Source organism: Kogia breviceps, chromosome 5, assembly GCF_026419965.1.
Source record: "Kogia breviceps isolate mKogBre1 chromosome 5, mKogBre1 haplotype 1, whole genome shotgun sequence".
NCBI lineage: Eukaryota > Metazoa > Chordata > Mammalia > Artiodactyla > Physeteridae > Kogia > Kogia breviceps.
In genome coordinates this window covers 82787462-82931640 of record NC_081314.1, presented here as the reverse complement: position 1 = coordinate 82931640, position 144179 = coordinate 82787462, and the positions used below count along the sequence as shown (strand labels likewise).

The 144179-nt window shown below is 40.9% G+C and overlaps 3 protein-coding genes across 6 annotated transcripts in view; 2 read left to right on the top strand and 1 right to left on the bottom strand.

Annotated features, from left to right (window-relative positions):
• SLC15A2 (solute carrier family 15 member 2) overlaps positions 1 to 22818 on the top strand; it is a 61348-nt gene extending 38530 nt beyond the window's left edge. The window contains exon 23 of the transcript XR_010840752.1: positions 21839 to 22818. The gene's annotated coding sequence lies outside the window, so the exon portion shown is untranslated. The remainder of the gene's footprint in view (positions 1 to 21838) is intronic.
• ILDR1 (immunoglobulin like domain containing receptor 1) lies at positions 19384 to 60488 on the bottom strand. 2 transcript variants are annotated; one of them, XM_067034470.1, is made up of 8 exons: positions 60232 to 60425; positions 47354 to 47524; positions 45816 to 45965; positions 42361 to 42480; positions 41958 to 42104; positions 35845 to 35976; positions 34791 to 35626; positions 19384 to 22029 (listed from the first exon to the last, which is right to left on the bottom strand). In XM_067034470.1, exons 1-8 carry the CDS (start codon positions 60284 to 60286, stop codon positions 21988 to 21990), a joined length of 1653 nt encoding a protein of 550 aa, XP_066890571.1. In that variant the 5' UTR covers positions 60287 to 60425; the 3' UTR covers positions 19384 to 21987. The 2 variants fall into 2 exon arrangements, with proteins under 2 accessions (XP_066890571.1, XP_066890573.1); XM_067034472.1 differs by lacking the exon at positions 35845 to 35976 and having other exon boundaries at positions 20688 to 22029; positions 60232 to 60488.
• Positions 60489 to 79058: 18570 nt separating this feature from the next.
• Positions 79059 to 142118, top strand: CD86 (CD86 molecule). Of its 3 annotated transcripts, none has more exons than XM_059064242.2 (7): positions 79059 to 79232; positions 113461 to 113510; positions 124506 to 124841; positions 126423 to 126731; positions 129677 to 129829; positions 137145 to 137190; positions 139663 to 142112. In XM_059064242.2, exons 1-7 carry the CDS (start codon positions 79219 to 79221, stop codon positions 139757 to 139759), a joined length of 1005 nt encoding a protein of 334 aa, XP_058920225.2. In that variant the 5' UTR covers positions 79059 to 79218; the 3' UTR covers positions 139760 to 142112. The 3 variants fall into 3 exon arrangements, with proteins under 3 accessions (XP_058920225.2, XP_066890568.1, XP_066890569.1); XM_067034467.1 differs by having other exon boundaries at positions 79097 to 79232; positions 139668 to 142112; XM_067034468.1 differs by lacking the exon at positions 129677 to 129829 and having other exon boundaries at positions 79097 to 79232; positions 139663 to 142118.
• The last annotated feature ends 2061 nt before the right edge of the window (positions 142119 to 144179 follow it).

The following is a 144179-nucleotide window of genomic DNA, read 5'->3' as shown; positions in this document are numbered from 1 at the left end:
CGAGTAATGAGGATGAATGATGGTGCAATTTTCTGAGAGTAGGGAAGACTAGGGCAAGAATAGATTTGGGGTGTAAAGTAACTAAGAGTTTTGTGCATGTTGAACTTCAGATGCCAATAACGTATCCAATTGGAGATGTTGAGCTGGCAGTTTTATGGGTCTGAAGTTCAGTTAAGAGCCTGGAGCTGGATATATAAACTTGAGAGTCATCAGCATATAAACGGTATTTAAAGGCGTGACACTGGAGCAGATATCCTAGGAAGTAAACGTATACAGAGAAGAGGTTCAAGGTCTAGTCCTGAGGTTTCCCAACATTAGAGATCTAGAAGAGGAGGATCCAGAAAAGGTGATGAGAATGAGTGATTTATGAAGTAAGAGGAAAAGCAGGAGAATGTGATTTAATTATACTTGTTTATTACAATTAGATAAAACTAAAATGAAAAAAAAATCTTTGACCTAAAGGAAGCACATGTTCCTCTTAGGAAACCTGGGCTCTGGTAATTTCTATATAAGTTTACCTGAATTCTTTTGCCTCCATGGTTTAATTCAATTTAATGGAACTTTTTTTTTTAACCTGAGAGACATTATGTCAGAAGCTATGGGAGAAATAAATTGGAATAGAGTCCCTACTCTTAAGGAGTTTGCAGTAGGAAGATAAGGCAAGTACCTAAATAACTATCATGTAAATAAAAATTAATGTAATAATTTTCATTTGTTTAGCATTTTACTTTTCATATGCATTATTTCAATCCTGTTTACTGAAGACAGAATGTCACCTATACCAAGGAAATTACAAAATGTTATGAAAATTCATAAGAAGGAGAGATTACTTCTGGCCACGGGAATTAAGGAAGGATTCATGGAGTAGATAGTTTATTAGGCTTGACCTTGAAGGTGACTAGAATTTGGACATGGAAGCAAGGGACAAGACAGCATTGCAGGTAGACAGTCCCTCACAAGCAAAGGTGAAGAGGCAGGAATACAAAACATTGGGAGAATGATGAGTAGCCTGATTTGTGTGGAGTAGAATGTGTGCAGAGTAGTAGTGGGAGATAAGGCTGGAGAAGTATTTAACAATATGTTGGAGTCTTCCACATCCATAGACATTAACACCAATTCTTTGGCTCCATTTTAATGCCAGTGATCTCCATTTTACTTTATCTAGGGTAACTCAGTCATCCTCAAACTTAACTATATCTTAAATATACCTTAAAAGACTCTACCTCCAAAATCTCCAATTTTTAGATCTTCTATCCTTCTACAACTTTTCCTGCCCCTCTCTATTGAACTCATTGTTCATCTTCATTTTAAACTCCAATCGACACATCTCAGTTTTCTCATACTGTGTGCTAGTCTGGCCATGAAACTAGCTTGGACCTCATGGTCAGTTATTATAGCTCCACATTTTAATTATGCATTTGCTACCACCTCAGAATTTTTGGCCCTCTTCACCTTCCAACGTCTTTACCAATCTTTTCTACCACTAGGCACATATATCCATTATTTCTATTCCTATTTTTGGATTGCCTGGGAGTGCAGGAAAAAGTCACAAGACTATGATTATGTAGTTCCAAGTTCTACATCATTTACCCATTTTCCAAGTTAGGAACTTAGGCATTTTCCATGATTCCTCCCTTTGCCACTTCACACATACTCAATTGATCAACAAATCTTGGAGATTCTACTTACTTAGTAGGCTTCGAATCTGTCCACTTCTCTCCTTTCCCACTGCCACTATACCAGTTAAAGCCACCATCATATATGTAGATTATTACAACAGCCTTTTAAGTTTACTTTTCGGCCTCCAATTTTTCCTACATTACTAGCAATATGATCTTTCTTACAATGTAACTCATATTGCTTTATTGATTAAAAGCACTTCATTGCTCCCTATTCAATCTAAACTGCTAACTCCTCAACAAGGCCATCTGACCTTGTCCCTACCTACCTAACTAGTCTCATCCTGCCACTGGCCCTTGTCAAGTTGCACACCCCCCGCCAACACAGAGATCTGATGAGATCTTAATTGGGATTTTATCACATCTGTAGGTCAGTCTGGGGAGAGTTGGCATCTTTACCATACTGAGCCTTCCCAACCTTGAATCTTTCTTTTTTAAATGTCATTCCATTTACTTTCTTTGGGTTTAATTTGCTTTGCTCTTTCTAACTTCTTGATATAGATACTTGGATCATTTATTTTTCTTTTTTCTTTTTATAATATACACATTTAGGATAATAGTGGGGTTTTTTTAAGTTTTTTTTATAAGTTTATTTTATTTATTTATTTTTAGCTGCGTTGGGTCTTCGTTGCTGCGCACGGGCTTCCTCTAGTTGTGTCAGGCGGATTTGTTTTTTTTTTTTTCCCACATTGAGCCGGTCTTTATTTGCATCTGTTCATTTATTCATTGCTTTATCCATTCAACACACTTTTTGCTTTTTTTTTTCTTTTAACATCTTTATTGGAGTATAATTGCTTTACAATGGTGTGTTAGTTTCTGCTTTATAACAAAGTGGATCAGCTATACATACACATGTATCCCAATATCTCCTCCCACTTGCGTCTCCCTCCCATCCTCCCTATCCCACCACTCTAGGTGGGCACAAAGCATGGAGCTGATCTCCCTGTGCTATGCGGCTGCTTCCCACTAGCTATCTATTTTACATTTGTTAGTATATATAAGTCCATGCCACTCTCTCACTTCATCCCAGCTTACCCTTCCCCCTCCCCATGTCCTCAAGTCCATTCTCTATGTCTGCATCTTTATTCCTGTCCTGCCCCTGGGTTCTTCATAATCTTTTTTTTTTTTTTAGATTCCATATATATGTGTTAACATACGGTATTTATTTTTCTCTTTCCGACTTACTTCACTCTGTATGACAGTCTCTAGGTCCACCTACCTCACTACAAATAACTCAATTTCGTTTCTTTTTATGGCTGAGTAATATTCCATTGTATATATGTGCCACATCTTCTTTATCCATTCATCTGTCAATGGACACTTAGTTTGCTGCCATGTCCTGGCTATTATAAATAGAGCTGCAATGTACATTGTGGTACATGACTCTTTGAATTATGGTTTTCTCAGGGTATACGCCCAGTAATGGGATTGCTGGGTCATATTTTTTAAGGAACCTCCATACTGTTCTCCATAGTGCCTGTATCAATTTACATTCCCACCAATAGTGCAGGAGGGTTCCCTTTTCTCCACACCCTCTCCAGCATTTATTGTTTGTAGATTTTTAAATGATGGCCCTTCTGACTGGTATGAGGTGATACCTCTTTGTAGTTTTGATTTGCAGTTCTCTAATGATTGGTGATCTTGAGCATCCTTTCATGTGTTTGCTGGCAATCTGTAGGTCTTCTTTGGAGAAATGTCTGTTTAGGTCTTCTGCCCATTTTTGGATTGGGCTGTTTCTTTTTTTGATATTGAGCTGCATGAGCTGCTTGTAAATTTTGGAGATTAATCCTTTGTCAGTTGCTTCATTTGCAAATATTTTTTGCCATTCTGAGGGTTGTCTTTTGGTCTTGTTTATGGTTTCCTTTGCTGTGCAAAAGCTTTTAAGTTTCATTAGGTCCCATTTGTTTATTCTTGTTTTTATTTCCATTTCTCTAGGAGGTGGGTCAAAAAGGATCTTGCTGTGATTTATGTCATAGAGTGTTCTGCCTTTGTTTTCCTCTAAGAGTTTTATAGTGTCTTGCCTTACATTTAGGTCTTTAATCCATTTTGAGTTTATTTTTGTTTATGGAGTTAGGGAGTGTTCTAATTTCATTCTTTTACATGTAGCTGTCCAGTTTTCCCAGCACCACTATTGAAGAGGCTGTCTTTTCTCCGTTGTATATTCTTGCCTCCTTTATCAAAAATAAGGTGACCATATGTGTGTGGGTTTACCTCTGGGCTTTCTATCCTATTCCATTGATCTATATTTCTGTTTTTGTGCCAGTACCGTACTGTCTTGATTACTGTAGCTTTGTACTATAGTCCGAAGTCAGGGAGCCTGATTCCTCTAGCTCCGTTTTTCTTTCTCAGGATTGCTTTGGCTATTCGGGGTCTTTTATGTTTCCATACAAATTGTGAAATTTTTTGTTCTACTTCTGTGAAAAATGCCATTGGTAGTTTGATAGGGATTGCATTGAATCTGTACATTGCTTTGGGTAGTAGAGTCATTTTCACAATGTTGATTCTTCCAATCCAAGAATATGGTATATCTCTCCATCTGTTTGTATGTTTAATTTCTTTCATCAGTGTCTTATAGTTTTCTACATACAGGTCTTTTGTCTCCTTAGGTAGGTTTATTCCTAGGTATTTTATTCTTTTTGTTGCAGTGGTAAATGGGAGTGTTTCCTTAATTTCTGTTTCAGATTTTTCATCATTAGTATATAGGAATGCAAGAGCTTTCTGGGCATTAATTTTGTATCCTGCTACTTTACCAAATTCATTGATTAGCTTTAGTGGTTTTATGATAGCATTTTTAGGCTTCTCTATGTACAGTTTCATGTCATCTGCAAACAGTGACAGTTTTACTTCTTCATTTCCGATTTGGATTCCTTTTATTTCTTTTTCTTCTCTGATTGCTGTAGCTAAAACTTCCAAAACTATGTTGAATAATAGTGGTGAGAGTGGACATCCTTGTCTTGTTCCTAATCTTAGAGGAAATGGTTTCATTTTTTCACCATTGAGAACGATGTTGGCTATGGGTTTGTCATATATGGCCTTTATTATGTTGAGGTAAGTTTCCTCTATGCCTACTTTCTGGAGGGTTTTTATCATAAATGGGTGTTGAATTTTGCCAAAAGCTTTTTCTGCATCTATTGAGATGATCATATGGTTTTTCTCCTTCAGTTTGTTAATATGGTTTATCACATTGATTGATTTGAGTATATTGAAGAACCCTTGCATTCCTGGGATCAACCCCACTTGATCATGTTGTATGATCCTTTTAATGTGCTGTTGGATTCTGTTTGCTAGTATCTTGTTGAGGATTTTTGCATCTGTGTTCATCAGTGATATTGGCCTGTAGCTTTCTTTCTTTGTCTGGTTTTGTTATCAGGGTGATGGTGGCCTCATAGAATGAGTTTGGGAGTGTTCCTCCCTCTGCTCTATTTTGGAAGAGTTTGAGAAGGATAGGTGTTAGCTCTTCTCTAAATGTTTGATAGAATTTGCTTGTGAAGCCATCTGGTCCTGGGCTTTTGTTTGTTGGAAGATTTTAATCACAGTCTCAATTTAAGTGCTTGTGATTGGTCTGTTTATATTTTCTATGTCTTTCTGGTTCAGTCTCGGTAGGTTGTGCTTTTCTAAGAATATGTCCATTTCTTCCATGTTGTCCATTTTATTGGCATATAGTTGCTTGTAGTAATCTCTCATGATCCTTTGTATTTCTGCAGTGTCAGTTGTTACTACTCCTTTTTCATTTCTAATTCTATTGATTTGAGTCTTCTCCCTTTTTTTCTTGATGAGTTCGGCTACTGGTTGGTCAATTTTGTTTATATTCTCAAAGAACCAGATTTTAGTTTTACTGATCTTCGCTATCGTTTCCTTCATTTCTGATCTGATCTTTATGATTTCTTTCCTTCTGCTAACTCTGGGGGTTTTTGTTCTTTCTTAATTGCTTTAGGTGTAAGGTTAGGTTGTTTATTTGAGATGTTTCTTGTTTCTTAAGGTAGGATTGTATTGCTATAAACTTCCCGCTTAGAACGCTTTTGCTGCATCCCATAGGTTTTGGGTCATCATATTTTCATTGTCATTTGTTTCTAGGTATTTCTTGATTCCCTTTTTGATTTTTTTCAGTGATCTCTTGGTTATTAAGTAGTGTATTATTTAGCCTCCATGTGTTTGTATTTTTTACAAATTTTTTCCTGTAATTGATATCTAGTCCCATAGCATTTTGATTGGAAAAGATACTTGATATGATTTCAATTTTCTTAAATTTACCAAGACTTGATTTATGACCCAAGATAGGATCTATCCTGGAGAATGTTCCAGGAGCACTTGAAAAAAATGTGTATTCTGTTGTTTTTGGATGGAATGTTCTATAAATATCAATTAAGTCCATCTTGATTAATGTATCATTTAAAGCTAGTGTTTCCTTATTTATTTCATTTTGGATGATCTGTCCATTGGTGAAAGTGGGGTGTTAAAGTCCCCTACTATGATTGTGTTACTGCCGATTTCCCCTTTTATGGCCGTTAGTATTTGCCTTATGTATTGAGGTGCTCCTATGTTGGGTGCATAAATATTTATAATTGTTGTATCTTTTTCTTGGATTGATCCCTTGATCATTATGTAGTGTCCTTCTTTGTCTCTTGTAATAGTCTTTATTTTAACGTCTATTTTGTCTGATATGAGAATTGCTACTCCAGCTTTCTTTTGATTTCCATGTAAATGGAATATCTTTTTCCATCCCCTCGTTTTCAGTCTGCATGTGTCCCTAGGTCTAAAGTGGGTCTTTTGTAGACAGCATATATACAGGTCTTCTTTTTGTATACATTCAGCCAGTCTGTGCCTTTTGGTGGAAACATTTAATCCATTTACATTTAAGGTAATTATCGATATGTATGGTCCTATTACCATTTTCTTATTTGTTTGGGGTGTGTTATTGTAGGTCTTTTCCTTCTCTTGTGTTTCTTTCCTAGAGAAGTTCCTTAGCATTTGTTGTAAAGCTGTTTTGGTGGTGCTGAATTTTCTTAGCTTTTGGTCTCTGTAAAGTTTTTAATTTCTCCATCATATCTGAATGAGATCCTTGCTGGGTAGCGTAATCTTGGTTGTAGGTTTTTCCCTTTCATCACTTTAGATATGTCTTTCCACTCCCTCTGGCTTGCAGAGTTTCTGCTGAAAGATAAGCTGTTAACCTTATGGGGATTCCCTTGTATGTTATTTGTTGTTTTTCCCTTGCTGCTTTTAACATTTTTTCTTTGTCTTTAAGTTTTGATAGCTTGATTAATATGTGTCTTGGCATGTTTCTCCTTGGGTTTATCCTGTATGGGACTCTCTGTGCTTCCTGGACTTGATTGACTATTTCCTTTCCCATATTAGGGAAGTCTTCAACTATAATCTCTTCAGTTATTTTCTCAGTCTCTTTCTTTTTCTCTTCTTCTTCTGGGACCCCTATAATTCAAATGTTGGTGTGTTTAATGTTGTCCCAGAGGTCTCTGAGACTGTCCTCAATTCTTTTCATTCTTTTTTCTTTATTCTGCTCTGCAGTAGTTATTTCCACTATTTTATCCTGCAGGTCACTTATCCGTTCTTCTGCCTCAGTTATTTGGCTATTGATTCCTTCTAGAGAATTTTAAATTTCATTTATTGTGTTGTTCATCATTGTTTGTTTGCTCTTTAGTTCTTCTAGATCCTTGTTAAATGTTTCTTGTATTTTCTCCATTCTATTTCCAAGATTTTGGATCATCTTTACTATCATTACTCTGAATTCTTTTTCAGGTAGACTGCCTATTTCCTCTTCATTTGTTTGGTCTGGTGGGTTTTTACCTTGCTCCTTCATCTGCTGTGTGTTTCTCTGTCTTCTCATTTTGCTTAACTTACTGTGTTTTGGGTTTCCTTTTCACAGGCTGCAGGTTCGTAGTTCCCACCATTTTTGTTGTCTGCCCCCAGTGGGTACGGTTGGTTCAGTGTGTTGTGTAGGCTTCCTGGTGGAGGGGACTAGTGCCTGTGTTCTGGTGGATGAGGCTGGCTCTTGTCTTTGTTGTGGGCAGGACTGTGTCCGGTGGTGTGTTGTGGGGTGTCTGTGACCTTATTATGATTTTAGGCAGCCTCTCTGCCAATTGGTTGGGTTGTGTTCCTGTCTTGCTGATTGTTTGGCATAGGGTGTCCAGCACTGTAGCTTGCTGGTTGTTGAGTGGAACTGGGTCTTATTGTTGAGATGCAGATCTCTGGGAAAGCTTTCGCTGTTTGATACTACATGGAGCCAGGAAGTCTCTGATGGACCAGTGTCCTGAACTCGGCTCTCCCACCTCGAAGGTATAGGCCTGACACCCCACCAGAGCACCAAGACCCTGTCAGCCACACAGCCAGGTACATGGGGAATTTCTTGCCTTTTGGGAAGTCTGAGGTCTTCTGCCAGCGTTCAGTAGGTGTTCTGTAGGAGTTGTTCCACATATAGATGTATTTCTGATGTATTTGTGGGGAGGAAGATGATCTCCACATCTTACTCCTCTGCAGTCTTGAAGGTCTCTCTCTGTAATCTTCTTGAATCTGTATGTTAACATCTTTCATCAAATTTGAAATTTTTTCAGCCTTTGACTGTTTCTTTGAATATTTTTTCAGCCCTACTCTCCTCCTCTGCTTCTGGGGCTCTCATGACATAAATATTAGATCTTTTGTTATTGTCCCACATGCCGCTGAGGCTCTGGTCACTTACTGTTGTTGACTGGATAGCTTCTGTTACTCTGTTTTTGAGTTTACTGATTCTTTACTCTGTCATCTCTAGTCTACTGTTGAGCACATCTAGTGTGTTTTATTTCATTTATTGTAATTTTCAGTTTTATAATTTCTTTTTTATTCTTTTTTATAGCTTTATTTCTTTGCCAAGGCTTTCTATTTTTTCATTTGTTTCAAGAATGTTTGTAATTGGTAGTTAAAATATTTTTATGATTGCTGTTTTAAAGTGCTTGCCAGATAATTCCAACATCTGAATCATCTCATTTTTGGCATCTGCTAATTGCCTTTTCTCATTCAAGTTGTGATTGTCCTGGTGCTTAGAATGGTGAATTATTTTCAGTTGTATCTCATACATTTTGGTTATTATGTTGTTAGATTCTACATGCAATCTTTTTCTTTTTTGGAAAGAAGTCACCCTGTTTAAGAGTAGTGCTCAGGTCAGGTGGAGGTGGATATTCAGTACCCCACTGGGTCCTGTGACAACCCTGGGTCCTATGATACCAACTGGCACTACCTCATTGTTGCTGGGTTTAAAGTTGAGCTCCCTGCTGGGCCCCACTGACAGCAGGGGGGAGATTAGAGTGCCACATAGCTCCACCTCATACTTCCTTTTCCACCTCATTGCTAGTGGGTGGGTGTGGTAGTTCAGTTCTCTGCTGAGCTCCACTTAAACTAGGGATGGAAAGATGGTGAGAGTGGAGAACGTGGACCACCAATATGTCCCAGTTCATTCCATCTCATTGCTACCTGGTAGAGGAAGAAGTTCAGCAACCCCCTGGGCCCTGCTGACACAAGGGCAGGAAGGAAGAAGAGTGCTGACTAGCACCACCTTCAACAACCTCCTTTTGCCTCCTAGCTGATAAGTAAGGGTTGGAAGCTCAGCTCCTTGCTTAGTCATGCTGACACTACACCAGTGGTGGAACTGGAGTACTGCCTGCTATCACTGACCTTGCATATGCCACCCTGATGGGAGAAGCAGAATGGTAGCAATGGTTGAGGGATGAAAATTCAACTCCCTGCTCAGTCCCACAGACATTACAGTGGAGGAGACAGTTTTCCATTGGTGTTTGGATGGAGTAGGATTGGTATTGCAAACAACGTTTTCTGTTCTGCTAACCTGCTCTTTTTCTGGTTCCTTGGCTGGGTGAACAGTCATTATGGAGGACTCTTTTGGCTGCACCCATTGGTGGTTGCTGTTTGTACGCTTCTCCAGCACCCTGCCTGAGATACATAGGAAACAAAAGGAAACCTAGGAATTCCTGTGAGTTTACTTTCTAAAAACCCAAACATAATGTGATTTTTGTTTTGTTGACCTTTCCTTTCTTCCACAGGCCTTTATAAGGATGAGATTAATGCTTGGTATGTCATCTAGGGAGGGTTTATAAGGTCTTGTGTGGTCCCTGAGAAATTATGAGTCCTGTATGGTGGCACGTAGACCATGTTGCAATGTGTAGCTTGAGTAGTGGCATGTGGCCTCCTTTCTAGGCTATGCCATAACAAACAAAGCCAGCACAATTCACTTTTAACATGTCTGGTTTCTGCATTGCTCTGGTGCCTTCTGAGACACTAGGACCTCTAGAAGAGGTGGATTTAGTTCTAACTAAAGGTCGGTTTCTTATTGCTCTGGTTAGAGAGACAGCTTTGTATTATTACCAGAAGAAACATGGACTCTGGACTAGAAAACTCTAGTTTGAATCTCTATTTACTACTGTGGGTCCTTTTGCAAAGTTTCTTAATATCTCTGAGTCTTGGGTAAAGGGTGATAATAACTGTCCATAGAGTTTCTCAGAGAAGAGAATAAAATAAAATATGTGCAAAGCATTGGGGATAAGTAGGTATTCCATAAATACTATAGTCTACTACATTAAGTTTTAATCTTTAGGAAAGAAAGTTCAGATCTTCAGTAGGTTAGAACTTTATTGGTATAAATCTACCTTGGGCTAACTTCATCTATATTTTCTGCAATATCCAATTATAGAAATTCAAAAAGGAGCCAGAATTCTACTAATGAAGCACAGCAGGTTCTGAGTCCATGATATTCAATTCCCTAAATACAAGGATCATAGCTTATATTTCTTTTACATTCTCCACAGGATCCTCCCTGCCCAAACCTCTCTCTTAGAGAACCTCACCAGCCAAACCCAGAAGAGGGGAAGCCCTAGGTATTAAGCAACTCTGCCATCCTTGGAGATTAGACCAAGGCAGAACATTGGCCCAAGTAGGGCTCATCAGAGTCTCTCAAGAATTTAGAATTGAGACAAAGGTTCAGAGAGTCAGATGGAATAGGACATTCAAACTGAAGGGTGTGTGAGTTTTGGGGGGTCAGGGATGGTGGCAGCATGGCAACTTTTGTGTAAGCAGAAGTTACCCAGGGGTATTAGAATCCTGTAACAGAATGTGGTCAGCTGAGCGGACAGATGAGCAAAAGAAAGAAAAGCTTAAGTATGAAGACACACAGCTTGGAAGGAAAACAAAAAGAGCAACAGAAAGAGACAAAAACAGACAAGAGGACAGACATCCAGGGAAAAGTGAGAAAGAAAAGGGGACAGGATATCAGGAACACAGGGAATTGGAATGCTCAACCTAGAAGAATTCAGATGACTCTAGGAATCTGTTAGCTGCAAACACCACTGAGCCTCTGTTGCCAGAAGCAGCCTCTTTACACCTGATTGATGGTGCCGGCCTTGCCTGAAGACCCTGTAATGACCCTACTTGAGGTGATTACCAGGCAAGTGAGTGCCAGCTTTCCTCACACACTCCCCAGCTCTCCTTCACTGCTTCCACATCTACAGCTAGAGGCAGATCCTAAAACGCATGTGGGCCAACTACACAGTCAAATTTGGGAGCAAGAGGCCTATATGGTAAAAGAGTTGCAAAACTGTACTAATGTTTATCAGCAAAACCCCAGAGGAATAAACAGAACTGAATTATGAGGGTACTACACTAGAAATGGAGGAAAAGAATTTCAGTTAAGCTAAAAATGATTATATAGGTGCATTTATCAGAGAGTCTGCATTCAATGTGCTATCACCTGCAGTTGGTAGAGTTCTAATTATTTTATCTTTTCGTAGACTGAAAATTGGATTCACTTTTCACCTAGGTTGAGTTGAGGTGCCAGAAATCTCTTATAGAGGAAGGAATAGAAAGATCTAGGGAGATGAGAATGCCAGTGTGGATTTATGTACTACCCTCTAAGCCATCCCACAACTGTCATAAGAACATTGAGAAATGCATTAATGTAGTGCCAATGTATTTGAAAAGCACCACAGTGGCTACCTTCAGAGATGAAGGTGGAAAATACTTATATTGAAATAGATTCTGTGATTTCAATAAGGATGACGGCAGCTTGGGATGGAAGAGATAATAAGTGGCACCAACTTGCCAGAAACAACTTGGAGCTGGTTAATAGGCAGAAGAGCTGGTGTGGGTAATCAATTGGGTTTGACCCACAGGAACATTTGGCATTGAATAACTGATCATAGGGTCACTAGCGCTGAAATTATGAGGGTCATCATGCTTACCTGGGTAAAGAAAAATTTCTCGGAAGTAAAGGCCCTTTGGTGAGCATTTACATAGGACACAGATATTCTCACACTCTGAGTTCATTCTGAGAGATCCCGTCACATACCTCTTTTCCCAGACCAACTTGTCACCAATCCTCATTATCTTATTCCTTTCATGTCCCCAACTATCCCGCCAAATCATTAGCCCCTGTCCATGCATTACTATAGAGCTGCTCCACAGGCCTGCTTTCCTGTGGGCAAAATGGGCAATGAGATATCCTGTTTAAAATTATGCCCATTGGATGGAATTTCCATTTTATTTTGCTGAAGGGTCACTCCTTGGTGGGGCTACTGCATTGCAGAAGTCATCTCCAGCTGTCATACAAAACCATCTATGAACTAGGCTCATATTTTTTTCTTTTTCAATCAACTGGCCATGGAGAGCACTTCATGTGGCTTAAGCATAGTATGAGGGCAGGATTGGAAATGCAATGGGAGTAGCACACCAGGAGTGAAAACTACCTGCTCATCCAATTTACACTTGCTCAAGCCCAGTCCCAAATATACCACGTGATGCAGGAGTGTTACTGGACATGCCCGACTCTATGGCTTGGTAGATCGGACACCCAATTCATGTGGGGCAGCTGTTGTTTAAGTCAAGTGAGTGTTCAGTCTTTACCACAGCCCAATAGGAAGCCAAGAGTTCTCTCTCAAAATAAGGATAATAACTTTTCAAAATAAGTGTGATTTTACTCAAAAACCCTATGGGCCTCTACTCTGAATCTCCTATCAGGGCTTTCCCAAAATCCATACAGCATCTTGATCAGTCATAGGTATTTTGCAAACCACTGGACTCACTGGTCATAAATAATCATCTATCATTCAAACTAGGAATGTCTTGAGAGTAAAGGGGGCACTAGTAATAAATATGCTGGGACAACAGGCATAAATTAAAACTATCCTGAGATACATGGCCATCCAGTCATAAAAGCCAAGTGATTAATTTGTTTACTAGGTATCCATTACCAGCCAGAGTACACATTGCAAGGTGAATCCAGGAAATTTTGATAGAGAGCTCTCAATTCTAAGATATTTTGGATTAGGCTATTGAATTTCAAGGTAAGAAATCTTCAAGTATTCAGGCAGAAAAAGGAAATATTTAATCAGTTCTTGAACTTTAGCATGTACTAGAAGTGCCTGGATGGTTTATTAGAACAGATTACTGGATTCTATACCCCATGTTCCTAATTCAGTAGCTATAAAATGGGGACTGAAAATTTGCATTTTAACAAATTCCCAGGTGATGTTAATGCTGCTGATTCAGGGACCATACTTTAAGAACCACTGATCTACTAAGAAGAGAAAAAAAAAATCCTCACAGACTGTCCTCATGTTTTTCCACAGCAACATTCAATACCAAAAGATAATGGAGCAGTTGCTACAATATTCTAAAGAAAAAATTACACCAAAATATGGTTGAATTTTTAGGGCCACTGATAGCTTTCATAAACTTAAGGAAGATTGCCTGTATGAGAGATAACCTCTTGCACAAGCTGTGTGATGATTAAATCCAGATAAGATGAATAAAAATAAAGAACTCGGGAATGGAGAAGTTGTCTTAAATATAAAACCAACACTGACTAATTGTGAGAATGATTATTGTAAAGCAGATTATAAATATAAACTTTGATAAAATAATACTTATATATATATGGAGACAGAATATCTCATCTATAAGGATGAAATATGTAAACCAAAATTTGAACCTCTCTTTAAGACAGGCATCACCTTTAACTTAAAAGGAGACTAAACAAGATCAATAACAGGTCCTAGAAGTACTTTTTAAAAATTCAGATACTATGTTGTAAATCACTTTTCTGATAATGGAATCTAGAGGGTACAGTATATTTATGACCTGAGTGTCTAAAGAAAGGTTGAATTTACTAACTAATTCAGATGCAGATGAGGTCTTCGGGAATACAAAACCTGACTATGCTGTATCTTGCCTACAATTTCTCTGTGGTGTTTACCTGCTATTCAGTGTAAGAAATTAAGACTCTTGTGCTGTCAAACTGTGTAATGACTCAACTGAAATGTAAATCTTTGTTTCTCAAGAATTGTGAAATATGTTTGAGATAATGAAAAGAAGTCCGAATGCCTGGCTAGTTCCTGTCTTGATGTATTGGATCTTAAAATGAACTCTAAGAACTCTGTGTCCATGACACTACCCCAAGAAAAGTACAGCGTTTTACTCTACAGAGTTGTAAAAGACCAGAACAGCTTTTGATTTTTTTAAGATGGCCATCCTTCTGCAGAAGTTAGAAAATATCTTGAACAAAAACTGTCAGGTTTTCTAAAATAAATGTAACTGGGAACTTTGTTTACTTTGACCATAAGATTAAGTTGGGAGGTGAGGAGCGGAGAGATTAGAGGAAATATGAGAGTTGCTAGCATTCTCGTGTTTATACCAGGTAGTCCATTTGAAATCAACTGCTCAGCATTTTTCTTTGTCTTTTTTCATAATCTGGAAGGACTCTTTAAAAAAAAAAAAACTTGAAATGAACGATTTGAAGTTTAACAGATCCTCTAGTTTCACTTCAATTTCCTTCTGTTAAAGTAGGAAAAAAATTTTAATTAAAATTAGAATTTAATTTTTAATTAAAATATTTAGTTAAAATTAGACATTTTAAAAGGACTTTTATCACTCTATACATGCAGAGAAAACATGTTGAAATAATATTCATCTTCTATACTTAAGATTTTTATTGAGGCATAGTAGATATATCATAGAATTCACTCCTTATAAGTATACAATTGAATGATTTTTTAGTAAACGTTTAAAGTTGCACAACCATCACCATAATCCAATTTTAGAACACTTCCATCACCTCAGAAAGGAACCTCTTGTCCACTTGCAGTCAATTCCTGTTCACACCCCACTCTCAGGCAACCCCTAATTCTACTTTCTGTCTCTACAGAGTTGTCTTTTCTGGATCATATATGTGGTCTTATGCATCTGGGTTCCTTCACTGAACATATTGTTTTTGAAGTTCATCCATGTTGTAGCACGTATCAGTTATTTGTTCTTTTTTTACTACTGAATAGAATTCCATTGTATGGATATACCATATTTTGTTCATCCATTCACCAGTTGATGGATATTTGGATTTTTTTCTACATTTTTAGTTATTAAAAATAAGGCTCCTATGAATATTCATGTACAAGTCTTTACATGAACATGTTATTCCTCTTGGGTACATGCCAGGGAGTGAAATTGCTGGGTCATATGGTAAATTTATGTTTAACGTGTGGTGGGGTTTTTTTTAACATCTTTGTTGGAGTATAATTGCTTTACAATGGTGTGTTAGTTTCTGCTTTATAACAAAGTGAATCAGCTATACATATACATATATCCCCATATCTCCTCCCTCTTGGCGTCTCCCTCCCACCCTCCCTATCCCACCCCCCTAGGTAGCCACAAAGCACTGAGCTGATCTCCCTGTGCTATGTGGCTGCTTCCCACTAGCTGTTTTACATTTGGTGGTGTATATATGTACATGCCACTCTCTCATTTCATCCCAGCTTACCCTTCCCCCTCCCTGTGTCCTCAGGTCCATTCTCTACATCTGCATCTTTATTCCTGTCCTGCCCCTAGGTTCTTGAGAACTTTTTTTTTTTTTTTTTTTAGAAAGTGGTTTTTTTTTTTAATTGACAAAAGGCATTTCAAAGTGACTACATCATTTTACATTTCTATCAGCAATTATGAGGATTCTCATTTCTCCATGTCTAGGCCTCCACTTATAATTGTCTGTCTCTTTTATTATCATCATTCTAGTGGGTATGTGGTTTTAATTTGTATTTTCCTAATGACTAATGATATGATAAAGAGCATCTTTACATGTGCTTATTAGCCATCTTTGTTTTTTTTGGTGAAATCGCTATTCAAATCTTGTCTACTTTTAAAAATTGGGTTCTTTGTCTTCTTATTGAGTTATGAGATTTCTTTATATATTCTAGTTAGAAGTATTTTATTAGAAACATGATTTGTCACTATATTCTCTTAAGTTTTTGGCTTGTATTTCCATTTCCTTAATGGTGTCTTTTGAGTGCAAACGTTTTAAATTTTTATGAAGTCCAATTTATAAATTTTTCTTTTAAGGATTATGCTATTGGTGTCATAGCTAAGAACTCTTTAAGTAATCCAAGGACACAAAGGCTTTCTACTACCTTTTCCTCTACATATTTTACAGTTTTAGCTCTTACACTTAGGTCCACTGTCCATTTTGAGTTAACTACTTTTGTGTGCTATGAATTAAGGGTCTAAATCCACTTTTTGGCATGTGGCTATTGGCAAATGACCCAGCAGCATTTGTAGAAAAGACTATCTTTTCCCCATTTAATTGCCTGACTAGCTTTGCCAAAAATCAATTTACCATAAATATAAGGATTTATTTCTGGACTCTCAATTCTGTTCTGTTGATCAATATGTCTATCCTTATGTCAGTACCACACTGTCTCAATTATGGTAGCTTTATAGTACATTTTTAAATGGGAAGGTATAAATCCTCCAATTGTATTTTTCAGGATTGTTTTGACTATTCTGGTAATCAGTCTTGCATACCTAGAGTAAATCCCACTTGTTTGTGGTGTAAAATTATTTTTGTGTTTTAAAATATTTGGTAATATTCTGTTAAGGATTTTTGCATCTAAGTTCATGAGGGATTTTTTTTTTTTTTTTTTTTGGTCATATCTTTGGCTCTGTACTGTCTTCCTGAATTAGTTGGGAAATGTTTCCTCTTCCATTTTCTGGAAGAGATTGTGTAAAGTTAGTTTTAACTACCCTTTAAAGGTTTGATACAATTATCCAGTGAGACTATCAGGGCCTTGAGATTTCATTTTGGAGAGCTTTTTAATTAAAAATTCAATTTCCTTAATGGTTATAGGGCTATTCAGATTGTCTATTTCATCTTACTTGAATTTTAGCAGTTTGTGGTTCTTAAGGAATTGTTCCATTTTTTTCTAAGTTGTCATATTTATGAGCATACAGTTGTATGTAGCACTCCCTTATTTTGTTAAATGGCTGCACTATGTGGAATGATATATCTGATTTCATTCCTGATATTGGTGTTTTGTGTTCTATTTTTGTCAGTCTTGCTAGAGGTTTACCAAATTCATTATTTTTTTGAAGAACGAACTTTTTGTTTCGTTGGGTTTTTTTTTCAATAATTTTTTCCTATTTCCAATTTTATTTTCTGTATTATCTCATTCCTGCTGCTTGCTTTGGGTATATTTTGCTCCTTTTTCTAGTTTCTGGAGGAAAGAAGTTAGTGATATGACACCTTTCCTCATTTTAAATGTAAGCATTTAGACCTCTCAATACTGCTTTAGTTGCATCCTACATACTTTAAGTTGTGTTTTAATTTTTATTTAGTTCTACATACTTTTTTTATTTCCCTTGAGACTTATTATTTGACCCATAATTATTTAGAAGTGTGTTGCTTAGTTTCCAAGTGTTTTGAGAGTTTCCTGTTGTCTTTCTTACAGATTTCCAGTTTGATTCCACCATAGTCAGAGCACACATACTTTATGATTTCAATTCTTTTATATTTGTCAAGATTTGTTTTATGGCATGTTTTATGTGGTTGTTTTTTCCTACTTGGTCAGTGTTTCACAGGAAATTGAGAAAAATGTAGTCTACTGTTGGATGGTCTGTTTTATATATGTTAATTAGATCCTGATGATTGTGTTGTTCAGATCTTCTATATCCTTGTGATTTTTTGCCTAACAGTTCTATTGGTTGCTGAATGTGAGCAGTGTTAACGTTACCAACTATAATCATACATTCTTCTCTTTCTCATTTCAGCTTTAACAGTTTTTGCTTCATGTATTTGAGGCTCTGTGGTTTATACACATTAGTATATCGTGTCTTCCTGGCAGATTGATCCTTTCATCATTATATAATATCCCTTTTTTTCTCTGATAATTTTCTTGCTTTGAAGACTACCTTATAAGATATTAATATTGTCACTGCTTTTTATTTCTCTATTATTAATGTGTACATAGTATATCTTTTCCCATCCTTTTACTTTCAACCTACCTGTGGTTGAATATGAAGTGAGTTTCTTATATGCAGCATATAGTTGGATTTGGTTTTTTAATTTTTTAATCTACTCTGCTAATCTCTGTCTGTTGATTGGTATGTTTAGACCATTTACAATTAAGGTAATTATTGATATGTTAGCACTTTACGATGCTATTTTATTATTTGTTTTCTACTTGTTTCCTTTGGTTGTTGTTGCTCTTTATTCTTTTTCTTGCCTTTCTGCAGGCTATTTGAACATGTTTTAGGATTCCATCTTAATTTATAGCACTTTTGAGTTTATCTCTGCAGTTTTCATAGTGGTTGCTCTAGGTGCTACTTACAACTCTGTACTTGGTATCACAGTGTTTACCGTTTAAAATGAAATACAGAAACCTCACTTCCAATTAGGTCTCTTTACCTTCCCCACCTTTACATATCATTGTTAATTCATTGCATAACTTCTATTTCTTTTGTGAGATTTTTTTCCTTTGGGGTTTTGTGGGGTTTTTTGTGGTACGCAGGCCTCTCACTGCTGTGGCCTCTCCCGTTGTGGAGCACAGGCTCCGGACGCGCAGGCTCAGTGGCCACGGCTCACAGGCCCAGCCGCTCTGCGGCATGTGGGATCCTCCCGGACCGGGGCATGAACCCGTGTCCCCTGCATTGGCAGGTGGATTCTCAACCACTGCGCCACCAGGGAAGCCCTCCTTTTGGGTTTTTTAAATCATATTTTATTGAAACAAATTATAACACCATCTAATACTCAAAAAATGTCTATTGTATGGACTCATATTTCCAATCTTTCTATTGTTTCTTCTTGCATTCTGATGCTTAAGTTTCCTTCTATCATTTTCTTTCTGTTTGAAGAACTTCCTTTGTCCAGTCTTTCCAGGGTGTATCTGCTAGTCACAAAATCTTTTAGTTTTCATTCATCTGTGAATGTTTTTATTTTCCCTTCATTTCTGAAAACTAGTTTTGCCAGATATAAAATTATGGGTCAACAGTTATTTTCTTTCAGTGCTTAAAAAGATATTTGGCCATTTCCTTTTTCACGATTTCACATGAGAAATCCATTCAAATTGGTGTTTCCCTATAGGGAATGCATTGTTTCTCTCTGGCTGCTTTCAAAATTTTTTTGTCTTTAGTTTTCAAAAGTTTAATTATGATATGTATTGCATGGATTCTTTGGGTTTATCCTGTTTAGAGTTCATTCAGCTTCTTGGTTCTCTATGTTGATGTCATTCATCAAATTTGGGAAGTTTTCAGTCATTGTTTCTTCAAATGCTTATTCATTTCCCCACTCTTTCTCCTTTACTTTCTGGGACTCCAGTGAAATGAATGTTAGATATTTTGTTATTGTTCCACAGGTTCCTGAGGCTCTGGTCATTTTTTTCCTAATCTCTTTTCCATTATTCATATTGGGTGAATTCTACTGTTCTGTCCTCATGTTCACTGATTCTATTCTTCATCATCTCCAGTCTTCTGTTGAGCCCATCCAGCAAGTTTTTAATTACTATTGTATTTTTCAGTTGTATAAAATTTCCACTTGTTTCTTTTTTGCATAATTTCTATTTCTTTTCTGGGATTTTCTACATTTTTATTTAAGACAATTTGTAATTGATTGTTGTAGCATCTTTATAATGTCTGCCTTAAAATTCTTATCAGATAACTCCAACATCTGATTCATCTCAGTGCTGGCATCAGTTGATTTCACTTTTCATTCAAGTTGTGATTTTCTAGGTTCTTGATTTATATCCTGGACATTTTGTCTATTGTGTTAGGACAATCTGGGACCTATTTGAATATTTTATTTTACAGGAATTTACTCTATTTAGGTTTAACACGAGTCTTAGCCTACTTTTGTGGGCCATGATTCCAACAACAGGTTAATTTTCAGAGACTTTGTGACTGCCTGAGGGAGGCAGGTGAGGAAATCCTTCTATTAGTAACCCACTCCCCCTCCAGCTACCCAGGTTTCTCTGGGCAGGGAGGAGAGATAAAGTGATTTCTGGGACCAGGCTGCTAGCTACAGGGCTGCTAGCTGTGACAGGTTCTTTTTTATGATTCCGCCAGTCAGCCTTAATATCTCTGGGCAGAGGAGGAGAGTCTCTGGTCCTTGGGGACAAAGAGGCTTTCCCAGGTGGGCCGCCTGCTTTACCTAGGTGTCTCTTACTGGTTCCTCCCATCCACATCAGTATCTCTCCATAGAAGAGAGGAGTCTCTGGCCCAGCAGGGTAGGAGAATACTTCCCCTGGTCACTTATTTTTGGCAGGACTCCCAGTTGTTAACCCTTGCCTGAGGTTGTCAGAGGGACTCCCACTACATCTAGGGGGAAGAACAAGCTACTGGACTACTTTCTGTTGCCAAGTGGGAAGTCAGAAAAACATAAGGTCTGGGTGGCTGCCTTCTGTTGGTTGGGGGACACAAGATGCCCTGCCTCTGTGTTGTCATCTGGTCCTGGGTTCCCAAACCAGATCATTTTCTTCTTAGCACCCTTCAGAGTCATCTTTTGCTTGTCTCTTGTGTCATTTCTAGGATATATAAAGTTGTGCTTAGGGAGAAGGAGCAGGAAAAAAGAGGTCTATGCCATCTTGTCCAGACCAGAAGTCCCTCAGCTACTGAATTGTCCATTAAAATTTTATTTTTTCTGTTCTACCAATTTAGACTCAGTTACATTATGGATAGTAAAAATCCCAAAGACACCTTTGCAGGTATTTAACCAATATTCTCTAACATGTAATTTATGAGACTGGGAGAAACAACGGATGTTAATACAAAAGGATCTAAAATGAGCTGAAGGCCATACACGTAAAGATACTGTTGAGGAACACGCACGCGTGTACACACACACACACACACACACACACACGCACGCACGCACGCACACACGCACGCACGCACTTCCTTTCAGGCCATCTACTTACAGTCTGCTTAAGGAGAGTCTCTACATAAAGCACAAATGGATTGATGAAGCCACCAGAAAGGGCTGAGGAAAATGAGAGAGAGAGGTAGGGCCTATTACAGAGAGGCACAGACCCTTCCTCCTGGGGCACTGAGTAGTAAAACCTGCCTGGATGCCTTTGCTTGGAGAATAACTCTGCAAGGCTGAGTGGTGCCAGGAGAAAGGTCGCTCCAAAATTATCAGGTTGGCCTGGCTCTTTGAGCTTTAGTCGGGAAGAAGGCTTAATTTCATCAAGTGCATCAAAATAGAATATTTGGGGCAGAATCCTCAGGCCAGTAGCTTTCACTTACTTCTTTACTTATGTACTGTGTTGTACCCAAGAAGCATTTAAAGTGGTTTTAATGGATGCATGTTATATAGGAAAATATAAATTAGATATAGGCAAAAAAAAAAAAAGGCAAGAAGAAAACAAAGGACAGGAATAAGACTTGTGCAAAAGTGCTTCTCTGTGACTTTCTACACACGCAGTAAATAGCCTGTGAAAGGGCACATTGCTGGAGTATTTCCTGTGCCATCTCTGAGTGAACCCTCAAAGGCATTCAGGACCAGGCTTGGGGACAGTAAAGTGGACTTGTAACATGGAGGTATCCTCTAGATATGCTATAGGGGGAGACAAGTTTCCATGGAAATTTCCCTATAGTACTCTATAGATTTTTCTGCTCCTAAGAGGAGCAGGAAATGTTTGATTTCCTCTTAAAGATTCCTGAGTTTTCACTTTGAGAATGGCCACAGTTTTGAGCAGTGTAATCTAGTTGAAGACTCGGGCTACTAAGTTCCTGAGGGATCACATCCCAGTTAGAATTCATTACAAATCTGACTATCTAAATATGCAGAGTGTGTACCAAGGCTAAAACTACAGTCATTAATTCCTCACTTTGTTTATAAAATTCTTCTATTTGATTCTCAGAATCTAGGCCAAAACTGATAGATACAAACTTGCGGTGTCCATCTCAAGTCAGCTGGAATGGCCCCTCCCAAGTCAGCTGGAAATCTAGGTGATGCTGATGACATGCAGGAGCCGAGAAGTAGCCACAGAAGCAGTGTTGTGCCTGGTGACTAAATGACCACGCTCCTTCCACTATGGGAGCTCTCTCTCTCCTGGGGAATAGAAGAATATACAAAAATTCAGTCAGCTGGGCTCTATTGTCTATGTATACAATACACAAGTAGGCTTGATTCTGGTACAAATCCTCAGTGAGTGGTCGCTGCTGGGACAGCAGCTCTGTATCTAAAAATTATTTCTTGACTTGTCATGAAGCCAGTTTCTCCCCTTGGCTTATGTTTCTCATCTTTCTACCTCGCTGGAGCCTCCCTCAAACACCTTTAATTTCTGAAAATTTCTTAGCGTCTCATTCACTCTGCTTTCTGCTGATTTTTAACATCTTTAATTAAGTCTCTCTTAGTTCGAAAAACAAGGTACCCTGTTCCATTCATCAGTCCCTCTCTCTATCATTTATTCATGAAGATATGGCCCAGTTTTCCTTTTCCCATTTATATTCTCCTGAACCATTTGTTCTCAGCCCTTGTCTAAAAAGTTAAGCTTCACACCTTGGTATTTCTCTGATGTTATTTGTTCACATCACTAATTACCTCTTCCTGACCAAATGCGGTGGCTTTTCTTCAGAAGTTATTCCACTTGATCTTTTGGCTTTCTCATCTTGTGCTATGAAGGCTTCAAGAACTATGGTTTTAATTTCTCGTATTTCTCTAACTTTGTATTGGAGGAGATTATTTTTATTTCAGTTTTGAATATCTACAATGTCATCTATGAATGTGACCTTTGTTTGAAATGGCAAGATAAGGTATCTGCCTCAAAACATACTGTTCAAAATGTATGTGTATGTACTATATTCATGTTGCTATAAAAACTCTGTGTGTTTCCATTTTATCAAGAAAGTGAGTTGTTTTTTGTTTTTGTTTTTTCTGGTTTTTTTTGCGGTACATGGGCCTCTCACTGTTGTGGCCTCTCCCGTTGTGGAGCACAGGCTCCAGACGCGCAGGCTCAGTGGCCATGGCTCACGGGCCCAGCCGCTCCGTGGCATGTGGGATCTTCCCAGACTGGGGCACGAACCCATGTGCCCTGCCTCGGCAGGCAGACTCTCAACCACTGCGCCACCAGGGAAGCCCCAAGAAAGTGAGTTTTGAGAGCATGGTTTCTAATCAAAATGCTGTGGGATGGGAGATTGTAGCCAAGATGGCAGAGTAGAAAGGCCCTGAGCTCACCTCCTCTCATGATCACACCAAAATCACAACCATCTCCAGAACCACCATCAATAAAAAACAAAACAAAACAAAAAAACCTGGAACCTACAGGAAAAGATCTCCTACAACTAAAGATATATAGAAAGAACCACAGTGAGACAGGTAGGAGGGGCAGACTTGCAATATAATCAAATCCCATACCCCCCGGGTGGGTGAACCACAAACTGGAGAATAATTATATTGCAGAGGTTCTCCCACAGGAGTGAGAGTTCTGAGCCCCACATCAGGCTCCCCAACCTGGGGATCCAGCACCAGGAAGATGAGTCCCCAGAGCATTTGGCTTTGAAGGCCAGCTGGGCTTAATTGCAGGAGCCCCACAGGATTGGGGGAAATAGAGACTTCACTCTTAAACGGAGTACACAAAAGCTCCCATTCACCAGGACGCAAGGCAAAAGCAATACTTTGATATGAGCCTGGGCCAGACCTACCTGCCGGTCTTGGAGAGTCTCCTGGAGAGATAGGGGTGGCTACAGGTCACCCTGGGGATATAGACACTAGTTGCAGACATATTAAACATTCAGCCACATGAACACTCCTGGCAGCTGCCATATTGGTTCATTAGAGTCAAGACCTGGGCCCACCCAACAGCCTGTACATGCACTAATGTTGGGACAGCTCAGGCCAAACAACTAACTTGGTGGGGACACAGCCCTACCCATCCACAGACAGGCTGCCTAAAGACTACAGAGCCCACAAAAGCCTCTAGACACAGCCCAGCCCACCAAAGGGCCAAGACCCAGCTCCACACACCAGTGGGCAGGTACCAGCCCCTCCCACCAGGAAGCCTGCACAAGCTTCTAGATCAGCCTCACCCACCAGGGGGCAGACACCAGAAGCAAGAAATCCACAATCCTGCAATGCAGGCCAGATCCTACCCTGGGACCATCTGGACCCTGGCCCTGCCCACTATCATGCGAATGCAAACTTCAGGATACCCCAGACTCCATACCCAACTGTGTCAGGAACTGCCCCCCTTCCACCAATGGTCTGAAACAAGCTCTGAGATCCCTGGACCCTGCAGCAAGACTTGGGAACTAGCTCTGCTTGCCAGTAGTCTGGCACTAACCCCAGGATCTGGCTTCACCTGCTAGTGGGTGGGCAACAGCCCCAGAGTCTTCAGGATCCTGACTTTGCCCACCAGGGAGCCAGCACTAGCCCTGGGGAGCCCACTTGGATTCCAAAACCAGGCATCTCATGACCAGACCACACTAAACAGCAGCCAGCAGCATCCGTACAAGACAGGGGCTGACACCAACCAAACTAGGGGCCAACCAAGCCTACCAGACTGCCCACGTAGCCTGTCTCAACTGAAGGACACAAGCAGCCCTCTTAGGGGGAACCCCTAGAGAATACAGCTTGGGTAACAAGAGGGGAATGTGCTGCTGGGATCCATAGGACGCCTCCTACAGAGGGCCACTTCTCCAAGATTGAGAAACATAACTAATATACCATATACACAAAAATACAAATAGCAACTTGGACAAAATAAGGTGGCAGAGGATTATGTTACAGACGAAGGAACAAGATAAAATCCCAGAAGATGAACTAAGTGGAGACAGGCAATCCATCTGAGAAAGAGTTTAGAGTAGTACTCATAAAGATTATCAAGGAACTCAAGAAGAAAATGGATGCACAGAGTGAGAAGTTAGAGATTTTTAGCAAAGAATTAGAAAATATAAAGAACAACCAAACAGAATTGAAGAATACAATAACTGAAATAAAAATATTTATTTATAGATTGCTGTATAAAAACCTCATGGTAACCAACCACAAACCAAAAATCTATAATAGATATATGCACAAAAAAGAGAAAGAAGTCCAAACATAACACTAAAGGTAGTCATAAAATCACAAAAGAAGAGAACAAAAGAAGAAAAGGAAAGAAGACCCAGAAAAACAAATCCAAACCAATTAACAAAATGTCAATAAGAACACACATATGAGTAATTACCTTAAATGTAAGTGGACTAAATGCTCCAACCAAAACACACAGACTGGCTGAATGAATACAAAAACAAGACCCATATATATGCTGACAACAGGAGATTCAGTTCAGATCTACAGACTGAAAGTGAGGGGATGGAAAAATGTATTCCATGCAAATGGAAGTCAAAAGAAACCTAGAGTATCAATACTTATATCAGACAAAATAGAGTTTAAAATATAAAGACACTGGCACAGAAACAGAAATATAAATCAAAGGAACAAGATAGAGAGCCCAGAGATAAACCCACGCACATATGGTCACCTTATCTTTGATAAAGGAGGCAAGAATATACAGTGGAGAAAAGACAGCCTCTTCAATAAGTGGTGCTGGGAAAACTGGACAGCTACATGTAAAAGAATGAAATTAGAACACTCCCGAACTCCATAAACAAAAATAAACTCAAAATGGATTAAAGACCTAAATGTAAGGCCAGACAAACTCTTAGAGGAAAACATAGGCAGAACACTCTATGACATAAATCACAGCAAGATCCTTTTTGACCCACCTCCTAGAATAATGGAAATAAAAACAAAAATAAACAAATGGGACCTAATGAAACTTAAAAGCTTTTGCACAGCAAAGGAAACCATAAACGATGAAAAGACAACCCTCAGAATGGGAGAAAATATTTGCAAATGAAGCAACTGACAAATGATTATTCTCCAAAATTTACAAGCAGCTCATGCAGCTCAATATCAAGAAAACAACCCAGTCCAAAAATGGGCAGAAGACCTAGACATTTCTCCAAAGAAGATATACAGGTTGCCAACAAACACATGAAAGGATGCTCAACATCACTAATTATTAGAGAAATGCAAATCAAAACTACAATGAGGTATCACCTCACACCAGTCAGAATGGCCATCATCAAAAAATCTACAAACAATAAATGCTGGAGAGGGTGTGGAGAAAAGGGAACCCTCTTGCACTGTTGGTGGGAATGTCAATTGATACAGCCACTATGGAGAACAGTATGGAGGTTCCTTAAAAAACTAAAACTATAACTACCATACGACCCAGCAATCCCACTACTGGGCATATACCCTGAGAAAACCATAATTCAAAGAGAGTCATGTACTAAAATGTTCATTGCAGCTCTATCTACAATAGCCAGGACATGGAAGCAACCTAAGTGTCCATCAACAGATGAATGGATAAAGAAGATGTGGCACATATATACAATGGAATATTACTCAGCCATAAAAAGGAATGAAACTGAGTTTTTTGTAGTGAGGTGGATGGACCTAGAGACTGTCATTCAGAGTGAAGTAAGTCAGAAAGAGAAAAATAAATACCGTATGCTAACACATATATATGGAATCTAAAAAAAAATGGTCATGAAGAACCTAGGGACAAGACGGGAATAAAGATGCAGACCTACTAGAGAATGGACCTGAGGAAACGGGGAGGGGGAAGGGTAAGCTGGGATGAAGTGAGAGATAGCTAGTGGGAAGCAGCAGCACAGCACAGGGAGATCAGCTTGGTGCTCTGTGACCATCTCGAGGGGTGGGATAGGGAGGGTGGGAGGGAGGGAGATGCAAGAGGGAAGAGATATGGGGACATATGTATATGTATAACTGATTCACTTTGTTATAAAGCAGAAACTAACATACCATTGTAAAGCAATTATACTCCAATAAAGATGTTTATATATATATATATATATATATATATATATATATATATATATATAAATACACTGACAAGTGTCCTTGTCCTTATAAGAGACAAGGACACTACATAATGATCAAAGGACCAATCCAAGAAGAAGATAAAGAAATTGTAAATATATATGCACCCAACATAGGAGCACTTCAGTATATAAGGCAAATGTTAACAGACATAAAAGGAGAAACTGACAGTAACATAATAATAGTGAGGTACTTTAACACCCCCCTTACATCAATGGACAGATAATCCAGACAGAAATTAGTAAGGAAATGCAGGTCTTAAATAACACATTAGACCACACGGACTCAACTGATATTTATAGAGCATTCCATCCAAAAGCAGCAGGTTACACATTCAAGTGCACGTGGAACATTCTCCAGGATAGATCACATGCTAGGCCACAAAACAAACCTTGGTAAATTTAAGAAAATCGAAATCTTATCAAGCATCTTTTCTGACCACAAAGCTATGAGACTAGAAATCAACTACAAGAAAAAAAGCTGCAAAAAGCACAAACACGTGGAGGCTAAACAATATGCTACTAATGGATCACTGAAGAAATCAAAGAGGAAATTTAAAAAATACTTAGAGACAAATGAAAATGAAAGCACAATGACCCAAAACCTATGGGACGCAGCAAAAGCAGTTCTAAGAAGGATGTTTATAGCAATACAAGCTTACCTCAGAAACAAGAAAAATCTCAAATAAACAACCTAACCTTATACTTAAAGCAACTAGAGAAAGAAGAACACACAAAACCCAAAGTTAGGAGACGGAAAGAAATCACAAAGTTCAGAGCAGAAATAAATGAAATAGAGACCATAAAAACCCACAAAAACAATAGAAAAGACCAATGAAGCTAAAAGCTGGTTTTTTGAAAAGATAAACAAAATTGATAAGCCTTTACTCAGACTTATCCAGGATCATAAGAGAATACTACGAGCAACTCTATACCAATAAAATGGACAAATTCTTAGGAAGTACAATCTCCCTAGACTGAACCAGGAAGAAATAGAAAATATGAACAGACAAATTACCAGTAAGGAAACTGAATTGGTAATTTTAAAACTCCCCAAAAAACAAAAGTCCAGTACAAGATAGCTTCACAGATGAATTCTACCAAACATTTAGAGAAGTGTTAACACCTATCCTTCTGAAACTATTCTAAAAAACTGCAGAGGAAGGAACACTTGTGAACCCATTCTCTGAGGCCACCATCACCCTGATACCAAAACCAGACAAAGATATCACACAAAAAAGAAAATTATAGGCCAATATCACTGATGAACACAGATGCAAAAATCCTCAACAAAATACTAGCAGATCGGGCTTCCCTGGTGGTGCACTGGTTAAGAATCCACCTGCCAATGCAGGAGACATGGGTTCAAGCCAGTCTGGGAAGATCCACACGCCATGGAGCAACTAAGCCCATGTGTCACTACTACTAAGCCTGTGCTCTAGAGCCCGTGAACCACAACTACTGAGCCCATGTGCCACAACTACTGAAGCCCGTGTGCCTAGAGCCTGTGCTCTGCAACAAGAGAAGCCACCACAATGAGAAGCCCACTCACCACAACAAAGAGTAGCCCCCACTCACCACAACTAGAGAAAGCCTGTGCACAGCAACAAAGACCCAACGCAGCCAAAAATAAAATAAACAAATAAAAATACTAGCAAATCAAATCCAACAATACATTAAAAGGATAATATACCATGATCAAGTGGGATTTATCCCAGGTATGCAAAGATTTTTCAATATCTGCAAATCAATCAGTGTGATACACCACATTAACAAATTGAAGAATAAAAACCATATGATACAATCATCTCAATTGAAGCAGAAAAGGCTTCTGATACAATTCAACATCCATTTATGATAAAACCTCTCCAGAAAGTGGGCATAAAGGGAACATATCTCAAAATAATTAAGGCCATATATGACAAACCGACAGCTAACAACATACTCAATGGTGAAAAGCTGAAAGCATTCCCTCTAAGATCAGGTACAAGACAAGGATGCCCACTCTTGCCACTTTTATTCAACATAGTTGTGGAAGTCACAGCCACTGCAATCAGAGAAGAAAAAGAAATAAAAGGAATCCAGATGGGAAAGGAAGTAGTAAAACTGTCACTGTTTGCAGATGACATGATACTATACATACAAAATTCTAAAGACACTACCAGAAAACTACTAGAGCTTATCAGTGAATTCCGTAAAGTTGCAGGATACAAAACTAACGTATAGAAATTTGTTGCATTTCTATACACTAACAACAAAATATCAGAAAGAGAAATTAAGGAAACAATACCATTAAAAAAATACCTAGAAATAAACCTACCTTAAGGGGGCAAAAGACCTGTACTCTGAAAACTATAAGGCACTGATGAAAGAAATTGAGGATGACACAAACAGATGGAAAGATATACCATATCCCTGGATTGGAAAAATCAGTAATATTAAAATGACCATACTACCCAGGGCAATCTACAGATTTAATGCAACCCCTATCAAATTACCAATGACATTTTTCACAGAACTAGAACAAAAGATTTTTAATTTGTATGGAAACACAAAAGACCTTGAATAGCTAAACTAATCTTGAGAAAGAAGAATGGAGCTGGAGTAATCACACGCCCTGACTTCAGACTATACTATAAAGCTACACTAATCGAAACAATATGGTACTGGCACAAAATCAGACACATACTTCAATGGAACAGGACTGAAAGCCCAGAAATAAACCCATGCACTTATGGTCAATTAATCTACAACAAAGGAGGCAAGAATATACAGTGGAGAACAGACAGTCTCTTCAACAAGTGGTGATGGGAAAACTGAACAGCTACCTGTAAAAGAATGAAATTAGAAAATTCTCTAATACCATATACGAAAGCAAACTGAATGTAAGACTGGATACTATAAAACTCCTAGAGGAATACATAAGTGGAACACTCTTTGACATAAATTGCAGCAATTTTTTTTTGGATCTGCCTCCTAGAGTAATGGAAACAAAAGCAAAAATAAACAAATGGGACCTAAATAACTTAAAAGCTTTTGCACAGCAAAGGAAACCATAAACAAAATGAAAAAACAACCTACAGAATATTTGCAGGCAATGTGACCAACAAGGGATTAATTTCCATAATATACAAACAGCTTATACATCTCAATAAAAAAAAACCCCAATAACCCAATCAAAAAATTGACAGAAGACCTAATTAGATATTCTCCAAAGATGACATACAGATGGCCAACAGGCACATGAAAGGATGCTCAACATCACTAATTATTAGAGAAATGCAAATCAAAACTACAATGAGGTATCACCTCACGTCGGTCAGAATGGCCATCATCAAAAAGTCTACAAATGATAAATACTAGAGAGGGTGTGGAGAAAAAAGAACCCACCTACACTGTTGGTGGGAATGTAAATTGGTACAGTCACTATGGAAACAGTATGAAGATTCCATAAAAAACTAAAAATAGAGTTACCATATAATCCAGCAATCCCACTCCTGGGCATATATCTGGAAAAGATGCAAACTCTAATTTGAAAAGAAACATGCACCCCAATGTTCATAGCAGCACTATTTACAATAGCCAAGACATGGAAGCAACCTAAATGTCCAGCAACAGATGAATGGATAAAGAAGATGTGGTGTATATGCATAGACATAGAAAACAAACTTTATGGCTACTAAAGGGGAAAAGGTGGGGGAGGGATAAATTAGGAGTTTGGGATTAAAATACACTACTATATATTTATAAAACAGATAACCAACAAGGACCTACTATATAGCGCAGGGAACTATACTCAATATCTTGTAATAACCTATAATGGAAAAGAATCTAAAAAAGTATATACATATATATATATATATATATATATACACAAATAATATATATAAAACTGAATCACGTTGCAGAAACTAATACACATTGTAAATCAACTATATTTCAATAATTTTTTTTCTTTTTTGGCCTCATCACTCAGCACGTGGGATCTTAGTTCCCCAACCAGGGATCGAGTCCATGCCCCCTGCAATGGAAGCATGAAGTCTTAACCACTGGACCATCAGGGAAGTCCAATAAATTTTTTTAAAGATGTGGTATATATATACAATGGACTATTACTCAGCCATAAAAAGGAATGAAATAGGGCTTCCCTGGTGGCACAGTGGTTGAGAGTCCACCTGCCGATGCAGGGGACACGGGTTCATGCCCTGGTCTGGGAGGATCCTGCGTGCCGCGGAGCAGCTGGGCCCGTGAGCCATGGCCACTGAGCCTGCATGTCCGGAGCCTGTGCTCCACGACAGGAGAGGCCACAACAGTGAGAGGTCCGCGTACAGGAAAAAAAAAAAAAAAAGAATGAAATAATGTCATTTGTAGCAACATGGATGGACCTAGAGATTATCCTAAGTGAAGTAAAGTCAGACACAGAAACACAGATATCATATAATATCACTTATATGTGGGATTTAAAAATGATACAAATGGACTTATTTACAAAACAGAAATAGACCCACAGTCATAGAAAACAAACTTATGGTTATCAAAGGAAAAGGGGCGGGGGATAAAGTAGGAACTTGGGATTAACACATACACACTACTATATAGAAAGTAGGTAAACAACAAGGACCTCCTGTATAGAACTATATTCAATATCTTGTAATAATCTATAACAGAAAAGAGTCTGAAAAAGAATATATATATAAAACTGAATCACTTTGCTGTACACCTGAAACATTGTACACCAACTATACTTCAATAAAAAAAATTTTTCTTGGAACAAAAATGCCGTGGGATGAATGCTCTCTGACACAAAGGAAAGCAACAAAATGGGGCCAAAGGAAGTTGTACAAGGCTTTCTAAAGAAAAGACATTATCAAAGAATAGACATTTTACTGAAAATAGAAGAAAGTACCATAATCTAAAATGTTTTTAATTAAATCAAAGAGTCAAGAAGAAAGAAAAAAATCTTGGATTCTCTACAGCAAGTTTGAGTTTAGCTTGGAGAGGAAAGAATGCAGTAGCTTTCTCTTGCATTAGAGCAGGTGTGTACAGGCCAAGATTGGAACAAATCAGCAATGCCTTGGGAAGCCCTTTCTGACAGAGCAAGACTGGAAAGAAAGATGATCGATTTGAAGGATACCAGAAACACAGGGGCCACTCAGTCTGAAACCCCTGGAGTTTAAAGCTTGATATTACTGCTTCTTATATTCTGAGACTGTTGACTTTTGGTGGAGTGAAAAGACCACCAGACACGCAATGAGATCTTGGCTGGAGTCCTGGTTCTGGAGTCAAATGAAAGATACCTCAACATAACTTCCCTTTTCTCATGGGCACTGTGCAGATAATACTCCTTACCTAGTTCAGTTCCCATGAGATCTTATACATGCAAGGCCTTGCCTGTTGGTATCTCTACTTGTTAAACATTGCTCTAGAGACTCCATTTGAGCCAAAAGATTTTTTGATTAATTCATATTACTCTGAATATTTAATAAAGTATTTTAATAAGTATTTTGTAAAATGTTATGGTAAAGCTGTAACTGTTGTAAGCTTGATTTAAGAAAATAGTGATACATCTTATCAGCTCAATTTAAGGAACTCAAGTTATATATAATCAAAGATCACCATCTAGTGGCCCAATTGTACTATAACTTCTAAAATTAGCTGCAAGCTCCAAAGACTTCAGAGGCTAGAAGGTGTGTGGAAAGCATCCGGCCCCACCAAGGAGAGGAGCGAAGAGAGATTTTGGGCCCACTAAAAGCATTCAAAATTCAAGTTACAAACAAAATAAATAAAACACGGTGCCCTTCAAACGAATCAACCTTCCAAATCAAGCTTTGGTCTTGGGTCTCTGGTCACTCAGAGTATGAGTGGACAGTTGAATGTGATAAAGTAAAGTGATAACTATTTTGGAGATAAGCTCAGAGAAATCCAAAACAATGAAGGCCTTTACAATTATCTTGAGCAACTTTGCCTCTCACAAGCAACTTTACAATTGAAAATTTGGTTTGCTTGTGATAGAATTATTGGTGTGTACATCTTGATGATAAGGAAGAAATAAAGTCACAAGAAAACATCATTGCCCCACACAATTTTCTTCTAATTAGGCAGCATGAGTTATTGAAAAGGGCATAGTCTTTGAGTCAGAGGGCTTTGTTCAAATTCTGGCTTCACTCCCTATTGGCTGTGTGACCTTGACCATGTTACTTAACCTCACTGAGCCTCACAGAGCTATCGCAAGGATTAAATGAAATAAGGCCTGGAAAGGGCTTATTCTGGTATCCAAAACATAACTGGTGCTCCTTTTACCCTTCTCTCACTTACAAGAAACCATATAATCTAGAAGAAAATAAAGAAAAAGTTTAACTTAAAAGAAAATAGGGTTTGGATTTGAAGCCGAAAGCTGACTTTTAAATTACATTTTTCTGTTAAAATGAAGATAAGTGACTGTCTAGTAATCGTATGACCAAAGTAACAGTGGTTGTCCTGGCTCTGACTGATTCTGTATTTTCTTTCAGGGTGTAATTTTCTTACTGGTAACATGGAAGAAAGAGTTGTATCCACCGTAAAATGAACATAATAGTACAAACCTCACAGGGTGTTGAAAGAATTAAATGAGATGTTGCATAAATGTCCATAGCTCAGTACCACTTAGTAAGGATACTACTAAGTTTCATTATTACTGGTCTTTGCCTCTCTCGTAGGACATCTGTGAGAATATAATTGCCATTGATTATTTCAGAAATGCCTGCGGGCTTTTGCTACCTTCCTCACAAATCAGTCTTTCACCAAGGTTCTTCCCTAGAAAGACCAGCACTGGGGCTCTCATAAGGTGCCTGTTTCTTTGTACACACTATGCAGATGATTAGTTTTAAAACAAGTCACAGCAGAACTTGCATTTCCAAATGAGAGTTGTATCCTTCAAAGTACGTGAGATATTAAAATTCTTGTTCCTCTAATATCCCTCTATTCTGGGAACTTCCCTCACAACCTACTACATATCCCTTTATCTCAACAGAAGCAAAACGGAAAGAGGATTTTAGTGGAATAAAGAAATAGATTTTTGTGGGTAGCCTGTAGGTTGGTTCTGAGGAACCAACTCATATTCATGAGTTCATGAATATTTCTGAGCAACAGCCAGCATAACTTTGCAAAGTGACAACATAGAAGGAGTATTATCATTAGGGTGTATATTAATTGTAAGATGATATTTTAAAGTCACATCTTAAAGGAGAAAAAAGGTCTATATTCAGAGGCGTAAAAAGCCTGCATCCCTCGTTGTGCCCCTTTCTACTGGCACCTTGCCTGTTCACAGAGTCCTAAAGTTTTGACCCATATTTGGGATATCAGGGGTTTTTGGGGGGCGGTTGTTTTGTTTTGTTTGTGTTTCCCTAAATCACTTTAACGATACTTTCCGGAGGGGTTGGGGGTGGGTCTCAGGCCCTTGCACACTGACTTGCAGCACCCAGAAGTGGCACAAATGTCCTGTCAGGCCCACGGTTCTAATTTGGGGTATGGAAATTGTTGCTAAGTAAAGCAAGGCAGCTATGACAGGAAGTAAAGCCTTAGCCTGTGCTGGAGTTCTAGCTCCACTACTCACAAAGCGCTTAATTATTTTGAGCTTCGTTTCCTCACCCGTGAAATGGGGGGACCCGGCCCGACTGGCCTCAGGGGACTGTGATGAGGGCTGGAGCCAGACCGAGAGTGAGAAGGCCCTCTTAAACATCACGCCCGGAGTCCCTCCCCTGCTCTTGGCACTCACTGGTCCCTTCCAGCTCTGCAAGAGGGCTCTCACCACGCCCAGAGGGCCAGCAGGGCAAAACAGAGATGAGGGACCCTCCGCGGCGGCAGGTGAGGTGGCCCGTGTCAGCCTGGCTGAAGGGTCCTTTCTGCCCACACCCGACCCTCAGCAGGAAGCCCCAGGCTCACCGAGCGCCTCTCCACACTCCCTTTTTTCCTGCCATTCTTGCCTGGGGTGACATCCAGCGAGCGGTAGCTGGGTGGCTTCTCCTCAGGCCAGTTTGGAGAGCGCGAGCGGCGGCGGCGGCGGCGGCGGCGGGGCCCCCAATTCCGGGGCTGCCTCTCCTTCTCCTCCTCCTCCTCGGAGCTCCAGGAACTGAGGCCGGAGGGCAGGGGAGGGGAGTAGCTGCGGTGACGGCGCCTCTGGTGTCCCTGGGCGCTGCCCCGGGGGCTGGGCCCGCGGGCTCTCTCTAGGAAGCGGCTCCGGAGAGGGGGGCGGTTGGGCGGCCAGCGGGCCTCGCTGGACGAGGGGCCGTCGCTGAGGCTGTCCCTGTCTGACCAAGGCATGGGTGAGCCGCGCTGCCTGGAGCCGCGGTGCCTCCTGCTCCGCAGTCGGCCCAGCTCCCTTTGCTCCAACGCCCAGCGCTGAGGCTCCCGGTCCCGGTGCTCCTGCTGGAAATCAGAGTAGCGGTGTTGCCTTCTCCCCTCCCTCAGATCCCAGGGTCCGGGGGGAGGCGGGGGGAGCCACTGCTGGCGGGAGGAGTTGCTGGTCCTCTGCAGAGAGGGCAGGTCTCTGACCAGCGCGGGCAGGTGGATGATTCTGCGTTCCACGACCTCAGAGCCCAGGGAGGACAGCATGCTGCGGGGATGGACAGATCTGCCTTGGAGGTCAGCCGGCAGAGGCTGGGCTGGGTTGAGGTTCCGCAGCTCTTTCTCCAAATACTCTAGGACACCGTTGGTGATGGGAGGGTGAGCGGTGGTCTGGGTCAATGGCACCTCTGGGAGGCTGGATCGCAGGGACAAATCTGATTGAAAATAAGGAAAAGAACATACAGAACTGCTGGTCCAAAACACGCTCCTCAGAATCAGGGCACCAAAGTGCCACCTTATTAGCTTGCATCTACCCCCTCCCATCCTCAGTCGTAAAGATGTCCACCATATTGGTCATGAAGGCCCCATTGCAGCCCATGCTCCTACCCTTGCCCTTTACCCTCTCCCGCCCCAAATCTCTGGCAACGTTTACCTCGCTGCAGCAGTGGGTTCATTGGATAAGATGAAAACTGGGAGCTCCTGTCCGCCCCCCAGTACAGGGGTTTTTCGATCATCTGAGGGCCTACGGCCTGAGCCTGCTTCGTGTTGCGGTGGTGGGCCAGGGCTGCAGGGGGAAAAGGAGAAATGCAGACCCTCAGCCAGGGCAAGGCCCACACCTCCCACTTCACTTCTCTCCACCTAGCAGCCTTGCCAAGAGGCCACTTTCTCTCTTCGAAGTTTATTGTGACCTCTCTTGCATGGCAGTAAGAGTTAAGGGAAGTAGTGAATCAACTATTCCTTTGGCAAGGAGCTGGGAATAAATTCCCTAGCCTACATTGCAACTCCTGCACACTAGGAAATATAATCTTAAAACCTGACTTCCTAGTCTTGAAAACATTTCATTGTTCTGCCCATTTCCAAGGTCACCTAAAATGTATAGGTAGATACATAGGTACTAGCAGGCAATGAAATTTCAGGCCATAGGCCAAATATAGAAGGTACAGATGCAAAGGGCTTAGAGGAGGCTGTTAGTCAGGGGCTGCTTGGGAGGACTGCCTGCTCAGAGTGGAAGAAGAGAAGGACGCAGGTGCTGAGGTCAATGGGCAGAATTACTGGTAAAGGGAGAGGGACTGAAGAACGTTTCTAGCTGGTAATGCCAGCCCTGGGTGGGAGAAAACCAGGGGGAAGAAGGCAGAGAATGCAAAAAAGTTGAAGTGGATCCTTTCTACTCTTCTCCTCACTTTATTAAGTATTGGGGTTTTCCCTAAGTAGGGGGAATCTCTAATGGGTGGGGTAGAGGCAGAGAAGGGAGAAGGGAAATACCATTTCCTTTCAGGGCAAAGAAAATAATAGAAAAAAGCAGCACAAGGGATCCATAGAAATGTTTCTCCAGTCCCTTAGGTGCAGCTGGTCTGAAGCACACAACCCACAGCAAGTACAAATTAAAAACAAACGCATCTAGTTGTTTTTGTTCATGAATTTCTGTTTTGAGGTAATTGTGACCAAGTGCACATGTCTCCCAAGCTCCCTGTCTATCCATGCATGTAGGAAATGTACTTGTGTGCTTAAGTGCAGAAAGTGCCTTCCAGCCTGGCACTCACCTCCTCCTGGGTTCCCCAACCCGGTGGCCACCCCTAAAGCAGCAGGACTCTGCCAGAGGCTTCCTCTTACCACAGTAGGAAGAGGTAGAAGACAGGCATTCTGGACCCAGCTGCATAGGTTGGGGGATTTGCTGAGGCCAGCAGCTAAAGGGCGGGCCATCAGGAAGGCTACCCAATGGCTCTAGTATGAAACCAACTTCCAACACAATAGGAAGTGGTTTCAGCCAAGCCCCCCCCCCAAAATGTTTGGAGCCCCAGCCCTGATGGTGAGTTACAGCCCAGCATGGAGGAAATCAGATGCAAACTTAGAGCAGCTCACCCAGCTGCCACATCTTCATGCCAAAGGACAGCACTCCAGACTCTCTAAAGATAGGTTCACTTGCTCAGCACTTTCCTCTCCCTCTTGCTAACAGGTGCCTCCCCCAGCTCCCTATACATGGCATCTTCAGCACACACAATGCCCTCCTTAATATGCGCCAGTCACTTTACATGAGCTAACTAATCCTCAGAGGAATCTCTTAATATGAGAATCAGATGAGGAAGTTAGGCTTACAGAGGTTACCTTCCCAGCCCAATGTCCCACAGCTGGTGACCAGCAGAGACAGCATGTGACCTGGTGTCTGTCTGCCACTCAAGCCTGTACTCTTTCTGCCAAACCACAGAGTCCCCAGACTCCTTTATTTATGTGATAAAGCAAAAAAAAAAAAAAAAAAAAAACCTAAAAACAAAAAAAAAACCTTCTCTAGTGGTAGTGCCTCACTTTATTTCTCTCCACTCAGCACCACACCATTCAAAACCCACTTCAGACTAACCTCTGCTTCCAAGGTCTGGGGACATCTGATTCCATTGGGAACAACCCTACCCACCCCCTGCCCCTCTGACTGAATCTTGGTTTCCTCCAGATGGTACCATTCCCCCTTTGGGCCACTTCCTTCTTCAACTCCTCCAATTCAATAGGAGGGAAAAGGAGAGTTGGGCTTAACTCCTTGCTCCCCAAATGACTTTTTAATTAATAGGACCCCCTGCAGAGATGACTCCCTAGAGACCCTTCCAGATCCTCCACATGCTTTCCTGTCAAATTTTTACATATTCCCAAGATTAAACCACCTGCTCCCTTCTTAGCTGCCACAGACTTTTTCCCAGGGTCCCTCCCTTCCCTGATGCACGGGAACTGATGAGATGGGAGTGGAAAAATACAGCCCCTGAGCTTCTCCCTTGCCCTCCTATCCCTGGAAACAGATCCATGGGGAAGTCTAGACTATCAGGGGTTTCTATTGCTCACCTAATGGGGAATCAGGCAATAAAATAAGAAACATGGAGAAATTAACAAAGCTTCAAGACTCCTAATAAGTTATCTCTGAACCTCAGTGGTGTAAAGTCTGCCTTGGTCACCTTTAACATGCTAGTTATATATACAGACTCCTGGATCCTGCTCCCAGACTGAACTTCAGTCTAATACAAGGTAAGAAAATCCATGTTTTCAACAAGCTCTCTGATTTTAATGCAGGGAGTCGAACTGGAGTTGACTATTGTGGATTCTCAACATTCTGAGAATTATGGTCCTCAGGGATAGGTTTCCTTAAACACAGGCTTTGAGGGTCACATGGACTTCACCTTGAATCCCAGCATGTATTAGCTGTGTAATTTTGAGCAAGTTTCCTGAGTGTCTGAGCCCAATCTCCTCATATCTGAGCTGGGGATAATAATACCTACTTCACAAAGTTGTTGAAGTTAAATGAGGTAATGCACACGAAATGCCTAATACATGACAGTCAATAGCTCATGGCTCTCACTGTTAAAATAAATTGTTAAAATAAGTCGCTTCTTTCACCTTAGATCTCATAGAAGACAAAAAGTACACATTTGGAGACTAAACCACCAAACGCATATTCATCCTCATTTCTGAGGAAAACCCAGGGCATGTTCTTTAAGATGACCCTTTTGTGGCAGAAATAACACTCAACACCTCCCCTCCTGCAGAGACCTGCAGCCAGCATCCTCTGTGTGCACCACCCATGGTGCCCCTGAGGACCTCCAACTTCTTAGCATTCCTTACCACCCCCTCCCTGCTCTTACAGTGTGTTCTTTGCCCTCTCTGACCCATGGTCACACATTCCTTTTTTTTATACATATACTGGCAGTATACACAGTATACCAACTTGACTGGCAGTCCTTTCACTGACATCCTCAGGAGCATCCTAGAATCTCATGCCCCTTGAACTCTTGCCATTTCAGCTTTAGGGAACCACCAGTCAATGCTTCCTGGGCCCACACTGGCTGCACAGTCAGGCAACTGACCTCATATAGCCCTTCTCCCAATGTGCGTAGAACTCCTTGACTGATCCAGCGACCCTGCTTCCCTCCTCCAGAGCAGCAGTTTAAACTTCTCCTGTCTTCCCCTCCCTATGAACTTTCAGCTAATGACACGTCTTTGTTGAGGAAGAGGAACCAGCCCTGGAATCAAGAGACCTAGGTCTAGTCCAGGGCTCATCACTAACAAGCTGTGGGTAATTGTGGAAAAGTCTCTCTAGGCCTCACTTCCCTCAGCTGAGGGGATGGGGAGGTGGGTGGCACAGATCAGAGATTCTCCGTGTGGCCTATAGCTCACTGCAGGGTGCGCCTAGGGGTTCTGTGGGGAGGAGGGTCAACAACCAATCTAGGGATGGAAGTTGTCTCTCCAGTTCCCACGGAAAAAAAATAAGGTTCAGTGTCAATAACTTTCATCTTTAAGTTCTACCGTAGGTTGTTTACTAGTACTAAGTGAATTACCAAGGATTACTAAACTTTGGTGTCATTTTCCTTTTTCTCCTCTCTGGTGCTCTATTAACTCTCACTGGAAAGTAGGAGCAGGTTGGGGAGGTGGGCTGTGGTCTCGGAAGCTCAAGAATCACTGGCATCATTCTCGAAGCTGCCTTTTGCATCTAGAATTTTGATGTGCTGAAATCGAGACAGGCTGGTGTGAGCTTGCTCCCTCAGCTCCTTCCCTTACACTTTAATCATCTTCTAGGTGTTAACAACTTCCTCTCTCTCTTCAGAGGGCAGGCTTCCTTTTCCTTTTCTCTCTAAAGGTAATCCTTTCACTGTAAGCCTGATGTCTCTCCCACTGGCTCCATCCCTTCTCAGTTACTGCCTCACTTCACAATGCTTCCCTTCACTCTCTTTCTATTGGCCTTGGTTCTCTACCTACCAATATTCTTAGGGTTACCTTATTCTAAAAAAAATCAACGATCACATACACCCTCTTCCCCACCCAAGAGCTTTTCTTGACTACTCCGGCCCCTTCCATGTAATCTCCTCTTATCACCAAATTTCTCAGGACAGACTCCCCAAGTGACTCACTTTGAAAGTGATCTCATCTGCTCAAGTTCAGGGATCTTTATTTGTGGCCCACATTTCTTTATTTTACCAGTTCTTCTAAATGACCTCTAACCACTTAGGAGAAACCACTTTCTCCCAGAACCTGTTTATCAGCTTACTGACAGTGGATACATTTATCGCTTGTGCTGACTGGGTCCCTAGCCCTGACTGTTTTGAGTACCTCACAGACCTAGGGATTCCAAGAAAGTATCTTGGGAGAGTTTCTCTCATCTCAGTCTGCATATTACCATTCCAGTGGCAGTGACTTCTACGTGGCATCCCTCCCAGAGGCCTCTGAAAGGTAGGGAGCTCCGTAGCCCAATATTGAGTTCTCTGCTATTTTTCTTCTCTTGAAGGAGTCCATTGGTATCTCAGCCAATCCCATAGTGACCTACACAGACAGGTCGTGGCAGCCTCTTGTGGGAAATTCAGGCGCTCATAAGTCAGATGAGCTTGAATACAATGCTGCACTACTTCTGCTACTTACCAGCTATGTGACTCCTCTGACCTTCAGTCTCCTCATTGTTAAATAATGATGATACCTGCCTTCTAGGGTTGTGAGAATTCAAAAGGGAAATATATGCAAAGAGCCCACACACACCAGACATCCAATAAAAGTTAATTCTCTTTTCCTGTAAGACAGCAACCTCAGAACATAGGCCTGAAACTAGACTCAGAGCGTTGACCTTCTTGACCTTGTAGATTAGGTTTTGTTTTTGTCTTAACAGCCAATTTCTTTTAAAAGTTTTCCTTTCAAATGGACCAAAATGATGAGTGGTTATATCTGGGTGCTTGGATTAGTCTTTTCATTTTCCTACATTTCAAATTTTCTACAATGTAATACTTTACTTATAGCATCAGGAAAAGGAAATGTTACTTTAAAAACAAAAAAACTTCCATTTAAAGCTGTTGATTCCATCTCTTTAGTACGGAAAGATCTTCGTAGAATAATTTTCTTTTGCCTTCACCAAATTTTTTACAGCATGTCACAATTCTGTTTTAAAAGGTCAAACTTAAGCCCAAAGAAAGATCACATTAGAGCAAGATCTTCTTCTGCCCCCTCTTTCCTTTGTCTAAAAATGAGGCTCTCAAAGTGTGGCCCCCAGACTGGCAGCATTGCATCACCTGTGAACTTTTGAGAAATATAAATTCTCAGGGCCACCCAAGACCGATTAAATCAGAAACTCTGGAGATGGAGGCCTCCAGGAGATTCTTAATTTTGAGAACCCCTGCTCCAACACCTCTCTCTTCTCATCTGTTCAAGTCATCTTTGAGAAGTGGCCTTCTCTCTCACGGCTCTATGCAAATCACTCCCTCCAGCCACCTCGTGTCCAAGCAAGGTCAGTGCTGGGAGCAAATACTGGCGCACAGGCACATCGGGGCCGCTGATATGTAGACAGAGACACCTGAACGAGGCCTTAGGCAGGCTAGGAGGTGAACAGGCAGAAGTCCTCCCACTTGGCTCCATAGCTTCCCTGATCATAATTTCCTGGGCTGAGGCCAAAGACCTCTGAGCCTCTGACGGGAGAAGGGCATAGAGGAGAACCTGAAAGAACCCAAGGTTTTGACCTGGGCCTATGAAATTGATCTGTCTGGGGCACGAGGCTCCTGTACCACCTCACCCCACTGCTCGTCCGTCCCCTCTCACCTTCCTCGGGGCAGCAGCAGCGGGTGGGACAGCAGGGGCAGCGGAGGTAGCAGCAGCAGTACTGAGGACAGCACTGGCACCAGCACACTCCAATCAGCAGGAGCAGGAGGAGGGCTCCCAGGATGATGAAGATCACTGTCAGCCAGTCTGCAGGAGAGAAGCCAAGCAGGGATTGAACTAAATGTGCAGGTGCATGCTTCCGGTTGTAACATTGTAGAGGTCTGATCAACACAGCTCTTGACCTATAGGTTAAGGCTGAGCAATATACAGGCAAAAAAAAAAAAAAAAAAAAAAGTCTACCGACAACAATACCCTAGGCTTGCTTGTTTCTGTTTTTCTTTCTTCTCTGTATGTAAAAGTGTCACAGTGGGGTGGCTGAATAGAAAGCTCCAGCAGCACTTACGCAGGACAATGAGCTTCACTTCCTTATCTGGGTCTCCTGACGTGTCCCCTGGAGCCTCAATGGTGCAATAATACACTCCATGGTCCCACCACATCACTTCATTAATCACAAGATCTGCTCCTGCAACAGGGGAGGGGAAGGTGCCCAGTGGTTAAAGGAGAGGGATCTGATCTATGGTCGCTTCAAGTCCCCAGCATTGTACTTCCACATCCCAAGAGGGCCTCTCATAGTTCAGAAAAAGGCCTCAATTCTTTCGTTTGAGACTCTCTTCTTTCTCCAAACAATATAAAGGTAGCAGAACTTACCATTCATTGAGCCCTACTAGGTATCTTGAAAGGATTTTGGATACATCACCTCATTTACTTCACCATTTACATCACCTCACCTAAGTGGGTGAGGTAGAGATTACCAGCTATCTCCCAATGTCTATTCTCCCCTTCTCTCATGATCATAGAAGTTTTGGTCATGTACATGGCCATCCAGAATAAAATCACTATTTCCCATCCTCATTTACAGATGGACAGGGACATGTGACTCAGTTCTGGTGGACACAATATAAGCAGAAGTGTCACATGATGGCTCCCAGGAACTTTTTTAAAAACAGTTTAGGAACTTCTTTGCCCCTTTCTTCTTCAACTCTGTTATCTGGAAAGCAAATGTGATAGCTGCCATCTTGGACCATGAGGGAGGAGATGACATTCTTGGTGAGCTGGAAGGAACTTGGGTCCCTGAGGACATAATGGAACAGACCCACCACCCTAGTTCTGGTCTGTCTATCTCCAAATTTATACATGAGAGGAAATAAACTTCTTTATTGTTTAAGTCACTAATATTTTGGGCTTTTGTTTACTTGCAATCAAACTTAATCCTGATATAGTGGGTAGGATTATTAGCTGCATTTCAGATAAGGAAACTAAGACTAGAGGAAGCTAGAACAGAGAGAGGTAACAGAGGTAGGTTCAAACTCATGTCTCTGCCCCAAAGCTGGTGCCCTTAACCACCAAGCTCTACTGTCCTCTCCTAATTGGGTGGAAAACTCCACAGCCTGGATTCCTCACAAGCTGGAAACACATACTTCTGAATCTTGAAAGGACAGGTGAGATGAACTTGAATAATAAGTAAGAATGAAATGCCAATATTTTAAGAGTAAAGGTTACTCAAGCAAAGAATTTCAGTTTTCATGAGCACCAAGCATCTACCCCATTAAGATAGGTGAATGTTATGTTCACATTAAGTAAATGCAACAAATGTTGACTAAAGACCTTTTGTGGGTCCAGCACTATATCAGATTCTGTGGAAGGTCAAACAAAGACCTATCTCTGTCCTCAAAGGGCTTAAAGTCCAGTCAAAGGCATCAGGGCAGCTCCCACGTCCCTGCTACTTCAGCCACAGTAAGTACCAGAGGACACCGTCAAATTCTTAAAGACCTCAGTTATAGACTTGCTCCTGCTCAGTTGGCAGTCGTAGCTGCAATTCTTTATTACCTCTTTGTCAAGAAATATCTACTGAGGAAATGAAACAAACATGCAAGGTCACGTACCATTGGAGCTAACTTCAACTTCTGTTTCCTTCTCTTTCTACGTCAATCCCTATGGTTTTTTCCTACCCCATGATTTTCCAAACCCACTGCCTTTCCCAGAAACAAGCTTGCCCCAGACTTGGAAGAATGGTGAAAGTGCTTAGGAAGAAATTCCCTCTCCAAGGTTAATGGGTGTTATAAATACGCCCCAATTTTATTAGAGACATAAGGATTATTTCAGGGATGTCAGAGTAATGAGGACATTCAGATATGTTAATATTTTAAATGATCCAAGAACTGATTTGACAGGGTCTTCTCAAATGATGCAAACACAGGCATAAAAGTGTCGGAAAACAAGGGCTCCAAGAAGTCACAACAAGCCTGGGGTTAAAAATTAAAACCAAGGGGAAATACCGCTTTCCCATGGGAGTAAGAAGGAGGCAGAGTTTGACCCAAACGTGGTTGGGAGGGGAAGTAGTAGACAGTGCTGCTCAAAATTAGAAAAAAAGACGGGAAATCAGGGACTATCCCCTATGGGCACTTTCATCCTTCAAAACCTGTAAAGGAGACTTTAAACTTTGGGGTCAGATCGGAGCTAATTTTGTGGGCTCTGGAGAAAGCAGAGTCACCCTGAACCTCTGAGGATGCACCTAGAAACTGGGAAAGGACAGATGTTCCCTAAGGCTGAGCATTCAAGGGTTGACTTGGGCAGGTCTGAGGTTGAATGTAAATGGATCAGACTTATGTAGTATAGCCAAAGTATTATACACAAAGGTGGAAGCAATTTTTCAACTGGCTTGATCTTCCTCAACAGTCATAGAATATTCACTGATTTCCTCACATTGTTGCTAAGAGTACCCTGAGTGGCCTTCTAGGTGTATTCTCCCACTTTTTTATTTTCACTTTTAACCAGCCAATATTTATTTAACACTGCATATAAAGCTCATTGAAATACGCTCTGAATTCTGTGCCAATAATCCATTGCAGCAGTCCTGGATTACAAGACAGGAATATGGGGCGCCGACCCATCCATTCAGAAGTGTGTTGAGTGGTCATAATTGAAGTTTACTGCACACTTAATGTTTGCTAAGCTCTTTATACGTATTATCTCACTTAATCCTGACAACTCTCCATGAGATACATGCTACGGCAAGTCCCATCTTATAGAAATTGAGGCTAAAAAAATGGAAGGGACTTGCCCAAGTTCACACACCCTGTAAGTGTAGAACGGGGACCTACACCTGAGTCTGACTGCAGAGCCGGGGCTGACCACTACTCCCTGTACTCCCACAAAGAATGCATATGCTTTAGACATAGCTCTCAGGTATCACATTTGATACTCACCTTAGTGTGGGGAGACAGAGGCCATTATGCCCATCTTTCTGATGTGGCAACAGAGGCCAAAGAAAAGAATGGATCTGCTGCTGGTCACTAAGCGAGGGAGTGGGAGCATGGGGGCACCCACCCTGTCTTTTGATTCTAAGCACAATGCTCTTTCCTCTACCAATGGAGGGTGACGGTCTAAGGTGGCCATCTACTTGGAAACCCCTGTTTCCTTAGATTTGGGCAACAGAAGTAGCCAGAGGGGAACTCAGGGGCCTGGGGTTCGAGCAGGCCCTGAGAGCAATTTGTGGAAGGAATCAAGGGAGCCTGAGCCACACGTTAGACCTGCATCTTGGAAAAGCAATGGAAATCACCCACTCCCTGACTTTTAGCCAAAGCTGTAGGATGTCTTCTTGCCTGAGACCAACTTCCAGGGTAATGACTTCAGATGGTGTAGCACATTCTGTGTATTTGGCACTTTCATCAAAAAATGAAAGTGACCAAGTAGATCATCAGGCAGCAGAAAAAAAGGGAAATCCCCACAATGACTCAGACCTCTGGGCCTGGTCTACACACCTCTCCACCCCCAGTTCCCTGATGCCTTCACACTCACGGTTCTGGATGGTGATCTTGCGCTGCCGGTAATCCACCCCCAGCACAGGCTCGTTCTGTCCCCGCCTCTGGGCCACGATGCGAACCTCCCGCTGGCTGTCATTGCAGTCATTGGATGGGTCCTGGCCCAGGGATAAAGCCGCCTGGTATGCTGGGGAAAGAGGACACACCTAAGTCACACAGCAGTGGGGAATCCCCATGAAGAAAGGTGCCCTTAGTGGTTTCTGGAGCAATGAACGTTCTCAGTTTTTCCTGAGCCTATGCATCCCCATGAAGATTCTGATTCTGGAGTGGGGATCTGAGATTCTGCATTTCTAATGAGCTCCCAGGTGACCCCAATGACCCACACTTTGAGCAGCAAGACTCCAGACCCCTCTAATAGGCCATCATTTCCAAATCCTGACTGCATCCCCATATAGCACCCCAGTTTCCCTTGCCTCATTTTCAAAGTCACCCCAGAATCTGCTCCCGTATGCTTCACCCACCTGCCCTTCCAATAAAAGTTCTGAGAGCTGTTAAATCTGCTGATGATAAATGCCTACTAGCCGGTCCCTCCTACCTTCCCACTTAATGCAGGCATTTTAAGAGTAACCCCCAGGAAACAATGCCTCAATTTAGAGAGGGGTGTTTGGGGGACAATGTCAGGCTCCGTGGGTGGCTCAGACAGGTTTTGGAGTTCACATTGTAAGATATTAGGGCTGATGGTAAAAGGTAAGCTGATGTCTCCCCCGGCTTTTCCTCATCTCAGGAAGCTCAGTTCCTTCCTGTGAGCAGGGTACCTACTTCTATTCTCCAAATTTCTAACAGTTAATTGTCCCAGGCTGGTGGTAGGGATCAGGGTTCCTCTGTTTCTTGAGAGAGGCAGAGGTGGGCAGCTAGGGAAGAGCTTTGGTTCCAGACAGCAGGACTGACGTGAGTAGGGCAGCTGTTACTGAGAGGCAGGACTTGGCTAAGCTTGGGGAGAGCTGCACAGAACTCAGGGATGTCCAACAATGAACAGGCTGCCTGTGTCCAGGGAGCTCTCCAGCACTGAGAGTGTTTAGTCCACAGAGGACTGACCGTCCACCAGGAAGGCTGGCTCTAGAAGGGAGTGTGGCAGTGGGCAGGAGGCTCACAAGTGACTACTCCTCGTGTGTCATTGGGGGGCGGGTAGGAGTCTTCTTGTCTGCATTCGGAGGAGGTGGGGGTGATGAGAGGCAGACCTACATCCTTATCTTAGCGCATGGGTGGGCAACCAGGAATGAACTAGGAGTCACGACTTGCTCTGCCTTTTACTTAATGTCTAAGCTGCCTTAATTTATTTAGAGTAAAGGCAAGACATAAATTTTAAAATAAATAAATATTATGTGACCCTGAATAAGTTATTTCATCTATCTGGCCTCCGTTTGTTTATCCATAAAACAAGGGGACAGTATTAAGTGATCTTTCTGGCTTCTTCTCACTATAAGTATTTGTGATCCTAAATAATTCCTACACCCTAATGGCAGTGCTTCACAGAAGGACTCCGGGAGAGCAGGGGGTAGGGAGGAGGGCACTCACATGCCGAGTAGTAATCAAAGATGGGGTCCTTGCAGAAGGACTTGAAGCGCCACGTCACCACCACATCCTGGAGCTGGGCAGAGGTGGTGTAGTCACATTTGAGAACGACGGAGGCGAACAGGGTGACATAGCGCTCCGTGTGCTGGACTGTCACCAGCAAGGACACATACCCTGCAGCCAAGAGCAGGAGACAATGCTGAAGGCAGACCTTAGGTAGGTCTCTAAGGGGTGACCTACTTCTATTCATGGGGCAATAAAAGCATTGCACACAAGCAAACACACCGCCTGACTGGTTGGGAGGAGCTCACAAGCTGTCTGTGTTCTTACTTAGCCTGGGCAGGGCTGGAACAGAAACTGCACAGACACCCTGGAGGAGATGGAGGAGAAAAAGAGCAAAAACCATGACTCCCAAGTTGCTCCCAGTCCACAGGGAGTGATAACACATCCAACAATGATAAAGAAACGATATTAAAAGAAGGCCACGTATGTACTGGAGTGACTTTGCTAATATATATAATTTTTCATGTCACTTCTCTTCTTAAAATGTTTTCCCATTTCCCTAAGTATAAAGTTCAACCTCTGTACCCTGGCCTAGGAGGCCAGTCACGTCTGCCTTCAGCCTTTCTCTGTGGTCTCATCTCCCTTCATGCCCACCCACACTCGGGGCTTCAGCCACTCTGCACTGGCCTCAGTCCTTCCCGTGCTACGACTGCTGTCTTCCCCAGGTCCTCCCACATGTACATCTCTTGGCTGGAGCACTCTTCCACATCACCAGCTGCCACTCCACTCCCTTCACCAGGCTAAGTACTATTTATTTCTTAGGTCTTCAGCTGCACCCTTATCTCCTCAAGAAGCCTCCTCTGACTACAAGTCTGGGAGAGGGGCCTTCCTCTGTTTTCCCAAAGTGCCTCATCCTACCCCCAGGCAGAGCATTTCACACTTCTGGGGATGGCCTGTCTACTATAGGCTCTGAGAAGGCCGACTGGGTTTGCCTCCGACTCACTGTTCAAACACAATAGCCTCACACTGTGCCTGTCACCTCCTTGGCACCCAACAAATGTTTGTTGAATAAATGATGGAATGAATGACCAGTGAAAATTGGCAGTTCAACTGGTCGACATAAGCATAAAAAAATAAAACAAACATGATCAGACTGTGACAGATTTTATCACGAAAGACTTGAAGGAACTAACAATTTTTCTTTTTACTTTTTAAAAACTTTCTCCCCTTACCCTCCAAATCTACAGATATACTGAAAGCTCCAAGTGTGTGTTGGTGAGAAACCAGGTGGCACAGAACTGTCAGGTGGGACTCTGACATGGTCAGAAGTCCACACATAACGAGCATCTTCAAATGTTCCTATGTCAATATGGATTCTAGGCCAAGTTATAGGAGCCTTCTCATAGGAGGTTTAGCGTAGAGCAGTAGTTTTCAAACTTGAGCATGCACCACCAGGAGGACTCAAGACAGCCCAGATCACTGTCAGCAGGAGTTTCTAATTCAGTAGGACTTGGGTGGCACCCAAGAACATATTTCTAACAAATTTCCAGGAGAAGCTGATACTACTTTGATGGGTACCATACTTTGAGAACCACTGGTGTAGACTAGCTAAAGTAAACCCAGGCTTTGGACCCAGATACAACTGGGTTCAAATCAAACTGTACTACTCACTTGGACATTGGACAAGTTATTTACTCTCTCTGAGCTTGTGTTTCCTCAGCTATGAATGGAGATTATAACAGTACTAACCTAATCAGGTCCTTGCAAGAATGCAATGAGATAACCCACTCCTGGCACTTGGCATGGTACCTGGCAAGGTGCTGGCATATATGCTGCCATGTTAGTGACACAGTATGAGTCTTTTTCCTTTTTTCCCTAATTATGAGGGCCAAGGAGAAAGGGGTTCAAGCTGGGAGTCCCTCCAATAGAGTTCTCAGGTAGAGCTACCTTCATTTTGACTGAGTTACTCCCATAAACAAAATAAATACAGTGACCCCCATTATAGAGCAGCTGGGTGGGCCTGGCTCAATGGTCAGAGCCACATGGTTCTGGGTCCTGCCTTGCCTTCTGGATACAACCCTCATAAGACAGCCACCATGGTTTATGATGGCCACCAGCAGCCACTTTTCTCATGTCCACAGAGAGGTAGCAGAATGTTGCTTGGGACAGGCTCTGGTCCCCAGAAATGACCTGAGCCATCTCCAGGGCTGGGCTGTAATGAGGATGTGCCAGTGACAGCCATGGTAAAGAGAGGGTCTGCAGCAGTGTGGGGGAGACCTCTGGGTGGGAAGCATCATAGAAGGAAGAGATTTAAGCTAGACCCTAAAACCCAAGTAGGATTAAGATGATACGTGAAAAAAAGGGAGAGGGCAGAGAGACTCATTGTGTCAGGATGGAAGAAAGGAGTGAGCAAAGGCCCTTATCAGGAAGGGGCAGTTCCTTGGAGAACCCAGAGCGAACCAACCCAGCTGGTGCCTCTGGCTTTATAGACAGAGGATAAATAAGGTGAGCTGGTGGTGGGGAGTAGGAAGTGGAGAGATGGGGTGGAGTGTAAATTGCACTCCAGAGTCTATTTCCAGTTAATGGATAATCACTGAAGGTTTTCCTGAAGAAGAGTAATAAGGTGAAAGTGATGTTTTTAGGAAGATGGATGACTTCCTTATTTAGTTGTGAATGGAAAAAGAACATCATTTTGAAAATAAGCCTTGAGGAGTTTGGGGGAAATAGCTGCTGTCTCTACTAGCTGTAGGATTCCTGGAAATCAGTCCAATCAGAATGGAAGAGCTAATGACCAGTATCTCAAGCCTAACAAGGATTATTTCATAATGTGATTTTTTACTTTTGCTTCTCCACCTTCACCACCTTTTTGTTTTTTTCCAGAACTGACCTGAAGTAGGCCTTGGAGCTTTTACCCAACACAGCTTTAACTGAGTACCAGAAGCAGCTACAGGTAAGATTTGACAATGAATAGGATGGCACTGTCAACAACTAGCTTATTTTGTTCAGTAACACGCATGGATTGGAATAGAGAGAAAAACATTGATTTGTGGTGTAAACAAAATCTTAGGTTCACAAAGCACATTCAAATATTTTCTTTTACTCCCTAAATATGAGCCCTGGGAGGAAACAAGTTGTGCCGGTGCATACACAGCAAATCTAGGATTGGATAAGGCAAGTGGCTTGTCTGTGGTCATTCATTTTCTAAGGGGGTTGGAGCCAAGGTTCTGCCCCTGAGCAGTCTCTTGACACTCTACCTGGCTATTCTTTAAATAAAGGAAGATGTTTGGTATTCAATAGCTTGCAAATAATCAGAGCATGGGGCCAGGCTACACGAGCAATAATTAATATACAACGGGCAGCAGTTACTCTAATACCGTGATTAATAAGCTACATGTTCTTTATTCTGCTGAATGGTAATTCAATACAAATGACAGTTTCTTCAAAGGACTCCACTCAACATTATTTGTAAAGAGGTGGAATATCTGCAGGGGGGTAGTGCAGGTTCGCTGGGAGTCAGAGAGGGTATTTAGTTGGAGCCAGAAGTTGCTCTGGGGTAGCTTTGAAGATGGCTGAATCTGACACCCTGGGGCAGAAGAATGGGGACAAGGGTGATCACCTTCGTTACCAAATGCTCACTCAGCTTCTTTTCCATGAATGCTCTTGTTATGGACAAACCACACGTGGGGTGACTTGACTCACCTTTACCAACGTCAGCACTGGCTTTGTTGCCTGGTATTTCTCTTTTATCCTCTCTTTAATTTCATGCCTTATGTGAATGTCAAGCCTTGAAATACGCCAGGTTCCCACATATCTGACCATATTGAGCTCACTCACACTCCCTCCAGGGGTCTGTTGGCCCTAGAGCAACCTGAACAGTTCCCAGACCTTCACCCCTCGCCCACCCTCACATGGAGAGTGGGGGAGAGTCTCAGGACAAAAGGCACCGAGCAACCAGCAAACCCTTCTCCCTTCTTCTCAGCTGTTGCTCTGGGTTTCAGCATCTACTGTGTACCAGTAGATATAGACTATAATAAACCAAGCCCTCTCAGCCCCAGGATTTGAACTCCGGTCTTGCTCACACCAAATCCAATCTTTCCCAAGAAGGCAAGCCTGACTTTCCAAGTAGAAGTCAGGCACTGGACTGTCAAAAAGCAGGAGGAATTTCCAGATTGGGAGGAAGAGAGAGGAAGTAGCAAGACAGACCATTTCAAAGGCAGAAACCTCCTATCTTTTCCTTTAGCCTCTAATTTCTCTGTAAAACTAACCACACTGGGCACGCACACTACTAAGCAGGTAAAGTTTTCACGAAGAGACTAAGGGCAGCAGAATCTGGGCTGAAAATATGAAGAGATTCAAAAAGATAAGTATTCTGTTTATATGTGTGTTGGTTGCATCGTTGCTCTTTTAAACCTGGCACTACGGGTTTTCAAATTCTTAAATGTTCTTTCTGTTCTTAAATTCCCTTCATCCTGTGGCATCTCCTTCTCCCCGGTTCATCACCATTTAATTGCCTAGTTGTGTCTATAATTTTCTCCGGAAAACGTTAATTCTGGAGCCTGATTTTCTGAGTTCAAATTCTGCCTCCACTCCCCTGCTAGCTAAAAGACCTGACAAGTTATTTCCAAACTACAGTTGCTTCTATATATGTAAAATTGGGATGATGATAATGCGTGCTTGATAGGGTAATAGTGAGGGTTAAATGAGATAAATATGTCCAGCATTTAGCAAAGAGCCTGGAACATAATAGACACTCAATAAACAGTAGCTATTATTTGTATCATCTGTTCTTATCTTGCCCAGTTCAAGAGGTTGAGATCAATTGAGAACAGCATGCAAAGGCATTCTGAATAAATTAAAATGATACAAATGTAAGCTATCATTACCGCCTTCTCTTTGCAAAATGAGTTAGTGCACTAAAAGCTTTTAAAGCTGCGTCTTACCTGGCAAACCCATTCACAGTTTGTCTCTGTGAAAGAGGAAGGGAGATCTGTAAGGGTGGAAAGGTAACTTCAGATGAGATAGCAGAGCTCACGGGAAGGAGGGAAGGAGAAGGGGATTCTCTGTTTCCCGCCATGAGGTACTTTCCAAGACTACGCTGTGCTGCGCAGAGTGGGGACTACCATCCTGCGTTGAAGTGGAAGGTAAATACACTAATGAAAAAAAAGAGTATCTTTACAACTAAATGCCATATGTTCCCAAATAGATGCAGATCTTTGCACATTTATTTATTCAGCCTGTCTTCCCTGTGTAGTATCAGAGTGGGCAAGATGTTTTATCATTTCTAGAACATATGATCCATACAATATAGGGATATAGGTACAAAAGGGTTTTTTTCCTTTTAAACTAAGAATCATTTTCAGGGGACTGGATGGCATTTCCCCTCCTTTCCACATGAAGGGTCTTGCTTGGAAGGGAGTGGCAGGCAGGGAGGAGAGCAAGGTCTTTCCCAGCAAGGGGCAGTGGCCTAATGGTGCCTCCCAAGGAAGGTCTTGATTCCTGTTTTTCAGGCACCCAGGCACCTCTGCTCCACTAATCAGGTTAACAAAAAGTACACAGGTTTAATCCTATCAGAGTTTATGTCAGGGCAAGCTATCTCCCCAAGTATATTTACCATCAGTATTTGTTACATTTCCTCAGATAACAGTGCAAACAGAAAAGGAATCAAGGGGAAGAGGGCCTGGCAATGCATCGACAAGAAGTAAGGGACTGAGAGAGCAAGGAGAGGAGAAAAGGAGAGAAAGAAGCAGGTTGGGGTGGGGGAGGAATTATGTCTACGTATTGCACGTTTAACAAAGGTCTGGGGGTGCTTCTCGACGGTTGTTAGGCTTGGGGTGGCAGAAGCCTATGTCTACCCTCGGGAGGAAACTGGTAACTACAGAGCACTTCAGTGTTGGTCAGCATGGTACTGGGGGCTTCAGTATGTAGTTTAACCTTGGCAAACCCCCATGAGATCAGCCTTATTTTTATCTCAATTTCATAGATGAGGAAAATCCTCAGGGAGATTAAGTAACTGGTTTGAAGCCACACAGCTAGTAAATAGCAAAACTAGATATAAGCATATACCTCTAAAATCCCAAATCCTACAGTTTCCATTGTACCATCTGCCTTCTGGATAAGTTTCCTAATGGTGGAGGTTTAACCCTTTAAGAGACATTCACAAATTTATTTTAACCATTTTGTAGAGAAACCCCTTTCTTCCTTTTTTATTTATAAGATAAATAAGAAACTTCAAACAATAGAGAAGGGTATAAAGTAAAAAGTTCATCCTTGCTCACTATGAACTCTACTCTCCAGAGGCACCATAATTTGGTGTCTACCCTCCACATCTTTTCCTACACGGTTTTTTTTTTAAATTAATCATATTATGTACATTGACCTGCAACTTTGTTTTTTTCAAACTAATGAGATATCATTATATTCTATCTCAGTATATATAGATCTAAATTTTAGTGGCTGCATGAAAATTCGCTGTAGCGAATTTACCCATAATTTACCCATTTTTCTAATGATGGGCATTTAGGTTGTTTCTAATATTTCACTATTACAAACAATGCTGAAATAATTTGTTGAAATGAATACCTTTAGATTATATAAAGTATCTCTTCATGTGCATGCTTTTATTCTAGTAGGATGTATTTCTCAAAGAGAGATTGCTGGGTCAAAGGGGATAAGGCTTTTATATTTTAATAGATAATTCAGGAAAGAAATTTATATTCCCATCAACTGTGTGTGACACTCCCATGTTTCACCACAATCTTTCCAACAGGGGAAATACCAATCTTTAAAAATTTTTTGATAAACTACTAGATGAAAAAAATAGCCCCTCAGGTGGTTTGAATTTGATATCCTTTGGTTATTAGGGGTAGAGGACAACAAGACCTGGCTGAGAGGCAGATGCTCGGGGTTTCCCAAAGTCAGACACTCAGTGTCTGTGACTCAGTGACTCATCTGTGTCCCCACATGCTAATCTCAGAGCACATGCAAATTTAAGTCTCACCAGAATGACAAATTTCTGTGTTTCCTGGGCCTTCAGAGGTCACTCGTTCACTCATTTATTGAATATGTACTATGAGCCAGGTGCTGTTCCAGATGATGGGGGTAAAGTAGCTAATGAGAGAGACAAGGTCCCTGTACTCTTGGAACTTATACTCTTGGGGAAAGTCAACAATACATAAGTAAACGGATAAGCAAGGTACCTCTGGTCATGGCTAAGCTTTATAGGATTGCTTAGAAACTGCCAGAGCTTTGAATAACAAATCCTACTACTATACAATAAGAGCCAAGAAGACACACGGGTCCAAATCCTCCTCATAGCTCTTCTTGGTTGTTTCAGAATCTAAATCAGGCCCCAAATCTAAATCCTATTCCTTCTGTACAAACTTGGGCTTCTTCCCTATTTCCCATCTCAGTGAATGGACAAGACTGAAAACTAGGAATCATCCTTGACATCTCTTTCTTCCTCACTCCATATAAAATCTATTATCAAATTGGGTTTATTTGTCTCCTAAGTATTTCTGGAATCTCTGTCTCTCCATCATCACCATCACCCTCGCTTGTGCTGTCTCTCCATCACCATCATCACCCTAGCACAAGCTACCATCACTTCCAGACCAGACACTGCTTCAGCTTAACTGGTACCTGTACATACTCTGGTTTTCCTCCATGTGGGTTCCACACCCGTCTCCCAACTCTTTCTCCTTAAATATCTCCAAAAGCTGTCCATTGTTCTTATGATAAATACAAAGCCTTCTACCATGACCCATGAGGCCATGCATATCTGGTCCTACCTATCCCCAGCCCCCTTTCCACCACATGTCCCGTGGCTTCCTCCTCTCAGTCACACTGATATTCTTGCCACCTCTCATTCTCACTGAGCTCCTATCCAGCAGCCTTGCACATGCTGTTCATTTGTTTGGGATGATCACCCCTCAGCTCTCAATGTAAGCATCATTTCTCCAGGGAGGGCCTCCTGAATGAGCAAAATCCATCTATTATATGCTCTTGTGGTACCTTGTATCTCTTTCTCATGGTCCCTATGATAGTTGTATTTCTACAGTTGCTTGTATTTCCTTTAGACCATAAGCACCATGGGGACCAAAGCCGTGTCTGCTTTTGTTTGAGAGCGTCTGGCACGTGGTGTGCATTAAACCTTTGCTGAATAAACAAACAAATAAATTCATACAAGACAGGCTAAGCTGCTTGGAACAAATTTTAAGTGCTCTGAAAGTACAGAAGACAAATGGTTAAAGTCAACCATTTGCAATATGGCCAGACAAAAAGCAAGGAAGAAGGGTGTATGTTGTGGGGAGAGGGGGTACAGGAGCATGCTCAAAGCAGTGGAGACAAGGCTGCCCATGCTAGTGAGGCTATAATGAGTGAGCCTTGAATTCCAAAGAGCTTTAATCCACTCGTATAAACTATGGGGGTCTAGTAGAGGTTTTTGGAGGACTCAAGCGAAGGTGGGAAAGATTAATCCAGGTAGGTTAACCTATCATCTGGGTAGAGGATGGTTGGAACTAGGCAGAGAGGTAGCAGGCCTAGAGGCAAGGAGATGGTTAAGATGCTGGGATTAAGCAATAGCACATGGTGATTAACTGGGTTTGGGAAATGAAGAAAGTGTAGAATGCTTTCCTCTGACCCCACCTTACCCTAAGATTTGTAGATTGGAAGATCCAGAAACGAGGACTGGAGAAAGACAAGACATGATCAGAGTCTTCCTAATTCTTAAAACATACAATTTTATTTCTCCCCTAAGGACTTCAAATAATGAAATAAAGTATTAGGCTGAAAGAAACGTAGGCAGTCAGTACAGTAATTACCCAGCATCTCATCCCACTGCATTGTTGTTGAGGCAAAAGGTTTAATAATTAACATCTGGTTATACATCCAGGAGGTAGTCAATTTCTATTTCTACCAGGATTCAATTAGACAAAACAAACCTGCTCCATGGTATGAAATAGGTGAAAGAGCAATGGACTAAGAGTGAGGATGCCAGGGTTCCCATCATCCCAGCTCTCAAACCAACTCCACTGTGTCAACTTGAGATGCCTGACTTCCCTGGACACAGATTTCCTTATCTGTAAAACTGGCTGGGAGGGGAAGACAAGGACTGGGAGTGATTTCTACTTGTGTTCACAGAGCACTGGGGTTCTGGGAGGTACTTCAGGGAGCCTCATGGCATGGGGGTGGGGGGCAAGGGAGGAGTCGAGGGGACAGTCCTCTATCCAACACCTGTGAAGCTCTACTTTTTACTATCTACTGTATCAGGGACCAAGATGTCATTAGGTCTTCAGTATGATCCCAACCTTCACCCCACTACCAAGGGGAAGCTCCTGGTCTAGATGCTCTCTAAGAATCTTGTCCCTTAGAAGTCAGCTGTCTGATTTCCCAAAGAATAATATAAGTTGATAGCTACATGGATCTATAAGTTAACACCCCTCTAAGATCTTTTTAACAAAAGCATAAACAACACACAACCTTTTAGAATTTGGCAGTGGGGGGGCGGGGGGCGGAATCTAAACTTTTCATTCCAGGAATAAACTTTGAGGTTGGATGAAGGTAACCAGAGCTATTAGCCAATAATGCAAAGGGCTATAGGAACTTACTTTAGCCTTACCTTAAGGCCCTGTTTTAAGAAGCAAATATCACTTGTGTGATAAAAAACTTCTTTCTTTTTAAAGAAAAACAGTTTGGAGAATTACACATGCACAAAACCCTCTGACAACCCATCTCTCCACAGCTCCAAACATAAAGACTATGGTAACTTCACAGGACTTCCTGACCTCAGAGGCTTCATCAGAGGCCCCACACCAACTAGCCAATACCCACATCTGACATAATCTCTCTACTGACCCACACTTCGCAACTGCAGAAACTTGGATGCTAATCAGAGAGCTGGCTTGACTTTTCTTTAGAAACAGAAAAGAAGAAGGTGACAGACCAAAATGAATACGTTCTAATGCAGGGTTTTCCAAAGTTCATACCTCAGTTTGCAGTGGGTCTTGAGAAAATCAACTTATTGGATTTTTCTATTTAATACTGTTAATTTGGGGATTACTTTCTATGAATTTAAATGTTATTAAAGTAATAGTTAATGTTAATTTGTTATTCTTTTATCCAACATAGTAACTGGTTTTGTGTGTGTGTATACCTTTTGTTCCTATTTTATAAATCTCATATATCTGTGTATATGTCACAATGTAAACTGTATTTCTTCCCGGACTTGGGATTTTTCCGTGTTCAGCATTCTTTGCTTCTAAAATGTGTCACGCAGGTAGGCTTCCATTTAACGAATGCCAGGCAAATACAGCAGTCTGTATTATTTGACCACCTCAGTATCCTGGCTACTCACACTGCATGGTTGGTTCATGAACACCTGGAGCTCCACTTTCTGAAGTCTCTGCCCATTTAGCAATTTGCTTACTTTCAGAATATACCGTTTAGCCACCAGAAAACTACTAGAGCTAATCAATGAATTTGGTAAAGTAGCAGGATACAAAATTAATGCACAGAAATCTCTTGCATTCCTATACACTAACAATGAAAGATCAGAAAGAGAAATTAAGGAAACAATCCCATTCACCATTGCAACAAAAAGAATAAAATACCTAGGAATAAACCTACCTAAGGAGGTAAAAGACCTGTACTCAGAAAACTATAAGACACTGATGAAAGCAATCAAAGATGACACAAACAGAAGGAGAGATATACCATGTTCTCGGATTGGCAGAATCAATATTGTGAAAATGACTATACTGCCCAAAGCAATCTACAGATTCAATGCAATCCATATCAAATTACCAGTGGCAGTTTTTACAGAACTGGAACAAAAAATCTTAAAATTTGTATGGAGACACAAAAGACCCCGAATAGCCAGAGCAGTCTTCAGGGGAAAAAATGGAGCTGGAGGAATCAGACTCCCTGACTTCAGACTATACTACAAAGCTACAGTAATCAAGACAATATGGTACTAGCACAAAAACAGAAATATAGATCAATGGAACAGGATAGAAAGCCCAGAGATAAACCCACACACCTATGGTCAACTAATCTATGACAAAGGAAGCAAGGATATACAATGGAGAAAAGACAGTCTCTTCAATAAGTGGTGCTGGGAAAACTGGACAGCTACATGTAAAAGAATGAAATTCTTTTACACTCCCCAACACCATACAGAAAAATAAACTCAAAATGGATTAGAGACCTAAATGTAAGACCAGACACTATAAAACTCTTAGAGGAAAACATAGGCGGAACACTCTTTGACATAAATCACAGCAAGATCTTTTTTGACCCACCTCCTAGAGTAATGCAAATAAAAACAAAAATAAACAAATGGGACCTAATGAAACTTAAAAGCTTTTGCACAGCAACGGAAACTATAAACAAGATGAAAAGACAACCCTCAGAGTGGGAGAAAATATTTGCAAACGAATCAATGGACAAAGGATTAATTTCCAAAATATATAAACAGTTCATGCAGCTCAATATTAGAATAACAAACAACCCAATCCAAAAATGTGCAGAAGACCTAAATAGACATTTCTCCAAAGAAGACATGCAGATGGCCAAGAGGCACATGAAAAGCTGCTCAACATCACTAATTATTAGACAAATGCAAACCAAAACTACAATGAGGTATCACCTCACACCGGTTAGAATGGGCATCATCAGAAAATCTACAAACAACAAATGATGGAGAGGGTGTGGAGAAAAGGGAACCCTCTTGCACTGTTGGTGGGAATGTAAATTGATACAGCCACTATGGAGAACAGTATGGAGGTTCCTTAAAAAACTAAAAATAGAATTACCATATGACACAGCAATCCCACTGTTGGGCATATAATCAGAGAAAACGATAATTCAGAAACACACATGCACCCCAATGTTCACTGCAGCACTATTTACAGTAGTCAGGTCATGGAAGCAACCTAAATGCCCATCGACAGACGAATGGATAAAGAAGATGTGGTACATATATACAATGGAATATTACTCAGCATAAAAAGGAATGAAATTGGGTCATTTGTAGAGACGTGGATGGACCTAGAGACTCATACAGAGTGAAGTAAGTCAGAAAGAGAAAAACAAATATCATGCATTAACACATATATGTAGAATCTAGAAAAATGGTATAGATGAACCGGTTTGCAAGGCAGAATAGACACTGATGTAGAGAACAAACGTATGGACACCAAAGGGGGAAAGAGGGATGAATTGGGAGATTGGGATTGACATATATACACCAATATGTATAAAATAGATAACTAATAAGAACCTGCTGTATAAAAATAAAATTCAAAAAAAAAAGAATATACCCTTTGGTTATAATCATTGTGTTTGAAAAATGTTGAGCGTTCAACATTCTTTGTAAAAATAGAACAAACATCATGCTGGTGATTTAAGGATTGGGTTTTATACCCTAATGGGATTTTGTCTGTAAGGCTTCTTTCATTATTCTTTTGACCTAGATGACTGCTGGCTACAAAGTCCTAATTCTGAGGATGGAGTGCCCAGGGTCAGAAGTGGGAATTAGGAATTACAATTAGGAATTTTAAGTGTGGTGTTTCCGCCTCTATCAGTTTGGCTTTAAAGACCAAGAACTGCCTAAAGAGCAGGAGGAGAAGCCCAGAGGCTCCTGGCTTCTTCCTTAGTTGCACCTGTTTCGGAAGGGCCTAGGCTAATAAAAGAAGAAAACAACAGGTTCCCACAGGCAGAAACTCGATTCAGTCCCCGCAACTCCTGGCGCCCGTGCCAAGAGCCACCTGAGCGCGGCCCAGGCCTCCGCTGTCCTACCTGTGGCCAGCTCTGCAAGGCCAGGCAACAATGGCTTCCTCTCCCCTTGGGCCCCGGGTGGGACCCACTTTCCCACGGCTCACCTGGTGGGAACCAGGTGAAGAGCAGCAGCCAAGGTGCGGGCAGCTCGGGGCCCATGCCGGCCCTCTCCGGTCCCTTTCAGCTCAGGGGCTCCAGGGACACTGAGTCTGTCTTCATCAGCGGCCGGTTCAGGGCGCACCACTTCTCCAAGGAATCCCCCCGCTTTCCGCTCACTGCGCGCAGCGCGGCGGGAGGACCGTCCAGCTCCGCGAGCAGGTACCGCCCGGCTCCAGTCCACCTGGGAGCTCTCCGCGGCCCCGCCTCCCGCTCCGCGCGCCGCCGTTTCCTGCTCCGCCCCGGCCCTGGCCCGCGGCCACCTTTCCTACCTGCCACCGCCCCCAGGCAGGCTGCCAGGTGATTCTCCTCACCGAAACACCGTCTCGTGCCTCTCTCGCCTCCCACCTATAAGAGCCTGTTACCATTTTCCCCAGAAGTTCTTGGGAAATCTTACCCCTAGAAAATTTCTCCCTCACTCTTCGTAGAATTATGTGGATATAACTTTCTAGGGAATATTTCCTGCCGTATGTTTCCATTCACTCATACGTGCTTGGAAAACATTTTTTTCCCCACTAAAAACACACTAATAGGAAGTTTATGTGTAATGATTGTTCAGGTTTTCTATAAATAAAGATGGTGGGGTGTGAACTAGAGAAATAGATCTAATTTTCCAAGTTATAAAAGAAAAGGGTGCTCATTATAGAAAAGTTAGAAAAAATATAAATTAATGGAAGTAAGAAAAAATCCTGTTCCCACCATCCATAGTTAGGCATCGTTAATATTGGTTTAGGCCTTATTATTTGCCATCCTGCATGCAGCTCAGCAGCCCCTCACAGACCTCAGCCTCCCAAGATGAAAGATTCTAGGTCTCTTTGCACCAGGCCACCTAGGATGTATTCCCAGTCTCTCTTTCTTCCTTGGTAGGAAGTAAGGGGTAAAGCAAATCAGAGGAGGAAGGCACACTTGCCTTCAGGAACCAGCCAACCAATGACATTAATTTGGAAAGTGACATGAACACTGGCCAATATAAATAGACAGCAAGCCACCTTATACACCTCTCCTTTATCAGGGATTTCTCACTGTGCTCCTTGTTCTGTAACAAACACAGTTCCCCCTCCTCCTAGTCACCACCTCTTTCCTGAAGAAAATAGTTATAAAAATGCAGTGAACATGGTTTCTGCCCTCAGGGAGCTCCTATTCTGCTCACCGACCTTAGAAGTCAGTATTATTTCTCCTAAGTGTATCTCCTGTTTTGCTCTGCCAGGAAGGCTCCTCTTCGCTTGGCACCACTGGAGTCCCTCATCTTGCCTCCACCCAGAGGAGCATCCTTGTCCTGAATCTGACTGGAGGTTTCAACCCAGTCTCTTCTCTCCAAATCCCCTCCTCCCCGCTCCACTCCTGGGTCTGGCCTCTGGTTCCCCAATAGGGCGTCTCAACTTTAAATAGTTTTCTTGTAGCCTCTTCTCTTCTAAAAAGTAGGAAGTAAAATCAGGAAGTGCATGGTCAAAGGCAGATGGCACAGTGTGTTTAGGAGCCTTTGGATCTTCCACAGTGGGATCCCAGAACAGCAGGAGCAGCAGGATACAATGTGAGTGAGGGGTGCTCCCCCAACGCCTTCCAGGGACCCTGCATGTGCTCCCAGGAACCTTGTATGTATTTGAGAGTTTGTGACCCTGAGGGATTTGTGTGATTCCTGGCTTTGAGAATTGTTCTAGGGAAATTTTCAATCCAGTCTAAAAAAGTATGAGCCCTCTCCTTCCCACACCTATACCTCCCTTAGCCCTTGCTTTGGTATTAAGGTCATATTGCTATTCACTGAAGTCAGCATTTCTCCATGTTTATTCCATGGAACAGTAATTCCATGGAATGTTAATAAATAGTATATGGAAAAAGGGCTCTTTGATCAAATATATTCAAGAAGTGCTGGGTTAAACTAAATGAAACGTTTTTCCAGGACGTTAGGGTGCTAATATACATTTGAATTTCCAACAGAATATGTCATGCAGCATTGTTCAACCACAAAACCCTCTTTTCTCATACATATCTTAGGGCAGATGTCCCATGGAACATATTCTGGGAAAACCTGGTGGTCTAACCCAAACATAACTGGGGGAATACATTGAGACTTACATAGGAACAACAACAACAAAATAATGACTTTAACAAAGATTATTCCAAGTGTAGGAGAATTAGAAAATTCCCTTATTTTCTCTTGAGAATCACTCATTCAACTGAACATCTACCTCCATTTCTTCTCTTGTAGTGAACACTTAGGTTAACTTTATATGGTCCTCTGTCTACTATGTGCATCTCTTTTTCTTCACCACTTATTATATATTATGTCCCAAGTAATGTTCTATGTGCTTTACATGCATTATCTCATTAAATTCCCACAATAACTGTATGAAATAGGAACTTATTATCAATCCCATTTTACAGAATGGAAGCTGAAATACAAAGAAGTAACTCACCCAAGGTGACAAAGCTAGTAAGTGGTGGAGTTATGAGTCTAAGTGAGGCAATCTGATTCCAGATCTTGTGCTCTTAGTTATTATACCACCATGCAGTCTCACCTAGTTACGTCTCAATGTGTATAGTTGACTCTATCAGTGTGTGCTAATGCAGTTTCTTTCCACATATGCCATTTAGCTCCAGACAAAGAAAAACTCCATTCCACTGCCATGAGCTCTCCTGGGCCAGTCATTTTGCCAACATGTGCCATTCATTCAACAAAGATTAGATAAGAGTATACATTTGTCTCAGAACAAATAGTTTTTTTATTGCTAGATATAGAAGCAAAAATCATTTGACCTGCTGATAGTGACTGAGACAAAAGTGTCCTCATCTGCAAAATAATAATAGCTACTATTATTAAACACTTACATTGTGCTAGGCACTATTCTAAGCACTTTTTGTTTTAACGTCAATAATTATTTCAAGAACACTATGAGGCAAGGACTATCATTGACCCCATTTTATAGCTGATGAACTTGAGGCACAAAGATTCAGTTATTTACCCAGGGCCACCCAGTTTGTAAGTAATAGAGCTGAAATGCAAACTCAAGCAACCTGTCTTCAGAGCACACACCCTTAATTACTACTCTAGTTATGCTGTGCTTCTTTGTGTCTACTGGTCCAGGCTCTGACCACAAAGTACTGAGCTTATGATCTCTTCTCACCATTTATAATTGCACTTCCTAGTTGAAACTGTATCCATGAATGTTCTGAATACTGAGTCGATATGTGCATATGCATCTGTATTTGAGAATATTGTGATATTTCTACATCTATATGTGTATTTATCAAGAATGGAGAAAAGAAAAGAACATGTAAATAAAAATTATGCTTCAGTCAGTTAAAGGTAAAGGAGGGCAAGAAAAGAAAGTAACCAACTGATGCTGCACCATTTGGAGTATGTCTTATTCATCTTTGTATGCCTGGCATATAGCATAATACCTGGCATATAGGTAGTGCTCAATAAATATTTGTTGAGCTGTTAATCCAGTTTCTGGAGGAAGTGACATGTGATCTGGGTTTGAAAACAAATAAGATTTTGCCAGAGTAATCCAAGCAGAGAGACCAGTATGTGAAGAATCATGGAACCAGGAAATAGCATAGCTGAATTATAAGCACTTGAGTTCTGCTAGACTATAGAGCAAGGTGGGGAATGGTAGGAAGTATGTTAGAGAGCTAGCCAGGGTAAATAAAGGGCCTTGCATGACCAGCTGGATTACTAAGACTTCATATAATAGACACTGGGAAGCCAGTGAAGGGTTTTGAGCTGGGTGAGGCATGATCAGACTTGCATTTTAGAAAGATAAACTTGGTAGCAATAAGAAGAATCGTAGGTGAGAACTGAGATGAAAGGCAGGGAGACCAGTTAGGAAACTGATACTATAATCAAGTTGGGAGATACTGAGGGCTTAAGCCAGTCGTTGGTGTTGGGAATGGAGAGGAGAGACTACTTGGGCAGATATTTCGAATATAGAATTGACAAGATTGGTGATAAATTAGATGTGGGAATTGAGAGAAGAATATAAGTTTCTGACTATTGAGCCTGGGTGGATGGTGATGTCTTTAAAGAACATAGATATATAGAAAGGTTTTTAATCACTTCAAACACATTTCACCTGAGAGAATAGTGGACCATCCAAATGAAAATCTTATGGAGGGTTGGACATCTTTATTAAGTGAGATCTGGTTAGATTAGGTTAGTAGGAGCTGCATTAACTATATAGGGAGGTCTGGGTTAGTAGGGACTGAGAAACCTTCTAGATTAGTGGGATATAACAAGACAATTTATCTTGGAGTAGGGCTAAAAGCAGGAGGTGGTAGAATCTAGTAAAAGGAGTTTGAGAACAAATACATTTATTATTACCATTCCTAGTCAACATTTTACAGGATATTATAACTAGTATAATAAGAAAATTAAAAGTCTGAAAATGAAGAATAAAAATGTTACATTATGATTATCTACACAAAACATTGAAGAGAATCTATAAATTATATATAAGGACTAACAAGAAAGGTTGCTGGAAACAAGGTCAATATACTAATGTCACTGGTGTTTTTATATACCAACAATATCCATTTAGAAGAAATGAATTTAAAATATACATTTGCAATAGCAATAAATCTATAAAGTAACTAGGAATAAATCTAAAAATATATGTGGAACAGCTTTATGAAGAAATTTGAAAAAAGGTACTGAAGACGTTTTTTAAAGATTTAAATAAATACAAAGATGTACCATGCTAAGAACACTCAATATCACTAAGGATGATATTTCCCCAATTAATCAAATTCTATATATTTCTAACAAAATTCTGAAAAAATTCTCTGTAAAACTTCACAAGCCATTTCTAAGATTAAAAGGAAATTATACGGTGATAAGTAGCTAAATAATTTTGAAGAAAAATTAGGAGGAAGAGGGAATTTGCCTCTTCAAATGATAAAGCTAGAGCAATTAAAACAATGTGGCACTGACATATAGATAGACAGACAAGCGGAACAAAAAAGAGATTCTGGAAATAGGCACCCATAATAATGGGAACTTGATATATAACAGAGATGGCATTACAATGCAATGGGACAGCCATAAACTATTAAGTAAGTGATGCTGGGACAATTAGTGTCTGTTGTATTAAAAGATAAGGTGTATCTTTTCTTCATACAAAGTTCCAAACGGATTAAAATCTACATATTAAAGGCAAGAATTTCAATTTTTTATAAGAAAATATAGAATACCCATATGACCTTGTAGAAAAGACTGAATTCTTAAACAGAAAACAAAAAGAATAATTCATTAAGACTGATACGTAAGACTATATTAAATTTAAAAGTTCTATAAACAAAAGACAACATATACAAAGTGAACAAACAGACCACAAACTGGAAACATATATTTGCTGTGCATTTAAAAGGCAAAAAAATTATAACCAACAAATATTTAAAAATTCCTAAAAAGTAAGCAGGAGACAATCCAATGGTAAGGGAGATGAACAGGCAATTCACATTAGAGGAAATCTGATTCAGTATTAAACATATTAAAAGATGCTCAACTTGACTAGTAATCAAAAACTGGAAATTTAAAACAACACATGCTACTTCACATTTGACAAATTGGTTAAAATGTAAAAGTCAGAGCCAACTAAGCATTAGTAAAGATGTGAGAAGTGTAAATTGGTTCAACTACTTTGAAGAACAATTTTACAAAGCCTCATAAAGTTGAAGGTGAACATATCCTAGGATCTTGTGATTTCCCCTCTAGGTCTCCACTCTATAGAAATTCTCAACTCTTGTGAACACAGATACATGTGCAAGGGTGTTCACTGCAAAGCAATTTGTGCAAAACTTGGAAACAACTTTCTACTGGAGGGAAATAATAAGATCTTAAAAACATTCAGGGGAATGGGATTCACCAATATTAGAGTGTTGTTCCTCCTGAGGGGGAGGAGAGAAATGGGTTGGAAGGGACTTTAGCTGAATCTGTAACATTTTTTTTTAATATTTGAAACAAATATGCTAAAAAGGTAAAATCAGTTAAATTTAGGTGGTATAAGTGTGAGATTATATTATTTTGTGTGCTTTTCTGTATCTTTGGAATCTTAGGTGTTTAAAAAATAGTTTCAAGACAAAAAAAGAGAGTGAGCACTGGGTGTAGAATCAGACCAAGTGTGTTTGTGTCATGACATTTTCACTGGCATTCAGTGACTTTACGTAAGTCACTTTGGGCCTAGATGTTTCTATCTATCAAATGGGAAACTGCATGAGATAACCTTGGTCCCTCCCAGCTCTGGCATTCTACAGTTCAAAGGTGAGAAGAACCCAGATTAGGAAGATGTTAGAGTCCCTTAGTTGGACAGAGGAATACAGAGCCAACGCATCTCTAAGGGTGACCTCCCTGAGAGAAGGGTCCTTCTGGGTTCTGCCCATTCTGAGCAAAGGGGTAGACTCCATGTTCTGCCAAAGCATGAGACCCATGTACTTTAATCGCACTTGTCATTGAAATGCCTAGAATCTGGTTCTCTCAATATTTTATTATAAGGAGAGAAACCAGAGATGAATTGGGGGGGCTGGGGGAATGGGGCTGCATTCCTGAGGCTGAAGCCATAGAGAAGAGGCCCATGTTCTCAGGTCATAGCAACAAAGGCAGAAGCCTGGAGTTTTGCTACCACCAGAGGGATTTTTTTTTTTTCCCTCTCTAGTGTTTCTTCCTTTTGTGTCAGAGCCCAGTTTGCTATTCAGACTCAGAGCTCCTCTAAGATGATGAGCTCACTCCATGCACATCTCCATAAAGCTCAATGAGGGTCAGAATATCCAGTTCTTTCCAGCCCACTTCAGAGACTCTGGTTCAATTAGTCTATGGGGAGGCCCAGGAAGGAAGGCCTCCTTCCAGTGGCCATTTTTTTTTAAAGTTCCCAGGTGGTTCTAATGTGCAGGCAGAGTTGAGAAGCTAGTTGAAGGGTGAGCTGGATAAAAGAATGCCCCATATATTTGTTACCAAACAGGGTATTCCCTAGCACAGTCCCTAAATGAAACACTTTCCAACACATCTCCTGTGTCAGCTTCTCTTTAGTAACTTTGCTTTCCCGCCACCTTGAGTGACAGAATAGGAGAGTTTCTACTCAAAGACTATGATCCTGAGATGTGTAACTTTCCCCTTTTTGGCTTCTCCATCAGGGCAGCATAATATGGTACCTTCAGATGGCAGTGAATCTCAGGTCATTACCAACAAGTAATAGCTGTATAACTCTGAACAGTTATAACACAGTAGTAACACACACTCTCTAAGCCTGTTTCTTTATTTGTAGCACAAAGGAGTTAAACTAGGTCAGTGGTTTTTTAACTGTTCTGAGAAACTGTTCTGTGGAATATCTAAGGGGTTGCCTCTGCCAGAGAGGCTGGTTTGAAAAATCACTGGATCAAATGATCCAGAAGGTCTTTTCCAGAACCAACATTCAACAATTCCAAATTCTATAGGAATAGATTTATGCTACCACCAAAGGCTACTGTAACCCATATGCTTTGAGGCTTGCTGAAGATCACATTTACCAACCCTGTTCTAAAGCAGATACTATAAACTGGCTAGTTGAAAGCCAAATTCAGCACAAAGACCTGTTTTGTCTTTGCCTGAAGAGTATTCTTTTCTTTCCTTGGTATCTTTTTAAAATTTTCCTAATTTGAAGTATAAAACAATGCTGAAATCTGCACACATAAGAGGTGTATGGCTCATTGAACCATCATGCTGTAAACACACCTTCACAACCACCACTCTGGGCAAGCTACAGAATGGTTAACACCATTTCAGAAGCTCCACCTCATTACTCCTCATAGTCATTCCCTCCTTTCTCCTCTTCTCCTCTTCAAAGGTAACCACCATCTTGATTTCTTACATTGTAGATTGGTTTTGCCTCTTTTAACATTTATATAAAGGAAATAATGTAGTACAGTTTTTGGAGTTTGTCTCTTCTGCTCAATATTAGTGAGCAAAAGAATTAGTGAGATTCATCTATGGTTTCACATGTACCTGTAGTTTATGAATCTGTAGTTTACTAATTTTCATTTCTGAATAGTTTCCCATTGTTAGAATATACCACATTTATGCATTCTATTGTTGATAGACATTTGATTTGTTTCTACAATTTGGCTGTTATGAATAATGATGCTATAAACATACTTGTAAATGTTTGGGGGGCTATACACGCACCCTTATTTGCTTCTATAATTCAGGGTCAAATTATTTGGTCATAGGGTATGTGTGGTGATTTTAATATATGTCCATAAAGTCTTTGACCCTCCTGTCTTCGAAAGGGGGAGCCTAAATCTGTGACCCTCAAGTGTAGGCCGGACTTAGTGACTCACTTCTAATGAATAAAATAACAGAAGTGACACCGTGTTACCTCCGAGACTAGGTCATAAAAGACATTACAGTTTCTTCCTTGTCTCCTCTGGGGGAAAAGCAGTTGCAATATTATGAAGATACTTAGCTAGTCCTATGGAGAGGCCCACACACTGAGGAAGTAAGGCCTCCTTCCAGTGGCCATGTGAGTGAGCTATCCTGGAAGGAAGTTGTCTAGCTGCAGTGAAGTCTTTCAAAGAACTGACATCTTGACTAAACTCATGAGAGACCCTGAGCCAAAAACCGTACAGCTAAACTACTTTCAAATACCTGACCCACAGAGTGAGAGAACATATATTTATTATTTTCAGTCACTGCAACAATATTGCTATTATGCAGCAATAGATTACCAGCAGAGGAAGCGTATGTTCAACCTTAGTAGAAAACGCCAAAGATTTTTTCCAAATTTACCAACACACCACCAGTGTATGAAAGTTTTAATTGTTCCACATCCTTGGCAATATTTGGAACTAACAGTCTTTTCAAGCATAGCTCTATGGGTAGGTGTTTAATGGTATTGTATTGTGGTTTAATTTGCATTTCCCTGATGACTAATGAAGTTGATTATATGACTAATAAACTTTCATATGTTTATTGGCCTTTTGGATTTTTGGATATCTTATTTTTGGTTTTGGTGGAATCTTTTGCTTATTTTTCTATTAATTTCTTGATTTTTAGGAGTTTCTTAAGTGTCTTGGATATGGTCCTTGCCGTGGTTAAAAATATCTTCTAATTTGTAGGACTTGCCTTCTTGCTCTCTTAATGATATTGTTTGATGAACAAATATTTTTATTTATTTAATAATTTATTATTTATAAATTTTAAAATATTTTCCTTTAATGTCCTTAATATTTTAGTATTTTATTTAAGAAATACTTGCCTTCCCTAGGGTAATGAAGATATTCTCCTCTATTGTCTCCTAGAAGGATTATAGTTTGGTTTTTACATTTAGGTATATAACCCACATAGAATTAAGTTGTGAAGTATGGGGAGGGTTAAGTTTCTTTTTCTCATATGGATCCAATTGACCAAGCCAAGTTATTGAAAATTAATTTCTTTATCCACTGCTCAGCAGTGTTAGCTCTTCCAAAAGTCAAGTGTTGATACATGTGTCTCTCTGATTCCAGATTCTCTATTCTCTTCCATTGGTTTATTTATTTGCCTACCTTTGTATCTATACCACACTCTTTTAATTAGAGCTTTGTAACAAGTCCTGATATCAGCTAGAGCAAGTCCTTCTACCTCATTTTTTCCTTAAGACTGACTTGACTACTCTTAGCTCTTTGCATTGACACACACATTTTGGAATCAGTGTGATAATTTCCAGAAAAATCTGCTAGGATCTTAATTGGGATTGCCTTACATCAGTAGGTAAATTTGGGGGAGTTAACATTTTTATATTTTGAGCCCTCCAATATCTCCATTTATTTTTATATTTTTCAATTTCTCTTAATAATTTTTAAGGTTTTTTTTTGTTTTTTGATAGAAATGCCACACATCTTCATGAGGTTTATTTCTATTGATATTGTTTGATGGCAAATTGTATACTTATTTTATTTTCTATTATTTGTGGTTGGTATATAAACATTAAGTTGATTTTGTATACTGACCTTGTATTCAGCAGACTTGTGTGTCTGGTCATTTTTGTTGAGCCCCAGAAATTGTACATGAAAAATTATAGAGATTAATTCTGGTTTCATCTCAGAAGATGTAGAAAGCTATAAGGACAGTTGTTCCCACCCTAACAATGAGAAAATGCTGGACAAACTGCAAACCAATGAAGAACTCTTAAAAGAACTGATATGACAGGGCAAAAATATAACCCCAAATTTAGGGAGAGACAAGCTCCTAAATGGAAAAACAGGATGCAAGCCTTTGATTACCTGGGGCAGATGCCTCCAGATGCCACATGTCAGTAACAAGAATTAGCTGGAAAATTGTAACAGTTAATTGTAAAGACTGAGTGTAGGTTAGTGTGATACAGTGAAGCCCCTGGGCTTGCATCGTTTTTCTGTGAGAACATCATCAGGAGCTCACAAGGAAAACTGGAGAAAATCCTGAGGAAATTTTCTTTACAGGGATGGGTGGATGATGGAGATTAGAAACTGCTGCAGAAACTCTGCCCAAACCCATCTATCCTGTATGGAACAAAAGGTTTAATCTGCAGGGATAATGAAAACAAAACCTATATCCTTAGAGCACTTGTGGAAGCCCATTGCCACTGGGGGACAAAAGCAGGAAAACCATGTTCATCCCTGGGGAAAAGTCAGGAATAGGTTCTAGCCCAGCACTTGATTTGGAGGAGGGACAGGAACACTTAGTGAAGGCCCACAGGAAGCAGGTTCACAATGTCTGACTAAAACTGAAACAATTAGAAATTCAGAGAACTCTGCCTTCCTCATGCCCCTCCTCCATAACCACTCTGATAAGCATCAAGTAAGATAAGAATGGAATACAGCTAGGAGAGCTGCAAAAGACAGATTCTTTCTGGGGAGCAGTGCAAAGGGAAGACTCAAAGCAGAGAGAGATCAAGCCAGGTGTAAAGCAGACATGTGGAGAAACACCCTGGCAAATAGCCTACACAAGTTATCATTAGAGAAATTTGAAGCCTATGGTACACTGAGGTTAACCATACCAACAACAAACTTCAAACCCAACTCAACTCCAGACAAACTTAACACAAATCCCCACATTTTTAAGGACCTAGCAGAAGGAAGGCATGTTTATCTCTAAGCACAAAACATATTTACCTCAGCATCTATTATTTTATATAACACATCTGATTTTGAACAAAAAATTATGAGGCTGTCTTACTTGACTCAAGCTGTCATAACAAAATTCCATACACTGGGTGGCTTATGCAGAAATTTATTTCTCACAGTTCTGGAGGTTGGAAGTCCAAGATCAGGGTGCCAGCATGGTTGGGTTCTGATTATGAAAACAAGCAGGACCCTGGGGCACCTTCCCAGGGACATGCCCCACCCCTGTGTTCCCCATCTCTTCTTCATAAAATTGCTTTAGCTTCCTAGGCCTTCCCTGAGTTCCAAAGAGCAAATTTAATCAGAGAAGTGAAAAAAATGAAAAAACAAAGAAAAACAATCAAGCAAAACAAAATAATAGTTTAGCCATAAAACTAGGTCAAGAAAGTCAAGTCGTTAGTTCCTCCTCAAGAGCTGTAGATAATATCCTGAGCCACATCCTTATGTTGTTTTGCAGATACTAAAAACCCCACCAGGTGGAAAAAAGTTAACTGCATGCTGACCACCAGCAAGTGAACCCCAGACTGTTTGGTACCAAAATGTTGATGATCGAGATCCCCAAAACACCACTCTATTACCTCATCATCAACCAATAAAAAAACTGTGCATAGATTGTGCACACCCTCTCTCACACTGTCTTTAAAACCCCTTCCCTGAAAGTCGTTGGAGAGTTCAGGTGTTTTAAACATGAGCTGCCTATTCTCCTTGTTTAGCACCCTATAATAAATGCTATACTTTCCTGCACCACAACCCAGTGTCAATGGACTGGCTTTGCTGTGCATTGGATGAGCAGACCCAAGTTTGGTTTGGTACCAGTGAGAGCTCTCTTCCTGACTTTCAGATGGCTGCCTTCTCTCTGTGTCCTCATATGGTAAGAGAGAGAAAGAGAGTGAGCATGCAAGCTCTCTGGTGTCTCTTTGTACATGGGCACTAATCCCATCACGAGAGTCCCACATCTAATTACCTCCCAAAGGCTTCATCTCCAAATACTATCACATTGGATGTTAGGGCCTCAACATACAAATCTGTATAGCAGAGGCATACAAAAAGGCAAGAAGAATAAAAATCTGAAGAGACAAAGCAATCAGAACCAAATACAAATATGATACAGATGTTGGCACTATCTTATATGAGATTTAAAATAATTATAATTAATATGTTAAAGTACCTATTGGAAAAGGTATTTTAAAGATAATTTTAGCAGAGAAATGTAAACTGTAAGAAAGAATCAATTTAAAAATGCAGTAACAGAGAAGAAAAATTCCTTAAACAGGCCCATCAATAGACTTGACATGGAACTTGAAAGTAGGTCAATGAAAATTAAATAAACTGATAAGAGGAAAAATAGGATGGGGGAAAAAAAACAGAACAGAGCAACCAAGAGCTGAAGGAAAATACCAAATGTTATAATATACATGTAATTGGAATCCCAGAAGGACCAAAGAGAAAGAACATGAGACAGAACAAACATCTGGAGAAATAATGGCCAAAAGTTTTCTAAAATTAATGCCATACCTCAAACCACAGACCTAAGAAGCTCAGAGAACACCATGAAGGATAAATATCAAAATCAAACCAAACCGAAAAAAAACAAAAACAAAAAAAAAACCCAAGACCCACTAATATTTGTATTTGCTAGGCTACCCTAACAAAATGCCACAGACTGGTTGACTTAAGCAACAGAAATGTATTTCTCACCGTTCTGAAGTGTGCAAGTTCAAGATCAAGGTATGGCAGGACTGATATCCTCTGAGGCATCTCCTTGTGGCTTGCAGATGGCCATCCTCTTGCTGTCTCTTCACATGGTCATCCCTTTGTCCATGACTATCATCCATGGTGTCTCTTTTTGTGTCCAAACTTTCTCTTCTTATAAGGACATCAGTCAGATTGGATTAGGAACCATCTTAACAGCCTCATTTAAACTTAATCACCTCCTTAAAGACCATATCTTCAAATACAGTCACATCCATGGTAATCGGGGTTAGGACTTCAACATATAAATTTGAGGTGGGGGGAGGACAAAATTCAGTCCACACCAATATTCAAAGTGCTGAAAACCAAAAGCAAAGAGAAAATCTTAAAAATAGGGAAAAAAAAAAAAAGTACCTGCAGAAAAACAGAGATAAGAATTACAGCAGACTGTAAGTCTTTTTCTCCCCCTGAAACCATACAAGTAAGAAGACAATGGAGTGACATATTTAAAGTGCTGAAAGTAAAAAAAACCTGTCAACTCCAATTCTTTGCTCAGCAAGAAATATTCTTCAGAAATGATGGAGAAATACGTTTTCAAACAAATGTTGATAAAATTCATTGCCAGTATGCATACTCCCCAAGAAATGTAAAAAAACACAAAAAGCAGAAAACAAGCAAACAGAAAACCCTTTAGGTGAAGGAATACGTATTGGTCAGAAATTAACAGGCATACCTCAGAGATACCACTGGTTTGTTTCCAAACCACCTTAATAAAGTGAGTCACACAAATTTTCTGGTTTCCCAGTGCATATAAAAGTTATGTTTCTACTATATTGTAGTCTATTAAGTGTGCAATACCACTATATTTAAAAAAACAATGAACAGGGCTTCCCTGGTGGTGCAGTGGTTGAGAATCCACCTGCCGATGCAGTGGTCATGGGTTCGTGCCCCGGTCCAGGAAGATCCCACATGCCGCGGAGCGGCTGGGCCCATGAGCCATGGCCGCTGAGCCTGCGTGTCTGGAGCCTGTTCTCCGCAACGGGAGAGGCCACGACAGTGAGAGGCCCGCATACCACAAAAAACAAAAACAAAACAAAACAATGAACATACCTTAATTTTAAAATGTTTTATTGCTGAAAAATGCTAACCATTATCTGACAAGCCTGGGTTGCTGCAAACCTTCATTTTGTAAAACATGCAGTATCTGCAAAGTATAATAAACCAAAGCACAATAAAATGAGGTATGGCTGTATACCCAACAAATTTAATGAAATAATAGAATAAATAAAATGGAATAAATGAAAGAAAATAAAATCTTTTTTTCTTAGAATTAAATGTGCTAAAAATAACTGATCATATAAAGCAAAAAATGACAATGTAGGGCTTCCCTGGTGGCGCAGTGGTTGAGAGTCTGCCTACTGATGCAGGGGACACAGGTTCGTGCCCCGGTCTGGGAAGATCCCACATGCCACGGAGCGGCTAGGCCTGTGAGCCATGGCTGCTGAGCCTGTGCGTCCGGAGCCTGTGCTCTGCAATGGGAGAGGCCACAACAGTGAGAGGTCCGTGTACCGCAAAAAAAAAAAAAAAAAAAAAGGACAATGTAGTTTGTTTAAAACATGAGTAAAAGTAAAATAGATGATAAAAATAGCACAATTTTAAAATTTACTGATAAGTTCTTAAAAGACCTAGTTAAAAAAGAACTTCTTTTCTTTCTTAACATAGACATTTATTGTTATAAACTTCCCTCTTAGAAATGCATTTGCTTCATACCATAAGTTTTGGTAATTTGTGTTTTCATTTTTGTCTGTTCAAAGTTTCTTTTTGACTCCTTTTTTAAATTTCTTCTTTGACCCATTGGTCACTACCGATTTTAGTAATTTTAGTCTTTTTTCTTAATCCACCTAGCTGAAGGTTTCTCAATTTTTTTGATCTTTAAAAAAGTACCAAATTTGATTTTATTGATTTCTCTGTTTTTTTCTATTTCATTTATTTCTGTTCTAATCTTTATTATTTCCTTCCTTCTACTATTTTTGGGATTAGTTTGTTCTTTTTCTAGTTCCTTAAGATGAAAAGTTTCTTGTTCCCTACATCGTTGATTTGAGATCCTTGTTTTTTGACATCAGTGTTTATAGCTACAAATATCCATCTTAGTCCTAGTTTTCACTGTGTCCCATAAGTTTTCATGTTTTGTTTTCATTCATCTCTAAGTATTTTCTAATATCCCTTGTGATTTCCCCTTTGATCCAGCAGTTGCTTAAAAATATGTTGTTTAATTTCCACAAATTTGTGAATTTTCCAGTTTTGGTTCTGTTATTGATTTCTAACTTCATCCCACTGTGGTCTGAGAAGATGTTTTGTATGACATCTTTAAAATCTGTTGAAAGTTAATTTGAGGCCTAATATATGGTCTACCCTAGAAAATATCTTAAGTGTACTTGAGAAGAAGATGTATGCTGTTGTTGTTGGGTAAAGTGTTCTATGTATGTCTGTTGGATCTAGTCAGTCTACTGTGTCCTCTGTTTCCTTACTTTCTAATGAAGTCTCCAACTATCAGTAATTACTGAAAAGGAGAGACTTACTTTTGTCATTTTGCTATTTGTTTTCTACCTTCCTTATAGATTGTTTTGTCCCTCTTTTCCTACATTATCTTCCTTTGTGTTAGTTGATTTTTTTGCAGTGAAATGTTTAAATTTCTTTCTTATATCCTTTTATACATATTCTATATCTATTTTCTTTGTGGTTACCATGGAGATTACAATTAAACATACTAAAGCTGTAGCATTCTAATTTGAATTATACTTGCTTAACTTTAATAATAAACAAAAACTCTGCTCCTTTACAACTCTGTCACCACCCCTTTCAGTTGTTATTACAAAATTACATCTTTATTCATTGTGTGCTCCAAAACATGAACTAATAAGTCTTTTAAATGCATTAATCTCTTGAATTATGTAGAAAACAAAATGTAGAGTTACAAATCAAAGTTACAATAATACTAGCTTTTAGAATTGCCAGTGTATTAACCTTTATTGAGATCTTTATTTCTTCATATAACTTTGAGTTGCTCTCTAGTTTGCTTTCATTTCACCCTACAGGACTTTCTCTGCATTTCTTGCAGAGAAAATCTAGTAGTAAACAAGTCTCTCAGTTTCTGTTTACCTGGGAATGACTTAATTTCTCCCTTACATTTGAAGGACAGTTTTTCCATATATAGGGTTGTTGATTGATAGGTTTTTCTTTTTTATGTTTTTTTTTTGTTCGTTTTTTAGTACTTAGAATATATTGGCCCATGGCCTATGGCCTCCAAAATTTCTGATAAGAAATGTGATGCTAGTCTTATTGAGAACCCCTTGTATATTACAAGTCCTTCTCAACCGATGCTCTGAAGATTCTTTGTATTTAGCTTTCCAGAAACTTCATCATAATATGTCTCAGTGTAGGTCTCTTTGAGTTCATCTTACTTGCAGTTTGTTGAGCTGCTTGGATGTTTATATTCATGTATTTCATCAAATTTGTGAAGTGTTCTGCCCCTTTCTCCCTCTCTTCTCCTTCTGGGACTCTCACAATGAATATGTTGATTGATTTCATGGTGTCCCATGGGTACCTTAGGCTCTGATAATTTTTCTTCATCTTTTTTCCTGTTTCTCAGTCTTGATAATTTCTTTTGTCTTATCTTCAAGTTCATTGATTCTTTCTTCTGCCTACTGAAATTTTCCTTTGACTCCTTCTAGTGAATTTTAAAATTTCAGTTATTGTACTATTTAGCTCTATAATATTTTTAGATTCTTTTTAGGTTTCCTGTCTCTTTTATTGATACTTCCATATTGTTCATACATCATTTTATTGACTTTCTCCACATCTTCCTTTAGTTCTTTGAGCATCTTTAAGATAGTTGTTTTAAAGTAGATGTGCCATCAGGTCTTTATCAAGATTAGTTTTTGTTGATTTATTTTTTCCTTTTAATGGAAAATTCTAAGAGGGAAGTTTATATTTTCCTTTATATACATCGTGATATGATTTTTTTGTTGAAAGCTGGACATTTGAATCTAATGTGGTAACTCTGGAGATCAGATTAGCCACCTTTCCCACTGTTTGCTTTTTGTTATTCTTTTTGTTTTTTTAAATTGTTGTAGGCTGTCTCTGTGCCAAGGATCACACTGAGGTATAAACTTAAGGTCGTTTCAGGTCTTTTTTGAGTCTTTGCATTTCCCACTTTCTAATTTTCCCCATATATGCAGTTGCTTTTGAATTTCCTAGTCTTTAATGTCTGGCTCCAAAGAGTGGAAAAAGAGAAAAAGGAAGGAAGAGGAAGGGCACCAGTCCTTTAAATCCACTGTAAGTCACTTCAGCTGGCGGCAGGGGAGGTGCAACAAAAACGGCTTCTCATCTCTTTGTCTGCACTTCTGTACCTGAAGCAGCAATCAGGGATCAGGACATATATCCCAGATATTTGGAGTACAGGGTCTTGTTTTGCCCACCCTGATACATGCAAGCTGTGTGCAAGGTGCTCCAGGAACTTGTGCACAATTGCCTGCAGTTGAACTGGGTGTGGCAGGTGAGTAGCTGCTCCTCTGTGCCAAGAGCTGAAATTGATTGAAATTAACCACAATTTACAGACCAAGCCTTCCCTTGGAAATTGAAAGCCTTTAATAGACTACAGAGTTCCAAAATAGTTACATCAGACAGATTCTGCCAGTGCAATTGTCTAGGTGGTGAGAGAGATTCCTGGTGCTTCCTGCTCTGCCATCTTCCCAGAATCCTATCACCTGTTATTTTCAAACTTCATTAAAAATAATATAGGTAATCTATTTCTAATAATTTTTCTTAACATTCTGATCTTCTAAGTTACAACAATTTTTTTAGTGTTATCTCTATATGTTTTACTGGCTTTCAAGCTTACCAAAGTTTTCTTTCTTTCTTTAATCATAGCTTTTCCATTCTTAGGCTTTCAATTTTAATTCATTTCTAATTATTTGGGAACACACATATTTAAGTAATTTATTTTGGAAGGTTATCTCAGTGGTGGTATTTTTGTTGTTGTTGTTTTTGTCTGCTTGGTAATATATTTCTACTGACTTCACACTTAACTGGCATCTTATCTGGGTAGAGAATGCTACCTCAAAACACTATGGATATCGTTCTGTGGTTTTCTGACATTTAGGGTTGATTAAGAGGCCAAGCTGGTTTAACTTTCTCTGCAGTCATTCTACTTTAATTTTTTTTCTCTTTTTTTTTAGTTTTCTTTGTCTTTGGAATTTAAAATGTTCACAATGATTTCTCTGGATGAAAATCTATTTTCTTAAAAACATTTTTTTGACCATCTGAACACTTTGAGTTCCTTAATTGTGCCTTTTTTAGTACATACGTGGAAATTTCTTTTCTTCTGATAATAGATTCCACTTGATGAATTTTATGTTTCTCTCTCAAGTACATCTTTTAATTTTAGGGTTCTGCTTTTTTTTTCAGGTCTCTATTTCAGGAATCCTCTCTTTGACCAATCTAACTTTTGGCTATAGTAGGAATGACATAATAAAAGTGGTAGTTTTTGTTTGCCCTCCTTGGTTGTGCAGCTCTCATAGGAGGTCTTCCCCTTGCCCTTGAAGTTCAGTGAAATCTTCCATCATCCTGGTGGTGGAAATCACAGGGGGAGGCTACCCACTTCCAATACACATCCATAATAAATCACACTTTATATTGTCTTACCAAAATCTATAGAACGTTCTTTTATTCCATCTTATAGATGCAGAGTGTTGTGGGGGTTTTTTTCTTCTTTTTATTATCTTATTTTCTAGGCTTTTTGAGGTAGTTTCAAGAGGGGGGGATTTTTAGTCAGCTTCATCTTAATGCCATGTCTGGAACTCAAGCCACTGAATTATTATTTTTTAAATATATTTAGACCTAGGTCAACAAATTCAAACACAAGAAAAGGGTTAAATTTCTTCCACAAGTGTTGGCAAAATCTGTAGAAAAAAAGAGGAACAGCCTTTAATAAAGAAAGTTACAAAGTATACAGTCATGGAAGAGGAAAGCTTTCAGGGGTGTAGGAGGGGTTGCTCCTCCTCCCACTGCCAACTAGCACAGACAGACGGACAAGTGAGGTCATTCCCAGACAGTTACCCCAACAGCAGAAACCAGTGAAGATGGGTCTCGGATGGTGAGTGATCATTCTTATTCTTGAAAGGCAGTTATGAGTTAAGTGACCTCAGTGTCAGGCTGAGGTCGAGGATGGTGCTGTTTTCTGTCCTTCCTGCCCAAGAATGCTAATTATGTATTAAAGACATATTTATGCAGCAGGAATATCTGGGAGAAAGAGCAATCTATGCTATGGAAGGTTAGCTAGAGTCTTGAAGCCATTCGCACCTTCTTGCTCAAGCACTCTAAGATGATCCCATACCTCCAAGTCAGGGGAGCTTTTAAAAAATGTCTACCAAAGATATTTGACTACTAATTAAAGATGAGAATTATGGAAATGTCAAAATGTTTATTGGTTGTTGGGGGTTTTTTAAGTGATTTAATTTTGATTTTTGAAATTTGTTTTTCATATATTTAAATGTTACAGTTATTGATTTCAAGAATCAGGAAATTTTAAAATGTCTGTACAAGTATAACAAATGACAGGGAGGAAATTCAATGGACACCAAGGTCAGTTTGGCCTGGGGGTGGGGAATGAGTTAGAGAAAGTAGAAGGAGAGAGGCCAAGGAAAAGGAAGAGGAATAAGAGGTGTAAAAAGAAAATGCAGTACCCAGATAATGAGTCACAAAGAGGCCATGGGAGATTCTGAGCAGGGTGAGGTAGCTGAAGGAGGTAGAGTAATTCAGTTACCTACCGGGTATTGAACATGCATGATATGCTGTGTAGTTTACTAGTGTGATTTCACTGAATTTTAATCTTCACAGTGACTCTCAGGCAGATGATATCATCATTGTGTTTTATGGATGAGATAACTGTGGCTTAAAGCAGCTAAATAATTAACTCAAGGTCACGCTCGTCATAAGGAGTAAAAATCTTTCTTTCCACTTTGTCCAGCACCACAAGGTTTCTCCGTGTCCTGGCAGGCACCCATGGCAGTGACTTAATGGAAGAAGTCACATCCACCCTTCTCTTGGATGGTGGCAGCTGGGGTCACTGGTTGTTTATTATTGTTCCTTGAAAATCTATGTAACCCTCATCTATCCAGTGCTTACTGGTTTGGTAGACAGCTTTGCTGCTTTCATTTCAGAAGATTAGAATTTAATTTCCAAGTAAAGACTCCTTTTCCCTCCAGTGAAATTTTGAAATGTCACCCACGTATGAAGTGAGCAATTTCAGAATATATAATTTTTGTGGAACCACAGAAGTGGTACTTTATGCTAACACTGCCTGCAGGTGTCTATAGAACTACAGGCCACTGTCTACACTGTTCTTGTTAAGATTCTCTTTGTTTCACAGTGCTTGAAAATTGATCATGAACAGGAAATTTTAAAATATAAATGGCCAATACTGTTTAGTCTTACCTGAAATAAAAGAAATGCAAATTATAAGTGAAATGTCATTTTTCTTTTATCAACTTGGCAAATACTTTGTTTGAAAAGCAAGCAAGTAAGAATCCTATGTGTTTCTAAGGAGGGAGGAACATTTATAACCTTATTACCTGTTGATGATAATATAATCTTTCTAGACAATAATCTAGTGATACATACCAAAAGCAAAATGTATACGCCTTTTAACCAAGTAGTTCAACTTTTAGGAATTTATTGTAAGGACGCAAGCATATTTTTCTTGCCATTGTTTCTCATAGGGAAAATCTTAGAAACAACTTAAATATCTAAACATAAGTAGTTGGTTAATTATGGAACATCCATGATGAAATACCATGCAATCATTAAAAACTCTATTGTAGAACAATTCTTAATGTATTTTATATAAGAAAAACAACAGAATGCACACTGCTACGACTTTTATACATAACTCGATACACACAATGTTAGAAATACAGATGATTTTTATTTTCTACTTTGTGCTTTTGAACTTGGATCACATCTGCAGGCAGAAAAATAAAGTTAGATCTTTAAGAAAAAGTAACCAATAGCTGGCTTCTCTCAGAAAAGCAGTCAGCTGTCTAGTGGTATGTGATCACTCATACTTTGTGGAGTTCCATTGTTAGGGCTTTGGCCCTTTGTGTTTAACTTTTTTGTCTCTTGACTCCTTCTCAAAATATACTCACTCTACCCATAAATCACTAGATCCTGATAAGCCTGTTTTCATAGAATATTCTATGTGGAAGAGACTGGAGTGCTCATTTCCTTATTTTACAAATGGATCTCATGGCTCCGGAGTGAGCTGCATGGTGAAAGGAAGAACAGTGCAGGGGTTAAGTGGCCACAGTTAGGAACCAAAGTGCTAGTGTTTCTGTCCCAGATTCTTTCACTTTCTAGCTGTGTGACCTTGGACAAATTGCTTAACAATTGAAATCCTTAGTGTTTTACTGTATAATGGGGATGATTGTGATAATTGTGAGATTTAAATGAGATAATCCATGTAAGGTATTTAGAACCTTGCCGCGATAAGTACTCAGTGATTATTATTATTGTTGTTGTTTATTACTATTCCTGTTAGAATTAAGAAATAGAAGGGAGGTCATTTGTCCAAGATGATACAGCTACTTGATGTCAATGATAGGATTAGAATTCAGGAAAGTTTTTTTCCCAGCAGAAGTGTTCAATCCCCCTCTGAGCCTGTCAGGACAACCCTAGGCTGGGCTCCCAGGGGAGCTGACAGTGAAACAGGCAGAGCCCAAGGACAAGACCAGCCACTTCCAGGAAATGACTCTGATCACAGTGGGAAGCCAAATGCTGGAAAGGAGGATGAGGGTTGGGAAGTCGAGAGCCAAGTTAGATGCAAGGATGAAGCCAGGAGCAAAGAGCTAGTACAGGAGAGAAAAGATGGCTCAGAGACCCTCCTGAGGCTTTTTCGACCACCAACTGTGGGCTTCATGGGAAGTCAACATAATTTAAACACCCAAGGTCTGGGTAATTAAGTAGACAAATGGGGTGCATGGGGGAATTGCAGGTATAGCTGTGAGAAGATGCCTGACAAGTAGTACTCATAGAGGAAGAGGTGGATGCTGGGAGGGGTCAGAACAAGGACACTCTCTCCCCCCTGCCCTGAGCCCAGGCATCCATTGTGATTATCCTAAAGTCACAGCCTACATTTGAAGAACCATAAACAAGCAACAATACGATAAAATGTGCTTTAAAAATTCCTCGGGTAGCAGAGTACAGAACTGAGTTAACAAGGAAATCATTTAGGAAACTATTAGGCTAATAGGACTATAGGAAACTAATTCAAGGAGAGGTGTTGAGGACATGAAACCAGGGCAGTTATGGTAGGGTGAGAGAGGAGAGGATGCATTTAGGAGGTATTTACACACTAGAATTGATAGGTTTTGGTTTTTGACAGATATGGAGCTTGGAAGGAGAGCTAAGTATACAGTGGCATCCTCACACAATGGAGGATATAGCAAGTGGATTGGGTCTGGGCCAGGGGAAAGAGGTCAGAAGTTGAATTCATTTTTTAACATGCTGAATCTGAGATCTCTTGGAGCAGCTAGATGGTGATTTCCAAGTAAACAAGTGGATATACAGGTGTAAAGCTCAAAAAAGAGGTATGGGCTGCAGAAAACATTAAGAGTCTTCAGCATAAGTATAGGTGATAGGTGAAATTCTCGCTGTGGGTGAGATCACTAGGGAGAGGGGATGGTGAATTGAGAAGAAGCCAAGGATGGAAGCTGGAAATTTTTGACATTTAAGGAGATAGATGAGGATAAAGAGTCCACAGTAGACACCAAGGAGGGACTAGAGAGAATGGAACAGAGCAGGAGAAAAATGATGTCATAGGAACCAGGGGAGGAGAGAGATGCAAGAAAGAGAAGGACAGCTGTACACCTGAAATGAACATAATATTATAAATCAACTGTACTTCAGTTTAAAAAAAGAGGAGGACATGTCCATGGAAAGACAAAGCATATTTACCAAATTTCTTCACTGAGCACATGAGATACAGAAAAAGTGACTCTAGGGACTAAGGGTTAAGGGTTGGTTGTGTCCCCTCAAAATTTATATGTTTTAAGACTCTTGGTACAGAGTCTTAAATTGCTTTCCAGAAAGGTTATAGCCATTCACAATCCCACAATCAGTAGTATATGAAAGTACCATTCTTCTTAATGGTATCTCAGGATGTGACTGTATTTTGAGATAGGGTCTTTACAGAGATAATCAAGCTAAAATGCGGTTCTTAGGATGGGCCCTAATCCAAGATGACTGATATGCTTAAAAGTAAGGAGAAATTTGGACACAGAATCATGCATAGAGGGAAGACCATGTGAAGAGACTTGGAAAAGATGGCCATCTACAAGCCAAGAAAAGAGACCTAGAACAGATCCTTCCCTTAAAACCCTCAGAAGGAGGGTTGTTTAAACCACAAAGTTTGTGGTAGTTTGTTATCACAGCCCTAACAAACTAATACATTTGGTGGGTGTACATAATCCTTTGGTGAGAGTGCAAATAGCCAGAGAAAGAAACTGTGAATAAGTATCTCAGAGAGGTTGGTGAGGAACCAAAAAAGGCTTAGGTCACCTAAGCTAAGAGGAGAAAAATATTTCAAAAAGTAGAGGGTAGTCACGGTGTCAAATTCTGCAGAAAGGTGAAGTAGGAGAATGACTGAAAACATCAGTCCAGAGGTCCGTGGTGACCTTTGCGGAGCACTCCCAGCTGAGTAGAGGGGGTAGGTCTTAGAGAGCTGAGAACAGAGACAGCAGATAGATCACTCCCACAAAACATGATGAAAGGGGACCTCTTCACTGAACCAAACTCACCTCTGCTGTCCATAAAGAGACACACGGAGACACCCTAGAGTCAATCGGCCAGACCTGGAGTCTTCTCTGCTTTCTGCAGCTGTCATTTTACATGTTGGATTTTTGGTACTGACATAGATTCCATTCTCTTTCTTTAAGCCATAAGAAATGTGTTTTTCAAAGCTTCTCAGAGATGACCCCTATGATGAATCTGATGTTGTAAGGGGGATGTTGTAAGACTGTGGTGAATCTAATGATGTAAAGGAAAAAACAAGCCTGAGTGGAATTTGGGGGATCATTATAACTTAGGTCAATAAGCAGGAAAAAACATAGCAGAATTGGAATAGGGAAGTATTAAAGCATTGTCTTAGAAAACCTTGAAGTCAAAGTGAGTCTAAAATTTGCCTTCTGTAGCCTCAGGATATTATTGGCCAAGCAATGCAAATGTCACACTTCTATATTATTGGGGATCGAATTAATCAGGTTTGACTCTACTAAAAGATCTAATAAATTTTTTAAAAATTAACATTTAGTGAAATAAATGAATTAGTCAATAGCAGCCAGGAAATAACCATGGGGTAAAACCTGAAATAAATAAGTACCCAAAAGATAAACCTAGATCATCACCTCCATCTTACAACTATTTTCAACCAAGTAAACAGTAAATCTTTATCAAGAACCTGATAATTTTAAGGCAGTATGGAGGATACAAAAGAAAAAGCTGACATACAATTTTTATAACCTAATTGGGAATGGAAAACAATTATGAAGTGACAAAAGCAATCCAATGCCGTTAATAATTGTGTTTTTAAAATATACAAATAACAAAAAAAAATGTTCATTTTCAGTAGACATTGAAGAAACACCAATGAGATGCTTTCATTTATGAGATTAAACAGTAAGCAAATAATCCAATTACAAAATGGGCAAAAGACATAAAAACATTTCCCCAAAGAGGACATACAGATGATAAGCAAGCACATGAAAAGATGTTCAGCATCATTATCCATTATGGGAATGAAAATTAAAACCATAATGAGCTATTATCGTACACTATCAGAATGGCTAAAGTAAAAAATAATGATAACACCAAATGCTGGCAGGATGCAGAGAAACTGGATCACTCATACGTTGCTGCTGGGACTGTAAAATGGTACAGCCACTCTGGAAAACCGTTTGGCAGTTTCTTAGAAAACTAAACATACATTTACCATTTAACCCAGCGATTGCATTCTTGGGCATTTATCCCAGAGAAATGAAAACCTATGCTCACACAAAAAATAATACATGAATATTCGTACCAGCTTTATTCTTTTTTTTTTTTTTTTTTGCGGTACGTGGGCCTCTCACTGTTGTGGCCTTTCTCGTTGCGGAGCAGAGGCTCCGGACGCGCAGGCTCAGCGGCCATGGCTCACGGGCTGAGCCGCTCCGCGGCACGTGGGATCTTCCCGGGCCGGGCCACGAACCCGTGTCCCCTGCATCGGCAGGCGGACTCTCAACCACTGCGCCACCAGAGAAGCCCCATACCAGCTTTATTCTTAATAGTCAAAAACTAAGGGGAAAAATGTCCTTCCTTTGGTGAATGAGTAAACAAACTATGGTACTCATATACCATGAAATACTACTCAGCAATAAAAGGAAAGAGCTACTGATACACACAGAAACTTGAATGAATCTCCAGGGAATAATGCTAAGTGAAAATGCCAATCCCAAAATGCTACTGTGTGATTCCATTTATGTGACATTCTTGAGACAACAAAATCACGGAGATGAGAACAAGTTGGTGGTTGTCATAGTTAGGGGTGGTAGGGAAAGGAAGAGGTATGTGTGGCTACAAAGGGATAGCACCAGGGAAGCTTGTGGTGGTGGAACACTTCTATATCCTGATAATGGCAGTTGTTACATGAATCTACACGTGTGATAAAACTGCATAGAACTACACACACACACAGAGGAGTGCACATAAAACATAAAGCTGGTGAAATCTGAATAAACTCTGTGGATTAAACCAATGCCAGTTTCCTGATTTTGACATTGTACTAGTGTTATACAAGACATTACCATTGGGGGAAATTGGCTGAAGGGTACATAGGGCCTCCCTGTACACTTTTTTCCAGCTTCCTTTGAATCTTTAATTATTTCAAAATAAACAGTTTAAAATGTAATTTTAAAAGACAAAATTTTCATCTTCACTAAGTATTAAGGAAATGCCAGTGCAAACACCAATGAGATATATTCATTTATCAAATTAATAATTTATATTTCATTAGGGGATGGGTATTAATGCTCAGAGTATACAGGAAGAATGGTACTTTCATATACTACTGAATGTGGGATTATGAATGTCTATAACTTTTCTGGAAAGCAATTTAAGACGCTGTATCAAGAGCCTTAAAAATTCAGATACAAGCAAACTTGGCCACTGCCTATTTCTCTATGTTCTAAGTAATTTTTTCAGTTCATTCAGCACCTTTGTTCCAGGCACTATGCCACACATTTGAAATATACCAAAGATGAGCAAATATGATTTCTGTCCTGAAAGAGCTCAGCTTAGTGGTAAATATATCAAATGTGGTGATATTTTTATGAGCAAAGTGTGTGAGGTTCCCCAGGAGCACAAAGGTGTCTGTTTTCTGTTTGTCTGTAGGTAGTATTGTGTCTTAGATAAGTGCCAGAGTTTTGAGTCAGTCGGGCTGGTGTCAAATAATAAGTAGTTAATAAGTAATTTTGTACTTATTAGCGATGTCACCTTGGGGAAGCTATCCAGCTCCCTGAACTTCAGTGCTTTCATCTGTAAAATGAGGCTACTGGTATTTACCAATGCTATGAAGGTTATAAGAATTTATAATGGATGTAAAGTCTTGTGAAAATGAAATATTTTAGGCTTCATATTCTTTTCTTTAAAATCTATTATTTCCTATATTTTAAATGAAGTCTTAAATTTCTTTGGCTCTTCCTTTTCTGACTCAGTTCTAGCAAACAGATTTTTACCTATAACTCAAAAATTGCTATAATAGACCTCCTAATTATAGATAAGAGAAGGCCAGGTTCAATGCAAGTGAATAAAGTGAAAGCTAAACAAAAAAGCCACCTAAGATATATTTATATGAGGTAGGATGCCAAAAACATTAAAATGAAACCGTGTCCTGTGATTGGTAATCAAGTGAGTGTCTTCATGAAGTTGTCCTTGAAACCCCCTTTTTAGCCTTTTGGACCTCAAATATTTTATTTCTGCTTGTCTGCTTTTAATTTATAAAGATGTTTTTTGCTCATTAGTCATCATGGGTAACATATTCAAATTTACACTTCTAATTCTAGAAGATATATAAACTATCATTTTTCTTTATCATAAAAATACACTTATTTATCTTGTTCTAATAATTTCACCTTTAGGGATCTATATAATTAGATAATCAGGGATGTTAACAGATTTGTGCACAAAAATGTTTATTACACCATTATTTAATAATGAAAAATAAGAATCAACCTAAATTTTTCATAGTAGGTGAATGGTTAAGTAAACTAAAAGTGAAGTTGATGATGACTTCCTGATGACAGAAGAAAACATAAGGCTATGGATTTATAAAGAAAATAAAGCAGAGAAACAAGATAGCAAGCAGATACGTCAAAATAGTCATAGTGATTACCTCTAGATTGGTGGGATTGCAGAAATAGGGATTTCATTGCTCTGCTAAGGAGAATGAAATCAAGGTGAAAAGTCATCTAGTAGGGGGGTACAGACTCTAAGTCAGGAGTGGCAAACATAGGACACCTTTGAGACCCTCAGATAACAGAAGTGAGTGATGGAACAAGACAGGTGAGAGCTGGGAGACAGAAGCTAAGGGGGTTGAAAGTGTGCACCCAGCAAGACACTTCCCTAAGGAAGCCAGATCCTAAGGCAGAGGCCACTTATCTTCTCTTCTGACTCAGTTGGGAGTGTTCCCAAGATCTTCCCCTGGGGGTTGAAAGGAAGTGGATTGGGAGCGAGGGGAGAACTTGATTGAGAGCTCAGTGGAGAAGGTGTAAATTCGAGGAACATGGAGAATTTAGACAGTAGGGGGTAGAAAAGTTAATGTGCCCATTCAGTGGCTCACCCAAGACTTTATTTCCAAGAGAATTCCCTGGCTTGTTAAGTGTTCATGGTTGCCAGAAAATAAAAGTTTTAAGAAGGAAAACAGGCTCAAACCCAGGCTCTTTAATGCCTCCAGCTGAATTTTCACACATACAGGCAGAATGATCCCTTTAAACACTACTTAGTTATTGATATCAGGGGCTCATTCAGTTCTGGGGGGCTTTAGGAAAAACATCTGCTTAAAGGAACTTTGGGCAGTTTACTTAATTCTCTAAGCCTCAGTTTCTTCATCTGTTAGAAGGTTTAATAGTTTCAGTTTTTCAGAGGGTAAGGATTAAGTGAACTAATGGAGGAATATGAAATGCGTGGATCAAAGAAGGAAGGAACAACGATGGCTGTGATGAGCAGGGACAGGGTTAGGAAATTACATAGGTGTTGTCCCTGGATCCTTACGATGACCGTGTGAGCTTGGTATTATTTTCCCCATTGAAAAAAAATGAGGAAATTGAGGTTTAGAGAGGTTTAGTAAGTTACTCAACATCACAAAATTAGTAAGGGGCAGAGTAGAGACATGTACTCAAAAATGTGCCAAACCACACCAAAAAAGTACGTTGACATCTGACATTCTAATGATAGTCACATAGTATTATCAGTTAGAAATTAAAAGATTCAACTTTATATACCACTAAAACCTTGAGGTTGCCAGGTGTGTGTCCCTGAGCAAGTGGCCTAACTTCTCTGAAACTTAGTTCCCTCACTTGTAAAATTTTGTATGTTTGTTGTGCAGATTAAATGAAGTAACAGATTCAAAGTACTTAGCAGAGCACCTAGCTTATAAGCAATCAGCTAACAGATATTAACTTTAATAACATTTACTGGACCTGTTCCTGTGCTAAGCACCAGGAACGCAAAGGGGAATGAAATATGTCCCTTGCCCTTGTGGAACTGAGGACAGGAGAGCCATATAAGCAGTGAGTTTGTAGCCCAATGAGGAAGTAGCTATAATGGAAGAATAAGTAATGTGATTTGGGAGCAAGATAGATATAGATATTGTGAAAAGAGGAGGGGAAGAATGGCCAAAAACAAGGTTTCAGCTGTGAACTGTGGAATGATCTGGATCTTAAAGGAAGAGGAGCATTTTGCCGACAGAGAAGGCAGGAAAGGCATTCCAGACAGAAGGAAAGGCAAAGAAGGCAAAAAAGTCTTGAAAGGATCTGAGAGGGTCAGGGAATAGTGAACAGTTCAAGTGTAACTAGAGGTTAAGTTATATGAGGTGACTGATAAAAGCAGAAGAGAAAACTTGGATTCAGGCTGTCAAGGGCCTCATGTGTCTTGCTAAATAAGCATGTCTTCTGCCCATGAGGAACAGGGAGTAAGTCTTTAAAGCAAGGAAGTTTCATAATCAGATTGGTTTTTTATGAAAGATAATGGTAGGGTAAAGGATAGTGAGAGGGAACCAGCCTGGAGGCTGCTGCAATAGTCTGGACAAATGGTGACAAAGATCCTAACATTGACTGCCATTGAATTGGAAGTGGGTGGGGAGGAAGGGGAAGTGAGGGGGTCACTTAAACACGTGTGAAATCCAAGGTATGAAAATGGCTTGGTCCCTTCTTACCACAGTCATCCCAAAGGACCAAAACAAAAACACAGAAAACCTCTTTTAAAAATAATCTCTTTTGTTTGTATGCAAATAGGCCATGCACAGTGAAAATGCAACTCAAGTGTGATGACAGATACAATATTCTGTCTTCAATCCATGAAACACGAAGATGGAACTGGTTTACAAATGCTGTCCTTCTTAAAAATTCCAACTCCTCACATTAAAGCTGTAGCTAACCAGCGCAAGGCTTATTTGAAATTGTTTTCAGTCTTAAACCAGATATGTGGAAATCTATTTAAGGCACTTTTCAAAAGAAGTTTTACTGACATTGCTGCAGAGTAGGAAGAGCAATATCTTGTTTTACTGGTTAATTTCTTTCATATAGCAACACCTCTGCGTGGTGGTGCACCTTTAGAATTTTCCAGATAAAGGTGTGTGAAGGGAACTGCAAAAATTACACTTCTGTGGTTCTGCACCACCAACTTGAAAATTGCAAATTCAAGTTGACAAATACATATTTTAAGGGTTCCAAGAAGTCTTATGTGCATTGCTTTTGGTTACAAAGATGACACAGGGAAGTGAGCCTTTGGGTATGAAGTACCCCCTCCCTCAACCCTGCTCTGAAATGGAAGCTTTAAAAAATCCAGTGGTTTTTTTTTTTTTTTTTAAACAAGCTTAGTCATATTAGTTGTGTTCTGTGTGCCCCAGTCTATTTTATTTTACTTTGTAGTGCACATTTTATTTATACTCCTATATAAATATTTTGCATAAAAAGGTGCTTTCTCAGGTCTTTGTGCTTCCCTAAATTTGAAATATACTGCCATTTGTTAAAATGTGTTAGTTTTGTTATGTATTATATTCCCTCCTCTGCACACACAGGAAAAAATACATGGACTTAACTCTTCTAGCATCTTTTACATTTAGAATATTACCTCATTTTATTTCTTCTAACTGAGGTTATAAAGAAAATGTCAAACACTTTTGAAAGAAATGACAGTTTCTCAGAATGCGTAAGTGCGTACTCTTAAGCAAGGGGCCCCTTTAAATTCAGAGATCACCAATCTTCTGAACTGAGGTTTAATGTTCCCAGGTAATGCTAAAGATTGAAAGGATGTAAGTTTGGAATCAGATATTCACTGTTAGATTCTGAAAAGTTCCATCACCAATGCTGGCAGTTTATTGTATCAATTTTTTTTTTTTTTTGGTGGTACGCGGGCCTCTCACTGCTGAGGCCTCTCCTGTTGTGGGGCACAGGCTCCAGACGCGCAGGCTCAGCGGCCACGGCTCATGGGCCCAGCCGCTCCGCGGCACATGGGATCCTCCCAGACCAGGGCACGAACCCATATCCCCTGCATCGGCAGGCGGACTCTCAACCACTGCGCCACCAGGGAAGCCCTATTGTATCAATTTTTAAACTTGCCACCGTATATATTTCCTTCCTCTTGGAAAGATTTTATGTGGTTTTGTTATTTGTTAACTAATAGGTCATCTTTTGAGTAAACTATCAGAGGAAGTCCTGGGATTGTAAAATTGTATTGTAAACCTTACTGAATAGCTAGAGCATAGAATTATTAAATTAGTTAAGGATCACTGAGTCTACCCCTCCCTCAAGTGAGCTCTCTCGATTGTTCCACCCATGACTAATGGTCATACAGACACTGTGACCATTTAAAATATGAAATATCTCTCAGAGAGCCTATCCTTGAGATGGAGGGCCTGGGGAAATTTTTCTTAACTGTGGCCTACATGATCTAGTTAGAATCTGCCTCATGCTTTTAAGATGGTATCTGATCATTAGGACATCATATGTAACTGAAGTTGTTTATGTTGAAAATCAGTTGGTGGCAAGTACCTTGACATTATTAGATTGCGTAGGATCTGCAGGATCCTACTGCACTCACCTGCAGGATCTGGGAGGACAGGGACCCTCTGCTTTTGCTCACCTTGGATCCCAGGACCAGCCCAGAGCCTGTACTTAATCAAGGCTGGTTAAGCATTTGTTGGTGAATGAAGGCAAATTAAAAAGTAGAAATTCCAAATGGTACAATTACATCTGTGGATTTTTAAGAATTATTGAAAAATGGGAAGTGTTAACTGAGATACAAAGATCAGTGGGAACACAGGTGAAGCATAAAATGTGTGTATTTGGATGTCACTAGAGTCTATAGTCACTACCAGTTCCCATCTATGCTCTGGCACCAGCCTTGATGCTCTGCCCAGCCCTTCCAGGAGGTGTTTGTACACACAGCAGGCAGACAAGGCAGGAGGGATGCTCTGGATGTGATCTTGCTGGTATAATCCTGGTCTCTGTCCACTGAATTGTGAATTCCTTGGTTCCCTTAAGCTGCCGTTCTCTGGCTTAACCTTGTTTCCGACCTGTGGTCCAGTTCCCCGCTGGTCTCTAGGGCCTGTCCCCCAGTGAAGGGCCTTGTTCCATGGGGACAAACAAGGAAGTGTCTCCATTCACCACACTGTAGATATCACACTTCTCAGAAACTCCTGATTCTGGGTGTGTCGTAGCACCCCCCACCCAATTCTGCCCTGTCTCCACCAGACCACCAATGCCTCTCAGACTCTGAGTGTGGGATGGCTGGCTCCTCACATGCTGGGGTTGTCGCCCCCTGCTCCATCTTCCTCCCTTTCCTCACTCACCCAGACCACTAAAGTAAGAGCTCATCTAAAGGCCACTCCCATCTCCGGTACAACAGTATTTCTTTTTCTAAAATGCATGTACCCTGACGCTTGCCCTTTCGACAGTTTTTTTCCTTAACCTACTTTTCAATACATGCTAATGTAATCTTCAATCCAAATAGACGTATTTTGCTGCTGAATATTAAGCCACCGTGTGATTTTGAGAGAAGAATGTTTTGTATTCACTTGATAGAATCTTGCAAAACAACTGTTGGTGCCTCTTGCCTTTCTGACTTCTTAGAGGACATCTAGGCAAAAGTGTATCACTGGGTCCTAGTTTCAGTGTTCAGAATCTGATCAAATACAAGTTAAGAAACAATACACATGGCCTCTTTCTTAGCATGCATGAATGATAGGTGTGAATTTGCATCATGAGAAAGTGAATAAAAGGAGGGGCAGCTAGGGAGACCAAACAAGCCAGCCTAGGACGGGAGGGGAGCCCGTGCTAGAGGTTGTAAGGGTGAGGGTCTCTCCTACCTTGTCGACCCACTTGCAGGATATAAATACTGAGGCTGCAGAATTTGGGCTCAGAGAAAAGACTCTGATGCTTAACTATATAAAATATATTTTAAGTGTAGGTCAAGATTGTATCTCCCCCTCAAAGAAAAAAGAAACATTTTATTTCTAAGAATGTTCCTCCAGAAACATGGAACTGAAAGCTATTTTTTTTTTTATTGATCTGGCCCTTAGAAAACAATGGGGGTTTTTCTTTAATTTACCTAAGGAATTGACATAAAAATCTATGGCTCTGAACCAGGAAGATGCAGAAAATGTCAAAATAGAGGGCAGAACCACAAAACTGGAGATTTTTCACTGCAACATTTTATGCATGGCATCTGATAAGTGTAAAACATGGAGAAGTGAACCTCTGGACTGTGAAATTCATGCTAATTTCTTACCCACTAGTCTAGAAGCCCTCTAAAATGTCACATCGTTCATTTGGTTGCTTTACCAGGAATCATTGCACGTGATGAGTGTGCATGTGTATGTTTAAGTAATAGATTTTATTTTTAAAACAGTTTTAGATTTATAGAAAAATTAAGCAGATAATACAGAGAATTCCCGTATACCCCCTACGCTGTACAGTTTCCCCTATTATTATCATCTTGCATTACTGTGGTATATTTGTTACAGTTAATGAACCAATATTGATACATTATTATTAACTAAAGTCCATGCTTTGTCTCCCTCTTTGTGTTCTATGGCTTTTGACAAATTTATAATAACCTGTATCTACCATTACGTTATCATACAGAGTAGTTTCCCTGCCCTAAAAATCCCCTGTGCTCCACCTATTCATCCCTCCTCAAGTACCCTGGCAACCACTGATCTTCTTACTGTCTCCATGGTTTATGTCTTTTTTAGAATGTCATCTAGTTGGAATCACACAGTATGTATGCTTTTCAAACTGGCTTCTTTCCTCAAGCAATATGCATTTAAAGTTCTGCCATGTCTTTTTGTGGCTTGATAGCTCATTTTTAAATCACTGAATAATATCCCATTGTGCTGACGTATCACAGTTCGTTTATCCATTCACTTATTAAAGGGCATCTTAGTTGCTTCTAGTTTTGGCAATTATGAGTAAAGCTGCTGCAAATATTCATGTGTAGGTTTTTGTGTGGACATAAGTTTTCAATTCATTTGGGTAAATACCTAGGAGCATGACTGCTGGGTCATATGGTAGGCTTATGTTAAGTTTTATAAGAAACTGTCAGATTGTGTTCCAAAGCGCCTATATAATTTTGCATTCCTACCAGCAATGAATGAGAGTTCCTTTTGTCCCACATTCTTATCAGCACTTGGTACTGTCAGTTTTGTGAATTGTAACCATTCTAACAGGTATGTAGTTAGTAGCTCATTGTTGTTTTAATCAGCAATTCCCAAATGATACATGAAACTGAGCATTTTTCATATGCTTTATTTGCCATCAGTATGTCTTTGGTGACTTTGTATAATTGGATCTTTTGCCATTTTTAAATTGAGTTGTTTGTTTTCTTATCTTTGAGATTTAAGAGTTTTTTGTTCATTTTAGATACCAGTCCTTTATCAGATTTGTGTTTTACAAATACTTCTCCCAGTCTGTGGCTTGTCTTTTCATTCTCTTAGTGGTTAGTGTGTTTATGCTTTAAGGAGGAAGGTTCTAAAAATAATTTTACAACAGCAGTAAAAGGCAAATGTTATATGCTCTTTCTCAGGTGGTGTCAGGGAATCCTGTTTGTGGACCCAGCAGAGTTTCATTAAAAGTAGAGTCAGATGCTGGGGTGTCTGACCATCCTGCATTATTAGAGGTTGTGCGACAAGGCTGGGAATAAGAACAGGACCCAGCCCTAGGCTGCATCACTTCTAAATAAAGAAAAATTCAGAAACTGTGTTTACAGGCCAATCCTGGGCCCCCTGTATGGATTATACCATGTGTAGGCTATGAATTTCTGTCCATAAATCCAGTGTGTAAGAGACGATCACTTTTCCTATTTCTTAATCCCAACTCTGAGCCCCCATTCTGCCAGTTGGACAGGAGACTCCACCTTGATCTTACAGGGGTGCCCGTCCCCTCTTGTGGCCCAGTCAGAATTCAGGAAGTTTACCTGGTGCCTAAGAAGTGGTGGAAGTCCTAGTCTGTATTGGTTGCCATTGGCAGCCTTACTTTCTAGCCCACAGTGGTCTGTGAAGTCTGGAAGCTCTTTGCCCCACGCCACGGTGGGGAATGAGGTCACCTACTGAGGCTGGGTCCCCTGCGCCAAGGGCGCTGGCTCTCTAGGCATGAGCCACTGCCCCTGAGGTTGTTGTCTCTCTGGGAGCAGTGAGAGGGGTGCTTGATTCCCACTACATGTGGGCCCCATGCCCCTCTGCCCTCTCTCCCTTCCTTCTGCATCTCAAAAGCACTCTCTGTGTTGTCTCTCACCCTCTAGGGCACCTGTATTGTCTTTTCCAGGGGCTTTCACAAAAGTCCAGAAGTGCCTTTGACTTTAGGTCTCTCCTGCTTTCTTCTCTGCAAAAATCTCTGTGTCAAGGAAGCTCAGAAAACAAACACTAACATTTCAATAAATCATTTCTCTACAATTATTTGTGGAAACTATTTTATCCAGTATCAGAACCACCACCTGGAATACTTTTAGAGTGCCTCTTGACCACTGGCCACAGGAAGCCATTTATATAAAGCAACAAATATGAATGGAATTGGAAAATTCAGCTAAGTGTTTGGCTGTTTCCAAATACCACAGGTTTCTAGCTTTGCCTCCCAGAGTGGACCCTAACCATGTGGTCCCAGAGGAACATCTCTTGAGCAAAGCTGAGCAAGGACATAGGGAAGGGATCTGTTTCCTCCACTCAGCCACCATCTATAAGCCACTCCCCTCCTGCTGCTTTCCTGGTAGCCTTGGCCTCCTCAGACCTTAGAACATCTGGGAGTGAGGCAGTGGAGGAAGCAGCCCCACACAGAAGGCAGGTTTCTGAGGTTACCAGCAACTTCCTCCTCACTAAACACAAGGAACTGATCTTCATTTTGTTTGACCTCTTCTTAGCATTTGAAACTGTTGACCACCATCACTGTTGAACCCTCTCTGTCCTTGGCTCTGATGACCCTTGGTGAGGCCTCCTTATCAGATTTTCGAGTGGCACAGGCTTGGAGGGATGGCTAGTTTACAATGGATGACATATGTGGGATTCAGAGTAATTTCGATTGGCTGAACGCTGGCCCCAACTACTGATACACAAACAAGATGGGGCCAGAGGGTGGTGATCTGAGTCGACATGTGAAAAAAATCATAGTCAGCCAACCTCCCAATGCAACTATTTACAGGCTAGTTTGATCTCTGACTCATTAACAAAAGTGATCTTGTCACTGCCCCTATCATTCTGTGAGCAAAGAGACAGTTGACAAACTCAGGGAGATGGGTACCAGTGCAAGAGCCACCAAGTTGATTAGGGTTCTAGAGACCAAATCATAAGAGGAACAGTTGAGGACACTGACCATATTTAGTTGAGAGAAGAGACTATTAGGGAAATTTATAATATCTGCTTTTGACTATTTGGAGGATTTTATATCTAAATAGATATAGACACACACATACATATATTCTGGTAGTTCTAGAAAACATGTCAGGGACATATTTTCTAGATGGTACTTACGGGGGTGAGGAGTAAGGAGTGGGAGATTTGGGATTATTATAAAGAAGACCTTTGTCTTTTTTAAAAATTAATTTTATTGGAGGATAGTTGATTTACAATGTTTTGTTAGTTTCAGGTGTACAGCACAGCGATTCAGTTATACATATACATACATTCATTCTTTTTCAGATTCTTTTCCCATATAGGTTATTACAGAATATTGAGTAGAGTTTCCTGTGCTATACATTAGGTCCTTCTTGGTTAGCTATTTTATATATAGTAGTGTGTGTATGTTAATCCCAAGTTCCCAATTTATTCCTCCCCCTCATGTTTCCCCTTTGGTAACCATAAGTTTGTTTTTGATGTCTGTGAGTCTGTTTCTGTTTTGTAAATAAGTTAATTTATATCGTTTTTAAAAATTAGATTCCACATATGAGCGATATAGTATGGTATTTGTCTTTCTCTGAAGAAGACCTTTGTCTTATAACTGTCTTATCAGGTAGTGAGTTTTCTAATATTAGTGAAAAAGCAAAGACTGGACATCCATCTATCAGAGATGATATCGAGGGGGGTTGTTACTTGAGTGAGAGACTGGCATGACTTCTGAGGTCCCTTAAACAACCCTGCAACGCAAATTAAGTAATAGAGTAGGAGAATTCCATGACACTGTATCATCTTTTATTTCTGCTGCCTGTCTCATCTCCCTGCACTTCTATGTTACAGCTTTGGAGGAGGCTGCTCTAAGCAAGAACTAAAATAAATGTATGAAAGAAGGGATATGGAAAAAGGAAAACAAAAACAAAAAACCTTTTTTTAAAAAGGACCTACTACATGCCAGAATCTGTGCTAGGTACCATGTATATATATGTGTATATGTCATCGTATTTGACCCTCAAACAAGCTTATAAGATACTTAGTATTACTTCTGTGAGGAAACTAAGGCTCAGAGAAGTTAAGTAACTTCCCCAAGAATACACAGTTATTAACTATTGGAGCTGGGGTTTGAACACAGGTCTCTGTGATTCCAAAGTCCAGTGTGACCTGTTACTTTTACTCATCCTTTATTTATGGCAAATGATACTGCTTTTTAAAATTGTTAGTATTGACATAAGGACTCCTTTTAAAATAAATTTATAAGTAAGTTAAGAGAAAAATATTGTACAAAGAATAGTACAGATTTTACATGGGTATGAAGTGGTACTAGTACCTAGAATGACTGAAGTTTGGGAAATACTATTCCAAATATTTTGATAGCAGGACTTTCCAATTTAGCCAATCTTATATTTTGATTGCTGAGTACAAGGAAGAGAAGAAAAGTTGAAAGTAAGTGGAATGTGAATTAGTTTCCTGTGCTCTGATAGGTGGGGTAATTTTATGTGTTACAATAAGGAAACCAAATGAACCCTTTCAAATTAAAAACTATATGATTGTAAAATCCAGAGGAAAACCCCAGGTGGGGCCTATTCGAGTAAAGGATGACGTTTTCAAGGTATGCACACAGAGTGGCTGAAGGGAAGTAGTGGAGAAGAATGATCATCACCTTTCCAGTGACAGAAGGAAGATCTTTGTGGAAAGGTCAAAGTGAGAATTGGAAAGTCCAAAAGGAAGACAGGAAAGTAGTAATAAAGACTAAATAGCGCATAGCATGCTCTGTGTTGGGTGATTTACATGCAGGGTCTCATTTGTTTTTCACAACAACGCGGCAGGGAAGCTATTACTAGTCACAATTCATAGATGAGAAGACTGAACTGGGAGGCGTTCAGTAACTTGCCCAGGGTCCAGTGGCTCAAACCAGGATTTGCCCTTGGGCTGACCACCAGTTCCAAACCCGCACTACTTCCCCTGCACCACACGCCCTTGCTTGGGTGGACCTCCTCCACCCAGACAACATCAAGCAGTTTTCACTTTGTCACTCTTAATTTCTCCAGCCTCGCAGGGCACAGCTAGCCTCCAAGAGGCGGGGAGGCATGCTCAGAGGGGGCTGCCTCTCTCCTGAGCTGCAGACTCAGAGGCACATAATTGCCCCCCAAATTGAGCAGAGGGCATTGTAGGGCCTGATCGGGTCAGAAAAAGAAGCTATGCGTTTGGGGCAGCATTATATATGTGAGGCCTATTTCTGCCTAAGCACTGGACTTGGAAAAATCCACTTGGAATTCACATACTTGCGTACTTCTTGTGACTTTTCCCCAGACTCAAAGAGTACCATCCGTTTCCAGGAAGAGCAAACCAAGGTAACAGAAACATTCTAGGCTACGACAATTAGGATTAGATTAGGGTAATCTGAAAATAGAGGCTGTGTAGGCTCATTGGGTTCTCGCAGGATCCATGGAGTGACACTCAATGAATGATTTTGTGGGGAAGGTGACAGGTGAAACACTGGGACTCTCTGCTCTTTCTCGTTGAGGACTGTCTCCTGCAACCCGGCTGAGCCAGACACAGCATCTGGCACATGGCTGCCCAGTAAAACATTTGCTGAATTGAGCTGACTCTTTACCTGTAGACCTCTGTAATCTGTCAGGGAAGGTGTCTTTGCCATGTTTGTGGTGGGGCTGTCTTTGGGGGGTTTCCTCAGGGCTTTACAGTCACTCACTCTCAGGAGTGCATTTGTAGTCATTCTCATCAGTGGAAATGCCCACCTGTCAGCAGAAGTTATCTGGAACCAGCGAGAACACTGACACTGTCTGTGGTGTTATTTCTCTCTGGTCAGTTCCCCTTTCTGCATTTGAGATCTAGCCTCAGCCCTGACATTCTTTCTCTACTAGGAGTGTTAGGAGGTATGGGGAGCTCACAAAGGCTCCTCTTCATTTATTCTTAATACCTTGCTTCTGTGTTCCTCGGGAATGCCACTGGGCTTATGCCTCTGGTCTCTGGGAGCTGCAGTGGATGGGCATTTGTGACAGGTATGTTCTTATGAAGCTTGTATGCCTGGGGGAGCATGGTATGGGATCAAGCTGCATCTGGGGCAGATGTTCAGAGGTGGGGCTGACAGCCAACAAGGGAGTGGGTAAGAAGGGGTGAGGGGTACGTGCTTAAAACCTTTGACCATCAGGCTCGATTCTCAGACTGGCTACATCGGAGGTGGGACATTATCGAAACGTGTCTCCTCCAGTCAGATCCCTTTGTCTGCTTTGGTGAGCTAAGAGACATGACAGGCAGGAAATAGAGGGTACCACTTAGCAAACAACTGGCAGCTGCTCTTGGCCTTGGAGTGCTGGGGGCTACAAGCAGCTCTGCTCCAGGAGAAGCTGTCCAAGTATGCTAGCCCTGACTGAGCCCCTTGTGCCAGTAGAAAGTCCAGAGGATGGGGACAAAACTTACACCCTCTGAAATGGCCTCTGCTTTCTTGTTTGGCCTTTCCCTTCTCCTGTCCAGAAACCTTTGCTCATTTCTTCCTCCCATCCAAGTGCCCCATCCCAATATTGGTCCCTTCTGGCACCAGAGACCAATAGCTTATTTGGAAAGAAATAGTCCTAGGTCAAAAGAGAGCTTGTGGGCTTCCCTGGTGGCGCAGTGGTTGAGAGTCCACCTGCTGATGCAGGGGACACGGGTTCGTGCCCCGGTCCGGGAAGATCCCACATGCTGCGGAGCAGCTAGGCCTGTGAGCCATGGCCGCTGAGCCTGCGTGTCCGGAGCCTGTGCTCCGCAACGGGAGAGACCACAGCAGTGAGAGGCCCGCGTACAGCAAAAAAAAAAAGAGAGAGAACCCAGTCAGTGGTTTATCGTGTTCTGTATACCATGAACATATTTGCATTTGCAAATAGGCTTAAAATAGTGCCTCCACTAATACTTATTTAAGGCTCTGGAGAGACAGGTGAAAATAATTTTTGGCCAAGGGAACTTCCCACTCCTCTCAAATTGTAATAACTGAGGAGTTGACCTGTTCCTCCCAACCTCAATCTTGGGACTCAGGCTCTGGACTAAAATAAGTCAATTTAATTATGTGCACAAGCTCACAGTTTTATATTATATCTTCTGTTTGCTGCTACAGATACCACTAACTCTATTTACATGAGCTATCCTGTGTATAATGGAAGCTTTTTCAAATCTCTGCTCATTTGTGTGTTCTAAATACATTTACTGAATGCTTCCTACATCCTAGGTACCAGGTTTCTAACAGGGAGAATAAAAGACATGGTCCTTGTCCTCTTGAAGCTTCTAACCTAGTGGGAAAACAGTGCTAATTAAATAGTCACACTAAAAAATGACCATATAGCAACAGTGCTTTGAAGAGAAGAAATGGTTCTTTGTGATTGTGCTCACTGTTCAATTAACTATGCCTTTGAGCTTGTTATTTTGGCTCCTCTGATATCCCCAGATAACAGATGTCCCCTCCTGGTGGAGGTGAGGACCGGATTTCATGAAATTGAGGCTAGGCTGGGAGGGGAGAGAACATGAAAGGTGAAAGGGTGAGCCAAGCTAGATTCCTTAGGATAAAAATCAAGGTTCAGATACCATGCTTCAAAAATCAGATGGGCTTCCCTGGTGGCACAGTGGCTGAGAATCCCCCGACACGGGTTCAGGCTCTGGTCTGGGAAGATCCCATATGCTGCGGAGCAAATAAGTCCATGCGCCACAACTACTGAGCCTGTGCCCTAGAGCCCGTGCCCCACAACAAGAGAAGCCACCGCAATGAGAAGCCCACACACCGCAATGAAGAGTAGCCCCCTCTCTCTGCAACTAGAGAAAGCCCGCGCACAGCAATGAAGATCCAACACAGCCAAAAATAAATAACAAATAAATAAATTTAGTTTTTAAAAAATCAGATAGAGGTGGGAGTTGAGTTTAGGGGTCTCTGGGCCAGGAGATTGAAGCCGTGAAGACACAGAACTAGAGCAAACATGTCTAAACAAGCGAGGAGGTGGTGGGGAGTTTCCTGGGGTCATTCAGAGTCCAGGCAAGTGGGGACACTTCACCTTTCATGGCCAGGAAGGACGGATAGGGCCCTAGGCTGAGCATATAACCCTTTATTAGACCCTTATCCTCATCTCGAATCTGATATAGAGAACTTCTGAGCTGCACATCAGAGTATACTTAGGCTGAGGTTTGGGAGAGAGACACCATTTTGAATATATGTAGAAGAAGAAAAGAATCCAGCACTTTCTCTCTCCCCATCAAGATGGGAAAGGTTCCATTCCCTGTTCTTCTCCCTCCTTTCATAAATATGATTTCTTTCCGAGTTCCATTTCCTATTTAGATAAATTAACTTGAACTTTTAAAAAAAAAATATTTATTTATTTATTTATTGGCTATGATGGGTCTTCGTTGCTGCGTGTGTGCTTTGTCTAGTTGCAGGGAGCAGGGGCTACTCTTCGTTGTGGTGTGCGGGCTTCTCATTGCAGTGGCTTTTCTTGTTGCGGAGCACAGGCTTTAGCAGTTGTGGTGCACACGCTTAGTTGCTTCACGGCATGTGGTATCTTCCTGGACCAGGGCTCGAGCCCGTGTCCCCTGCATTGGCAAGTGGATTCTTAACCACTGTGCCACCAGGGAAGCCCAAACTTCAAACTTAACTCTTAATAGCTAAAAACAAAAGACATTTCTCCTTTCCAGATAGCATTTGCATTTTAACAGGGGCTTTCAAAAAATGCCTTTACCCAAGGAATGAGTAATTTGGGAATTCCAAGCACCAGGGTAGGGTTAGTACATGGAATGGGGAGAAGGGAACATCCCTCAGATTGTGCCCTTGAAACTTAGGTTTTCTCTTTTTGACCATGATTCTGGTTCTGAGAGAACAGGAAGGGGCTCCCTTAGGTTGCGAGAATTGGCATGGCTGCCTTTTGGTAAGTTCTGTGGGTCTTATTCATAGCAGGCAGAGCCCCTGATTGGATGTTTACAGACTCAGAGAGAGGAACTTGTAAAACTTTGCATGATACTTACCAATAGGAACTTTTTGGCAAAAGGGGAAAAGTGGTTTCCAAAACCATTGATAATTTGAAAAAGCAGGGCTTCTTGACTCAGAAAAGTCCGATTCTAGATACGACTAGGAAAACTGGGCATGTCTCATACACAAACTTGCTGTTGGGAGACTGGAAAAGCTAATTACCACTGCCATGTTACGCTCCTTCTTCTGGGCAAGTGAGGGGAATGGACTCAATTTTAAGACTTTAGTTACCTACAATATTGGGGAGCGAAGAAAAGCATCTCCCTGCTCCTTATGAATCTGCCTAGACATTTCTTCTTTGTACCTAGGCATCTTTGATACTGCTCCCCTCGTATCTGTGTGGAAACACTGTGCTCCCAAATGGGTGAGGAAAAGGACAGCTAATGAAAGGAAGGCAGTGTTAGGTAAGAAACTTCTCTGCCAATGAGGGCCCAAAGGGATTTGCTCCAAGAAGAGACTGGAAACCAAGTCAGACATATGATCCAGCCTAAGCTGGGAGATGTGGCTGGTGGGGAAGCCCAAGGAAAACAGAGCTCAGGATGGGTGACGTGTATCCGTACCAATCACCTCCCATGTCCACCAGACACCAGGAAGTGTTCACGTTTTCATCAAGGCATCACTCATGCCCATCTTCTTTCATGTCATGCCTACTGCCCCTAAGCTGGTTCAGCCTCTTCATCTCAAGGTCTACAAGTCTTTAACATTGGCTTTCTTGATCACCCTGATATCAGCCCTCGCCTCCTTCCTCAGGCCACTGACAGGATTATTTTCTTTAAATTTTCATTACATAATTTTTTTTTTGCTCCCACACTATTAATCCCAAACTCCCAATTTTCTATCAAATCAAATATAAACTCTTTATCTGACTTTCTAGGCCTTGTTAAGCTATCCTACGCTGCTTACAGAAACTCATTTCCCATTACTTGTCCAGAGTCAACCATCAACCTCTCTTCCAGTCCAGCCTGATTTTCTTACTGTGCTATAAAAAGACCATGGTCCTTCCCCTATTTCCAGGTGTCTCAACATTACTATATTTGATTGTGGCTTAGGAAGTTGCCAAAGACTTTTATACTAGTAAGAAACATTGAACACAGGGTTCTGCCTCTGTTCTTATACATGTGTGTGTACCTCAAGAATATGGCTAAAGTATTTACCCAGTTAAACTCAATCAAACATTTAAAAGTGGTTCATCAGGAGGCAGCAGTTTTTTGAGACACATTAACTGGATGCCTAGGATGGTACTTCTTCAGGAATCTGTTTGAAGGGCTGTCCTGGGAAGAATTTTTGGAAGCTTGCAAAGGCTTTCAGGGACAGAGGGAGATAGCCACCGCATAGAGTTCTGGACAATCAACAATTGCTAATATGAAAGGAAGACAGAAATTCTCCGAGAAAGATTCTGTTACGCAGTGGCCTAGGCTGACAGCTCTCTGGAATGGGAGTATCAGAATGAGTGGGCTTAGGTGGAGCACTGGGTAGAAGCAACAGAACTTGACTCTCTCCAGCAAGCATTAACACCCCTAGCTTACTCTGTTCCTGTCACCAGAGGACAGATCTGAGACCAAATCTGACCTATTTTTAAGTCCCAGGTCAGTTATCACCATCTTCACCCCACCCTCTGGACTATAGGAATGCCTGCTGTTCTCCATCTCTTCGGAAGCCTTAGACCACATGTCAGCTCAGCAGGCCCTCCACAGACCCTGGGATCCTCTAAATGCACTCTACCATATACTATGCTAAAAATAAGAGGAATGGAATTGGGTGGAGGCAGGGAAAGGTGGTGTGTCCAGGTTTTCTCCCTTATTTCTCCTCCCTCCTGAAAATGGAATGAGAAGCTTCAAGGTACACTTAAAAGTTATGAAGTTCAACTACCCACCCAATGCAAGCATCTCTCTTAAAATGTCTCTCTGCATTATTACCCCACTTTTTCTTGAGCAAGTCTGGTGATGAGGAGCTCATTGCCTCACAAGAAAGTCCAGTCCTCGGTTGTACCACTCTATTCAAAGTTCTTCATTATCTGAAACTGAGCTCTGGCTCCCTGTAACTTCCAATTATTGGAACTACTGGCCCTTTAACAACAGTGCATGTATCTCTCTGTTGGAGGGCCATTAAATATTTGCAGAGGGCCATCAGGTACTTGCAGGCTTCTCTTCTTTAAGTTAGTTAATCCCAGGCCTTTTAACTGTTCCTCATTTGACATACTTTCACTATTCCCTGGTGAATCCCTTGATAAACTCTAATTTGTCATTGTCATTCAAGTATAACCGACCATGATACCACAAGTGATGTGGTCTGATTAGCACAGAGCACAGTGACCACATTCTACACTAAGAGTGAATTAACTTTTGGTTAGCCTTGCCATGCGAACGCTTATATGATTTTTACATTTACTATGGATAAGCTACTTCTCTATTGTCTACTTAACTACTTCACTTAAGTGCAGATCTTCATGTGTACCCTGAGATTCAGCATGCTAGTATCACACTTTCTTTTCAGGCTTTATAAATATTAATTCAGCTTACCAACCGACCAGTAGCTATCGAGCTCATTCTTATGCACATTTTTATGCACATCTGCACATTTGAAAGCAGAAGTATGATTTCTGTGCTTTCATTCATAGTTTTACTAAATATGTAAAAGTGAAAAAGTAAAAAAACAGAGCCCCACAGCATCCACCATGGTATCAGTCTATTAAACAAGAATGATTCCTGGCACTCAGTTGTTGAGTGAATGAAACAATCAATACCTTGTCCTCATTCCCCATATTTAACCCATCACCATATCCTGTTGGCTATAATCCTGCTTGAACCTATAAACTTCTATCTACTTTTGCCACCACCACCATAGGCCATCTTCTTTCACTTAAACAACTAGAGTGGCCAACTGATTGGTTTTCTGGCCTCTGCCCTGGCTTCCCTACTATCCGTTTGCTACACAGCAGCCAGTCATCTTCAAAATGCAAACCTGATTATGTCACTCCTCTGCTGTTGATGTTGCTCTCAGAATAAAGACCAAAATCCTTAACTGACCCATAAAATGAGCATGGTCTGACCCTTGCTGACCTCTCCAATCTTGTCCTCCACTGCTCTGTCCACATTGACTTCCTCTCACGTGCCCCCATCCCTTTGCCTAGCATCCTTCCAAGTCACCCCCCCAACCCTTCACCTACTTAGCACCTATTCAATCTGTTCTGTTTACCTATTGATGCATCACAAACTGCCCCCAAGCTTAGCAGCTTACAACAATGAATATCTTACTCTTTCACAATGTGGGAATCAGAAATTTGGGCAGGCTTCTGAGTGATTTTTCTGGTCCTCATGGCATCAATTGAGGTCACTTGGCAGTATTAAACTGATGAATGGGATAGTCTGGAAGTACACTGTCCAATTCAGTAGCCACTAGCCACATGCAGCTACTGACCACTTGAAAGGTAGTATAAACAAATGGGTACGGCTGTAGTCCAACAAAACTTTATTTGTAAAAATAGGTGATAGCTTGATTTGGCCTTTATGCTGCAGTTTGCTGACCTCTGATCTAGATGATTCGAGGTTTTATTCACATGTCTGGTGGCTTGGCAGATGGCTGGAAGGCTGGGTTCAGCTGGGTCTGTTGACCCAAACACCTACACATGGCCTCTCCAGCATGGTGGTCTCAATAGTGGGACATCTTACACGAGTATTCCAAGAAAGACAGAAGCTGCAAGTCTTCTTTTGACCTAGCCTCAGAAATCCTAAACATCCCTTCTAGTTCACTCTATTGGTCAAACAAGCCTCTAAGGCCAGCCCAGACTCAAGAGAGGAGATTAGCAAAGACTATGTGTCCATCTTTAATCTATCACAACATTCTTCAAAGTTTAGACTAGACCTATTATGGGCCCTCAGAGTACCATGAACCTCTCCTCTGTAGCACCTGTCATCATTGTAATTTTACATTTATTTGTATGATCATTATCCTGCTTCTCTGCTAAACTGTAAGCAACCACATGAAGAGGAGTCCTTTCTGGTTTTGCTCATCATTCTATTCCCAGCATCTAGCACAAGGCCTGGCTCCCTAAATATTTGTTAAATGAATAAACAACCTTAGGGCACAGCTTTTCAGCCAAGTAACTGTACAAGTATATATCCCATATTTCTCCATTGCTCTCAAGCATATCATGAGACACCTTGTCAGAAGTTAAAATTCAGATACAGTCAAGTCCCAGCAACCTTCTTATTTTGCAGTTCAGAAACTTCGTAAAAAAGGAAATAAGCCTACCTTATTCCTCCCAGGGCCTCAGAGGTTATCATAGCTGCTCTAAAGGTAGAGCTTCAGGTTCTGGTGCCCTGAGAAGTGATTCATGCAGCACGTCACCCCGAGGCCAGCCAAAGCCCCAGGCAGCCTTGTCCTCCTCCAGCCCTTCACTCTCTTCTCACCCAGCTGGCTGTGCCCATCCAGCACACCTGGCTTGTCCAGTCACAGTGTGAGCTGGCAGAAGGCAAAGGGCCAGGGCCTGAGCACTGAGCTGACTCCCATCTAGTCCTCCCCTCCACGGAGGTTGTGGCATCTCCCGCTTCGCTCGGAGCAAGGACTCTCGTATGTGCCAGGAGGAGATAAATGAGTCCACCTTCCACACTGGCCTGGAGCTTGAATGGTAGCCATTTGTGGACATTCTGTTTCTCTTTTTTTTTTTTTTTTTTTCTGTTTCTCTTTTTAATGCTGGGTCAGGGACCAAGGTCTGCACATCTTTACACTCCCCCATAACCTCTAGAACAAGCCTGACGCTGAGCAAATTCACTACATGTTTGCAGGAGACGGTCTCAATGAACAACCTTCCTTAGACACCAGCAAACCTGTCATCATTTTTCCTGGTGCCCTGATCACCACTAATACTCTAGACAAAGTTGAGAAACAGGGAACTTTTTTTGTGGCTCCCCAACTTCTGCCTTGGAATCCTTCTCTCACTTCCTGAGTCATCACGTCTGTGCTCCCCTGTCCCACCCCATATGGCTGGCCACCACTACACCACACCTCTGTATACTGCCTTTTGACTGAACTAGATCGCACATCCTCCTGCAGACCTGAGATGAAAAAGAGCTCCTCTTAATCCTCTCCTTTTTCTTCCCCAATACCTGTAGTTCCCCAAGCTCTTCTAGGTGAAGCTTAGCTGAAACACAGTAACATGTGTCTGGAGGTCAGCCCAGGCCAGGAAACTGATTACCTGTCTAGGGCTGGAGTGGAGAGGAGCATTCTCCGCCTGGCACATAGTGGGCGCTCAAGCAATATTTGTGGACTGAATGGCAGCTCAGGACAGAACTTTTTCTGATACACAGGAACACTTATGGCTCCCTCCTGCCCGCAGCCCAGCCTGTCCCCCTGAGTGTCACACTCTGATTCCAGGAGCCACCATCACACGTGGCCCCAGGGATGTGCTGCTCCCCTGTTGTCCTGAGAGGGTAGAACTGGGATCCTTTCACTGGGTCCTACAGCACATCTGAAACCAGCTGGAGTTTTTAAAGGAACTACACAAGTGTTAAAAAGAACACAGTGAGTGACGAATGGAAACTAAATTGTTGGTGGTGAGCAAGCTGTAGTGTATACAGAAGTGGAAATATAATGTTGTATACATGAAATTTATATAATGTTATAAACCAATGTTACCTCAAAAGAATTTTAAAAGAATGCAAGGAGGCTGTGCAGATTTAAATCTCAACCTCGGATCTCAACCTCTCAATCTCAATCTCAACCTCCAGGTGACTCGGAACGTTCTTTAACCTCTCTGAAACTCCATTTCTGCATCTGTAACACGGGGAGAAATAATCTCACCTTGTTGTGGGGCATAATAATATACTTAGTCATTCAGTTGACTCTCACTCACATTCTATGATTGCCAGGTATGTAAAGCAAGAGAAAGTAGTGTCTGATGGGTACTTTTCTTTGGTTTCTGAAGTGAACCTCCAGCTAAATGGAAGCTACTCATTCTAGGTTTTTTACCAGTTCACACACCTACAGACTTTACTCCGCTCATAACTGACAGAAATCTCCTCTCAGAGAATCCTCCCTGTAAATTCTTAGGTTCTTTCCTCTCCCATTCCCCTTTTTGCTCTCTCCCTCCAAAGGCTAGAGTGTCTACTTCTCAGGCCCTCTGGAAAAAGCAGTGACTCGTAGTTGGGGTTAAGAGTTCATTGCACATGGGGCTTCCCTGGTGGCGCAGTGGTTGAGAATCTGCCTGCCAATGCAGGGGACACAGGTTCGAGCCCTGGTCTGGGAAGATCCCACATGCCGCGGAGCAACTGGGTCCGTGAGCCACAACTACTGAACCTGCGCGTCTGGAGCCTGTGCTCTGCAACAAGAGAGGCCGCGATAGTGAGAGGCCTGCACAGCGCGATGAAGAGTGGCCCCCACTCGCCACAACTAGAGAAAGCCCTCACACAGAAACGAAGACCCAACACAACCAAAAATAAATAAATAAAATAATAAACTCCTACCCCCAACATCTTCAAAAAAAAAAAAAAACCTATAAAAAAAGTTAATTGCACAGGAAGCAGTGACATTTCTGCTCTTCTTCAGAGCTGAGACATTGAAGAAAACTGGCTTCCTAAGTCAAGCCTCCACCCTCATGCACACTCCATGGCTAGAGGTGAGAGAAATTTTTTACATGGGGCATTTATACTGTATAAGAGAGAATCATGTCAATCTCAAGTGTTTTAGCCCTATATTTTAATAGGGCCTCTGATAAACTAAGTGTCTAAAGTGTTGATAAACTAAGTGTCTAAAATGTTGGCCAGGATAGTGGGCAGTCTCCAAATTAATGTTAGTGAAGTTTACTAGCAATGTCACTGCTGGGCCAGGATTTTGAGAACAAACATGATCTCTACTCCCCGAATCCATGAAGGGCTTAGATAGAAGTGTGGCAGGCTTATTCTGCATAGTTTGAGAGAACAACAACAGTATCAATGAGAGGAAGTTAAGGAGAGGCAGCTTCTCACTCAGGAAGAAAGAGTTTCCAAATAGAGAAGTCAGAAACGATGTTGACTTCCTTCTCATACCCAGTGCTCCTCCCCACTGCACGAATTACAGGAACCATCTGTCCAGGATTTCCCAAGGCCATACCAATTTCATGTAATTGTTTGAATTAAAGATGATTCATTAAATTTATAACAAAATATAATTTTGATTGTGTGTCCCTGTTCGACACATCACCCAGGGGAAAGCAATCTTTGATTATGTCGAGCATACTGATATTTTGTTTGCAAACAATGGGAGATTTTTACACTAGGTGGGAGTTCAGACTCAAAGGGTTCCTAGTCCTCAGATTCTATGATAAATAGGATGCTGGTGGTGATTTAGAATGAGGAAGTGCACAGGAATCAAATAGAGAACCCCTTTACCATATGATCCAGCAATCCCACTCCTGGGCATATATCCGGAGGAAACTCTAATTCAAAAAGATACATGCACCCCAATGTTCACTGCAGCACTATTTACAATAGCCAAGCCATGGAAGCAACCTAAATGTCCCCTGACAGATGAATGAATGGATAAAGAGGATGTAGTACACATATACAATGGACTATTACTCAGCCATGAAAAAGAATGAAATAATGCCATTTGCAGCAACATGGATGGACATAGAGATTATCATACTAAGTGAAGTAAGTCAGACAGAGAAAAGACAAATATCATATGATATCACTTACATGTGGAATCTAAAAAAAATGATATAAATGAACTTATTTACAAAACAGAAACAGACTCACAAACATAGGAAACAAACTTATGGTTACCAAAGGAGGAAGGGGGGCAGGGATAAATTAGGAGTTTGGGATTAGCAGATACAAACTACCATATACGAAATAGATAATCTACAAGGTCCTACTGTATAGCACAAGGAACTATATTCAATATCTTGTAATAAGCCATATGGAAAATAATCTGAAAAAAATATATATGTATATATAACTGAATCACTAGGCTGTACACCAGAAATGAACACAGTGTTGTAAATCAACTATACTTCAATTAAAAAAACAGCGAGCTCTTTTTCCAGACTCTACCACTGAGTGGTGTCAGCTCTGGCCCAACAGATAATGCCTGAGTTCTGAAACCAATTGAAATCACTGGAAGGAAGGCAGAGCAATTGGGAGAGAGCATGAGGTGCATAGACTGAACACCTAAAGTGTGCTTCAGCACCTGAATATATTTGCAATTCACTGTCACAAAGCACTAATTTTCTAATTGTTTACTAATCAGCACTAATTTTTTAAATATAAAAGAGCTCCTAGAAATCAATAAGAAAAAAGGCCAAAGACCCAAGTTAATAGTAGGAAAAAGAAATGTACAGATATGGAACAGGAAATATTATCTTTCATACATTTGAAAAGACTCTCATACTCAGAATAAAAGAAATTCATTTTTAGATTACAGTGAGAACCACCTCACACCCATTAGCATGGGTACTAAAGAAAAAAATACAGAAAATAACAAGTATTGGCAAGGATGTGGAGAATTGCAACTCTTGTACATGGTTAATGAGAATGTAAAATGGTGCAGCTGCTATGAGAAACAATATGGCAGTTCCCCCCAAAAATTAAAAATAGAATTACCATATGATCCAGTAATTCCACTTTCGAGTGTATACCTGAAAGAAATGAAAGCAAGATCTCAAAGAGATATTCGCACATCCATGATCATAGCATTATTCACAACAGCCAAAAGGAGGAAGCAGCTCAGATGTCCATCAACAGTTGAATGGATAAACAAAATGTGGCATATACATACAATGGAATATTATTCAGCCTTAAAAAGGAAGGAAATTCTGACACATGCTACAACATGGTTGAACCTTGAATACATTACGCTAAGTGAAATAAGCCAGATACAAAAAGACAAATATTGTCTGATTCTACTTACATGAGGTCCCTAGAGTAGTCAGATTCATGGAGACAGAAGGTAGAATGGTGTTTGCCAGGGATGAAGGTGTGGGGGAGAGTGTGGAGTTAGTGCTTAATGGGTACAGAGTTTAATTTTGGCAAGATGAAAGAAGTTCTGGAGATGGGTGGTGGTGATAGTTACACAACAATGTGAATGTGTTTAATACCACTGTACACTCAAAAAATGAGTAAGAGGGTAAATTTTATGTGTATTTCATGACAACAAAAAATTTTTTTAAATTCCAATGAGATGTCATTTTAACCTTCCCTATTGATAAAGATCGCAAATTAGAAACCTTTGTTGGCAAAAGCTACATGAAACTAAGCACACTCATGTTTTGCTGCTGGGAGCATAAACATAAAATTTTAGGGGAGAACAATTTTTTCAATATCTGTGAAGATTAAAATTGCAATTACCTTTTGGTCAAGGCATTCTGCTTCTAGGAAGATAGCTTACTCTCACATATGTGATTTGGCATATGATCAAGGTTTTTCATTGCAGCAGAAGATTGGAAAAACCTAAACGTCTATTGATAGGGGCTGGTAAAGTAAATTATTGCCATACAATAGAATACACCAGAATAATACGCAACTGTTAGAATGAGGATACTCAGTATGTGCGGATACAGAACAATCACCAGGGGAGTGGTTAGTGTGCAAAACTGCATTATAGTATGCTAACATTTGTGTTTTATAATAAAATGGAAAAAAATATGGGTATAAGTTTTCATTTCGTTTTGCCTAAAATAACTTCAAGTAGAGGCAAGAAACTGCTAACAGGTATCAGTGGTCACTCCAGTTATTTCTATGGGGGAAAATCAGACTGCTAGGGGGCAGGGTTGGGAGTGAGTTGCTTTCCACGATTTATCACCTTTACATTTTAAATTTAGTACCATGTGCAGGTATGACCTACTAAAATTTTTTTAATTAAAAAAGAAAGGCTATAGTCCAGAAGGGAAGAGACAGACACTTTTGGCCCAAAGCTGTGTGCTGGGTGCTATGGGAAAAGAAAGGAGGGGTGTCTAGCCTAGCCCAAAGTCATCAGGGATGGCTTCTAGACAAATCACCCCTAAGAAAGAAATTTCTGCTATTGCATCAGGAATAGTTGCACACTTTCCCCTGAGCACTGGTTTGTTTTTATCTCATGGACAGATCTGTAAATTAATTCACCAATTAGGTTTACCTTTTCTCTCTGGCTGTTAAAAAAGCTACAAGCCAAACTTGTGACCCACACCATGCAAAGTGGGCAGAGTTCTATGGTAAGCACTTAGCATTTGCCTTGTACTCGGCTCCATTTTATATTCCTGCATTTAGTTTGCTTTTCCCCTGTTTGTAATGTTGGTCATCTTTCCTATTCTGTGCTTCCCTGTAAGCCACTCTACAGCCTTTTTGGTCTAAGTTGGGGTAAGTGGATGAATGAAGAAAGACAGAGGGCTGGAGAGTTAAAAAGAGAGGATGGCGTTTATAGAGCAATGCCTGTCATTTTCCTTGGCTCCATCATGCAGATTAAGTGAACACTCTAGTGCAGTGGTTCTCAAAGTGGGGTCCTCAGACCAGCAGCATCGCTGTCACCTGTGAGTTTGTTAGTCATGGGTTTCACTCAATCTACTAAATCAGAATCTCTGTGGACAAGGCCCAGGAAACTGCTTTGACATGCCCTCCAGATGATTTTTGTGCACAATAAAGTTTGAAAACCACAGGAAAGCCAAAGAAAAATTGATTGCTAAATATAAATACTTTCTATTTGCCCCACCAAACCCATTTAGTGGTCAAGATAAGTAATGCTAGCTACTGCAGTAAACAACTCCCAAAATTTCATTAGTTTAACACAATAAAGTTTTATATTTTGCTCATGTCACAGTACAATGTAGATCACTGTGGGGTGTTGAGAGCTGTTTTATCAATTTGTCCAGCAAACCCGCTTCTCTCATAGTGAGGCTTTGCCATCTTCTAGGCCCTTGGACTCCTCCTCTGAATCCTCTGCATCCAAGAAGGCAGGGGAAGGAGGCAAGAGAGAGGCTTTAGTGCTGCTGCATCTGGAAGTAACACCTGTCACTTCTGCCCACAATTCTATTGGCCAAAAACCAGTCACTTGGCCCACCTAACATGGGGTGGAGGGACTGGGAAAATAGAGCGTGTCTGTGGGGTTAGGAGGAAAAGAAAATGGCTTTGGTGTACACACTGTTTGATCTCTGCCACACCCATGGGCCTAAGTGAATTTCAAACTCCACTTGTTATATTTTGGTTTTTGGTTTCATTTTCTAATCAAGTTTTATCTTCTCTTTTTTAACTTTAGCACAATGGGACTAAGAAACACTCTCGTTGTGATGGCCCTCCTGCTGTCTGGTAAGCACCCTCTGAGCTTTATAAAGTCTCTAACCCTCCCACTGTCTCCCGATGAACCTGACCTACAAGCTGGGGTTTGAGACTTGATGGGTTTTACTCACTTTCTATTCAGCGTTCACAATACCACATGCAAAAGACTTTTAAGTCTTTTAAGAAGAAGGAAGTATCACAATCGAGAACAAGTATCTCAGCTGATGGCGGGCCCAGCCTGAGATGGAGCCCTACACCTTCTGTCATCTCACACCCATGGTCCTGGATGCACAGAGGAGGGTAGACTGGCCTGTCCATCGGTGCCCAGGGAGCTGGGGGAGGGTCCCTACTCTGACACGCCTGAGGCTTAACTCTTCTACTCCTCTGTTCCCATTTCTGGCATTCTCACACTTTTAGGAAATGGCTGACAGGATTCTAAAAGTCTCCTTCCACTAGCGATCATGGTTTTTCTCATTCCCCACCTTCCCTCTCCCCGGCAATCCACTGCCCTCCCCACCAGCCCGTGCCCATAGATCATAGTTGGCACTGATTACTGGGAGGATCAAGAAACCCAGTTCTGCTACCACCTGCTTCAGTGACCCTCAGCTAATTGTATCAGCTGATTTACCATCAAGTTAAGGGACTGAGCTTCAGGGCTCCTCACTTGCACAGCTCTTTCCAAACCCCTCTGAGACCCCAGGAGGAGCCCTAACAGTGTGGCCCTGTGTCTTAAGCCTTAGTAAAATTTTCCTTAATAAGATATTTTAACCACAATAAGTTAAGACCACTGTCTCTTTCCACTGCGACTTTTCTACTTTTCTATCACATTCTCCCCACGTTGAGTGGCACTGTAGTGGCCACAGGCATTTTGTTTTGTGTTCTGTATTCTTTTTCTGAAAGAGCTCTTCCCCCTCAAAGAAATTTTAGAAGTGTCAGGCCTCACAAAACTCAGATCTTGCCTGTTTACTGCTCTCTGAGTTTCAGTTTCATCTGTAAACGGGTTGGCCGAGGTTCCTGCCGCCCATCCTGTGACTGGGTGCCTTTAGTTTCTCCTGGCCCATCCCCTTCCTGCTGCTTGTTTTCCCCACCCTTAGCACCGGGAGGGAAGGCATCCGGTCCTGGTGTGGGGCAGACAGGGAGGGGGAGCTCAGCCTGCTGTTTGGCTACAACGGCACACAGGCCGCCCCCGACTAACTGGCCTGGCCACGAGCTTACCTCCTTCCGATAGCCACACACCAGGCCCTTGGCCACTGTCCTTGTCCCTGCTGTGGGTAAAAGGAGTCAGGCTACAAGGGAGAGATGCTCCCTCAGATTGATGCTGGCTGGGAGAGGCCTTTTGTGATGTGTTTTCTGTTTAGCACCTTGGAGCTTGTTGGGTCTGTGCTATAGATGTGCTGCCTGATCTATAGATGGGCTAACTGGTCACTTTACTGACTTAGGTCATAACAGCAGCTTCCACCTCCCAGCACCAATATGACCTGTTACTGTAGCTCTTGGGGAGGTAGAAGTTATGTGTGAGCAAGAGCAAGAGAGAAAGGGGATAAAACAAAGCTTTGCAGGACATTATCCATCAAGAACTCTTCCCCTCCCATCCCACTTATTTTATTTATTTGACAAATACACAGATGTAGTGCTTACTTTGTGCCAGGTACTGTTCTAAGCATTTTATAAATATTAACTCACTTAAACGTCATCGTAACTCTCTGCTTTAGGTCTTGTTATGATTCCCCGTTTTACAGCTGTGCAAACTAAAGCCCACAGAGGTTAAGTAATTTGCCTAAGACAACATTGCTAGTAAGTGGCAGAGCTTGGATTCACACCCAGCGGTATAGATTCAGCCTCTCTTCACTTCACCTTGACATTATGCTGTTCCTCCTAACTCTTGCTAGGGAACTCTCCATAATACTAGGATTTGTCCCTTGGGGACTCAAACAACTTTGATAGATAATGTGGCTTGTGCCTTAGCCAAGTTCACAAGTTCCCCACCAGCTACATCCTCCACCTTCCCAGCAGCTGACACCTCAGCTGTCCCTACAGCTCGGGCCCTGGCCCTTCTCATACAGTGACCAGCCCAGCTCTTATGACTTGGGAGAGAAGAAAGAAAAATGTCTTGGAAACAGTTTTTCAGAAAAGCCTGGATTGAGACACCATTCACCCCCCACCCCAAACTTTCTGACTCTGCACATGGAAAGTGAGAATAAAACTGAGAAACCTTATCAAAACTGAGTCCAGGTGTCACTTTTGCCCTTGCCTTGCATTTGAAACAGCTTGGACACTTCCTAAATTCTAAAAAGAGAGTTATCAATATTGAAACTTTAAAAATAACTTCCCCAGATGGAAGTCATTTAAGCTTTATGGTGGTGAGAGAATAGTAGTTATATTTTTGGCAGTAGAAATTTAAAGTGGGATAGGAAAATGGTGACACCTGATTGGAAGATAACATGGCCAATACTTAACACACGATTAAAAATAATAAAACAGATTTCATTCTTTTTTAAAGAATGAAAAAGAATCTATTTGAATTTTATCTTTCTTCTCAGGGCACATCTCTCCTTGCTGGGCTGGCAAGCAGTGACCTGCCCATAGGCAGGAATCCAAAGGGAGAAAGGAGATGCAATTGACCCAGATAATCCACAGCAAAAATGCAGGGCTGAATAATTCATTTGACAGCAGAGATAAAACAGTACAGTTAAATAATTCTGTTTCTCCTTTTCCCTCCATATGTTTTGTGTCCTCCCCTAGTCATGGAAATCAGACATTGTAGTTGCTGCGCTGGCCCATGAGGTGAAAATTGGACGAGAGTTTAAAACCTAAAAGGGTGAGAGGGCAGCCATGGCCTTGCAGAATTAGGTTATAATTTGTGCTTTGTATTCATAAAGCTAAAGGATTGTTGAAGTGCCACTTGCAAAGGCACCTGTAACTGTCCAGCTCTGTTGGCTGCTATCCCAGCACCTCCAGTAGTACTTAAAGCTGGAGTCAGGGTGATATTTGGAAAATCAGTAGCTCACGTATCAGGAGGAAGTTTCTTCCTAGTTTGACTTTTTATGGTTGCTCTTATTGTCTGGGGGTTTTCTGGGTCCTAAGGCTTCTCATTTCTCTTGAACAATACCTCTGGTTCAATTAATGTACCAGGAGTATAGTGGGGGGTCTTCATTCACTTTAAGATTTATATAAAATTGGCTCAAACCCTAATTTTGTATCTTGTGTAAAGGTCTACTGTTTCCTCCCAGATTTCTGCAGGTTCCTACATGGGTGGCTGCATGAGGATTCTGTTTATATGATTACTTTGACTCCCACTTCCTGTTGCTGTTGATAGTTGTCACTATAATCACAGAGGTGAATAGATAGATAGTTCAGATGTAATTCCCAAAGAATTGTCATGGAGCCTAGTAGTCCTCCTACTGGAGTCACCCCTTTATGTTAAGGTACTGTCTCAGAGGCCTTTGAAATAGATGTTTGCTCCCCAGTAGGGAGTATCTTACTTCCGAAATAGTGGATCATTTTAGTAGAGTATTTAGTAGGTTCCAGAGAGAATAGGCTGTCAGACAAGTTAATTTAGTGGAAGATGGTCACTGAATAGGGTAAGTAGAGAGCTGATTGGGAGCAAGAGTGAAATTTGTAGGGAACAGAGAGGCTCCAATGGCAAACAGACTACTTTGGGAAGGAGCAAGAGTTTGAGAGACTGTGGCTTGTTTTTACTCTGTGAGAGATCTTAACACCATTTCCAGAGTATGCAACTCGGGATTTTGGCCCCCTCGGTACTGTTAAGATTTGCAGAAACAAAAACACTTGTAGCCCTTCCTTTATAGCCATTGCCAGTCATAGGGCCAAGTTCCAGGACCTCAAAATTATGAAAACTCTTTCAACAGTCTCTAAGAGTATTTACCCATTCTTAGTTCCATTTTCACTCTTTCTTTCATTCATTCTCCCTATAGATGTCTCCATTACAAAGTATTCAACTCCCTCCACTGCTTAAAAATCACTCCTCTGGGACCTCCCTGGTGGTCCAGTGGTTGGGAATTTGCCTTCCAATGCAGGGGGTGTGGGTTCGATCCCTGGTCGGGGAGCTAAGATCCCACATGCCTTGCAGCCAAAAAAACCAAAACATAAAACAAAAGCAATATTGTAACAAATTCAAGAAAGACTTTTAAAATGGTCTACATCCCAAAAAAACTTTACAAAAATAGAAAATAAATAAATAAATAAAAATCACTCCTCTGGTACTTACTACAGTATAACAGACGAGAGTAAAAATAGTTATATATAGTTGTAACCACAATATATAGGCAAATCCCTGAATATGTTCTATTCAATATTGTTTCATACACACTTTCTCATGTTTCTAAATTCTTTTCATTTTTATAATTTTTGAAAATGTATTAGTCCACTGGTTGAAATGCTGTAATTTGCTTTATTTGCGTGTGTGTGTGTTTTACTCATTCAGAAGTTATTGCCCCATTGTCTTCTTTGGTTTATGGTTGCTAAGGAGCTTTCATTCTGTCATTGTTTTATAGGTATTCTTTCTTCATTTTTTTAAAGAATGAAAAGATTCAATTCAATTCTTCTTCTTTGTAAATTTGAAAAAATATTTGATGCTTTTTGTTTAGCAGCTTCACCACAACATATCTAGGTGTGGATTTATTCTCATTTATCTTACTCAGTACTTAGAATACACTTTTGATCTGAGGACTTGTGTCTTTCTCCATTTTGAATAGTCACAATCTTTATCTCTTTAAATATTGTTTCTCTACCATTCCTCGCATTCTTTTCTTCTAGAAAATACTAGAGCTTCTCAGACTAACTCCCCTTGACTCTTAACTTGTTCTTCCACATTTTTATTTCTTTCTCTCTCTGTGCAGCACACCAGTCAAGGATAGGTGGATCAGCACAGACATGGGGGTTCTTCTCACTGTTGAGGGAGCCCCAGACAAAAGGCTTCAGCAGTTTTATGGACCCTGGGGAGAGGTGGAAGGGAAAGACGAGGGGAAAGGGCTAAGAGTGGAAATACTGAGTCAGCTGGGGAAAAGTAATTCTCCATGGGGAAAGTGTCTCCAAGGTCCTCCTTCCCTCCTACCATAAGGCAGCCTGAGCAGAAACATCTGAAGAAGACCTCTGCCCAAGGCCCCAAATAAAGAAACTGAGGAATGAAGGTACCTGGCCCACAAATATAAATATGTGAAAGAGCGTGACTGGCCAGTGACAGGGCCGAGTCCTTGTCTGCAACTCCCTTCAGAGACTGCAGTGCCTTCTTGGCTGTGCAACAAGAGTGAAGGGGGGAGGCCTTGAGATAGAATGTGCCTGGCATTTTTGGAGGAATGGCAAGGAAGCCAGTATGGCTGGGGCAGAGTAAGTGAAGGGAAGAGGTCTGAAAGGTACCAGGGGCAAGATTACATAAGACTTTGTAGGTCATGGGAAGGATTGGGGGTATAGTTCTCAGTGTGATGGGAAAGGATTTGGATATAATTTTCAGAGTGGTGGGAAGTCATCAGAGACTTTTGAACAGGAGGGTTATACCATCTGAGACATATTTTAAAGGATCAATTGGGCTTAAGGAATTAGATTTGTGCAAGGGTGGAAGTAGGGAGATCATTTAGGAGGCAATTGCAACTATCTAATCAAGAGGTAATGGAGGCTTGGCCTGGGGTAGTATCTGCAGATACAGTGAGAAATATTCCAATTCATAATATATCCCAGTGAGGTGGGAGAATTGATGGAGTGGCAGTAGAAGAAAGAATGAAATGAGAAGATAAGAGGTGGTGGTCACAAGGTGAGATGCTTGATATTGAGAGTTTTTATGGGGTGCAGTGGTAACAATAGGGTCTGAGGTCTGGTCCAGGGAGGAAATGGCTGGGGTAGAGTGGGCGACAAGATACTGGAAGAAAAGAGGACAAGAAAGTGAGAGGCTAGGCACTGTGTGCAAGAGGCTGAAATCGCCTAGGCAAGGGCAGTGATGGAGAAGCCAGGTGCCTAGGAGGAGATGGATACTGGGAGCAGTGGGTAGTGTAATCTGATGGCTTGGACTTACCAGGAGCTGAATTTTTTGACATGTAATGATGTGTTTTACATTTTACATTTACATTATATGATGCTTCATATATTTTAATAGATCATATTTCATATAACATATAGTATAGTTCTATATTCTATAAAATATACAGACATTATATATCTATAATATATAAATATACATAATTGTATATACATTATATTTATATCTATAGTGGGATCCATGGTGAGCATGAGATCAAAGCAAAGCTAATCTTAACAGAAATACCATCTCAGCCATGAAATCTCCTGGAGAACCATCCCTGCCCTAGTCACCATTTAAGGAGTGATGAGAGAAAACTGACCAGGATGTCAGAGATTGGGAAAGAATAGAGTTTCAGAAGGAGAGACGGCCAACAGTATGGCGTTCAACAGCGTGGTCAGAGAAGATGAGGTTTGAAAAGTGTTCTGCGTTTGACAGTGGGGGGAAGCTGCTGACAACATCTGCCAGGGAAGTTTCAGCAGAGAAGTGGGGACAGAGGCTGGGGGTGAAGGCAGCAATCTCCACTTACCCTTTCAGAGAGTTGATAGAGTCTGTCATACAGAGTGAAGTAAGTCAGAAAGAGAAACACAAATACCGTATGCTAACACATATATATGGAATCCAAAAAAAAAAAAAAGGTCATGAAGAACCTAGGGGCAGGACGGGAATAAAGATGCAGACCTACTAGAGAATGGACTTGAGGACATGGGGAGGGGGAAGGGTAAGCTGGGACAAAGTGAGAGAGTGGCATGGACATATATACACTACCAAATGTAAAATAGATAGCTAGTGGGAAGCAGCCTCATGGCACAGGGAGATCAGCTCGGTGCTTTGTGACCACCTGGAGGGGTGGGATAGGGAGGGTGGGAGGGAGACGCAAGAGGGAGGAGATATGGGGATGTATGTCTATATATAGCTGATTCACTTTGTTATACAGCAGAAACTAACACACCATTGTAAAGCAATTATACTCCAATAAAAATGTTAAAAAAAATAGGAGAAAGAGAAACTAAAAGCAGTAGCAGAGGGTACTGCTGAAGTAACTGCTGTGAGGAAGGGAGAGGGTGGTGAGCAGGGAGAGCAGCTTAGAGGCCAAGTTAAGTGGAACTAGAGACTACCAATTTGTAATGTCACCAGCCTGATCAACTGCATAATTTCCTCCAGGAGTGCTCAAACATTCAGTCGTAAGAACAGATATGTAGATCAAAAGTAAATTGTTCTTGGGATGAAATCTGCACAAAGGGGCACGTTTATTGAAGTTGCTTGCAAGAGAATGATTGAAAAAATATTCTATCACTGTGCTATCCAATATGACAGCCACCGGCCACATGTGGCTATTTAAATTTAAATTAGTTAAAATTAAATAAGATGAAAATTCAGTTTCTCAGTCATACTAGCTACCTATTAAGAGAGTGCTTTTGGAAAGCACTGCATTATAGGGTCTAGACTGGACAGAGCTGAGGTCTTGATAAAGTTGAAGAACAGATGTAGGTAGAGTAATCAAGAGCAAACCTTGGTGGAAAATATCTTGTGGACAGAGATTGGTACATTGAGGTTTAACATTCTAGGGGCAGAGGTGTTCTTGGTGATAAGGTTTAGGATTATGTCATGGGACAGGGGCTGCTGAAATAGCCTGCGGATGAAGATCTTTGAAGTGGGAAAGATCAAAGAATTGAGGCAAGGGTGTTGGTAAACTCATCCATGCCAAAGTCACCCAATTTGATAGGAATAATTGATTGGAAAGAAAGACCTTGCATCTAATGCCAAAAATCTTCAGTGAGCAAGGAAGTAGTGACAAATGATTAGTAGCTAACAGCAGTGAGGGAGGAGAACACCTCAAAAGGGGAAGAGTGTTGCTCAAGGTCCCTCTGACGTGTGATACAACAAGCAGTGGCTGGAGGCATGTGATGTTCTTTGGGTTGGGCCAGATTTCAGTGATAGCACAACCCTGGGGGAAACATTTGCTGAAGAGGTTGAAGACATAGAGGAGTTTATTATAATGGAATGAAGCTTCCAGAGGGCCTATTAAAGCTTTGGAGGAAGTTTAGTAAAAGAAGGGAAATTCATGAGTACAGATAAGCATAGTAATATGAGGAAGATATGACCCTAGAATACATAAGACCTGCATGTGGGGTAGTAGCTGGGGAAGACTGAAGTCCCAGGTGGGGTCAGAGACCTCACAAAGTTAGAAGGCTGTAGTTTTTGTCTGACAGCCAAACAGTTTCTTGCTGATGACATCCTCAAGCATCCTTTGAAAGAAATGTCTCCAGCTGATTAAGGAGGTGTCTAGATAGATTCTTGAGTGCCTAGCTCCTAACATCATCATAGCAACCAGTTATAACTAGACCCAGACCATTTCTATGACTCAAGTTCTAGGGAAGAGAGAGCATCTCAATGCTTACCCTCCAGTGGAGCCCAGCAAGTCCCGTAGCTGGGTGGCATAAGGTTTGGGGTCATAACAGGGGAGGCCTGAAGCCACTTAGAAAAAACAGACTTTGAGCTAAATTTTCCCCATATCATCAGAGAGGCAATTAGCATGAATAGCTCTAAGTGATGTCATGGAAGCCAGTGGTTGGTGAGGAACTACGGAGTGTAAGTTGTGAAATACTTTCAGTTCCACTCAGAATGGACTTCAGAGTGATTTCCACCCCCAGGGTGAAGAGAGAGGGTTTGGGGAAGGAGGGATGGAAACAAATTTTTCTTGTTCCGTCATCTTTCTGTTCCACTCTGGAGGCAGAGATAGAAATACTCTATTGCAGCTTCTCCAACTGGAGGTCTGTTAAAAATGCAGATTCTGACTCAGAAGGTCTGGAGTGGGGCCAGGGATTCTGCATCCCCTTGGGGATGCCGATGGCTTTAGAGCACAGACCACACTTTCGGTTGGCAGGTGAGAGGGGAGCAGTTACATGGGTGGAAGAAAAATTCCATATAATCTTTGGGAGAGGGAGCCTGGGTCTTGGATCCCTCTGTGAGTGGAGAGAATGGGTGGGCAGGAGAAGAGGCTCTGTGAGGCTCTGTAGAGAAGCAATCCCAAGTCAGGAAGACAGAAGAAGCCAAAAAGCAAAGTCATTTCCAGGCCAGAGGCACTGCTGAATAATAACATAGTGGTGACTGTTAACTGGCAGAATTTTCAACTATGTGTTTGGTTTCCCCACCAGGTCATCTGCTCTATACCATATGGCAAGTTAGTGATAAAACCAGCGTGAGTTTCCCCAGAGATAGTTGCTAGAAGCTTTTACAGTAGGTGACACCCTTACATTATCATTCAGAGTTTAGCAGAGGAGTACCAGCACCCCAGGAGTACCTGATAAGTAGTTACTGAACACAGTAAGTCTTCTTTAGGTCCCCCTTTCACTGTTCCAGGTACCCAGGTAGATTTTCCCGCCTCCCTCCAATATGGGAATGCATCTTGTACAGACTGTACTTTCTGCTTTCAAGGGCTTCACAGGCTTCTAGTGAGTGTAATGCAATAGGCAGTGATTCAAACTTGTGCCGACTCTCACTGATGCCTGGAGTCCCTTCCCATAGAGTTCAAGACCACCCCAGGCACCCGCCCCCTTGATTATGGTTCTCACTGGGCCACTCTGCACACAGTTCAATTTCACCAAGGGCATGTCACTGTTATTTCTCTTCTACTCCCTCTTAGAAGAGAAACCTATTGATCAGATCAATTTAATTTCTCCTACCACCCCTCAAAGAACACCTCAGATAACTCCTCTCATCTCCCTCACCAACCTGCTTCTCCTTTCCTCCTTAATGTCAACATCCCTTTACTGAAGTCTGGAATGATGAAGCTTTACTTAGAACCCATCCTAACTCCCTCCCCAAGGTGGTGTCTAACTTCATATTAACTAAGAAATAGCATTTCTCCCCTAACCCTGAACTTCTCACTCACCACTACTTAATTTCTTGGCCGGGTCTCAAGTAATTCTGTGATCCAGAACAGGTCCTACAGAAACCCTATAATCAATCACATTTAAGGAGTGAGGAGACCCAAATCCCTCCACAAACCCCAACATGCCCTCAGGGATGAAAGCCTTTCTCTGAACTCTCCCAGCACATTCTCCAGGGGTTGAAAACATTTCCAAAAGCAATGCATCTTGGGGAGAGCAAGTCTGTGGTACCTGGGGATTCCCCAGTACTCCAAAAGTACATCCTCACCTTCCCATTTATGATTCATTTCCAGCATTTCATTCATGTACCTTAAATGGTCTTCGACCACCACAATCCCAAAACAACCATCAAATCTGCCCAGTTCTCTTTCTGATCTCTGAAAGAGCTTAGACAGGTCACAGAATACAGGCCTTGGTTGACCATCTGTGTCATTTCCAAACTGTTTTATACCCTTGGGAGAACTGGCCATGGGAGCAGCAGTCATGAGGGAAACTCTATAAAGGGAACTATTTGAATTTCAAAGATATTATTCACTGTGATCCCCAGCTACCGAGGCATAATGAAAGGAGGGATATCGGAACTCTTTTCACCACAGCAGGCCAAGGAATAAGGGGATAGGGAGGGGAGAAGGGAGCTTTTGGTCATGGTGAAGAAGTAATGGAGCCTGTAACAGCTACAGGGAAGAGAATCAATATTCAGATTATAGGGAAGTAACCAATGGGTGAATGAGTTGTCTAACTTTGCTGATTTTCTCTCTTCTGGGATTTAAATTCACAGAACCATAGGACTGGAAAGAAGCTTAGAACATTTAGTCCACCCCTTCATTAAACAGATAAGAAAACTGAGCCTCATAGGACTTGCAGTTTGCACAAGGCCATCCAGTTAGTTATCAGTAGAATGAGGACAAAAGCCCCTTCTTTTCTGCACATGCCAATGTGTATGCACAGTTCCAGAGTTTAATATCTACCTCTTCAAGATCATTACTGATAAGATAGCATCTGGGTGTTGTATAAAGAGAAATGGAGTTTCTGTTGTGTTTTCTTTTTTCTTTCTTTCTTCCCTTTTGTGTCTCTTTTCCCACTTTCCACCTTTCCTTCTTTTAGGTGCTGCTTCCTTGGAAAGTCAGGCATTTTTCAACGAGACTGGAGACCTGCCATGCCACTTTCCAAACTCTCAAAACCTAAGCCTGGATAAACTGGTGATATTTTGGCAGGACCAGGATAAGTTGGTTCTCTATGAGCTGTACAGAGGCCAAGAGAAGCCTCACAATGTTCATCCCAAGTATATAGGCCGCACGAGCTTTGACCAGGACAGTTGGACACTGCGACTCCACAACGTTCAGATCAAGGACAAGGGCTTGTATCAATGTTTCATCCATTATAAAGGACCCCAAGGACTGGTTCCCCTCTACCAGATGAGTTCTGACCTGTCAGTGCTGGGTATGTAGCCAATGGTGCGTTCAGATCTGGGGCCTTCTCAGATGAGATTGCAATAGGTGGGGGAGAGGGCTGCCTCGAGAGAGGCAGAGGACAGCCAATTCTGGGAAGCCCATTTGAAGGGAGTGCAGGGCTTGGGAGTAGGGAACTAAAAGTCCTTCGTACTTTTTATAGTTTACTTCTGAATGATCTGTAAGAATCTGCTTTGGGGACCAGATAGAGCTAACTAAACCAAGGTAATGTGGCTAAGTGAAAACCATGGGTGATTTGGCCCTTAAGTTTATATGAACTTATAGATCTCAAATCTCTTTTACATTCATTTTCTCCTTTAGTCCAAGAGTTCTCACCCACTAAATCTTTGCCTGGAGCTCCTACCAAGGGTGACAGCTGGCTGATTTGGGATTTCCCTTCAGCCTCCTGGAGGTTGCTTATGACTTGTTTGCTGCCCAACCATAAGCCCAGTAGACAGGAGGGAAATAACCCAAGGTGCACAATCCAAAAGCTGACAAACCAGCTCCCTTGTTTTTCCAGGCCTTGAAAAACCTAAATGTCACTACAGATTTTTTAAAATTAAAATACAGTAAAATTATTTTTATTTTGGTGTACAGTTCTATTAATATGAACTTATGTATAGATTTATATAACCAGCAATATAAATAGGATACAAATCATTTTCAGCACCTTAAAAAAATTTCCCCGTGCTATGCCCTTATAGCCATACCCCCTCTATACCCATAACCCCTGTTTTGCAACTTATAGTCCTATCTTTGTGTGAATGTCACATAAATGAAGTCATACAGTATGTAACCTTTTAGACCAGCTTCTTTTATTTAACATAATGCCTTTGAGAGTCATCCAAGTTGTTGCATGTATCAAAAATCTGTTCCTTCTTATTACTAAGTAGCATTTTTGTTTATCCACTCAACCCATGGAAAGACATTGGGTTGTTTTCAGTTTGGGGCTATAATGAATAGATTTGCTGTAAAAATTCATGTATACATTTTTTGTGTAAACGTAAGTTTTCATTTCTCTAGAGTAGATACCCAGGTGTGGGATTACTAGGTCCAGATTAATTATTGTTAATGAGGTTTAAAGTAGGTAACACCATGGCAATCTACCTTCTACCGGCCACATCACATACAAGCAGAGTGTTTAAGGAGTGAGTGGATATAGCAAAACTTATAACAATAACATGCAAATCACTGAAGTTTTAGAAACAATATACTAAATTATAAATTAGTATGTAGAACCTGCACAGTACCTACTGACTACAGAAGAAGAGCAAGGGATTTGGCTGGCAGAAGCAGCTAGCCCTCCTGTTGCTCAGAGAGCACCTCATTGATTGGGGTAAGCGGGAAGTAAGCATGGTGGCCCCAAATTCCATTCCTGAAAAATAAATGTGGGATCATTATGTGGCTCTCACCATGGGCTAAGGCCCACAATTTAGACACCCTGAGGCCTGCCAGGTGTGCCCCCAGTGAGTTCCCAGGATACCTACTTACTTGTTGTTCCCTTCTAGATACATCTAAATTTAAATTGATTTCTGGTTTTTTTTTTTTTTTTGTATCTCTATTCTGCTTTCAGCTAACTTCAGTCAACCAGAAATAAATCTAATTTCTAATCAAACAGAAAATTCTAACATCATAAATTTGACCTGCTCATCTACACAAGGTTACCCAGAACCTCAGAGGATGTATATATTGCTAAAAACTAAGAATTCAACTACTGAGCATGACGCTGTCATGAAGAAATCTCAAAATAATATCACAGAACTGTACAACGTTTCTATCAGCATGTCTCTTTCCATCCCTCCTGAAACAAACGTGAGCATCTTCTGTGTCTTGCAACTTGAGCCAACGAAGACACTGCTTTTCTCGCCACCTTGCAATATAGGTAAGCCTGACAGTTTCTTTTATCAGGTATTATACACAGATGGGTAAGGCAGATCATCCAGTGTCCCCTGCTTGACAGGAAACCTCCAACTGGGCCGTTTTGATGCTATTAGGAAAGACCCAGACAGAGGGCTCCTGTTTCATCTGAGTACTACAAGGTCCAAGAGGCTATGAACCTATGCTGATCTTGAGGAAGCATGTTCTTAGCCTTGACACCAGCCCAGTCTTTTGGGCTACCTTTAGATAGAAGATTCTGAAGCTTAGGTTAGAAGATGCAGGATTTCTCCAGGCTAAAATTCTTCCACTCATTAAAACACACACACACACACACACACACACATTCATATATACATACAGCACTTGTTATGAGTACAAAACCATTCCAGACATTGCTGGTTTTGGGGGACAAAACCAAAAGGTATAAGACACGCTCTCTGCCCTTATAGAATCAGAACTCCACGATGGACACACATGGTAAATTGGATTGTAAAAGGATTGAATTAGAATCTAAATTATATCCCATGGAAATATACAACTAAATTTAAAAACAAGAGTGAATGATAATAAGATATATAGGCATTCAGAAATAGGCAAGTTCCTTGAGGGTCAGTGAAGGCTTCCTAAAGACATGGGACCTTATATTACCATAACAGAAATAACTGGGCTTAATAAGTGTGGTAAAGAGATGACAGGTACTCAAACTTGTGGTAGCTTCTGAAAAATTCTGAAACAGCATTGAGGCTTGGGAGGTGAGAGGGCCAGAATCTAGTAGCAGTATCTGCCATGGGCACAGGCAGTGGTGGCCATCAGTACACATGTGTCAAGGAAATACGCAGAAGCAAAATGCTTGTGGCATGTTGACAGTGTAGTATGGGGGCCAATCCCACTGGGAACGGGTTGAAACTAAGCAGTGTACACTAATAGGAGCCTGCCATTTTAAATTCCTGGCTTTGCCCTAGAATACATCCATATTTGAGACCTCACTTTTGAGGAGCAGTAATTGCACGCATCTCTCCTGCAATAAAGGCACTCTGTACCCACACTGCCTTCAGCACTGCTTGTTCTGATCCTGACCCCTCCCTCCACCCATCTGCCTTCTGTTTGCCTTGGCCCCTCCTCCAGCTCTGGCCCCTTGGTTTGCCCCCTCCTAAGGCATCCATCCAGCTCCTTGCTCCATCCTCTGGCTTTAATGCCTCCCCTCTCCTGGTGTTTCATTGTTCAAACATAACTTGGCCTCTTGATGCATTCTTACGGACAGCCCCTAGGGCCAGTCCCCACCAGCCAGCTTAGCTGTACCAGTGGGCCAGTCCCCTTTGCAGGTGCTGATTTCCTTCTGATCAGACACCTCTGACTCTTGACAGTTCAGTAACTGGCAAGGTCACCCTGCCTGTCCTGGTTGCTTCCACTGTAGCCTCTCTTGGCCTGATAGAAGCCCCTCCCATGATGTCCTGAAATTTAGCACCTTCTTGGCACTGCCAACATCACCACACATGACACACCCTGGGGCTCCCTGCCATGACTCCCACAGGAACAGAGCCTCGCCACCACTAGAGCCTCATCGTGGCTCACCTTTCTGCTGTTTCTCAACTGCTGCCAAAACCTTCCTAGCTGCCGCCATCTTCAGAAATGTTTCAGCTCTAGCTGCCTCAGGAAGATGGGGCTTGCCTCTCTGTGTCCCTATTCTATGGCTAGATTAGATATAGGTTAGGCCCTGTGTCAAGGAATCTTTTTGGGTATCAAAAGGTAGCAGCCTCCATGTTAACAAGTATTACCCTCCTTTACTGGGATGCCAGACAGGTTCAAGTGAGATGAAACTGGGACAGACTTGGGCTTCCCTGGTGGCGCAGTGGTTGAGAGTCCGCCTGCCGATGCAGGGGACACAGGTTCGTGTCCCGGTCCGGGAAGATCCCACATGCCACAGAGCAGCTGGGCCCGTGAGCCATGGCCACTGAGCCTGTGCCCCGCAACGGGAGAGGCCACAACAGTGAGAGTCCTGCGTACCACACACACACAAAAAAAACCCAAAAAAACCCACCTGGGACAGACTCAAAAAGTGTTGAATGTGGCCTGCAGTACAAACAACTCCTTTTCTTAAGGTCTCAGAAACAGGGCGTGCGTGGGTCCACAAAATGCCCCTAAGCTAATGGGAGGTCAGCTGGTCCTATTCTCCTGTAATTTGAGATTAACTACCAGACCTCTTCCCATAAATGTCTATAAAATGGGCCACTCAGTCCTAATTTTTCTGCCCAAAGCCTGTTTTGTAACTTCCTGTAAATTTAGGAGTCCTTGTGCAAGGAAGTAAGTCCTGACTCCCCAGGAGCTGATTCTGACCCTGTTCCTCAGAGCATGAAGACATATCAAAAGTTTTCCAGTAGTAGAGACAGGCTGAAAGCAATGCTTGAGGAAGTCCACCTAGACATCAGGGGAAAGAACAAACAAAGCTGGAGATGGGGGCCTGTAAAGAGGCTGCTATGTTTGTCCCGGTGAGAGGTGTCTGGAGCCTGATTTAGAAATGATAGTGGATGGAGGAATTACTATAAGAGAAACTTCAAAACTTGGGGCCTGACCACACAGGGGGCTGAGGAAGCCGGATGCTGCCCAGATGACTGTACCTTCAGAGCCTCAGTACAGGTACATTACCCAGATTCCAGAACCAAGGGCTGAGGTGACCCTTTTCTAGATCACGATCATTGTTATGACCATGAAGGGAAGGCAAGGCAAGGCAGCTCAGTGCAGGCACTTGGTCAGAGTCACTGGCTTGGTTCTCAGTCAGCTGCCCAGGCCCTGAGACTGGGATTCTCTATTGCCCAAATCATGTGGATTTCAGGCTGCTCTGGCAGTAGAGCCCTGAGGAGATGCTGGCATGTAAATAAAGAGAAGATCAGCAATTATAAAGCTTTTATAATCAACCTTCCTGGCTGATTGAAAACTTGGGTTCATTTTTAGATGCAAAGCCACCTGTGCCAAGTCCCCCTGTCCCAGACCACATCCTCTGGATTGCAGCTCTACTTGTAACATTGGTCGTTGTGTGTGGGATGGTGTTCTTTCTAACACTAAAGAAAAGGAAGAAGAAGCAGCCTGGCCCCTCTAAAGAATGTGGTGAGTCAGTGCTTGTCCTCTCTGCAGATTGCCACTTTGCAGCTAACTTCCCAGTCAGCTGCCTTCTGGAGCTCGTTGGCTGAGCCCAGGCTGGTAAAAAGTCAGCAGGTGTTTGGAGGAAAAGGTTCCCTCAGGGTTTCGAGCCCATATTTATGGGATTCAGCAGTTGATAAGGTTGCCTGGATTTCCAGGAAAGGCAACACTTCTAACCTAAGGTTTACAAATGTACTTCTGGTTTCCAAACAAAGCTGATTATTCCTTGCCTTACCTACTTTATTTCATGAAGTTACTATGAGAATTCAATGAAGTAAAATGGTGAAAACACTTCTAAATGTTCACCATTATGGACCTAATGAGGTTCAAGCAGAGATGTTTGGTGGGAGAAGGAGAGGATTAGGTGACCATAAGATTTGCCTTCTCATCTCTAAAAGTCTTGGTTAACTGAGAAGTAAGTTAGATGAATTATTCCCCACTGACTTTAAAAAATAATATTAACTCATATGGATTACCAAGTAGTACATATCCATTACCAAATATACTGAAAATAAAAATCACCTATAGTTCTACTAGTAGGAAAAAATGATTACACTGACATTTTAGTGTATAACTTCCAGATTTTTCTATGTATTAATCTGTTACTTTTCCATAAGTGGGATAGTATTATGAGGACTGTTTTTCACAATTTGAATAATATAACACCTACTGTTTTCTAACTTTTTTATACTAAATGTTGGAAGAATATTTTCAGTGTCACTAAGTATCATTCTACAGCATCATTTAAAATGGCTGCAAGATACTCTGTTATGTGGATACACCTTAATTTATTTAACCAAGTCCATATTGTTGGACAGTTGGGTTGTTCCCATAGTTTTGCTATTTTAAACAGCACTGCATTGAGCAGCCTCCCCATTGACTTCTGTTGTAAAAATGCCCTGTGTTTAATGGGGGGCAAAGTGGTCCCTGACTTTATAAGAATCCCACGCCTGTTTGTGGTTTGGGCTGGTTTGGATGAAGTTGTAAGATAAGCTTGGACTTTATCTCAGTAATTGCCTCCAGTAAAAGTTTGGTTGGTGATAATAATTAAGGTAAAACCTTCTTACGCACTTATGGTAAAAAGCACAAGATGAGTAATGCTTCTGGTCAGCGTCTTAAGATTTCAGGGTACTGATTTTAAGATCCATCTAGAAAATAGATGGATGACATTAGCAGTCATTCATTTCATCCAGCTGTATTCCAAAAACAAGAAATTTAGGAGTGATAATCCAGTTTCAATACATTAACACAAAGCATATGGCAGAGCCATTCAAACTGCTAAAGTACAGGGTATACAGAGAGATTTCTATGATACAAAAGTGTAAAATTCACAGTGCAGGGTCAGATGTACAGAAATATCATGTTTGTCCAGGCTTTGACTTTTCAAAGTGAGAGTTTTGAACTTCTCTTTCTCTCAATCTCATTGCCATTTAGAATTAGCTAAATGTGCAGAAGCCACCTTCTGCTTGGAAATAAGCTGTCTCCTAAATTTGGTTTTGCATTGGAATGATTAGCTTACAAACGAAACAAAGAAAAGGGATGGAGAAAAGCCAAGTAAAACGTTTCTTCCCCTAAAAAGCAATCAGAAAAATTCAGGAGACTAGATAAGGGAGTTAAAGAGGATGTGTCTGTATACATGAGAGAGTTGGAAGGGTGTCTGTTGCATTTGAGATGGTCAAATTGAGCTATGAGTATTAAAAGGCAGAAGACCACAAGAGAGCATAGTACATATATGACCCCCTCAAGAATGTGATAAAGAATATTGGTAGATAAAAGTTGTTTGGTCAGATAGTCACATGTGTCAGTAAGTTTGGTCAAAGAGAAGAGCCTTGATATCACTGGAGGAGGGAGATGTACCAAGTAACCATGCCACGCAGATAAGAGATATTTGTAAAACTGGGTTTTGTAACTTCAGCAATGTCTGCACTTGTTTGTGGATACCCCTGGCACTGGCTGTATGATAGGCAGAATAATGCCACCAACAAGATATCCACCTCATATACCCCAGAATCTATAACATATTATCCTACATAGCAAAAGGGACTTTTCATACGTGATTAACATACTGAGTTTAAAATGATGGGTTTATCCTGGATTATCCAGGTAGACCCAATCTAATCATGTAAGTCACAGAATCTTTCCCTCCTGGATTAGAAAGATGAAATGGAAGGAGGAGAGATCCAAAGCTTGAGACAGGCTCAACACACCACTGCTGCCCTAGAAGATGGAGGAAGGGGACGTAAGCCAAGAAATGTGGGTGGCCACTAGAAACTGGAAATGGCCCCCAGCTGAAAACCAGCAAGGAAATGGGGATCTCAGTCCACAAGGAACTAAATTCTGCCAGTAGACAAACATGGAAACAGTCATGACCCATCCACAGACACAAGCTTACTGATGAGTAGAAATTTCTCCAACAGTGCAGCTTCCTCCTAATCCAATATTAATCCTTTTCTCAGAGGAGACAGCCCTCCAACTAACTAACTTGGTGTCAAAAGTCCTTTCCAGTGATTGTTCAGTAGTTACAGTTTTTCTATTCCTCAACCATACATATTTACCCTGTTTAGGCTGTTAAATGAATAAAAGGGAAATGCCATGGTTGTTCTAGCTGGTTTCTAATCTCTCTTCTCTTTTTTTGTTTGTCAAATAGGGCAGTTAAAGCATGAGAAATTGTAACCTTCAATTACTGTCTTTTCCCAATCAGAAGTTACCCTCTCAGCTTACCCATTGGGGAGAAAGACTAAAACAGCTCCTCCTGAAGTTTTACTTCCTCATTTGGTTCTTGTCTGACTAAAATCTGTATTGTAATAATGCTTAGCAACCTACAATTTTTACAACTTGCCTCCCTCCTCCAAATTTGGAAGAGTCTCAGCTCTTTCAGGAATGATTTCTTAAAGGGCAAATGTCTTTTCCAAAATAAATCATTTTTAACCACCATTTAAACAGAAAGTTTCACAGGGCTTAAAAACTGAAACCAGGTGATATCATCATATCTACTCTTCAAAATGCTAAACTTGTAATCAAATCCAAAAGTTTAGAAGCTGTCTTTTTATTGTCTGCTTTCATTTGAAAATAGAAGCTTTTTAAAAAAAAACGGTAGTGATTTTGTCATGAGTATGAAAGGATAATATTATTTGTGTTGGTGTACAGACATCCTGAAATACTGTATTCAGCTATAAGCACCATTATTTTTAAGAGGAACTTTGACAAAAATAGAACGTAACTAGATTTACAAAGTATCTGGAAGATCAGTCAAATATACAATGGAATATTACTCAGCCATAAAAAGAAACGAAATTGAGTTATTTGTAGTGAGGAGGATAGACCTAGAGTCTGTCATACAGAGTGAAGTAAGTCAGAAAGAGAAAAACAAATACCATATGTTAATACATATATATGGAATCTAAAAAAAAATGGTACTGATGAACCTAGTGGCAGGGCAGACATAGAGAATGGACTTGAGGACACGGCGGGTGGGGTGGGGGAAGCTGGGGCAAAGTGAGAGTAGCATTGACATATATACACTACCAAATGTAAAATAGATAGCTAGTGGGAAGCTGCTGCATAGCACAAGGAGATCAGTTCGGTGCTTTGTGACCACCTAGAGGGGTGGGAAAGGGAGGGTGGGAGGGAGACACAAGAGGGAGGAGATATGGGGATATATATATGCATATGGCTGATTCACTTTGTTGTACAACAGAAATGAATACAGCATTGTAAAGCGATTTTACTCCAATAAAGATGTATTTTTAAAAATATATATCTGAAATAACTGAGAACGCTCAGCCAGGGGAAAAAAAAAAGCCTTGGGGAGGACACAAGTGCTGCCTTTAAATATCTAAAAACTGCCATAGGGTGCAAAGATCATACTTAACTGAGGCTCTAAAGGGTATCTTGATGAAGGTTATAAGAAGGTAGAAGGAAATAAGAGACTTTTCTAACAGATAAAGCTCTTTTAAAATTATATAGAAGACACAGACTTTTCCTTCCTCCCATTAAGGATTAACTGCTACAGGAATTGCCCTCCTGCCATAAACAACTAGAATCAGACAAAATATATGTAACAACTGTTTTCAGATATTGGACAACAGGCTACAGAAAACTATAGTCCCTGAGAAAAGGGAAAAGATGAGGTGAGCCCTATGATTGTCCACAACTTACTGCCCTAGAGTCAGTTTCTAGGCTGCTCTGAAGGCAGGGGGAGCCCTAATACCAAAACTAGAAAAAGACATTACAAGAAAAGAAAACTACACATATCCCTTGTGAACATAGATGCCAAAATTCTCAACAAAATTAGCAACTGAAATCTAGCAATGTATTAAAAGTATTATACATCATGATTAAGTGGGGTTTATTCCAGGAATATAAGGTAAGTTTAACATCCAAATATCAAGCAATGAAACTCACCTATTGAAAGACGGAAAAGATAAATCATGTGGATACAGAATACATGTCAATGGATACAGAAAACGCATTTGGCAAAATTAATACCCATTCATAATTTTTAAAAAGAAAGATAAACTCTCATAAAAGTAGGAATACAAAAGAATTTCCTCAACTTGGCAAAGAACAGCTACTAAAATCCTTTAGTTAGCATCATAGTTAATGATAAAAGACTGATTGCTTTCACCTAAGATCAGGAATAAGGCAAGGATGTCACTGTCACTGCTTCTGTTCAGCCTTGTACTGGAGGTCCTAGCCAGTGCCACAACTCTAGAAAAAGAAATAAAAGGCATACATATTGGAAAGAAAGAAGTAAAGCTGCCTTATTTTGCAGATGATATGATCATGTTTGTAGAAAAGCCCAAGGAATCCATTAAAAGCTATTAGAACTGATTTAGTGTAGCAAAGTAGCAGGATACCAGGTCAATACACAAAATCTATTGTTTTTCTACATACTAACAACAAACAATTGTACATTGAATTTTTTAATACCATTTACAGTAGCATCAAGTAATATTAAAGCCTTTGGAATTAATTTTTAAAAACAAGTACAAGACCTGTATGTATACTGAAAACTAAAAAACATTACTACTGACAGAAGTTAAAGTAGACCTAAATAAATGGAGAATTATGCTGTGTCCATGGTTTAGAAGACTAGCTATTAAGATACCAGTTCTCCCAAACTGATCTTTGGTTTCAATGCACTATCAATCAAAATCCTGGCAGGCTCCTTAGTGGAAATTAAAAAGCTTATTCTAAAAGTTATGTGGAAATGCAAAGGATTTACAATTGCCAAACCATTCTGAAACATGACAACAAAGATGGAGGACTTATACTACCTAATTTCAAGATTTATTATATAGCTATAGTACTAAAAGTGTGACACTGGTGAAAAGACAGACATATAAATCAATGGAACAAAATGGAGAGTCAAAAAATACGATTTTTTCAACTGATTTTGACAAAAGTGCCAAGTTAATTCCATGTAGAAAGGATAATCTTTTCAACAAATGGTATTGGGTCAGTTAGATATCCACATGGGAAAGTATGAACCTAGACACCAAAAACAATAACTTGAAGTGGATCATAAACCTAAAATAAGAGCTAAAATTTAAAAACTTTTGAAAGAAAACATAGAAGAAAAATTTTGTGAGCTTAGGTTAGGCAAATCTCAGATAGGACACGGTAAGCACAAACTGTATTATAAAAAGATAAGATTGATAAACTGAACTTCATCAAAATTAAAAATTTTTGCCCTTTGACTTTGTTAAGAAAATGAAAAGTCAAGCCACAGACTGGGACAAAATGCTTGCAAAATATAAATATAATAAAGGACTTGTAACTAGAATACATACTTATATAATACTACTCAGTAATGAGAAGACAATCCATATGACAAAAGGCAGAAAGTAAAAGACTTGAATAGATACTTCACATAAAAATATACACAAATGGCCCATAAGCACAGTCACACAGTTGTAACACCATTAGTCATTGGGGAAATACACATTCAAACCATAATGAGATACCACCCCCATACCCACTAACATGGCTAAAATTAAAAGGACTGATAAATATCAGATGTTGGAGAGGATGTGAAGCAACTGAAATTCTTATGTTCTACTATACAACCCAGCAATCCTTGATATTTACCCATGAGAAATAAAGACTATGTCTTCACAGAGACACACACACAAATGTCCATAGCAGCTTTCTTCATAATACTGAAAACCTGGCATCCTGAACTTTTGCAGTTGGTGAATGGATAAACAAATGGTGCTATATACATACAATGAAATACTGCTGAGCTACAGAAAGGAATGGAACAACATGAATGAATTTCAAAAGCATTACGCTATGTGAAAGACACTAGGCACGAAAAGACTACACATTACATGAAATCCTAGAAAAAGCAAAACTACTGTGGCATTAAGCAGATCAGCAGTTACAGGGGATGGGGTAGGGGGAAGGAATTGATTGAAAAGGGGCTGGAGAGAACTCTTTGGGCTTATATAAATGTTCTATACCTTGGTTGTGGTGGTAGTTACATGACTGCATACATTTGTTAAACTCATCAAAATCTGTATGGAAAATGATTGGATTTTACTGTGTATTTTACCTCAATAAAACTGATTATTTTTAAACGCACACACAAAGAGAACTGCCAAAGATTGAAAGTGTTCAGAACCATCAGAGGTGTTTTTGAAAGGATTGCTGCGGTCCCTAAATTCCTCCATGGACCCTGGGTTAACAACCCCTGCTGTAAGGCTCAGAGTGGGACAACAGCACGGTCATAACAGTCAACATAGAGGAATTTTCACCCAAAGTTGCATCAGTAGTAAGTCCATGCCAGTAGGAACTCAGGCTTTGGGAGGTCTAGCCCACTAGAAATTTCCCACTTGAGCCTCTCCATGCAACCTTGTGTATTATTTGGTAGCACCAGCTGGCTAACCCATTTAGGCACCAACATCTGCAAGATTTCCTTTTCCTCCTCCTTCTAAACCTTACTTTCAGAAAAGGATTGGAAACTTTTTTCCCCATCACTAAAAAATGTATTATACCTCCCAGTAGTATTTTTCTTTTAGTAAAGAATAGAGCTGTAAGTAAAACCTATTCCCACCATTAGAACTTAAGGCACAATGAACAAAAGAAGGCATTTACTTTTTGGATGAAAGAAGCTCCTTCTCAGTCCCCATGAAATTTCATCAAGGAACCATCTACTCCACATATATGGCAACAACGATTTCTCTCTGAGTCCTAGGACTTAGGAGCCTCTTCAAACTTTCCCTCTTTTAGTATTTATGGGCAATACATTTTCTGAAGTTGTTTTTGTGTCTTTCAGAAACCATCAAAGCAGAGGGGAAAGAGAGTGAACAGACCGAGAAAAGGTGAGTCCTGACCCTACAACATTGTTGAAAGAGGTGCAATCCCCAGAGAGTCTATAATTTAACTTGGCTTGGTCTGAGGCATGCTGGGACCTCAGCATACATGAACTAATGGAGAGGAAAAGGAAAGTGAGACTAGTTAGGACTTGGAGGAAAATGTCCTAGCTATAAATGGATGGCAGTGTGCCCTATGCACAATGCCCAAGGGTCATGGCAAGTTCAGTTGTGGTCAAGTAAAAAATTAATACCAAAAGGGTCTGATGTGGTAAGCATGGGCTGCATCTTATTCACCATGGTAACCGCAGTACCTGGCACAGTGCCTGGGTGTCCTACATGTGTGGAATGAATAAATAAATTAGTGAGGAGTGATAATATGTACCCTCTAGCCTAAGTGTCTTTGCATCTGCTGTGCCCTCTGCTTGGAATGTTCTTTGCCACTTTTTCACCTCATTCTTCAGATCCTGACTCAAGTTGCACTTTCTTGAAAACCCTTCCCAAACTAGATTGTGTCAGCCTGTTATAGTATCATGTGGATTCCTGTGTTTTTTCTTCATAACACCAGGTTATACTTATATACTGGTGTAATTATATTATTAAACTCTATAAACTTAACTAAATCAAACTTTATAGAGGGCAGGGAACATATCACTGAAGCTCATCATTGTGCTGCCAGAACCTAGCACAGTGCCTGGCATATAGTAGGTGCTCAATAAATTTTTTAAACTGTGAAATTGCAGCAGCAGATATGTTTGGATCTATAGAAAGTAGCCTTTTAATAATACTAACAGTTTTCAGTAGTTGTAATTTTCATGGTGAATACTGGTTGAAAGATGACAGGACTTACAGAATTTACACTCTAATGGTTTGATAAGTATATAACATGTTGAAAAGGAATTTTGTGGAAAAGTAAACATTATTCTGGGCTTTAGTTTCTCTTATGTTTGCTTTCAGCTGAGCAATGATTTAAGTTGTTTGTTTGATTTGTACTTATTTTTCATCTATTTGGCTTTCTTTCTAGATCCTTTACCTAATCAAATCCAAATAAGAACAGCACTTAAGTAACCCTAAATATGGCATAGGGAGAAGTGTGTATATCCTTTTCTTTATATTTTCCTTTGTTCGCGTACGAGGGCTGTGGAAGGCAAAATTTGGTGAGGTGCTTTTTTCTTTAAGAGTTCAAGTTTTCAGATTGTTTTTAAAAATTCAATTTATTTAAACAAAAAAAAATTTACCCATTTCTCCCACCTCCATACCCCCCCCCACCTCTGGCAACCATCAATCTGTTCTCTGTATCTATAAACTGATTTTTTAAAATTATTATTATTCATTTATTTTTAGATTCCACATATAAGTGAAATAATATAGTATTTTTCTTTCTCTGACTTATTTCACTTAGCATAATACCCTCGAGGTCCATCCATGTTGGCACAAATGGAAAGATTTCATTCTTTTTTATGGTCTACTGTATGTGTGTGTATGTGTGTGTGTATCACAATTTCTTTATCCATTCATCCATCAGTGAACACTTAGGTTGTTTCCATATCTTGGCTATTAATATAAATATTTGTTGAAAGAATGAATGTATGCATGAAGGAATACACAAAGATTCCTGGTGATCCATCCTTTCACAGCATTATGCAATCAGATTGTCTGTACCTCCACCCACCCTGAGAAACTGTACCCTCAAGAATATTAAGGCTCTGGTCACATAGTCATGGGGTCAAAGCAACCCTAAGTCAAAAACCTGGTCACAGGGCTTCCCTGGTGGTGCAGTGGTTAAGAATCCGCCTGCCAATGCAGGGGACACGGGTTTGAACCCTGGTCCGGGAAGATCCCACCTGCTGCAGAGCAACTAAGCCCGTGTGCCAAAACTACTGAGCCTGCGCTCTAGAGCCCGCGTGCCACAACTACTGAAAGCTGCATGCCTAGAACCCGTGCTCTGCAACGAGAAGTCACCGCAATGAGAAGCCCGTGCATCTCAACGAAGAGTAGCCCCTGCGCACCGCAACTAGAGAAAGTCTGCATGCAGCAACGAAGACCCAATGCAGCCAAACATAAATTAAATAAATTTATTTGAAAACCTGGTCACAGAGACACAAGTCATGATCCCAGCGTGCACAGCTCCCAGTGTGCCCAGCACTTACCTGGATACACCAGCCACTGTGAGTCTCAGAATCCAGCATGGTGAGCCCAGGTGCTGAGATCTTGCCTGCCCTGTCAGACTTAGTTCAAAAGTGGTCCAGAAGAGCTGCGGAAGGCAGCAGGGAATCAGCATAGGGCAGCGGCAGGCCCAGACAAAAATCAAAGATAGTAATTTAGGAAGTGTGGATGGTACATCTCCACCTCTCTTCAGTAGTTTATTTCTCCTCATTGTTATTGCAATGTTCCCTTATATTCTGCCCTATCATTGAAATCTAGAAAGAGAAAGTGGCTCTATTGTGAAATCTCACTTAATTCTTTTCTCTGTTTTTCCAGAGTAGAACTCCAAGAACCTGAAAGATCTGATGAAGCCCAGTGTGATATTAACATTTCAAAGACAGCCTCAGGCAACAAAAGTGCTACACATTTTTAATTAAAGAGTAAATGCCATAGGACTATCGGGTTTTTATATGCTTTTCTTTTCAAGTTTTGACTGACCTTTTTCTTGTCTCTCTAAGCCTTCCCAGAAGGCAAGAAAATATTACTATTAATAATAGAGGGGGCTTCGCGATTCCCTCTAAGTGAAACAGCTTCCCTACAATGCCAGCTCTGCTCTCTATGCCAGGAGCAGATTTTAACTGTTTCTTTTCATTTCAGAGCACACTTGTGGGTCAAGCCCACCTAACTGGTTCCTGGCTCAGGAATCATGTGTAAGACTAACACCTCCTGTTTCAGATTCAGTTTCTTTTCTTAATGTTATAAATTGTATTTTATGTAAAACTCCCAATTCCTGGAATTGTGGCTTTTATCTACTCTGAATCTCAGGTAGTGCCTCATTCCATCTTGTATACCTGTGACTGAACAACTACCTTTTCAGTCTGGGTGGGAGTTATGTATTTTATGGCCTTATAGTGTTAATATTAACATTTTGAAGTATAGAGAAATATGTACTATAAAAATGTAATTACTGAGAAAAGTCCACCCTCTGCTAAGGAGCTCCTGTCCCTCTGTGAGGGTCAGGAAGGAAAGTGGTGGCCCAGTGTGCTGACAACAATGAGCAGACCAACTCAAAATCTGGGAAATTAGAGACAGAGAAGGAACCAGTTCTGTAGCCAATACCATCTGGGCTGTTGCTAATGTTAAGGAGGATCCACCTGCCCAAGAAGCTACTGCTGAGCCTTAGCAAGGAGTGCTGGATAAAGCAGGAGAGTGCTGTGCATCATAAACCCTGCTTCTCTTCTCAAAGAAAATGACTGAGACGATGGCCTGGGGCAACTGTTCAAGAGCCAAGAGAAAGATGCAATACTCAAAACAGGAAAGAAAATGAAAGTTCTTGACCAACAGAAATGCACATGAATGTTCAGTCTGTCCAGTCCTTCCACCAGCCATAGGAAGAGCAACAGATGGACAGTCTATCCAAATGGACTTAAGGCCGACTGCAGTTTCCGTGGGGTTGGTGAGGGGTTTTGATGATAGCCACGTTGTTGTGATGTTTCATCTGGCTGGAAGCAGAGCTGGTGGGGGAGAGCTATCATCTCAATAATGAGGTGAATGGAAGGAGGCTTAGGGCTCTTTCAATGAATGGCTGAGAGAGAAGGAGCTGGAACAGAATTAAAAGGACAGAATACAAATTGCCCAGAGGCTGACTTAGCCTGCAGATGTCCCAAGGAGGTGATGGTTGGCCCAGAGCAGGGCTAGCAAACTTGTGTCTGAGGACTGTGTATGCGTCATTCTCAACGACAGGAAACCTGGGCGCGAGAGAGGAATATATTAGCCCTGTAGAAATGAGTTAGGAGACTCTGGCTCTAAGGCAGCATCACTGAGGGATGGAGAAGCCTCAGTCCAAACCTAAAGAGAACTTCGGGAAAGCCACAGAAATAGCAGTTCTTCTTATTCTACATAAAGGACCCTAAAGGGTTATAGACAGCTATGCTAGCCATGCTTGTACTTGTAATAGTACCATTTGTGTGCTCTGCCCTGCCCTTGCCTTCATTAGGCTCTAAGCATCTTGCTGTTTTGTAACATGGGTTTTTTTTACTTTTTATTTTATATTGGAGTATAGTTGATTAACAATGTTGTGATAGTGTCAGGTGTATAGCAAAGTGATTCAGTTATACATATACATGTATCTATTCTTATACAGAGCAGTTCTCAATAAATTTTTATTAAAATGATGTAAAAGTCTAAATTTTCTTCTTCTATTTTAACTGTACTTATAGTCTGATATTACTCCCTCTATCCTCCTAATGTATGTCCTTCCTCTTAACAGCTCTAAGGTAGCCCCATTCTCCAGTCACCTAGCTAAAAGCCTCTGACTCACCCTAAACCCTCTCCTCTTCCCTTTCCTCTGTGTCTCATATGATTCTATGTTTATCTAGTTACTGAGATATATGTCAGGTAAGGGATGTTGTTTCTCCGGATAACTAGGAAATCTGAAGTTAAGGCGGGGATACTTGCTTTTCAGTTTGTAATGTTTTATACCACGTAATGCGTGCTTGCATGTACGTTAAACAAAAGCTTAGTACAAAAATTTATTCATTGAAAATACTTTGATTATAAAATAAATGCATGTAATTGTATTGTATATTTGAAAGTTGCTAAGAGAGTACATCTTAAAAGTTCTCATCACAAGAAGAAAAATTCATAACTATATGTAGTGATGGATGTTAACTTATTGTGGTGATCATTTCATACTATACACTATATCAAATCATTATGTTGTACACCTAAAAGTAATACAATGTTATATGTCAACTATATCTCAATTAAAAATAAATAAATACATGGCATGTGAGAAGAGTCATTATGGAAATTATGGAAAAAAGAAACTGTCCAGGCTCTCTGAGGGCAGGAATGTGTCTAATTTCTTCACCAGTGGATCCCAGGCACCTAAGGTAGTACCTCAAAACTATTTGTTTAAAAGGGACTTCCATGGTGGCACACTGGTTAAGAATCCACCTGCCCAATGCAGGGGACACGGGTTCGATCCCTGGTCCGGAAAGATCCCACATGCTGTGGAGCAACTAAGCCCATGCACCATAACTACTGAGCCTGCGCACGACAACTACTGAAGCCTGCGCGCCCTAGAGCCCGTACACCACAACTACTGAGCCTATGTGCTGCAACTACTGAAGCCCATGGACTCTAGGGCCCGCGTGTCTCAACTACTGAGCCCGTGTGCTGCAACTGCTGACGTCCATGTGCCTAGAGCCTGTGCTCTGCAATAAGAGAAGCCACCGACATGAGAAGCCCACGCACCACAACAAAGAGTAGCCCCCGCTTGCTGCCACTAGAGAAAGCCTGCATGCAGCAATGAAGACCCAATGCAGTCCAAAAATAAAATTAAAATTAAAAAATAAATAAATAAAAAAGAAAGATTGAATAAAACATTAACATGCCCTCTGGTGAAAACACCCCCTCTTTGTACATTAAATTCTCTAGGCCTTCTGTGTTCCAAGTCTGAGAGAAAGAACCCCAAGAAAGGTGAAAAGTGGAACAGTACTAGCTAATATTACTGGTGTTTATTTTGTACCAGGCATTCTTATAAACCTTTAAACTCACTATCCCATCTAATCCTCACAACAACCCTGTGATGAAGGTACTGGGCCATTATGCCCATTTTGCTGATGAGGAAACATAGTCACAGAGAAGTCAAAGTGATTTACCCAAGGTCATTAACTTAGTAAGTGGCAGAGCTGGGGAAAATTTTGCGAATCATCATCCCTTCCACCTCTTTATTTCCCAGCCTTGTGTTTTCTGGCCATGGAAGAGGCCGCATTTTGGTTGGTTACAGGTTGAGTGCCTACACTCCATCTAAAACTACACTACCTCAGCCTTCCAAGGTGGTGCCTCCAGGAGACCCATCACTGAGTTTTCCAGAAGCCATTCCATCATCTCATAAGTCCAGAAGCTGTGGATGATAAGGCATGTGATATGACCAATGAATATGTTTTTTTTGGTCAGAGAAAACGTGAGCTACGGTTGCTGACTCTAACTCCTTCCCCTTATTATACTTTGGCAATCCACCCTCCTCCCTCTGCCATTCTGAAGCCAGTTTCATCTACTCAGTGTCCTCACATTTGTGAACCCAGACTAGAAAGCAAGGAGTCATCTCTGACCACTGCCCTCTGACCTGCCCCTTGGTGGCCACCTCCCACCCCCACCCTCCTGCCACATCTGCTCATCACCAGGCCAGGCAAAGATTCCTCCAGCTTTAGCACCCACCCACTGTTTTCTCATCCAAGCCCTTATTTCCTCATTCCAAGAACATGACAATTACCAACCAAATAATCCCAGTCTACTGTCTCTCTTACCCTGCATTTTGTCCAAAACATCAAAAGGAACAAGGAGATACATAGTGAAATGAAGGTCTCCCTCACATTCCTTTTCCCTAGCCACGAAGAGGCAGCACTGATCTCGTATACATATATAGTATGTGTATACATATGCATAAATACATGTACATTTATATGTGGGTGTGTTTGTATGGTTTTCCCCTTATTCAGGCAGATTTGCTTTTACTCTATACCTAAGCAACCTAAAGAGCCTAAACTAAGGATCTTGCAAAGATAATTAAGAGAGATACCAGTCTTTAGTATGACCCTTCAAATTAAAAACGTACTTCTTTCATGTGTCAGTTTTCAGTCTCACCCATATGCCAGAATTATTATGGATATTATAAAAGTGAGGTTCCATTGGCTTTCACCATGGCTACCTGTTCACACCAGGAGAAAAAATACATATAGATACAGAGTCCTGCACTGTCTTTAGACACAAATTTCCAAACCTGTTCCAATCTGAACAATCTAGATCCTAGGTCTGGTGAACAAATTCTGCACTGGATCTCCTGTTTC

Excerpts from the sequence above, each read along its gene's own strand:
- CD86 (XM_059064242.2), top strand. Across the intron at positions 113,511-124,505 it reads GATGGCCCTCCTGCTGTCTG|GTGCTGCTTCCTTGGAAAGT; the intron begins GTAAGCACCCTC and ends TCCTTCTTTTAG. Across the intron at positions 137,191-139,662 it reads AGTGAACAGACCGAGAAAAG|AGTAGAACTCCAAGAACCTG; the intron begins GTGAGTCCTGAC and ends CTGTTTTTCCAG.
- ILDR1 (XM_067034470.1), bottom strand. The coding sequence starts at position 60,286 with ATGGGCCCCGAGCTGCCCGCACCTTGGCTGCTGCTCTTCACCTGGTTC. Across the intron at positions 47,525-60,231 it reads CTTCACCTGGTTCCCACCAG|GGTATGTGTCCTTGCTGGTG; the intron begins GTGAGCCGTGGG and ends TCTTGGCTGCAG. Across the intron at positions 35,977-41,957 it reads CTGCTGCTGCCCCGAGGAAG|CCCTGGCCCACCACCGCAAC; the intron begins GTGAGAGGGGAC and ends TTCCCCCTGCAG.